Below are 144,179 nucleotides of genomic sequence, written 5' to 3' on the forward strand. Positions count from 1 at the left end.
TCCTTCCTCTCCAGCATAGACTGAGTCCTTCTCTTTCCAATTTCCAGATGGGAGATGGGAGGGTAGGCCTAGAGGATTTACCAGAGAAGGTGGAGTTAATTAGCTGATCAATTTAATTAATCAGTCAATTAATTTGATATCAGAATTGTGCTTGTATTGGCGAGGGGGAGGGGAGAGGGAGTGGGAATTTCCCAGAGGGATTGGGGGCGGGGAGGGGGGGGGGGGCAGGTTGAAGGTTTCCTCAGAAGGATGGGTTATCCCCAGGGGGCTATAAATCAATGCTCTGGTGGTCATAAACCAATTATGGCCATAAACCAATTATGGTCATAAATCAATAAAGTTTGCCCCTGAATGTGTGAAACCCACACTAACAAACTATATCAGCACCACTGTTTCCCTACTACTCATGCTCACTGGTCAATCCATTTCAAATCACACAGGCGATGTTGCTCAACATTTTTGATTTTCTTGATTTTTTTTATCGAGACTTCCCTATAGACAGACATTCACAAAACACTGTTTTAAAAATTTTTATAAGTCATAGTTTTTTTCTGGCAGCCGTTTTTACAATGGCGGTTGGGCAAATTTTAGTGGAAATCGACGTTTGCGGAAAGTTTAATTGCCATGTTATTTTAAAAGATATCAGAATAATTCAAAAACCAGTGTGCTCAGCATGAAATTAACTTCAGGCATAATTATTTTTAATTTTTCTATCATGCAAGAGAGTCAATCAAACTCTTTCTGTAACGACTCTGAAAAAATTTATCAATCTTCACTTTTTAAGGCCTTCAATTTTCATGAAGGAAGAGAGACTCACTAATAATCTGTTATCTCTGTGTTGTGTACTTACATAACTACCTGCAATAAAAGTTGCAGTCCTGAGAATGCACTCCTGTTTTTTCTAGAGCTTTTCAAAAAGGGCCAAAATGCTTCTACCGTCAATTTTCGCAGGTCAATATCTAAAAAGGGACTGAATGAAAAGAAGTGAAAATTTTACAGAATGTTCTTCATTCTCATGGGAATATCTCACAAAAAAATTGTGACTAAGACTCAACTACATTGAGAGTAATAGAGCAGCAAATTTCAGTAAAAGCGCTACCCCTCTACATGCTCGTGCAGTGCCAAGTTATCAAACAAGGGCTTGAAATTATTACAGTGGACATTGGCCAAATGATGTTTAAATCATTACATACAATAAATGATCAAATATTTCTACTTTTAAATAACAATGGGCAGAGATTTAAAACTTCAGTTGTAACTACTTGCCAGCTGCGATTTTCATTAGGGAGTTAAACAAACACGATATTTCATTGCATAGTTTATCAGTTATGTTGTGTGTTCTACCAGACACTTTGTGAATTTCATTGGAGTTATTTTTCATATTACTTTCTTTGCAGGACCCAAGACAATAAACAAGTGAATAAGAGTTTTGTAAGTGTAGATCTGAAGCCTCCCATCTTCAACTGTTTTCAAGAATAGTAGATTTTTCAAGTATTGAAATGAGTTGTTTTGTAGGTGAACTAGTAAGTGAACAGTGCCATAAACAACACTACAAGAAGAAAGTGCATCAAGAATTAATAAGAGTGAGTGACTTGCCAGCTGAAGAACAATGTTTGTTAAAATTAAGAATTTTGAAAGAAATTTCTAATATTTGTTATTACCACAAAGATAAATATTTAGACAAATACAACCACATTTTTCGTAAAAAGTGTTGTGACCCATTTGGTACTCACAAAAAGCCAGGTAAAAATGGTTTGCGTAAAATACTAATTGAACACCTAAACAAAAAAAAAAAAAAAAATGTGGATATTAACCTAATTCCTGGACAAGCTCTATGCCCAACTTGCGCATGAAGAATATTTGTAAATAAACCAGCTGAAAAAGTGGCAGTTAGTGTTGAGAATGATCCTGAATTTCTTCCTGGGCCTTTTGAATTGGTTGAGGATGATCCTTTGCATCAAATAGAATCAATCTGTGAAACTTTGGAATTATCTCCTTTACGTAAAATAACAAAGCTCAACAAAGACCAGCGACTATCAGCTTTACAAAGAAAAACTGATAAAATTATAAGTGCTGTCGAGCGAAAATTGGAAGAATCTTTCCATAATGACTTAGATGCTCGGAATGGAAATAGTACAGAAAACGTACAAAGTGAGTATGATATACTTATTACCAAAATGAAAGAAAAATTCAAAGTTTCCAATAAAGATGACAAAATTAAGATAATTAGCCTCTTGCCAAGATCATGGTCAACGAAAAAAATAACCAAGGAATTTGGTGCATCTGAATACATGGTGAAGTTAACTAGGCAGCTAGTTATGGATCAAGGTATCTTACCATATCTTTCGAAAAGACAAGGTGCCAACAAAATAAGTGAAGTTGTTATTAATAGTGTTAAAGAATTTTACGAGGATGACGACGATAGTCGCATGTGTCCTGGTAAAAAGGAATGTGTTTCAACTGTGACTGACAATGTTAAGGTGCAGAAGCAGAAAAGGTTAATTCTTCTCTCACTGAATGAGCTCTACAGCCTCTATAAACAAAAATACCCAGATAACAAAATTGGCCGCTCTATGTTTTGTGTTCTACGACCAAAGTGGTGTGTTCTTCCGGGTTCATCAGGAACTCATACTGTATGCATTTGCAAGCATCATCAAAACACAAAGCTTATGATGGAAGGAGCAAAGCTTAATGCAAATTATAAAGACCTGATAGCTTTCATGGTATGTGATATTGACAATGAAAAATGTATGCTTGACATATGTGCAGGATGTCCTGGACCAGATACCCTACTTGATATCTTAAAAAATGAACTTGACATCTTGCCTGATGAAGTAGTTTTCAAACAATAGATACAAACTGATAGAGTTGAGGTTATTACACAGGTAATGCCCAGTGAGGAATTTTTACAGTCTCTTGTCGATAAGCTGGTGCTTTTAAAACCCCATCACTTTATCTCAAAAGCTCAAGCTCAATATTTTAAGGAAAAAAAAGAAAACCTGAAAGAAACCCACTGTTTAGTGATTGGTGATTTTGCAGAAAACTATACATTTACAGTACAGGATAAAATTCAAAGTTTTCACTGGACTAATGCACAAGCGACACTGCATCCGTTAGTCATCTATTTTAAAAAAGAAGACAATGTGTGTTGCAGATCTATTTGTGTAATTAGTGACCACCTAGAACATAATAGGTTGGTTGGTTGGTTTGTGGGATTAAAGGGACCAGACTGCCACGGTCATCGGTCCCTTTTTCCAACAAACTAAAACCACCCAAAGAAAATAAAAACGAACAACAGGAAAGACGTCAGACAACACAGGACAAGAATGACTCAGACAGAGATCAGACGAATCAAATTAAAATCACACCGAGTGTGACGGTGGTTGGCCGACCATAGAGAAAAAAAAGGAAAAGCCAACCACCGAGAACACATTAAAAACTCAGTTTAAAATCGGAGGCCAAAAGCCAGAATCAACATTAACAACAAACACTCAGATTAAATGATAAAAACCCCCTGCTCGAATAAAACCTAAAACTAAGCTAGACATAGCATTGTCGTCAGTTAAAAGGGTAGGGAGCGTATCAGGCAGCCCAAATGTCTGCCTGAGCACGGTTAAAAGTGGGCAGTCCAACAAAATGTGGACTACCGACAAAGCTGTCCCGCATCGACATAGAGGCGGGTCCTCATGCCGCAGTAGAAAGCTGTGTGTCAAGCGAGTGTGGCCAATGCGGAGCCAGCAAAGGACTACTGAGTCCCTGCGAGTGGCTCGCAGGGATGACAACCACACACCCGTTGCCTCCTTGACAACATGGCGTTTGTTGGGGGTGGTCATACCACGCCATTCAGCGTTCCATAACGCAAAAACTTTTCGGCGGAGGGCTGCTCGCAAATCAGTCTCCGGGAGGCCAACGTCCAGAGATGGTTTACTGGTGGCCTCTTTCACCAGGCGGTCAACATGTTCATTGCCGGGTATCCCAACATGGCCAGGGGTCCACAAAAAGACCACAGAGTGGCCGCTATTGGCAAGAGTATGCAGGGACTCCTGGATAGCCATCACCAGACGAGAACGAGGGAAACACTGGTCGAGAGCTCAGAAACCGCTCAGGGAATCGCTACAGATTACGAAGGACTCACCTGAGCAGGAGCGGATATATTCTAGGGCTCGAAAGATGGCGACCAGCTCAGCAGTGTAACCGCTGCAGCCAGCCGGCAAGGAACGTTGTTCGGAATGGTCCCCTAGAGTTAGCGCATAACCGACACGACCAGCAACCATCTAGCCGTCAGTGTAAACAATGCCAGAGCCCTGATACATTGCAAGGATGGAAAGAAAGCGGCGGCGGAAAGCCTCCGGAGGGACTGAGTCCTTCGGGCCCTGTGCCAATTCCAGCTGAAGGCGAGGGGGAGGCACACACCACGGGGGTGTACGCAGAGGTGCCCAGAAAGGAGGCGGAAGAGGTAAAGCCCCAAGCCCAGAGAGAAGCTCTCGGACGCGGACCGCGATCGTACATCCAGCCCTGGGCCGGCGTTCTGGAAGATGGACGTGCGACTGTGGGAATAGTAGCTGATAGTTAGGATGCCCCAGCAAGCTGAAAACATGGGCAGCATAAGAAGCCAGCAAACGTTGGCGGCGTAACCGCAGTGGAGGGACACCCGCCTCCACAAGTATGCTGTCACTGGGCTGGTCCGGAAGGCACCAGTGGCAAGGCGTATCCCGCTGTGGAGGATTGGGTCCAGCACCCGCAACGCATATGGGGATGCTGAGCCATAAGCCAGGCTCCCATAATCCAGACGGGACTGGATTAACGCCTGGTAGAACCGTAACAGGGTAGATCGGTCGGCGCCCCATCAGGTGTGGCTCAAGCATTTAGATGCCACCAACATATCTGTTGAAGCTGCCGAATATGAGGCAGCCAAGTCAACCGAGCATCAAAAACCACCCCCAAAAACCTATGTGACTCCACCACTGCAAGGAGTTCGCCGTCAAGATAAAGCCGCGGCGCCGGGTGGACAGTGTGTCGCCGGCAGAAATGCATAACGCAGGTCTTGGCTGCCGAAAACTGGAACCCCTGAGCTACAGCCCAAGACTGCGCCTTACGGATAGCGTCCTGTAGCTGACGTTCAGCAGCTACGATGCCAATAGAGCTGTAGTAGAGGCAGAAGTCGTCAGCATACAAGGACGCTGAGACAGACGTGCCCATCACCGAAGCGAGTCCGTTAATGGCTATTAAAAACAGGCAGACACTGAGGACAGATCCCTATGGTACCCAGTTCTCCTGGACTCGGGAGGAACTATGGGAGGCCGCGACATGCACGCGGAAGGTACGATACGACAGAAAATTTCTGATAAAGATCGGCAGAGGGCCCCGAAGACCCCATCCATGAAGCATAGAAAGGATGTGATGACACCATGTCGTATCGTACGCCTTCCGCATGTCGAAAAAGACAGCGACCAGGTGCTGACAGTGGGCAAAGGCAGTATGGATGGCCAACTCCAGGCTCACCAGATTGTCGGCGGCAGAGCGGCCTCTACGGAACCCACCCTGAGACGGAGCCAGAAGACCCCGAGACTCCAGTACCCAATTCAAGTGCCGGCTCACCATCCGTTCAAGCAACTTGCAAAGAACGTTGGTGAGGCTAATGGGACGGTAGCTGTCCACCTCCAAATGGTTCTTGCCCAGTTTCAGAATGGGGAAAACAATACTTTCCCGCCATTGCGACGGAAACTCACCCTCGACCCAAATACAGTTGTAAAGGTCGAGGAGCCGTCGCTGGCAGTCCACTGAAAGGCGTTTCAGCAACTGACAGTGGATGCCATCTGGCCCAGGAGCGGTATCAGGGCAAGCGGCTAGGGCACTGCGAAATTCCCACTCACTGAATGGAACATTGTACGATTCTGGATGGTGGGTGCGAAACGAAAGGCTCCAACGTTCCATCTGCTCTTTAATGGAGTGGAAGGCCAGGGGGTAATTCGCAGAAGCGGAACTCATAGCAATATGCTCTGCCAAGCGGTTTGGAATGACGTCGGAGTCAGTACAAACTGCTCCATTCAGTGAGAGCGCAGGGATGCTGACAGGGGTCCGATAGCCGTAGACGCGTCGAATCTTGGCCCAGACCTGCGATGGAGTGACATGGAGGCCAATGGTGGACACATACCACTCCCAGCACTCCTGCTTGCCTTGGCGGATAAGGAGGCGGGCCCGTGCACGCAGACGTTTGAAGGCAATAAGGTGGTCTATGGAGGGATGTCGCTTGTGACACTGGAGCGCCCGCCGGCGATCTTTAATCGCTTCAGCAATCTCTGGCGACCACCAAGGCACAGTCCTCCGCCGAGGGGACCCAGAAGAACGGGGAATGGCAGATTCGGCGGCAGTAACGATGCCGGTGGTGACCGATTGAACCACCGCATCAATGTCATCATTAGAGAGAGGCTCAATAGCGGCAGTAGAGGAGAACAAGTCCCAGTCAGCCTTGTTCATAGCCCATCTGCTGGGGCGCCCAGAAGAGTGTCGCCGGGTCAGTGACAGAAAGATCGGAAAGTGGTCACTACCACACAGGTCGTCATGCACCCTCCATTAGACAGATGGTAAGAGGCTAGGGCTGCAGATCGAAAGGTCGATGGTGGAGTACGTGCCATGCGCCATGCTGAAGTGTGTGAAGGAATCATCATTTAAAAGCGAAAGATCGAGCTGTGCCAAGAAATGCTCAATGGTGGCGCCTTGACCTGTTGCCACCGACCCACCCCACAGAGGGTTATGGGTGTTGAAGTCGCCCAGTAAGAAGAAAGGTGGTGGCAATTGGGCTATCAGTGCAGCCAGGACATGCTGCGCAACATCACCATCCGGTGGAAGGTAAAGACTGCAAACGGTAACAGCCTGTGGCGTCCACACCCCAACAGCGACAGCCTCTAAAGGTGTTTGTAGAGGGACAGACTCGCTGTGCAGAGAGTGAAGGACATAGAGGCAGATGCTACCAGACACCCTTTCATAAGCTGCCCGGTTCTTATAATAACCCCGATAGCCACGGAGGGCGGGGGTTCGCATTGCTGGAAACCAAGTTTCCTGAAGAGCAATGCAGAAGAAAGGGTGAAGGCTGATAAGTTGTCGGAGCTCAGCTAGATGGTGGAAGAAACTGCTGCAGTTCCACTGGAGGATGGAATTGTCCATGGCTGAGAAAGGCGTGACGAGACTGGGAAGGCAATTTACGCCGCTTGTTCACTCGCTGCCACCGATTCAGTACCTGTGCGAGTGACATCCATGGTGTCTGAGGGACCTGTGAGATCAAGGTCCTCAGCGGACGCCAGAATCTCGACCTCTTCCTCAGATGCAGAGCTCGAAGGGTGTGGCGGGGTCGGTGCCACCGCAAGTTCTTTGGCCTTAGAGGTCTTGCGCTTGGACTTCTCTCACTGAACCTTGGGTTTCATCGGCTGGGAAGGCTTCACCGAATCAGTCTCTGGGAGGAGGATCGCGAAGCCCTACGACCAACTGGTTGTGGGCACTTACGCCACTGTCGGTCATCATCCTTCCCGCTGGTGGAAGCCTGGGAAGGGAGGGTCCCAAGGGAACCCTTACGGGCGAGAGCAGCCGAAGAAGTTAGACGCTTCTCCAGCTGAGAAGCGGGGACGGACGTCCCCGATGGGTGGGAGGATGTTGCTCCTGAGGTAGGTGGTGCAGGAGCAACCCGGATGGGTAGAGCCCCCCAAGGGCTAGGGGGCAGGAGGAGTTGTACTGCTAGGAGGAGTTGTACTGCTCATCGAGCTGGCTGGAAGTCTCAAAACTGATGGGGCTAGCACAGTTGTTGTAGCAGCTGCGTAAGACGATGTCATTCGCACAGGATGTAGTCTGTCATATTTCCTTTTGGCCTCTGTATAGGTAAGCCGGTCCAGGGTCTTATATTCCATGATTTTGCACTCTTTCTGAAAGACTTTGCAGTCTGGCAAGCAAAGTGAATGATGCTCTCCGCAGTTGACACAGATGGGAGGTGGGGCACATGGAGTATTGGGATGTGATGGGTGTCCGCAATCTCGACATGTGAGGCTGGAAGTGCAGCGGGAAGACATATGGCCGAACTTCCAGCACTTAAAGCACTGCATCGGGGGAGGGATATAGGGCTTGACGTCACAACGGTAGGCCATCACCTTGACCTTCTCCGGTAATGTATCACCCTCGAAGGCCAAGATGAAGGCACCGGTAGCAACCTGATTGTCCCTCGAACCTCGATGAACGCGCCGGACGAAATGAACACCTCTACGCTCTAAGTTGGCGTGCAGCTCATCATCAGACTGCAAAAGTAGGTCCCTGTGGAAAATAACACCCTGGACCATATTTAAACTCTTATGTGGTGTGATGGTAATGTTAACATCCCCCAACTTGTCACAAGAAAGTAACCTGCGTGACTGGGCGGAGGATGCCGTTCGTATCAGTACTGACCCAGAGCGCATTTTGGACAAGCCCTCCACCTCCCCAAACTTGTCCTCTAAATGCTCGACGAAGAACTGAGGCTTTGTGGATAGAAAAGACTCCCCATCAGCTCTCGTGCAAACTAAGAATTGGGGCGAATAACTGTTACCTCCATCCTGAGACTTACGCTCCTCCCACGGCGTGGCCAGGGAGGGGAACATTTTCGGATCGTACTTCTGAGCACTAAATTGAGCCCGAGAATGCTTAGAGACTGCTGGCGGCTGGCCGCCAGCGAGAGAGGATGTACCACGCTTCATTGCGGGTCATCCGCCCTGATGCCACCTACTCCGACCAAGGGCCCTCCCCACGGGCGCCACCCAGCCTCAGCAATAGCCACCTGGCAGGATGGCCATTGCCAGGAGTCCTGATACCCCAGGGAGATGGGCATCTACTCCTTGGCATTCGTGGGGAGTTAACAGCGCAGGCATCAGTAGAGCGATCCCTGTGTTGTCAGGGGGCTACAACCAACAGGGTACATGGCGGCCCCACCAAAACGGACTGGCTACCATGCTGGATGTTAGGTGACATGTGGTCCATAGTCGCCGTCAGTGCAGAAAGTGGCACTGCACAGCGCAAGGTGGAAAGTGCACGCAGGAACGCATCCATGCCCAAGAGATGGAGAGCGGGCAGAACTGCAATGCAACGACAAAGAAGCTGGCGAAAGGTCTGATCGCAAGATGGACACAATGCACCAAGTAAGGCGCCCTTCCCCAATTGGCTCGCTCTTCGGAAAAATTTTGAGAGATGGAGGTCAAACTCAACAGGGGACCATCAAATACGGCCGAAAATTTTGAGACTCCTTTTAGTCGCCTCTTACGACAGGCAGGAATACCGCGGGACTATTCTAACTCCCGATCCCGCAGGGGGTAGAACATAATACCATGACTGTGTATGCATTTCAACATCACCTCATTAGAGAAATTAAGAATATCAAACGTAATGTTGAAAAGATAATCTACTTTAGCGATGGCACAAGCAGCCAGTACAAAAATAAGAAAAACTTCATTAATATCTGCCAACACAAAAATGATTTTGGTTTACCAGCAGAATGGGATTTCTTTGCCTCATCATACGGAAAGGATTCTTGCGATGGGATAGGCGGAACAACAAAAAGAGAAGTTACACGAGCTTCCCTTCAAAGACCTTACACAGAACAGATCCTGACTCCACACGATTTGCTCAAATACTGTAAACAGAATATTACTGGAATTAGATATATATTTGTTTCTTCAACTGAAATTGAACAAATCAAAACAAAGCTGACTGAGAGATTTGATTGTTGTTTACCATTGAAAGGAACAAGAAGCTATCACAGATATGTTCCCATAAGTGACAATCAAATAAGATGTTTTGTTACTTCCAAAGGCTCCAACTTTGATGACCATCAAACTTCAATACTTTTTACAAATGTATCATCTTTTACAAATAACGATTTTGTTGTTTGTATGTATGATGAGAAGTGGTGGCTTGCAAAAATTGAAGAGAAAAGTGAAGATAACAATGATGTTTTAGTGCATTTCTTTCACCCTTCTGGTCCAAGAACTGCCTTTCACCTTTCCAAAAATGACACTGCTTGGGTGCCTGCAAATAACATAGTACGAAATCTGACTCCACTGGAACTCACAACAGTGTCTGGTAGAACACACAACATAACTGATAAACTATGCAATGAAATATCGTGTTTGTTTAACTCCCTAATGAAAATTGCAGCTGGCAAGTAGTTACAACTGAAGTTTTAAATCTGTATACATGGAGAAACATTATTGTGTGTATACTGTAAGCAAGTGTAGTACAACAAATGTACAGTTAATTTTAAGAACTAGAACTCGTACCAATTGTTATATCCGCCCATTGTTATTTAAAAGTAGAAATATTTGATCATTTATTGCATGTAATGATTTAAACATCATTTGACTGTGATAATTTCAAGCCCTTGTTTGATAACTTGGCACTGCACCAGCATGTAGAGGGGTAGCGCTTTTACTGAAATTCGCTGCTCTATTACTCTCAATGTAGTTGAGTCTCAGTCATAATTTTTTTGTGAGGTATTCCCATGAGAATGAAGAACATTCTGTAAAATTTTCACTTCTTTTCATTCAGTCCCTTTTTAGATATTGACCAGCAAAAATTGACGTTGGAAGGGCTTTGGCCCTTTTTAAAAAGCTCTAGAAGAAACAGGAGTGCATTCTCAGGACTGCAACTTTTACTGCAGGTAGTTATGTACGTACACAACAAAGAGATAACAGATTATTAGTGAGTCTCTCTTCCTTCATGAAAATTGAAGGCCTTAAAAAGTGAAGATTGATAAATTTTTTCAGAGTCTTTACAGAAAGAGTTTGAGTGACTCTCTAGCATGATAGAAAAATTAAAAAAAAATATGCCTGAAGTTCATTTCATGCTGAGCACACTGGTTTTTGAATTATTCTGATATCTTTTAAAATAACATGGCAATTAAACTTTCCGCAAACGTCGATTTCCACTAAAATTTGCCCAACCGCTATTGTAAAAACGGCTGCCAGAAAAAAACTATGACTTATAAAATTTTTTAAAACAGTGTTTTGTGAATGCCTGCCTATAGGGAACTCATGATAAAAAAAAAATCAAGAAAATCAAAAATGTTGAGCAACAAATTTTATTCATATTGGGCGATTTTAAATGGATTGACCCTCACAGCTTAGTTTAAATTCTGCAGGCAATTTCTTCATGAAAGAAACTGAAGCAAAATAGTGATTATACTTGCTTGTAACTTTTGGCTCAGCAAGTCCTGCAGTTAATGGTTCCTGTAGTTCTGCTAAATGTGGTAGATGGTGGTGACAGAAATTCAACATTCCTAGGATCTGGAATAACTCTTTAATGGTGTTCAGCTTCGGTACCAGGTGGATGGCTTAAAAATTTTCTGCTAATGGTAGGGAGCCTGCAGAAGATATCTGATAGCCAAGAAAAGTAATCTTGAATTGCCTGAACACCTATTAACTGTGTTCAAGACCACAGAATACTGCTCTAAGCACTTCAGTATGGTGTCACTAATATTGCTCCTCAGTGGCTAAAAAGATAACAGTTTCATTGAGGTACATAAAACAAAATGGCAGGCCTTGCAGAACTGAATCAATAAATTGTTACCATGTTTGAGCAGCATTCTGTAAGCCAGTAGTCAGATACATACTCTCAAATAACCCAAACGGAGTGATAATTGCTATTTTTAGTATGTCTTGCTGTGCTGTCAGGATTGGGTTATACGCTTCGGCTCAAATAAGTACAGATCTGCAGCAATGGTACCAGATAGTGATCTGGTACAATGCTGGCATTCAGTGTGTAATAATATGCCCATGGATGCCACACTCCATACTGCTTAAGTACTGAGTTTAGAGGGGATGACCATGGGCCCCTTGATGGTGGGACAACGCCTTCTTTGAGCATGATGTCAAACTTTGTTTTAGCTATAGTAAGACAGTCAGGTGCCAAATGTCTAGGTCTACACGATGCTGGGTGGCCATCAGTTGTTTTCAAATGGTGCATTGTTACCTCACACTTCTTTAGGAGCACCTGATGTCTAGTCAGAGATGGGAATTGCTGTAACAAAGAGCTGTACTAACAATCACTCACTTGTGTTAGCTTGGTGCTGTGCTCTGTAGTGAAATCCTGTAGAAGTCAGGATGGTGACACTGTCAATGAACTGAGCACTCACCACGAATGGCAGCAGATGGTACTAAGCCACAATATCAACACATACTATCACTTGCACAACAGCAGTGACTGCGAAATCCAAGACGAAGGGGCAACGCAGTCCTAAATCCAAATCTGTTCACTGTGCTCCATAACTCAAGAGTTGTTCACTGCTGACAGACAGAATGTCATCAGGGGCCCACAGCATTGTGGTGAAGTTCATGGCAATATACTTAAATCAGAGCCAGTGTTCACCAAATATTTTTGGCCCAGTTTCCTGTCACTGATATGCTCTGCATTATAAGGTGTAGTTTTAGTTGACGAACGGCTCCTTGGTCTTCTACAGTAACAGCATAAATTGTTGCTGGTACTGCTTTGAGAAATCAGTTTGCTGACTTGTGTACACAATAAATCAACCTTTTCTGCTAGAGTGTTGTCATCGGCACATGAAACCGCTGCTGTACTGCTGACATTAACCTGAGCAGGAGGAATGGCTTCTTGAATTCTGTCCACAATCTCTGCAATGGTATCTCTGTTTGGATGCTACTGCCACCACGACTTGTGGTGGTAGATGGCTGCTCAAAAGGGTGTGCACCAAATTATCTGGAACAGTGCCAGTATCTCCTCCATAAGTGCTGAAGGTACTGTGACGGCTTGCAGTCTCCAGCATTCTCTTGCATCAGTTCTCAACAAATTCCATCTCCCTGTGAGCCTCCAAATTAATTCTGTCTTGAGCTTGTCATAAGAATTTGCTGCTGGTGGTGCAGTTCCATGATGAGTTGGTGATCTAGCTGGTTCAATACCAGGGCAAACTTTGTTGCATCACACTTGATGCTAGCATATTAAAATTCCATTTTAACTTGCATGAACCACAATACAGGGTTGTGTGGGCTGAATGGAGGTAAGCCAGTTCATCTTGCAGCTTATTAATGTTTTTCATATTGTGGTTGGGGCTTAGTTCTCATTGGCTTAAAATAATGCCGGGGTCACCAATTGTCTGATACAGCTGGAATTAGGTCTGTTCAACCTTTGATAAATGTGTTTACTTAGTCCGATGGTAGTGCTTGAAATATCAGTTTTGTGACCCGTGAAATGTAGAAACTTTACTTATGAGAATAAACAAACTCAAATACATAACAGCTCCAAGAAATGAACAGACTAGAAGGCATTATACATGAAAGTCGAATAATCCCTGAATGTTAAGCATCAGCGTGTAACGGGGAAACTCTGTAGTAGGTACACATTACAATGCAAGAAGTATGTAACACAAAAAGCCAAACAATAAACTGTCACTGTTATTCCACTGGATGGTGCGTAATTAAATCTGACAGCCGTGACAACAACACACATAGCAGACATTGGCAATCTGATGCTATAATACTACTTACATCACAAGGTGCTCCTTCATCATTGCCTCGAGACGTCATTCCAAATGCCAGTTCAATATTAAACACACAACATTCTCGTCTCCAGACAACTTTGTTATCGTGCGATGCATACATCACCTAAGTTATATGAAACTAAACGTTGTTCTCTGAAATTTATTCATAACTCTTCACAGTAGCTTGCAAAGCAAAATATGATACATCACACTCATGGTCTGCCCATAGATACTTAATGCTACCCATGTGAAAGTGGGCCAGGCTGATGGCTCTAAGATACAAGTAGTTTTCAATGTTCCCTCAGCATCGCAATATATAAAATGGATTTGAGGAGAGTGTGATTGCATCTTACGATTAATACAGTCAACACAAACTTCAAAAAATTAAGAAAGAGCTTTGCAGAATTATCATATACTTTCTGTAGGATTGTGTCACTTATTAGCCACAGCATCCATAAAAAGGTTTTTGGGATCATGTTGCTCAATAATCTTGGATACAGCCATATTTAAATGGAGCAGCATGTCTGGATGTGATTAAGTTATTTGCACGGTTTCCCTTTACAAACTTATGAAATTCTTTCAGTTCACCAACTCACTTAACATTACACTGGACATACACAGTGTGTCCCAGGTGCATTAGGAGTGATTGTGTCAAATTCCAAACTGCAATGCTATCTCATGGCGAGCTGAAGTATTACGATCCTTGAAGTTTCAAAAACAGCTGTGTAGAAAGTCAAAACTCTAGCACTACTGCAGCAGGAGTCCTGGCCATGAACGTAACAGTGCATATCTGACACTCATTGGAAAATGGCAGTGGAACAGTGAGGCAACATAAAGTTTCTTGCGTTCTCCAGCATTTGTGGATGAGAATTCATCAAATTAGACCTGAATACCAAATTTTCCTACAGTACTAGATGCAACTCCAAAAAAGGACTACAATGACTCTTTACAAACACTTTTCAAATGATTTCAGTTGAGTTTTGATGCAGGGGGAGACTATTTTGAATAAATACAGTGATTTTGTGAACATAATCCATGATTTACACTTTATAACCACAGTCCTAACAGAATTTGGAGACACTGCATAACTATATATATTCCTCAGTAGGACTTGTGTGTCTTTAGGTAGTTTAAGCATGGGTAAGAAACACAAAGTGCAAATGAATGTCAAATGCATTTCACCACATACCCTCTGATATGTCTTACTTGAAGTAGGCAAAGTATGAAAGGTCTCTCTAACAGAGCATTCACTCTGGGCACTGTGAACCAAATCATATTCTGTGAGGTATTGACAGTTTTATGTTGACCACACACAGCTTGCCTTGCATCGCACACTAGACACATTCCAAACCTTATGCTATGAGGAAGTTGTTATGAAGGTAGACGAAATTTTTGATTCCCAGACTCATGTAGCTGCTACTCCTTTCAAATTTTTTCTCAGAGTAATCAGACTTACATGGAATGGTTCACTGAACTCACATGCATGACAAGGAAATGTGACTGTAACTGGACTTACAGAGCTTCATTTCAGACAGAAATGCTTCATGGTGCCATTGTTCAGAACCTTGTTCACAATAGAATATGGGCTGGGATTTTAAAACATTGCAGTGCTGGTCTCACTGCTGTATTCAAAGTGTATGAACCTCAGGATGTGTAAGACTTCATGGAACTAGACTTTAACATTTCTATTGTTGCAATGTTGGCTGTGGATAGTTCTAAACAAGCTCAACAACATGCAGCAAATGTCAACAACAGTTGTGAGTAGCACCATAAGCAGTATGCGAGGCATCCAGTCAGTTTGTAAGTTCTTGTGCTGGGTGTAATGTAAGTAAAATGCTAAACTGCTGTAAGTCATGACACACACACAGCAAGAGTGCCTGCAAAAGAATCACAAAGTAAACTGTATTCTATATAAATCTAAAAGTGAGAAGACAAAAATAAAGCTACATGCACAGTGCAAAATTTTGTTCATTCAAATCGGCTCTCCTCAAATAGGCAAACAACAACACACACTGTCACTCACCAACCAGACGATTGGAGATTCCTGAAAGTCAGACCTGACAGACACATTCACAGGAATAACCACAAACTGATCAAATCTTTACAGATTTGCAAACAAGCTATACCATTTCTGTGACACAGTGGTGCTTCAATCACATTATTTAATCAGAATACGTATGGTCAAGTGAAACATCCTAAGCTACATATATCACATCTACACCTCACAGCCTACAATGATGAAATGGTTTCTGTTCTTGATATGTACACTTTGCAACAAAAATATAAACTATACCTACTCAAGTTTTCTCATACCAGCATTCATCAACTGTGTGAAAAACGTGGATATTTGTTCGATGACACATTGAGACATGCAAAGAATTCTCAAGTGCAGTATACGGTCACGGACAACACTCAACCAAAGTTGTAATTTGTATGTCTGTACCTCACACTGTTTGCAATGAAATTACTTCTCAATTCAACAGTTTGGGAGAAAATGATGCTTTGAAACCCATTTCAGAAACACAATGGACATATCCTCTGATTATTACAAGAAAATCAAATGGTAAAATCAGACTTTGTGGAGACTTTAAAGTAACAGTTACTGCTCAGACAGTTGTTGATTCTTTCCTGCTTCGACATATCGAGAACTTATGGATTGCCTAGCATGTGGACAATACTTTTCCAAAATTGATTTAGCTGATACTTACTTTCAACTTCCCCTGGATAAGGAAGGGAAAAACTTTCTGGTGGTCAATACACACTTCAGGTTATATCACTAGCAGTGCATCCCCTTCAGAAGTACACCTACTCCTGCACTGTTTCAATGCTTTCTCGACCTAGTAATGTTGAAAGTTCTATCCTGTTCAAATTCTTTGAATGGCATTGTGCCCAGACAAACACTAGAACTGAGTGTCAAAAATTTATAATCCCTTTTTCAAGTTGGATATTACCTTCTCATAAAAATTTATGGGAACTACGAGCAGTTCCTCAAAAATGTATTACTACATTAAATTTATTCTGAATACAGTGCAAGTTATTGCTTCTTCACATTGCCTCTGGTGTAAGATGTTCCTTTCCTATTGACCAGAGAGTACAAAAAATCATTTCATAAGTTGAAAAATGCACTGTTTACTCACAGGTATGTTATTCACTATGATTTGCAGAAATTGGTATTGCTTGCAGTTGCTGTATCATCACACAAATAGAGGCAGTTTTATTTCACATGGTTGAAAACACTGAATGCTGCTTATTGACCATGTGACAACTAGAAAAGAAATTCTTAGCCGTCACATATGGTGTCATAAAATTCCATCAATATCTCCATAGCAAAATTTTTTTTCTCATGATTGATCAGAAGTTGCTGATTGCTTGTTTTCATCCAACAACAAATGTGTCTTATCATACAGCACATAAGCTGCAATGTTGGTCATTACTTCTGTCAAATTACCAGTATGAAATTCTTTATCACCTTATGGCACAGCACACAAACGCTGACATTCTGTCTCGCTTACCTATGGGGAAGTGATCCAAAATTCTATGCATCAGAAGCTTCTTGTCTTCAAATTGACCACTCTGATATGCAAGCACTACAAGCTTTTTCCGTTAACTGTTGGTGGCTCACACAAGCTACTAAACACGATCAATCGCTCAAGTACTACATTTACATCGGTTGGCCTTATACTCCAAAATCAACCCTAGATGCAGTAGTTTGCAAACACCACATATGCAATGGAACAGTCCCTCTCTTCAGAGTAGTGTAATTTTATTGCATGTTGAACAAAAGATAGTCATGATTCCTGCATCACGCAGCAGAATGTTTTGAAACTTTATGCAGACGACATTGGAAAATTGTTAAAACTATGTTGCTAGTGTGTCAGCATTGTACATGGTTCATTCTTGATAAACAGCATGAACAAATAGTTGCCAACTGCCACACACACTATGACATCAAGAATTTTTCAGTTGGCCTCGACCTGACGGTCCTTGGCAACGAACCCGTACTGATTTTGCTGGTCCTTTCTGGAACACAAGGTGGCAAGTTATCGTCCATGCACGAAGTACATATCTGTGTCATTTCAATGAATTAACCAATTAGAGCTAGCACTGTTGGTGTGCTCACTTCTATCTCTTGTTTCTTCATTTGAATTTCAACTATTTTGCCAACAATATGGAATACAACGTGTCTGAATGGCATCATTGTCTTCTTGATTGAATGGTGAAGCTTAAAACTTCATTTGCACTTTCAAGGGTCAGACGTTCAAATTTCATTCTTCGCACTTGAGGGAAAATTCTTTGCTGTTGATTCTCAGCACCTTTTGCTTTTCATGTTGTTTTGCGGGCAGCACTGTTACATGGCCATTGTCACCGCTATTTTTTTGCATATTCTTCACCCTCAACAGGTTGTTCCAGATGCCAACTTTTCAACGAAGTTCCTCACAAACAACAAAGTTTTCTAACACACCTATAACAAACCTCAAAACTGGGAATACAGCATTCTCATTCAGACTACTGGCCAAGCTCAGTATAGCATTCGTTGCAGAACAGTCACCCATCAACGGCACCAATTCAAACTTTGTTTTCATTATTATTGTGATCCTGCCATGGACTTTCATTTTTCACTAACACTGCCTGCAACCCAGTCTGATACCTCTGAGCAGCCTTTGCTGATGTGTAATGTTCAGGTAAATGGGTCAACAGATGACTGCCATGCACATTGACCCTCGCCCACCTATGTACCCGATGCCATGGCATGCGTCACCATTTACAGTGACATCAGTCATGGACATTGAACCTAAATCAGCTTCATAATCTTCAGTTTTGTCAGCAGCACCACTGCTGCACCCACCTGTGGTATTGGCTGGATGTCCTACATCTGGTTTTTTTGCCAGATGTTCCCAATGGTTCGCATGGTGAATGTCAGGACACAGGTTGGTTAGTGCCATTTGTTACTATGCCGCATCGAACTCCAGCTGCACCATGGCACAAATCTTCCCCACGCCATCACCTGCACCCACACTATGTGATGAGGGTGTTTAGTTTTGTGTGGAGGAGGAATGTGAAATAGATGGAGGGCTAACCGTATTCTTATATAGGGCACCACAGACACCATCAGAGTAAGCTGTCTTTGCTTCTACTCACTGAATGGAATGTATCCATCCACGGTCCTTTTAAGATGTTGCACACTGAGCTCTGTCCCAAATATCTGAAGACTTGCAGTTAGACAACTACTAAGTACCTAGCATGACACTACTAATATTGCACAGAGAATTCAGTGATTGAAACTGTTAGCAAATCAACATTGTTGTACAGACAATTCAGAGACTGAAAATGTTAGCAAGAGATCAACTTCATTATATGAAGTGATTGACTGTATGACAACCAGGATGGAACAGACACACAAAAAATATGTATAGCACACCTTACTTTGAACACTGTGTGAATAAATATGTTCATTTCTTTAAAGTCAGTACTGCCAATAGACTGTTTTTTATTTGCAGTGTTACATTACACCGCATACTGTTGTATTTAAAATACACTATTAGACACATTGTCTAAGGGTCAATGTGTCTAATAGTGTATTTTAAATATGACAGTATGCCATCTTAGGCACTGTATAACATTAAAACACTTGATAATGGCACTTTAAAGCCAAAATCATGATCGTGTAATGTAACACCGCAAATAAAAAACAGTCTAATGGCAGTACTGACTTTAAAGAAATATATTATGACTGTGGCCCAACATTATGAAAAAATTATTAAATATGTTCATGTTTTACTCACTTGTTAAATGTTTGTAGTGTTATACATTACCTCATTTCAACTACAGACACAACATTCTGGTTGCAGTGAACATAGTGGCCGCAGAATAAATTAGCTATTTCCTGATATACTGTATTCCTCCTGGCATCAACAACTGTAATCTGTCCTAAGGAGATATCACTTTGTTTCCAACACTCAGGACACATGCTGCAACACACAAGTATTTTACACATCGCTTATTTGTTGATTCATCAATGATGAGACCAAATTTGTCTTGTGTGTTTTAATTAGCTGCACATAACTTGCTTTGCAATAAAATTATTTATAATTCCTCATACTTTTATTCTGAACTGGGGTTTACAGCTTCGGAAAACTTCAGCAAATGTTCAATCACCCAAGGTGGTAACTCATGCTGGGAAACAAAACTGGCAATGTGAAGTTTACTGACTTCACATGTCTGCTGTTATTAAATTATCACTATCTGATGGCATATCGATTTTCAGTTGCCTCTGTTGGACAACTCACTACACTTCATACTTCTATCCACTTGTGTGATTTACTGTATCACCGTTACCATTGTTTTCACATCACAATTACAAGTGAAGCAGAAGGTATGATAACACATTTTTACTGCTTCTTTTTACCCATTGAGGATTAAACTTGATGACATATTCTACTGTGTCACACACTGACAGCACAGATTCAGAATCCAAATTCAAACTAACATACACACACAAATCAACAATTCATTACTTTGTACAAGGTCTTGGTGTCATCTGATAAGTCACTAAATGTCCAGTGGACCGAGCAATGTGGCACAGTTGTAAGTACACTGGACTCGCATTCGGGAGGACGATGGTTCAAATCCGCGTCCGACCACCCTGGTTTAGGTTTTCTGTGATTTCCCTAAATTGCTTCAGGTAAATGCCGAGATGGTTCCTTTGAAAGTTGGTCCCTTCCCCAACCAACAACAATGCCCAGTGCCTTATGAACAGTTCCCCATTGCCCCTCTTCAAGATCGAACTGGACTAAAACAGACCATTTTGGCTGTGTGGTACTCGTTTTCCATGGCTTTATCAGCCCTTGCATCATTGTGCTTGCAAGAATTTTGTTTGTTTGTGTGTGTGTGTGTGTGTGTGTGTGTGTTTCTATTTTGGAAGAAGGAACTTTTGTCCAAAAGCTTAAATGTTTAGCAGTCTTTTCAGTGTGCCTGTCTGCAACTCAATGCCACCTACATGGGGTGAGGAGCAATGTATGAACTTACAGTTACTCTATACATGGTTGTAGTGTTAAGAACTATAGGGACAAAAGCTTCTGATCTGTAGTTAAATTAAAAGGTCACTTACATAACCATGTACATATACATCAAGAGTATAGAAGCTTTTTCTTTCCGTCAGAATTCTGTTACGTATCTGAACTTTGTAATTTTCAGAAGCTTCGAACCATGTATCTGAAGCAGTGTATACTACTGCAATACAACTTTCATCATGTAAGATGATTTAATTTCAGTTGCATGAAACATTAAACTACTTGCTAATATTGTATGTAGTAGAGACCATCAGTCCCATGTCTGCAGCTGGGAACATAATTTGAAATACACAGATCTTGATCCATTCCAACTGTGTCACCCTTGGCAGTGTTTAAAATGTGGTGCTCTGTTTCCTTGCCAGTTATCCCCACATGAATCAGCATGATGAAGAGCATACACTGGTTGTAAGTATACTCTCATTGCTGTCTTTCAGTGGAAATTTGGATGCAGAGTATTCAGTGATGTCTTGAATCATGAAAAAGATCACCAGTAATGACAACACAATGCTCTCTCCCCCTTCATGTTGGCAACCTCCTGTTACGCAAGCACATAACACTCCCACACAACCATGTGGATGTTTCCATATGCAACACTGACAGTGCTACTCGAATGATGTCCCACGTCATTCCACGTGGAAACTATTCATAGAGAGCATGGGATAAGTCTCTGGGTAAGCATAGGATAGCAGGGTAAGACTCCAGTGGGAGAGATGTACTAGCTCATGTTAATGTGCAATTGTGAGTTGTACAATTTTTTTTTTTTTGTACAAGAATACCGGAAAATTTCACAAAGTTTATAAAAAATTTAATATTTTAAGGCTACTTAAAAAAAGGAACATCTTACAAAATTTCAAAGGATCTGGCAACAATGTCCCTTTATCCCTTTATGACAAAACAGTATTAAATTGTGCACTACCACCTGGATGTGTCTCATCTGTTATTACACTCCCACCTGTATTAACTTCTGTGACCATGTCAGTATCTGGCAGGGATGTTAAACTTTGATTTTTTTGCTGTTCTGGTTCAGAAAGGGAGAAAGCACAATGAAAATATTACCCAATCATTCACAGATCTTCCAACTACCTTTTGAAAGAAAATAAGTGCCTTCCACTACTTTCTGAGACAGCAAAGGAGCAAATGACAATATAAATATAGATATTTTGTCTCGCAAATTAGAATATCTAGGTCTGTGGAAAGGTGAAAAGTGGTGGGAGGGAGTAAGCAGGAAGGAGGTCATGTGGAGGAAGGGGGACTGGAGGGAGAAAGCTATATGCAGAACAATATGTATGATTTGAGAAAGAAAAGATCTTGGGGACAAAATGACAGGTATTAACCTTGTGCAAACCTTTTTCATAGTTAATTATCCATGTGGAATATACGCCTGCGAAAGGGAAACCGTGTGCCCATGGCAGGGGTGGACAACAGGCTGACACATGGGCAGGCAGGTAGCAGGGTCATTTCTGCATCAGTTGGGAGCATGTGAACAGTGTTGCAATGATCTGGATACTGTGGGGCAATGTTGGAGCAGCCTAGCCTCTGGCATCAGCTATTTTATACATCATTAACTGCAGGTTGTCTAATGCCATGTTGTGAGCACTATTAATATCTTTGTCTGTGGATGTGTTTTTACATAATTCCTATGGACTGTCTTTGATAAAGGGAGCTGCATTCAACTGTTTGTTTCCTTTACATTAAAAATGAAGAATCACACTCCCCACAAATGTATAACAACTTAAAATGAATTTCTGTTGCTGAAACGCCATTCAAAACTAGTAATTTTTTGATAGCACTATTTCAGTTTAGCCATTTGAACATACAGCTGTATAAACAAAACTATTTTGTAATTAAAGTCAACATTTAATTTACAGTTTTGCTCAACTTCTACTTACGTAGCAAAAACAAAATTTCTCTGGTATCAACACCAGCTGTGAGCCTGGCTAGTAATTTTCCGCTTAATCCTAATATATACTATTCAACGAAGCTTTTCCCTTTCGTTTCCAGTTACTTCTGCAGATGAATCTGTCAGCTAGTAAACATTGCTGTTCTGTACACTTTTACTATACAAATATACTGCTCAGGTCAATTTGATCTGTAATGAAAATACTGCAAAACACTTTTTCATACAGTTGTTGACACTGTCACATTTCTATGTGTTGTTAAAAATAATTGTAATAAGCTTCTACCCACTTCAAATACTACAAATTGCAATAAGTTTATCAGTACATAGTCTTTTTTTCTCTAGTGGATTTCTTATCAAACCGTAGAAACGCAGTCTTTTACAGAATGTTTCCTTGGACATGGTTGCCTGAAATATGTTCTGCTCAGAATCCTAATCCCACAAAGTTTTTGTAGATTTCCCCATGTGACTGATGTAATGTGTGTCAGCAAGGACTAAGAGTCCTACGTATGTGTGAAAAATGGAAGCATCGATGTTTGACCACTGTTGTCCACAAATTTGCTGCCCCTCAATATTTGACATCACTATTATTTTATTTTGAAGCACTGTAAAAATACTATTTGAAATTGTGGTTGCATATTATTAGTTGTATATCTGGGAACTCCAGGGTATTATTGATGCCATTCGAAGCTGATAGGCGGTCATGTTGTGCTGGTAGGTGTAAGGGTTATTCTGTACCCTCGTTTTTACACAGAAAATACTGAACACTATTTTGTAGAGGCTACGGACTGTCATTAGAACATTTGTTTTCAGATGTGTAGCTGACATGGTCTTCAAACTCTGAAGGTTTCCTCCACCTGTTGAGGAATTTACTAAGTCTTCCAATTCAATATCAGTCAATGATCCAGCTGCCATGGTGTCACAATTCGAACTGAGCAGCAGAAATATTATGATTCAAATAACTGAGAAGCACTAAGCAATATCTTGGAGAAAGCAAGAAACAAGCCCATTGTTGTAAATGCAGAGGCATTGTTGACTGTTGGGTACATGTTGTAATGATAAAGTTCATTATTATGATAAAGTGTAACAGAAAACTACGAAATATTTGATATTAGAGTAATCATACTTATGTTGGGTCATTATGATTTATGACTCACCTACTTAAAATATTTTAAAAGATTTTTACACAAACATTTCTCATGCATTTTCAGACAAAAGTAATCAAATTTCATAAAGCTGCTTTAGTATTTAAATAATGAGAACTGAAATTTACAACCAATTTGGATAACAGAGCCAAACAGTACAGCAGGGTTAAAGGTTATAGCCTATTTTCTCCCACTCTAGAAAGCACTGGGGTGTTCAAAATGAGGCAATGCTTTTTTTACCATCATCATACAAAATAGTAATTTTAAGATGCTGAAAACTGTACAGTTTAAAATTGTATGGTTGGTGGTGACTTAACTATTCTAAATGATATGTAGTTATGAGATAAATGAAAAGGTACTGTTGAGATAAACTGGTATTTATCAGAAGAAAAAGAAATTAAAGTAGAAGCCAGATGCCTTTTACAGTGCCATATTTCTGTGCCCCAGATCATAACAAAGCATTTAGAAACTTCTACTGCATGACCAAAGAACAAATTTAAACTCCGCGAGCAAATAGCCCTTTTCATTCTTTCTTTTTTGTTAGTGCCATAATAACACACTGAATAATATAATAATAATACACTGATACACAAAATTCATTTTAAGCTTTATTAAAAATAAAACAATAATACATTAAATGGAAAGCCTTCACTGTGATGGGTATTAAATACCATGATGCACACCACATGAAGCATTTTCTGGAAGTACACTCATACCATCTCCATTGTGAGAAGGAGAAATACTATTTGCTGAAATTTATGTTCATGGAGCCTCAATGTGAACTATTCAAAGCCTCTTTCACATCAATAAATTGTTCACTACATTTATGACAATTTTTTGCGTCACTTCAAGTGTGTGCTGTTTGGCATCATGGAAGGAGAAATACTGAATGTGTGTGTTATCATCCTATTTACCCTCTTGCTTTGCATGTTTTCAAGTCTTCAGCAAAGATTTTAAGCTTCATTGGTAGCCATGTGACTTGTCATGCCCAGGCAGTGAGAGATAAATTGCTATTTTTCATCATTCCCTTCGAAGTTCTTCAAATGTACACCATGATCTCCATTATTTACTTTGGGAGAATACCATAATTACCAGAAACATTTTTTTAATATGTGGCATGTTGACAAATGTTATCAGGTTAACTTCCCCATTCAAACAGATGAGTTTTCATTAATTTTATGGGAGTATAACAAATCATCTTCCATAACTTTTGACTCTCGTGTTCTGAAACAGAAGAAAAATGAGAATAGACCTACAAAAACAAACACGCATGGACGCGCGCGTGCCCACACACACACACACACACACACACACACACACACACACACACACTTTTACATTTAAAACTCTCATTTTGAGCTACAAAAAGCAGTTTACAGGAGCTATCTCAATAATTATACATAGGACATCTAAAACCTGTGCCCTTATTTATTGATGTGCAGAGCTGTATGGTCTTGTTTGTCAATAATATTTCTGTGTGAGATGAATGCAACATGATCCCATGCTTTTAATACAGTTATGCACTAAAACTGCACAGAAATTTTGTATGTATATAATTTTAGTAGTATCTCCCAAGCAAACTTTGTATGGTTTGAATAATTTGAGCTTATTTATTGTTGGGTAAAGCATGATGGATAAAGTATGAACTCCAGGCAAGCCGCTGTTTTCCAAGTTCATTTTTAAGTGTCTTAACTTTACTGCTGGTGTATGCAATCTCAATTCTACAGAACCTATGGAATACAGTGAGCCAATAGATACTTAGATTAGATATTTCTGGTGTTTGCCAGTAATATACCACTCAAGTTCTGTGGCAGAATTATTTATAATACGAGGTGCGGCTAGAAAAAAACCGGACTGATGCTGGAAAAAACATTTATTTACAATTATTTACAATTTCATGTTATCTCCTACAATGTACTCTCCTCCTAGGTCTCTACACCACTCCATACGAATTTTCCACTGTTCATAGCAATGCTGCAGATCATTTTCGGTAAGTCCATACATTACTTCCGTCGCTTTTTCTTTTACTGCTTCAACAGTCTCAAATCTAGTTCCTTTCAAAGCTGACTTGACTTTAGGGAAAAGAAAAAAGTCACAGGGGGCCAAATCAGGTGAGTAGGGTGGATGATCTAAGATGGGAATGTTGTGTTTTGCCAAAAACGTCTTCACTGACAACGCACTGTGAGCTGGGGCATTGTCTTGGTGAAGGATCCATGACTCTTTTCTCCACAAATCGTTCCGTTTTCTCCGTACTCGCTCACGTAGGGTAGCCAGGACGCTAATGTAGTAATGCTGATTCACTGTTTGTCCCTCTGGTACCCAATCAATGTGCACAATCCCTTTGATGTCAAAAAAAAAAACAATCATCATTGCCTTGAATTTCGATTTTGACATTCGTGCTTTTTTTTTTGTCGTGGAGAACCAGGAGTTTTCCAATGCATCGATTGGCGTATAGTTTCGGGATCGTAAGTAAAAAACCACAATTCATCGCAAGTAATAACATTTTGTAAGAAGGTGGGATCACTTTCAATGTTTTCCAGGATGTCAGAACAAATCATTCTTCGGCGTTCCTTCTGTTCAATTGTGAGACACTTTGGAACCATTTTTGAACACACTTTGTTCATGTTGAAACTTTCATGAAGAATCTGCCTAACACTTTCCTTGTCAACTCCTGTTAACTCAGACACTGCTCTGATTGTTAAACGGCGATCTTGTCGAACAAGTTTACCAATTTTTTCAATGTTTGCATCAGTTTTTGCTGACAATGGTCTGCCAGTGCGAGTGTCATCACTGGTGTCTTCGCGGCCATCTTTAAATCGTTTAAACCACTCAAACACTTGTGTTCGCGATAAACAATCATCGCCGTACACTTGTAACATTACAAACGTTTCACTTGCAGATTTTCCTAGTTTGAAACAAAATTTGATGTTAATACGCTGTTCTTTCTGTACACTCAACATTTTCCGATGCACAGACAAAACGTCAACTACTTAAAACAGACGCCACGGGCAGACTGAGTGCAGGAGGCAGATGAAACTCGAGCAGTAGGCGGAGCGAGAGTCACGTGACAGGCCACGCGACTTTCAGCCTTATTGCATTCGTTTTATTGTTTCACCAGTACTAGTCCGGTTTTTTTCTAGCCACACCTCGTAGTTTACAAATGAATAACCTACATTATGTGGACACAAGAAAGTCACATTTCACGATTCTCTGTCATAGGATTAGTGGGACTGGTCTATGCTTGAATGACGACATACAGGCTATGGAGCTGTCATTTCATAAGGGATTGTAACATATATATTACTGAAACAACAAAATAGTTTCTACATGCAGAGAAACCATCAACAGGGCCACTCCATGCCAACTAGTCTTATTTCAAGAAAGTTCCCTCATGATTATCACAGATTTTGATGAAATTTTGAGTGAACATTCACACATTCCAATAAGCATTGGTAAAGCATTATTTCTGACAAGGTAATACTTACAGAGATATAGCCATTTGCTTGTCCCTGTAGTGCAACTTTCAATAATACACCACTGAGTTGAGAGAGAAACTCGGCCATATTGTACAACTACTTTTGGTCTTTTAAGTGAAATAATAATAAAAAAAGATTTCCTGAGCAATTTTCATCCAGATAATTTGAAGCAAAGTTGATAGCAAATATAACTGCTTGAGAAAATGTACAGTTTGACTTTGTATATCTGTAGAAGTAATTGCAAGATAACGTGAAATTTTTCATTTAAGTTACGAATGAAAGGTCATAGTTCACAAATTGAGGACAAAGTTGATGATTTTTTTTAAAAATAGCAAAAGTGGGTAATCTCAGCTATCTTTTCCAAAAAAGTATTTTCTTCAAACTCTTTTAAACTATTTTCATCAGACAGAACATGTTCTAAAGCACTCAAAAAACTGGATTTGGCTTTGTAATGCAAACATATAAGGTCTTCTAGAACAATGACAAGATGGAGATGCAAGAAGTCCGAATGAATAGAAATAAAGCTTCAGTATTTAAAAAATTTTTAAAAGACTTTTTATTCAAAAACCACCAAAGCGTTCAGCTCTGCAATTTTTTTCTTTTTTTGGAATGAAAGGATATGAAGAATCCAATGAAAGGGGTATTGTTCTCTTTTTTGTGCCTAATCATTTGAGATAATTCCACTTGTAAACTGTAATCTTTTGGGTTCTGTCCGATCAAACGTTGTCCTCAAACAATCAGCACTGCATGTTGAACCATGCCTTGCATGATAAAAATGTTCATAGTGAATATTCAAGAGTATTTAATTTTCTAGACACAGGGTATCTTGTGATTTTTAGTTGTGTTCGCTAAGGGTTAAAAGTAAGTCTAACTATTTAACAACCAATTTCACATGGAAAATATCTGTAGGCATACATTTTGTAGAAAACATATCAACACTTACTCTGATAACTGGCTATACTTCTTTTTGTTTCAATCTTGTGGAGCCTTGTTCACACTATTTGCATTTTGCTGTTGTGCTTGCAGCATAGCGACCGAGTTCTCTTGGCTGAGTGTAGCTCTTTTGTGCTTCAGAAGATCATGCAAGATTTATAATCCATTCTATATTTGTAATAATATCAGTTTTTATTACTTTTTGCATAGCAACATACATTTTTGTTAGGTGTTTTATTCCAGTGTTATACAATGTGCATAACTTCATTTAGTTGCAGTTTAGTTGCAATTTGGGCACACAGTGTTTTGCAATTAATACTTTTGTGATTTAATAGAAAGGAGCAGCTTGCCTTCCTGCTCAAATGGCCAATGAGATGGAGCATCAAAGTGTTTTGTAATTTTCTATGCAAAAAATATGGGTTGAAACTTTTTACAGATTTTAGTGACTGCAAACAAGAACTACTAGCCTGGCAGTCACTCTGAAGCAAAGCTGGGCAATATGCCCCAAGTTTGCTTGCACTATGAAGCTCTTTTGCTGACTCAATACGACAGTTGATAAAAAAAAAAAATGCTGTAATCTGTTGGAAAATGAAATCATAACAAAGACTTGAGTTCAGTCAATGATGCTGAAACAGCTTGTGCTCTGATGATGAAGAAGAAGAAGAAGAAGAAGAAGCTCGTTCATAACAATGCCAGGACAGAAAATTCATGCAGCTTGCAAGACCACATTAATTAAATACATGGAGTCAAATTTATCACCTTCATCATCACAGTGTATCATCAATTTTTGCCCGTTATTGATATTTATCCTAGCAAATATTTGTCCTGGGAATTCCAAGACTGTATCAAAATCTCTATAGTAGTTCCTGAGACTAGCGCAGATATACAAAAAGAAGTGAAGAAGTGAACAGATGACTTCAGTTTGTATATGGAGAGAGAGAGAGAGAGAGAGAGAGAGAGAGAGAGAGAGAGAGAGAGAGAGAGAGAGAGAGAAGCTTTAGAAAAAAAAATATTTACTTACTAAAATACAACTGCGACTTACATTTTACTTTTGCGTTCAACAACGTTTGTCTATAATACTTTTGATGGAAGGTGAATGCAATGTATGTTCAAATGCCAAAAGATTTTTTTATGTGATATAATTACAATTTAATAAGTTTCAGATTTTTTACTTTGCATGTACTGTGAAACCTTGCTTCTTGCTGAATTTCATGACTCTAGGTCAACAGGAGTAGCCTATAGTTTCTAGCAACTGAGTGTGAGAGTACCAAAATATGTGATATAAATGAATGAATCTTTTGATTGCATTGACTTACAAGCTTAAATTATTTACATCACTAAGGGACAATATGTGACATAAATTTGAACTTGATACATCAACCTGTTCCAAAGAAAAATGGGTCTTGAAAGATGGATTTTTTTTCCTTTACTTGCACTGTGAAACCTTGCTTTTGCCAAATTTCATGATCCTAGGTCAACATGAAGCACCCTATAGGTTTTGATGAGTGTGTTTTTTAGTGTAAAAGTATGCGACATAAATGACCATATCATTTGATTGCATTTACTTAGCTCACAACTCTTATGCCGCCAAGAGTTGGTTGGTTGTTTGGGGGAAGAGACCAAACTGCGAGGTCATCGGTCTCATTGGATTAGGGAAGGATGGGTAAGGAAATCAGCCGTGCCCTTTCAAAGGAACCATCCTGGCATTTGCCTGGAGCGATTTAGGGAAATCGTGGAAAACCTAAATCAGGATGGCTGTGCCGCCAAGGGACAATAGGTCTTAGTGTGTGATGTAAATCTGAACTAAACACACCAAACTGTTCACAAGAAAAAGGCCTTGGCAGGCAGACAGATGGATAAAAAAAAAATGACAAAATATATTGTTGTGTGATATAATTACAAATTACCAATTTTCGGGTTTTACCCTTTACTTTTACAGTAAACCCTAGCTACTTACCAACTACTTACCAAATTTAATGATTCTAAGTCAATGGGAAGCACCCTATAGATCAATGGGAAGCAACCTATAGTTTCTGAGGAGCGGATTTTTGAGTATCAAAATATGTGACATAAACGTCTGTAAATTTTGATTGAAGTTATTTCAAAGTTTAAAATTTTTACACCTCCAAGGGGCCATAGACCTTAATATAGGACATAAATTTGAACACACGTCTACCTGAGAGGAAGGTTTCTTAACAGTGAGTGAGTGACTGAGTCAGTCAGTCAGTCAAATGAAAAACAAAGGGATCTGATATAAGAGTTCTGTTTTTACAGACTGTGGCACAGAACCCTAAAAAATGGTAAAGCATGCTCGAAAGATTAAGCAGGGAAAGGCATTCTAGCACCCACTGAAAATCAGCAAGGAAGACAATTATCAGCAGAAGACAGTGGATTGTAAACTGTTTTTGAAGATTATAAATTTAGCAGATCATTCCTTGGAAAAAGGGCGCAAGACATTTAGACTTACAAGCACAAAGACATACATGCAAGAAAGTTTGCTGCTGTGCAATCTACGGGAAATGTATGTGTGCTACTAGAAATGAAATGGGTCACAAAAAGGGTTCTAAAAATTTTGCGACCTTACCAAAATAGAGAGTAACAGTTAGATCAGCTGAAATGCATGCAGTTTGTGATAGTGTGGTTCTCCAGAATCCATTACAAAGACACAGTTTACAAACAAAGCTAATGGCAATGGATGGAGTTAATGAAGAAGTAGCAACAAAATGTTGGTGTCTGTCATGCTATCAGTACATCGCCAAACGTCAAAGTTTGCATCTTGAAGTCCTTAAATGTGATCTACAGGATAAAAAGCTTATTATCCTTTTTTCTTCTGACAATGCAGTATAGTTTTCCTTGTGATATTGAAATATGCTCACTATTTTTATTTACTTGAATTTAGCATATTTCGTGACAGCATCTTTTCCGTGAAATGTTTGTAAGAAGATATTTGTCTTTTTGTGTTGGCTTCAGTCGTCTAGTGAAAGTATGATTCCACAATGCTGTTTCGTCGGCTGCAGAAATGACCTGGTTCAATGCGTTTGCCTCATTTTTGGTGCTTCAAATACCATTTCTTCGAATGTGGTTCCTTCTTGATGTTTATATAAAAAAGTAGTAACATAATTCATTTTTCCTGTTCACTTGTAAATTATTATAACGGTGACCTGCACATTGTTCCACTGTCACACACACCGAGAGTTCACTGCCGACTGACTACGGTCAAAGACGACTCCAGGGTCAAAGACATTTTACACAACACACAAGCTTCCACTTGTAACCAGTCTCTTTGATATTCTTCATCACATCTACTAATATTACTCAATATGCTGTCACTCTCAAACATATAAGCAAATTAGCATAAAATAGGGCAAATTACAATTTACAAAAAAATATTCTGACAAAAATATAAGAAAACATTTACAACTTCCCTCATTAGATTTAGTATTGACAAATCCGGTAGAAAATAACACGTCTCCCAGATCCATTACAATATGCATCATCAAATTTATGAAACCTCTAAAAAATTAAAGTCACTTGGAGGCTTTGAGTAAAAATAAGCTTAGGAGCCTACAAGATCTCTTCTAGCTCTGGGCTGGGACACTTAAGGAAATGTATCATCAGTCATGGGACCCCGTGGAAACAAACCCTTATCAGGCTAGGATCCTGTGGCAAAGAAACTCACCCATGGCTGCTGTTGCACAGCTACCGAACCTGGTCTTCTTGTGATGGGGATGCTGATTTTCCCACTTTAAAACAAACCAACAGCGGTTAAGCAACCCTGGTCCATAGCAAAACATTTATACAATTTTTCATCAGTACACTTACGTTCCACATAAACTGCAAACACAAAATATGCTGTACTTTAAACCAGAATTAAAATAGTGTATCAATAAAGTCTGTGACGAAAGCTCGTGACCAAGCTATAGGCCTGAATGCACATGGACTGCAGCCTTTCTTCGTCACGCCACTGGGAGCGAGAGGGTGGTGGGCCTGTTGGCCCTGCCATCTTTCACCTCCAGAAAAGATGCCTGGTGCTTGTCTGACAGCAGGAAGAGTGAAGTTGGCCCCATTCCAGAAGGACTGGAATGAGGACAAATCCACTTGCCTATTCATGCCTGAACCAAGGACCTCCAAGTTTGGAGTCTAGTGCTCTACCAACTTAAGCACCATGGCTCCAAGTACATTAGTAGCACTACATGCACGATGTGCATTCAAAATCCTCATTAACGACATTTAAAGAAAGAAAAGGGGGGACACAGGCATACTGCTATGAACTTCACCAAAATTTACACATTGTGGTAATGGTGTAAATGATGTGTTGGCAAATGTGCCAACACCTTGTAGATAGAGGAGGCCGAAATCTAACGCAGACGGGCGTGAATTCTGGAACAGGATAAAGAGTGAATTCTCATAAGAAAAGTATGCAGCTCCTTGAATACTTAACTTTTATTTATCCTTGTTGTGAATACAGCATTCTGGATGAGACATTTCATACGATAACTATCAAACTATGTAAGGCTAATGGCGCCTTGCTAGGTCGTAGCCATGGACTTAGCTGAAGGCTATTCTAACTGTCTCTCGGCAAATGAGAGAAAGGCTTCGTCAGTGTAGTCGCTAGCAAAGTCGTCGTACAACTGGGGCGAGTCCTAGCCCGTATCTCGAGACCTGCCTTGTGGTGGCGCTCGGTCTGCAATCACACAGTGGCGACACGCGGGTCCGACATGTACTAAATGGACCGCGGCCGATTTAAGCTACCACCTAGCAAGTGTGGTGTCTGGCGGTGACACCACAGTAAAACTGAAGGCAGTTTACAGGATTTGTGTTGTAGCTGTTCTGCAACAGTTTTACAACAATGATCTCCAGTGCCTTGTTAATGCAAATTTAAATTTTGAACCTTAAAACTAGTTTAATTCTGTAGATGTTACAGCAGAAAAACTGGATGAAATATCTCATGATGAGTGATAACATAATACAGCTCTTTTCTTTGTAGTTTTTCAAGTTGTTCTGACTTTAGATCATATTGTCTTCATTAGGAATTTTGATATTACCTTCTCTAGGGTATACTAAACAATTGTAAAACATAATAAAATGGAGGTCAGATTCAATTTGAGTGCCAGCACAATATGGACACAATTTCGCTTTGCCCCCAGTTTGTCACTCATATGCTTACATTGCAAAATGAAACCTGCTGTTTTAGGTTGTTTGGTACATGGTTTTGCTAATAAAAATAATGTAAAAGAGTTTGTAGAAAATACTTTCAGTAGAAGTGGGCTACAAATACCTGTTTTTGCCATGTTTGCAAAAATCATTAACTTTGCCCTCAATATGTCAACAACTGGGAAACAGTAGCATAACACAATTTACTTTGTAGACCTTCTGTTGGTAAACAAGAAATTTCAGTTTTCTTCTGCAGTTACTACAGGAGATTTAATTTTGTATTTTTTCCAAGCAGCTATTTTGATGGCCAACTACTGTTTATTATACATACGAAAATTGATCACCAAATATTTTCTTATTATTTAAGAGAGCACAAAGATTTGTACAAAATGGCCCAGTTTTGTTTCTTTACAGAAAATATTGGCCAAGACAATGTCTCAAAGTTGTCAAAAAGCTGAAGCTGTGCTGTATGGTCAAACAAATGACTCTAAACAAAGTATCTCAAATACATTTTTACTTTATGCAAGAATCAATTTTCCTGCTATTTTACCACTAGAGCAGTTTTTTTGTACACACTTAATTATTTTTCCACATACAGAAAAAAGGTTATAACAGACAACTGATGTTTTACTAAGAATGGGAGGGTGCATATCATACATAAGTATCATTAACTTGATTTGTGACAATATTCTGGCAAAATTATACAATTCAGGCAATGAAAATAATAAACATAACAATTCAGGATCAGTTTTCCTTACCATAATTTTGCAATAGTTCTCAGTTTCCTTACAAATTGCCATATATCATCGGCTAATAATTGTGGCTCCTCAAAAGCGAGAAAATGTCCTCCAGCTTTCATGTGAGAAAAATGGATCAAGTTGACGTACTTGTCATGAAGTAGTGATTCAGACAAATACATAAGTTCATTGGGAGCATTTGTGCATCCACTGGGGACAGCTGTTGGTATGCTGAAAACAGAAGTCAAATGGTCATGAATGTTATTTTTTTTTTCAAGTGTAATAAACACAAAATAAATTCTGAGGCATAAAGTTTTCAGGCTATGTATATATTTTATTACTAGCTTTCAGACCATTGATAGATACAGGCAGGTAACTCAAGAGTCTTGGTTCAGAGGGACCATATCACAGCAGGTGGGTCACAGTCAAACTGTGGTACGAGTTATCTACCCCTGCTTTTCAACATTCTTGAATCAACCACTATTCTGTTCCCAAAGAAGGAACACAGAATTTCCTAAAGCTAGGAGTAATATTTACTACTTTTGGATGTGAAACTTCCTGGCAGATTAAAACTGTGTGCCCGACCGAGACTCGAACTCGGGACCTTTGCCTTTCGCAGGCAAGTGCTCTACCAACTGAGCTACCGAAGCACGACTCACGCCCGGTACTCACAGCTTTACTTCTGCCAGTACCTCGTCTCCTACCTTCCAAACTTTACAGAAGCTCTCCTGCGAACCTTGCAGAACTAGCACTCCTGAAAGAAAGGATATTGCGGAGACATGGCTTAGCCACAGCCTTGGGGATGTTTCCAGAATGAGATTTTCACTCTGCAGCGGAGTGTGCGGTGATATGAAACTTCCTGGCAGATTAAAACTGTGTGCCCGACCGAGACTCGAACTCGGGACCTTTGCCTTTCGCGGGAGAGCTTCCGTAAAGTTTGGAAGGTAGGAGACGAGGTACTGGCAGAAGTAAAGCTGTGAGTACCGGGCGTGAGTCGTGCTTCGGTAGCTCAGTTGGTAGAGCACTTGCCCGCGAAAGGCAAAGGTCCCGAGTTCGAGTCTCGGTCGGGCACACAGTTTTAATCTGCCAGGAAGTTTCATATCAGCGCACACTCCGCTGCAGAGTGAAAATCTCATTCTGGAAACTTTTGGATGTGTCTCTTGACAATATCTGAAACTTCATTTCCTGAGGTAAATTTCATTTGCTGAAGATGCATTTCGTTTCCTGAAAGTAAAAACTAGTCAGCCATTAAGCTCCTTGTAATAAAAAATTAACACAAAAAGGTACTGTGAACCAAACTAACAAACTTTTCAGTTAATATTAATGTCTTGCAAAGATGTAATTTCAAGTAGTGTCCTACTAGATCTCTGCTTCGACAAATATTGAAGAGTTCTTGAATGAATAGCTCTAGCATTAGGTCAGAATAAATTACAAAAATGTGGAAAAGAAAAATCAGTATTGTCTCAATAAACTGAGGCAATCTTCAACTGAATAGTAGCACTCTTATTGCACTGCATCATTTACTGTGACAAAATGTGTACAGTCACACAACAACTAGATCAAAGAATGCACTTTAGTCCAGTGTGCCCACTGGAGTGTTTAACAAACAATATGCATTGATATCAAGTGGGATAAGATTACACTTAAGACATACAGATGAAAAGGACTTACAGCACACTACTGGTGAATTTAGTACTACAAGAGTAAGGAAACAGGCAAGAGTAAAATGAAACATTATGGCTGCTAGTGATTCAATTAACACACCACTTGGAATTATGTATAATTCTGCAAGCACTTCAAATAACACAATTAATACAGTTGTACATTTGCTGTTGCAACTATTTCACAGTGTAACAACAATCTCTCAAATTATGGCAGACATCTTCCTACCCATGATTCACTTGTTTGCCTTGTTAACTCTCACCCATGAGAGAAGGTGCTATATTCAAAATGGTGCACTGTTATTTGCAAGGAACAAAGTTCACATTTTGTCAATAAATCCGCAATTTTCACACCAAAATAAGATACACCACATGTTGAAAAACACAATGAAAGTACAATATTTACAAGCAACAAAGTTATCACTTGTGTGTCTGATATGTTACTGAATACTTTGAATTCCCTGAAAGGCACATACAAATTACATTTGGTGCACTGTGTTCTTGTACTTTGTGTACAACCGGTTTTTAGAATGAGATTTTCACTCTGCAGCAGAGAGTGCACTGATATCAAGCATCCTGGCAGATTAAAACTGTGTGTCAGACCAAGACTCGAACTTGGGAGCTTTGCCTTTGGCAGGCAAGTGCTCTACCCACGCATGACTCACGACCTGTCCTCACAGCTTTACTTCTGCCAGTACCTTGTGTCCTACCTTCCAAACTTCACAGAATCTCTACTGCACAACTTGCAGAACTAGCACTCCGGCACACAGTTTTAATCTCCCAGGAAGTTTCATATCAGCACACACACTGCTGCGGAGTGAAAATCTCATTCTGAAAACATCACCCAGGCAGTGGCAAAGCCATGTCTCTGGATATCCTTTCTTCCAGGAGTGTTAGTTCTGCAAGTTTCGCAGGAGAGCTTCTATGAAGTTTGGAAGGTAGGAGATGAGATACTGGCGGAAGTAAAGCTGTGAGGGTGGGTCATGAGTCGTGCTTGGGCAGCTCAGATGGTACAGCACGAAAGGCAAAGCTCCCAAGTTCGAGTTTCGGTCTGGCACATACTTTTAGTCTGCCTGGAACTTTCAATTTGTTTTTCTAAAGCGTCTTGCAAACACCAAATGATCAGCTTTGGGCCAGTGTGAATGTTGATCGAGATTTCTGTCTAAACGAGGTGGAGCGGCAGGTCCGTACTTTATGTCACAAAGTCTGCCAAAGCACAAAGTTACAGCAATGTCAGGGGACTGCTGTATTTATTTTGAGTTTGCTTATTTTTGAAAAATATTTTAAATCACCTGTCTAATTCTAATGCCATTTGAGCTTTGGTGAAAGTTTCACTGTATAATCTTGCTGAGGTTGTGATTGATCCTGTTACCCAATAAATCATTATGTTATCCAGTAATTTTGTAAGAGAGAACTTCTTGGTGAGACCACCATCTGACGACGTTTTCCATGCTGGGTTAGTCCATGTTGAAAACTTTTCCAATATATATGCTGCTAAACCAGCTGGAGAATCCCTCAGAGCAACTCCTGAAATTGCAGAAATATTTTTCAGGAAAAATTCAACAACAACTGTATTTTCTATCATCACGCATAACACAGCAGTATTTTTCCTAATCAAACAATATAACTATCGCAAAATATCAACAGCTTTCTAAAAATGTTTCACATGTTTATTATTATTATAATTGATTTTGACCCCACTGGAAGTTAGGAAAACTCAGTAGCCCTCTATACAGAAGAGATGAAGAGTAGTGAGGAAATAAAAATACTCACAGTGAAAAAATAACTGTGCAAGCCCTGCTAGTTGGCCATTGGGCACTGAGCTAATAAGCCAACCCATAAAAAGGACTGGTAATGGAACATCAAGAACATGCTTTCGATAAAAACGGAAATATGGAATATCAAAAACAATTTATGAGAAAGGCTTATTACTTGGTATATTAAAACTTTGGCAACACCTGCAAATCTCAGTATTCTGTGAGAAGAATTCAACGGATATGAAACACATTTTGGTAGTTCTGCAAGGTACAAGATACCTACAAATGGGAAACTTAGATACAGACAAACACACTGCGTACTACCGTGGACTGGAAGATGGAAATTTCTGAAAGGGAGTAGGTTATATGGTCAGTAAAAGAACAGCTGGGACACGAACTAATTTTCAACCAATTAATGACAGAATAGCTGTTAATCTCATAACAGATAGGTTCACAAATATAACAACAGTTACACCATGTACCCAACGGAGGTAGCCGAAGATTAGAAGAAAGACAGTTTCTATGCAGTACTTGAAGAGGTATTTAGTAAGAAACCAGGAGTCTCAGTCCAGGACACAGTTTTAATCTACCAGGAGGTCTGAGGTTTCATATCAGCACACACTCCGATGCACACGGAAAATTTCATTCTTGAAAGATTACAAATCTTGTAAAAGTTACATTGGAAGGCTCGAAAGGTATCTTGAAAATGGAAGGAGAATATTCCATGGCTTTTGACATAAAATAGGAGTTAGACAAGAAGATGGACTATCACCACTTTTGTTTTACAGGAAGCAATGGTCGCTCTGAGAACAGCATAAGAGGGAATTAGCATTAATCACTGAAAATCTAGATGACCTAAAAATACTGGTAAGAAAGCTATTTAAAAAAGCAAGGAAAACTGGATTAGAGGTAAGTGACAAGAAAACAAAATTTATGAAAGTAGAAAGAAATTACAAGACAAAAAGGCTGGAGACCCTGTAGATTGATAACTATGAATTTGAAGAAACAGATGAGTTTGAGTGTGTGTGTGTGTGTGTGTGTGTGTGTGTGTGTGTGTGCGCGTGCGCAGGGGGGGGGGGGGGGGGGTTCGATGGGTTGATGCACGTAACTTTCAATTTTGGAAATAGCAAATGGAAATTCTCTTTCATGCTGAGAAGACTTAGACAGAAGTAAAGTAAGGTTGATTGAAGGCACAGATGCACAGAGTTAGTGGGATGAGCTTAGTGCAAAAGCTATGCTTTTTATTTACTCTTATAAGGAATTTGGCCAGCTGTAAACTATCGTGTGTGACAGAAAATAGTATACGGAATAAGCTTAAGTAATACAGGAACAGCTATCTGCGATACATAAAGTTGCAGCAGTTATTATAAGATGTCACACTATGGTACTATTGCACAACACATTAGTAAAGTTGAAGCATTAGCACAGTCTATTGTAGATGATTGTTGTAATGTAAAAGAACAAGATTTGCCAAATAAAAAGTACGATATGCATGATTACTGTATGTCACAATACACATGTAATTTCATTTTTCATAAATAATCTTTCAATTCTTATATTGCTTCATAGTATTACATTGGTGCTGTTCAATTATGTTGTTTTGTGTTATTTTTCTTTTATTTATATTCAATACCCTATAAATGAAATACCTGGCCACATGAATTAATAATAGGGATATGAAAGAACTGTTAATTTTGCGTGATTCATGTAATTTTTACAAAAAGACATTACTTTTGAAAAGTTACAATTATTGGAAAAATGTTAATACTGATTATTAGCTGTAAATTATGTGGGGCAATGTTAAAGACTAAAGTAAGTGAGAAAGAAAGATACTTTCAGAGAAACTAAATAATTGATTGACAAAAGATTATATAAATGATCATGCCGATGACTGCAAAAATGGAAGTCCTTATATAAAATCATCACTGCAATTATGACAACTTACAATAGCAAGTAAATTTTAATGTCACTCTTGCATCAAAATAATTTTGAAATTTTAATTATATCATAAGATCAGCAAAGCAATAAACATGACTAATTGTTACAAGATCATATGAGTGATCATGTCTGTGACTGCACAGGCAGCAGTCAGTTTTTATTATGCGTTTGTTGCAAGGAGAAGTGGGAAGTGAAGAATAAATACAAGAGGAATATTGTAAAATTTGGTTGCGACACATTTATTTCTAATCATGTAATGACGCCACGCCATGGCCTCTGGATAGCGTCTTTGACTAGTAATCAAAATGCGATGGGCCCTGGGTTTGAATCCAGCCACTGATTAAATTTTGAGTAAAAATCATCAGCAAAGGCAGTCAAAGACTACCGGCATAAGAAGTCACACTACCTCAGAGAGGGGTGGGTGAAAAGATAGATTCAGGGCAATCCCTTGCCCTTGGGGTGAGAAACTGCCCCAAAAACAGAAACCATGGCATAAACACACACAATGTGTATCCACAGGGCATGTGGTCTGTAACTGAAAAGTGTCATGACAATCAGTCCATTGGCAAGAGATTCTGGATTATTCCCTAATTCAGATGTCTAGGAGGAGTCTACCAAGGGGGAGATGACCATGAGAAAAAGATGGTATAATCAATGAAAGGATACCATTCTATGAGATGGAGCATGTCAAAAGTTTGAATGTAGTAGAAGAGAGAAAAAGTATAAAAAGGAAATGCAAAGGCTCAACTAGATATAGTGGGGGCCAATGAAGTGAAACAGAAAGAAAATAATTCCTGGTCAGATGAATACAGGGTAATGCCAACAACCGTAGAAACTAGTATAATAGGAGTAACAGTCGTTATGAATAGGAAAGTAAGATAGGGAATGAGCTACTGTGAACAGTTCAGTGACAGGGTTCTTCTTGTCAGATTTGACAAAAGCCAACACTGCCAATGATACATCAGGTACATATGCCAATGTTGAAAGCACAAGATGAAGAAGCAAAGAAAGTATATGAGTATACTGAACGTGTACTTTAGTACGTAAGGGGAGATGAAACTATCAACCATGGGGGACTGGAATGTGATTTTAGGGGAAGGAATAGAAGGAAGGGTCAAGCAAGAATATGGGTTGGGCAATAGGAATAAAAGAGGAGAAAGACCGAGTTCTGCAATAAATTTTAGATGATAATAGCCGATACTCTGGTCAAGACTCACAAGAGGAGGAGGTATGCTTGGAAAAGAACTGGAGACATGGGAACGTTTCAAATGGATTACATTACAGTGAGCCGGAGATTCCAAAACAAGATACTGGATTGTAAGGCACACACAGGAACCAATATACCCTCAGATCACTATTTAGTAATGATGAAGAGCAGACTGGAGTTTAAGATAATTGTGTGGAAGAATTACTGTGGAAAGTAGTGAGATACCAAAGTACTGAGGAATGATGAGGTGCATTTGAAGTTCACTATGGATGTGGATACTGTGGGAAGGAATACCACAGTAGGCAGTTGGATTGAAGAAGAGTGAATATCTCTATAGTTAGTCACACATAGGTAAAAGGAAGGTAATCCCTGGGTAACAGAAGGAATACTTCAACTGACTGACGAAAGGAGCAAGTACAAAAAATGTTTGGGGAAAGACAGGAATATAGCAATAGAAATCACTTAGGAATGAAACAAATAGGAACTATGAGTAGCCAAGGTGACATGGCTGCAGGAGAAATGAGAAGAAACTGAAAAAGAAATGATCATCAGATGGACTGACTCTGCACGACAAAAAGTGAAAACAATCTTAGGTGGATTAAAAGCAAAGATGTTAACATTAAGAATGCATCTAGTGTTGTCGACAGTGATGGACCCCCAAGCCGGACTTGGTAGTGAAGGTGCGGGCGCATTCAGGGCATTCGTGTGCTGTGTCTTGTACAGGACACTCAGCAGGTTCGGTTGGCTAGGAAGGCACTGGAGTAGCTGGGTTGGCACCTCCAATGAGAGGGCCAATTCCCCTGTTTTCTGTATTGCTGCCCCCAACTAGAAAGGGTATAATGTGAGGGGCGTGCTGATAATACCCCCCCCCCCCCCCCCCCCAACCCCACCCCAAGCCCCCGGTGCGGTCTTCCACTCAGCGAGATCAGTGGGGCCACGTGTAGTGGGGAAGACCGCAGGTGAGGAGAGGCTAAGAGGGCTAGGCCCATGTATTGTGTATCATTCACCCTGTAACTACAACCCAAAGAAGGAGCCTCACAGCAGCAGCCTGGCCGCAGCAAGACTAGGCTTCGGAAAGCAAACTCCAGCTGTAGGTGAATCACCGCTGTTTGCCTACCATAAGAGTGTCATAGTTACTCCCACCAAAGACATCAACTTCCACCCCCATATCCCTTCCTTGGGAACTTCAATGCACACCACCCTCAATGGGGGAGTGCCACTTTGGACAGGTAGAGATCTACTAATTGACAAATTTATGATGGACTTTGATTTGTCTCCCCTTAATGACGGTTCCCCTACCCACTTCAGCGCCACTCATGGCACCTTTCCTGCTATTGATCTTACGATCTCCTCCCCTTGACATGGGAAGGCCATCTCCTCACGACGACAGAGCAGGTCAGGGACATGTGGGCGGCCTGCCTGCACATCCCCTTCGACGGTGTAGCGCTCTCCGAGTCTGCCACCATCCAGGGGCAGCACCAGTGGGTTGCCGACACCAGTCACCTCCTCTTTGGGTACGACTTCATCAATGCCATCCACGCCTGCCTTGCCTTCCAAGGCGCGGCGCAGTCACAGGTGTGAGGCTGACAACTGATGCCACGTGGGCTACAGGGCCTTCAAGACTGCCAATTACATCATCCAGGCTTGCGGACAAACACATGGGTCCTGTGTGAAACGTCATGATCCTGTTGTGAAGTACCTCGCATGTGGACACATGCAAAGGGGCTTTGATGTCTCGGTGGAGCCCCAGTTTCGAATACTAGAAGGAAACTGCAAGCCTGACATCATCGTGGTCAAAGACGGCCAGGCCTGCAAAGTCGATGCCCAGGGATGGCGACCACCTCTGGCTTGACTAGTGCCACCAGCAGAAGGCGGTGAAGTACAATATGCTGTCTATCAGGTGTGCTGTGCTTCATCTGTGTCCTGGCATTGAGAGCGTCACTTATTCGTCGGCCACCTTGAATTGGAGGGGAACGCAGTCCCACAGTCTGTGAGCAACCTCCTGAAGCCTGGCTTCTACGTACAGGAGTTCTCCATCATCTCATCTAGGGTGATGATGCTGTGCTGTGCATCGTTCACGATCTTTGAGCAAATGACGGCACATCGCCCGATGCCCAGGGCTGGCGTTGGGTAGAGTGCTTGCTTCTCTCTCCCTTACTCCTGGGGTATGCCACAGGAGCAATAACATCTTTATTCCTATTTTCATGTTCTTCTCTTATTTTGTAAATTTGTTATGTTTATGTTTATCTTTCTATGTAATATATACATTTGAGGTGTGTCACCCCATGTAAGCTCCCACTATGGTGGGGGTACTGGTGAGGTACTATACACTTGTGTACCATTTTCATTTCATATATGTATGTATTATTCCTTTTGGAATAAAGACGGCTTTAATAGCTTTAATAGACAGTTCAACATAAGGAAGTGGCCTACCTGGTGGGAGGTAGACATTGCAAACAGTGATTTCTGGAGTCGTTTGCACACTAACCACTATTGCATCCAGGTTGGTATGAAGGCGGATCCAGTCACTAATGATGTCGGTGTGAACCAAAGTGCAGACCCTTCCAGATGCTACCCCAGGGTGGTTCTGACAGAATGTCTGCTAACCATGAGATGTTGGAGAGTGGACATCACGGAAGCGCGTTTCTTGAAAAGCAAGACATATGCAGAATAGGTCACAAGGCAATGTACTTCCGGCAGGCAACGATAATATCCATTGCAATTCCACTGGATTATCGTGTGGTGAGAGTCCAGGTGAGACATAAAGGAAGTGAGGGGAGGTCATGTCACTTGGTCGGTGGTCACCTTTGGTGACAATCATAAAAACAGTGTCTGATTCAGGAGGGGGCAACGAAGCTAGCCCCCGCTATCCGTGTAGCCACTTCCTGTGTGTAGTGGACTCCCGACATGTTAAGCGGAACCCGGAAACCCATCACTCGATGGCACAAGTCAAAGAATCTGCAGCCTACATGGTCACGGAATCGCCTGAGCCTCTGATTAAGGCTCTCCATTGGGCTTTGCACTAGAAGACCACAGTTGGTTCTATCGACAATGCTGCAGATGGTGAGCTCCACTTTAATCTCGCAAGCAAGAGTGGCAGTCTTTACCATTTCCACTAGCCGCCTGAAACCAGACACAATCTCCTCCAATCCAAAGCAACACACGTCATTGGTACCAACAGGAACCATAACCTGCAGCTGTGCTCTTCATGGCATCCAGAATGACTCCCCTCGGTATGCACACGGAGTGCACACTGGCTTCCTTCCCCTCCTCGGCAACCCTGTTCCTAAGGGGCCCCATTATGTGCCTAATGCTGGAGCTCCCAACTACCAGCAAACCCACCCTCTGTGTATGCCCAGACCTTGCGGATCGAGAAGCTTCGTCTGGAACAGGGTATACAACTGCATCTGGCTTCGAGGCTTCGTTAGTCACAGATAAAGCCAGAAACCTGTTTCTCAAATGAACTGGGGCGGCCCTACGATTGGTCCCTCAAAGTTTTGGTGTGGGTAACAAGGAGGGTGAGGAGGGGAAGTAACTGGGGCAAAGATAGAGGACAGATTTACAGGGTGAAGTCCATCAAAATTCTTCTGGGTCTCAGAGTAGCTGAGATGGTCAAAGATCTTTATTTCCTGAATTCTTTTTTCCTTCATGTAAACTGAAGACTCCGGTGAGTGGGAAGAATGGAGACCAGAGCAGTTTGCACAGTCAACATGGTGGGATGCAAGGGCTTCCCATGTGAAAGGGGTGGCCGCAGTCGCTACAGATGGGAGTGGCATCACATTGCGAGGACATGTGACCAAACTTGAGGCAACAAAAGTGAAACATGGTAGGTGGAATGGACAGTTTCACGTCACATCTGTGCACCATTACCCTGACCTTCTCGGGCAGGGTATGGCCCTCAAATACCGTGGTGAAAATGCCAGTGTCTACACGATGATCCTTATGGCCTCTCTGGACAAGATGAATGAAATGAATGCCACATCATTCCAGATTAGCCCTAAGTTCATCATCGGACTGGAGGAGAAGGTCCCTATGGAAAATTACACCTTGTGTCTTATCGAATGAATTGTGAGGAGCAATAGTCACAGGCATGTCTCCTAAGACATGAGGGAGGGCGGGCTGACTGGCTGAAGTTGTCTTTATAAGGAGAGAACCAGATCTCATCTTGCTTAATGACTCAGCTTCACTGAACTTATCCTCAATATGTTCCACAAGAAAAAGAGGCCTGGTAGCAGCGAAAGTCTCCTCATTGTGATGAAGCAAGCTGGGAAAATGTTTACTTCCCCTCTTGTTTTGTCATCTGCCTCCTTAAAATTCATTTTTTCAATTTTAACTCATTACCATTAACATATGTGGATAGACTCTTCATTTTCATAAAAGAAAAGTTTGGCCCTCAGTTTTAAGGAATATAAACACTGGATTTAATTTTGTGCTCTGTTTTATGAATGTAATTTATTTTGATTATTACTAGTTAGTATCTTTCATTATAGGGCGAAATCAGTAGTTGTCGTAACTTAAATTCTATTGTTGACATATAAACAAATATAAATTCTGTACCAATTATAAACATTTGATAGATGAAATACTAGTAATCTTAAAGTATCTATTTAGCTCTATTCATAAACATGTTAGCAAAGCCAGCCCGTAATTAATTCAAAAGTAAGTAATAGTTTTGTCCAAAGTATTGTTTGCATAACAATACCTGTTAAATTCATCATTAAACAAATAATTAGACTTTGTCCTCATAGAAGTAGAAACTGTTAAAAAAGAATGATTTTTTTGATGTATTCAGTAAATTTAATGGGTTATGTTTTAATTGTAATTCCTGTAAATTTAACTTCGAACAAAGTGTAGTTTTGGGCCCTATTATTGTGAGGACATATAAGGGCCCGATTTTTGGTCATGAGACAGTCAGTCCACGGCCAAGTTTCAGACAAGGAACCTGTGTTGGTTAGAACAACAACAATGCATCAACTTAACAGTGTAATAAGTGTTACACAATTAGACCGTGTGGAAAAATGACAGTGTTTTCTCCGTATGTACTTTTCCATTTTTCAAGAACTGTGAACTTTGTAGTTAGGCTTTTAGTGCTCGTAGATCTTCAACAGTAAACTATTGTAGCAGTATGTGGCTGGGTCACCTACAAATTCTTAATGAGGGTTATCGAATGTTAAACAATAGTGCACTGGCCATATAACTGTGTAATATTGGGGGTTGTGAAAAGTGAAAGTAAAAGACAGTGAAACGCAACTGTGCCTCTGTCAGCGACATCATTTCAAGTAGTGTGTTGTACTTCCACAACCCATTTTTCAGCCAGTGTAGCAACGCAGTACGTCGACACCGAGGACAACAAATGAAGAAATAAATAAAGCAGGCAGAAACGCTACACCGTCAGTGCGTGCTAGTATAGACCAGGAACCATGGAAAGGGTTTTGCTCCAAGCCAGCAGGCCTGGCTCTCCTCCCAGGAGGGGTAGCCAAGAAGAGTAAGACCAGGAATGCAGAAACAGGAACAGGAACTGAGACAGAACTATGTTCAGGAAGAGATGTGGCCGCAGAATAGTGACCAGAGAGTTTAACATGTTTCATGTGCCAAATGTCTACCCTGGTACCACTCACACTAAATGCCCTGGTACCACTCTCACTAAACAGGAGCTCTCCTTGTGAGCACTGCCCAGCAATAGCAATGACCACCTGGCAGGACAGTGGTTGCCGGGAGTTCTGATGCCCTGAAAAGATGGGCAACCACTCCTAGGCTTGCACAAGGCTTTAACAGTGCAGGTACCAGCAGTGTGATCCCTGTGGTGTCAGGGGGCTCAGCCAGACGAGCACATAACAGCCACACCACATGGATTGGCTATAGAGTTGGTGGCCTAGCAAGGAGACTAAAGGGCTGAGGAGGAGGACAAGGGGGGAGGGGGATGGACAAGGGGGAGAGGAACCCACGCCAAAGACACTAGGGAGGGAGTCCTTCCCCATCTGGTTCACACTACTTTAGAGATGGAGGTCAACCTTCTAAGGGGACCAAAAAAAGAAAAGCCAAAAAGGAGGAGAAAAGCAACCAACCAAAACTGCAAGGTGAAGCAAAGTCAGAAGGATAGCTGGGCTGACATGAAGAAGAACACCAAAAGAGGGAAAAGAAGGAGCAAAGGGAAAGGGAAAGGGACACGGACAGGGACAGGGAACGAGAAGGGATGATAAAGCAGTCCGGAAAAGAATAAAGGCTGCAATAGCTCAGGGACCTGTGTGCACCACACATATACGCATGAAAGAGCTTTGGCTCCCTGTGGGGGCCGGGGATAAAGATAGGAAATTAAAGAGATGGGACCTTTTATAGCTTGACAGAACCAGAGGTTTCTGACAGTTGCAGATGGAGCATTAGGCAATGGTTGACTAGAACAGGGGGAAGGAATACAGTAGAAGACAAATGGGTAGCTTTAAGAGATGAAATAGTGAAGGCAGCTGAGGATCAAATAGGTAAAAATCACTGGATAACACAAGAGATATTGAATTTAATTAATGAAAGGAGAAAACATAATAATGGAACAAATGAAGCAGGTGGAAGGGATTACAAACATTTAAAAAATGAGATTGACAGTTAGTGCAAAACGTCTAAGCAGGAATGGCTAGATGACAAATGCAAGGATTTAGAAACATGTTTTACAATGGGAAAGATAAATATTGCCTATGGGAAAATGAAAGAAACCTTTGGGGAAAGAGAAGTGGCATATGAACATCAAGAGTTCAGATGAAAAACCAGTCCTAAATAAAGAAAGGAAAGCTGAAAGGTGGAAATAGTATATAAAGTGTCTATACAAGGGAGATGAGCTTGAAAGCAACATTATAGAAAGGGAAGTGGACATAGATGAGATGGGAGATATAATAATGCAAGAAGAATTTGACAGATCTCTGAAGGATCTAAGTCAAAACAAGGTCCTGGAGGTAGATGATATTCCTTCTTACTACTGATAGCCTTGGCAGAGCCAGTCATGACAAAACTCTTTCATCCAGTGTGCAAGATGTATCAGACAGGCGAAATACACTCAAAGCTTAAGAAGAATTTAATAATTCCAATTATAAAGAAAGAAATTGCTGACAGGTGTGAATATTACTGAACTATCAGTTTATTAAGCCATGGTTGCAAAATACTAACACAGATTTTTTACAGAAGAATGGAAAAACTGGTAGATGCCAACCTAGGGGAATATCAATTTGGTTTCTGAAAAATGTAGAAACACATGAGGCAATACTGACCTCATAATTTATATTAGAAGATAGGTAAAGGCAAACCTATGTTTACAGCATTTGTAGACTTGGAGAAAGCTTTTGACAATGATGATTGGAATAGTCTCTTTGAAATTCTGCAGGCAGCAGGGGTAAAATACACAGGGTGAAAGGCTATTCACAACTTGGATGGAAACCAGAGGGCAGTTATAACAGTCAAGGGGCATGAAAGGGAAGCAGTGGTTCAGAAGGGAGTGAGATATGGTTGTAACCTATTCCCAATGTTATTCAATTTGTCCATTGAACAAACAGTAAAGGAAACAAAATAAAAAAATTGGAGAAGGAATTAAAGTTCAGAGAAAAGAAATAAAAACTTTGAGGTTTGCCAATGATATTGTTATTCTGTCAGACAACAAAGGACTTGGAAGAGAAGTCAAATGCAATGGACATTGCCTTGAAAAGAGAATATAAGATGAACATCAACAAAAGCAGAACAAAGGTACTGGAATGTAGTTGAATGAAATAAGGTGAAGCTATGATAATTAATTTAAGAAATGAGACACTCAAAGTAGTAGATGAGTTTTCTTATTTGGGCAGCAAAATAACTGAAGATGGGCGAAGTAGAGATGATGTAAAACTTAGACCAGCAACACCACAAATAGCATTTCTGGAGAAGAGAAACTTGTTAGCGTCAAATATAGATTTAAGTGTTAGGAACTCTTTTCTGAAAATATTTGTCTGGAGTGTAGCCACATATGGAAGTGAAACATGGATGATAAACAATTTAGACAAAAGGGGGATAGAAGTTATCAAAATGTGGTGCTGCAGAAGAATGTTGAAAATTAGATGAGTAGATCATGTAACTAATGAGGTACTGAACAGAAATGGAGAGACAGGAAATTTGTGGCACAAATTGACCAGAAGAAGGGATTGGTTGATAGAAGACATTCTGAGACATCAAGGGATCACCAATTTAGTATTGGAGGGAAGTGTGGTGGTTAAAAATCATAGAGGAAGATCAAAAGATGAACACAGTCAGCTGATTCAGAATGATGTCAGTTGCAGCAGTTATATGGAGATAAAGAGGCTCGCAAAGGATCGAGTAGCATAGAAAGCTGCATCAAACCACTCTTTGGACTGAAGACGACAACAACAACAACAACAGCAACAGCAAGAATCAAAAGGGAACAATAAGATTGGAGAATATGTTTGAAGTGCTTGGATTAAAAAGGATGTAAGACAAGGATGCATCCTTTTTTCCCTGCTATTCACTCTACATACTGAAGAAACAATACTAGATATAATAGGAAAGTTCAAGAATGGGATTAAAATACAGGGTGAAGGGATATCAATAAGATTTGCTGCTACCTTCAGTGGAAGAGAAGAAAAATTATGGGAATGGAATGAAGAGTCTAGTGAGTACAAAATAGGGATTGAAAGTAAACCGGAGAAAGACAAAGGTAATGAGAAGTAGCAGAAATAAGAATAGTGAGAAACTTAACATCGAAATTGTTAATCACAAAGTGGATGAAGTTAAGGAATTCTGCTACATTGGAAGCAAAATAACCAGTTAATGGATGAAGCAAGGAGGACGCATACTGATATCAAACATAGGTCTTAATTTGAGAAAGAGATTTCTGAGAATGTATGTCTGGAACACAGTAGTCAGTCAAGGACAGTTGAAAAACCGGAACAGCAGAGAAGCAAAGTGTTAGAAATGTGGTGTTGCAGAAGAATGTTGAAAGTCAGGTGACTGATAAGGTAAGGAATGAAGTGGTTCTCCAGAGAATTGGCGAAGAAAGGAGCATACGGAAGACATTCACAAGAACAAGGGACTCGCAACCAACAGTTGCTTCATCAGGAAAGAGGGAAGGAGAGGGACAGACGGAAGGATGTGGGTTTTAAGGGAGAAGTGCTCTTTTATCCAACAAATCTCATTCATCATAAGGCATTATAACTTGATTGCATTTAGTCCAACAGTGTGAAATCAGAATATATCTGAGATATCTGTCCCATAGAACGGAAATTTTGTGGTAAATCATAGTTTAGAGTGAGCCTAATTCACTTGTTCAATGGGTACAGAACCTAATAGGCACTCTTGTCAGGCTATTGGGCCTGCTTGACATTCAGAAATTTCATTTCATTTTCACCACTCGTGGTACTGATTATTATATCATTTACCTTAATTTCAATAATGTAATCAAGAATGTAAAATAAGTCAACTGGAAACAAAGGAAATTGTGTAATTCCAGTACGAGAAAACATTGGGTGATTTAATGGAATGGTTATCAAGATAGCTACATAAAACAGATTGTCTCCTATAAGAACTGTCACTATAGCTCAAACAATGTTTGTCAAGGCAGCAACACTATGTTTCACGTGCAGGCAGCCTTGTTTCTTGGCCTCTGCAAAGAATTACAATGACTTATCATATGCTACAATATTGTTTTAGGTTTGATACAAGACCATCTGGCTTTGAACTAGGAAATTTAACTACTACTTCACAGTACATATTAACTACTGCATCACTGTGATTTATTCCTTAATGAATTTTTTTGAGAATTAGCACATTTTTTTCAAACTAACAGATCATTTTGAGGAATCCATACTAGAACTAAGAATAATCTACATAAAGATTGAAACTCACTGATTCAGAAAGCTGTCCATTATTAAAGAACATACAACTTGCCAGCAGTCATAAGAGGTTTAGGTCCTAAAAAAATACATTTTAAGATAAATCTAGAAGGTCTATTGGTGGCCATCTCCTCGTATGACAATTTGTTTCAGTCCTGACAGGTATTGCTGTTGTCAGTGAATAGAGATCCACTTCAACCAGTTTTTGAATGAACATTGTCAAGGGAACTGCATGCATTGGCCATTTGGAGTCTGGTACCTACCAAATGCCACTGGTCACAGCAGCACATGAAATGGCACATCTTCAAAGGGTACAACAATACAGAAACTAGCCTCAGACTTTTGCAGATAATGCAGTTATCTATAATGAAGTACCACCTGAATATGCTACCCAAATATTCAGTTATATATTGATAAGATTTCACAGTGTTGCAAATATTAGCAACTGGTTTTAAATGTTCAGATACGTAAAATTGTGCACTTCAAAAAATGCAAAAACATAGCATCTGTAGCTACAATATCATTGACTCGCAACTGGATCAGTTAACTCTCACAAATAACTAGATGTAACAATTTGTGGGGGTATGAAATGAAACCATCACATTTGCTAGTCATATGAAACTGTGAAACAGCAGATCATCTTATGTAATTTGCATGCTGTTATACAGGGTTATTACAAATGATTGAAGCGATTTCACAGCTCTACAATAACTTTATTATTTGAGACATTTTCACAATGCTTTGCACACACATACAAAAACTCCAAAAGTTTTTTTAGGCATTCATAAATGTTCAATATGTGCCCCTTTAGTGATTCGGCAGACATCAAGCTGATAATCAAGTTCCTCCCACACTCGGCGGAGCATGTCCCCATTAATGAGTTTGAAAGCATCGTTGATGCGAGCTCGCAGTTCTGGCTCGTTTCTTGGTAGAGGAGGTTCAAACACTGAATCTTTCACATAACCCCACAGAAAGAAATCGCATGGGGTTAAGTCGTTAGAGCGTAGAGGCCATGACATGAATTGCTGATCATTATCTCCACCACGACCGATCCATCGGTTTTCCAATCTCCTGTTTAAGAAATGGCGAAAATCATGATGGAAGTGCGGTGGAGCACCATCCTGTTGAAACATGAAGTCGGTGCGGTCAGTCTCCAGTTGTGGCATGAGCCAATTTTCCAGCATGTCCAGATACACGTGTCCTGTAACGTTTTTTTCGCAGAAGAAAAAGGGGCCGTAAACTTTAAACCGTGAGATTGCACAAAACACGTTACCTTTTGGTGAATTGCGAATTTGCTGCACGAATGCGTGAGGATTCTCTACCGCCCAGATTCGCACATTGCGTCTGTTCACTTCACCATTAAGAAAAAATGTTGGTTCATCACTGAAAACAAGTTTCGCACTGAACGCATCCTCTTCCATGAGCTGTTGCAACCGCGCCGAAAATTCAAAGCGTTTGACTTTGTCATCGGGTGTCAGGGCTTGTAGCAATTGTAAACGGTAAGGCTTCTGCTTTAGCCTTTTCCGTAAGATTTTCCAAACCATCGGCTGTGGTACGTTTAGCTCCCTGCTTGCTTTATTCGTCGACTTCCACACGCGTTCAACCGTTTCTTCGCTCACTGCAGGCCGACCCATTGATTTCTCCTTACAGAGGCATCCATTCAGAAGCTTTAAACTGCGCATACCATCGCCGAATGGAGTTAGCAGTTGGTTGATCTTTGTTGAACTTCGTCCTGAAGTGTCGTTGCACTGTTATGACTGACTGATGTGAGTGCATTTTAAGCACGACATACGCTTTCTCGGCTCCTGTCGCCATTTTGTCTCACTTCGGTCTTGAGCGCTCTGGCGGCAGAAACCTGAAGTGCGGCTTCAGGCGAACAAAACTTTACGAGTTTTTCTACATATCTGTAGTGTGTCGTGACCATATGTCAATGAATGGAGCTACAGTAAATTTATGAAATCGCTTCAATCATTTGTAATAGCCCTATATATCAACTACACTTTTAGGCTGCCGCTAAAGGTAGAGCTTAATATGGTGTCCATTCATAGTAAAGCATCCTTCTGTCATGGATCTCAGGGATCAGGCTCACACTGAAAAACTCTAGGTTGGTCACAGATGTGCTGGCAACCATTGTTTATGTGCTGCTGTAGTGTATGTACATCATTAATGGGGCTTGCATACACCAATGATTTTTAATGACCCCCAAAACTAAAAATCCAAGGGATTGTCATTGGGGGAGCAAGCTGGCCAATGTACTTGACCTTCTCGACCTATCCTTTGCCCATTAAATGTCTGTGTGAGGCCTTCACAGATGTTTTGGAGAAAATGAATCACACTACTTGTCTTTCATCTGGTACTGGATTTGCATCAGGACTGCATGTTTGTTATGAAAATTAAGAATCCCATCTTATGTGAAACCAACTTTGTCCATGAATTGTATCTTTATTGTGAAAAGTGGATCTTCACCACATCTTTGCTACAGCCATTGGCAGAACTGCATTCTGGCAGGATGATGTTTTGGCCTTAGGGCTGTAAATGATGTTGGTATAGCAACTATTCATGCAAGGTTGCTCAGAAAAAGACAATGACTAACTCTGATAGACGCTGAAATTCTATGCACACTGATTCCAGGATCTTCTTCGACTTGCTGCAGTTCTCATTCCTCCACAACAAAAATATGAATGGTGCGAAGTCTGTGGTGATTTGCTCTTACTGGAGTTATGCAACTAAAGTCTGCTAGTTGCTGGAAATGATGGCTCTTAAGTTATGCATTTTAAAACCCACATTGGTCTTGTTTTGGTAAACACTACTATCTTTGAAAGCATGGAAACCTATTTTTTTTAAAGACCCCATATACAATACCCTCTGTCATGCATTTCACATTGGTCTGCAGGTATGCATGCAGACGTAAATAAATTTCCTGATGTGTATGCCGAGAACACTCCCATCTTCCATGATGACAACAAAGATATCTACACCCTATCACACATTGATTGGCCCACTAAATAAACTGATCTTAATCCTACAAGAAATAGCACAACTATTTAAAACAGTAGATGAAACACAGCAATCAACATCCCCACAATTATGGAGCTCTGTATTATGCGGGGTGTTCAGAAATTCCCTTTAATTCTCCTAGGACTTTTAGAGAGAAGTGAGTGTATAATATTTTGAATAGGAACCCATGTCCAGAAACATGCTTTTCCATTCTAAATGGTTTCATTTCAGATGTGTAATTCATCCATGTCTCCTGAGGGAAAGAGAAAAATCTCACAGTTGCTTGTCCTGGTGTACAATAGGGTAGACAGGATGATGTGTACTGCATCAGACTGTCACCTGATGTCACTTAACATATGCCTTGCTGTGAGACCCATACAATGCCTGTGCATCTCTGATACAGTAAACATGTTTCAGTACACTTTTTCGGAATACACAGACATGCTCCTCGTGTATGGCGAAGCTCGAGGTAATGGAAGAGCTGCTAGTTGGCTGCATCAAAAACATTTTCTGCAATATAGGATACCATCGTACAAACTTTTAGCCCAAGTTCTGCAGTGGCTCTGCAAATAGATACTTTCACAATGAGGAGGCAGGACTGTGGTGCTCCATGGTAAAGCTGTATGCCTGAATCTGAACAAGATGTACTGCATTGCATTGAAGAGAACCCGTCAATGAGTACTCTTAACAGTTGCACACACACTGGATATTAGTCACAGTATAATGTGGGAAGTTGTGTGTGAGCAATAATTACATCCATACCACTTACAAAGGGTACGGCTATGGGTCCAGCCAATTTTCCACAGTACATTGCCTACTGAACATGGCTATTGTTTCCATGTCAAGTCCCGTTATGTAAGTTCACTAGGGACTGTGCTCCGAATTCACAGAACTGCCATGTCTGGGCAAACAGAAAGCCTATTGCCATGCAAGTTCAGGGATTTCAGCACAGGTTTGGTATTAACATGTGGGCAAGTATTTTGGATAAACATGTGGGCAAGTATTCTGGATGTCAGTCACGTGATTGGGCCATACCTTCTTCCACTCAAGCTATCTAGTCCCGCACACCTGATCTTCCTACAAACTGTATTGGACCCATTCTTGGAAGCTGTGCTGCTCAAGATCAGTCAAGAAATTGTGGTTTCAGAATGATGGTGCACCACCTCACTTCTCCCAAGTGGTTAGGAGACATCTCTAACAGATGATATGGTGAAAGATGGTTAGGCCAAGGTGGTCCAACAGCATGGCCACTGATCGACAGATTTAACTCTTAGGGATTACTGCTAGTGGGGTTGTATGCAAAGTTTAATTTATGAGACTCCTACATAGACAGACAAAGATCTGCTTGCATGAATTGTGGCTCCTTCTCTAGAAACTGAAGAGAGACAGGTGGCATGGAAAATGCGTATCAGAACCTGCTTCATAGGTACAATGTCTGTAACAATGTTGGTGATCATCACATTGAGCCACTGTTGTAATGCATCAGTACCCTCCTGTACACACAGTATGCTGGCTTCTTTTGGAATAATGTAAACACATAATGTTTAAGGGTTAATGTAAACAAATGTGCATAAGTGATAAATTGATGTTTACTTATGTTTTCTTTCAAATTGTTATCTAAATAACTGTACTGTCTCACGGCTAATTAAACCACTCAAGTAGAAGTAGATGAGTTAAACATCTGAACTGAAACAGTTGTAGAATGGAAATGGTATGTTTCTGGACATGGGTTCCTATTCAAAATATTATGTATGCACTCCCCTTTACAAGTCCTAAAAGTTTGTAATGGGAATTTCTGAGCACTCTAATGGGTGGCTTCAGCTGGATACAGCATACCTGTTTTTGTATCGCTATAGTTGTAAAATGTTATGTATCAGTGAAAAGTAATCTTTGCACCACTATGAACTCTTGCTGAAGTTGTGTGGACTATCTGTTTAGTATTAAGTTACCTGCCAATGGCCTAGAAAGCCAAAAGCCAGTTCATAACTAATATTAAACAAGAATTATTGTGAAACATTAATACTATGTATTCGAGTTTTTGGTATGTACGTGTTCCCTCCAAGAACTGACTGAGTATTCCATAAATAACTGAAGAAGCTTGTGAATCATCTCCGTTACTGAACTTCGGCCATTATCAAGGCCACAGGCAGTTTTATATGGTATTAAAGTGATGTCTCATTGGGGTGAGTTTTTGTCTGGTGCGCTTAAGTACAAATAAATAATTCATATCAAACAGAAAATATTAATCAGTGATAGAAGGCAACATGTTCACATTAAGTAATTGACTATTAATGAGGTTGTACTCTGTGAGGGGCAGGGAGGGGAGTTGTCCTCCCCCCCCCCCCCCCTAGTGGCTGGGTGGGGGAAGAGTGGGGGGAGGGACAAACCTTAGCAAACTGAAGTCAGATCCTGCCCCATCAGACAGACAGATGCAGCAATTCAGTAGTAGTCTGAAGCAACCATAACACTTATTGGCCAGTGACTTGTAATAAGTGCACTTGGATCCACTTGTCTTAAAATTTCAAAACTACTTTGTCATTCACTGTGAAACAACAACAAACTGCTACCCCCCCCCCCCCCCCCCCCCCCCCCAGTTCATCATGTTATTCTCTTTACTACCTGTTTTGACTATAAAATATGGATTATATTTCCCTCTAGTATATGACCAAAGCATACTTTTTCACTGTTTAAGTAATCTTGACTAGTGTGTAGCGTAACAGCGTTTGAAACAAACTGATCATTATTTCTCCTTGGTACAGAGTAAGTGTGGGCTATAGGTATCGGCTGACTGTGAATATCTCTTAATGCACTCCTGACTTTGCCTTTTGTGTTTATATTTAAGTATAAGTCTTACAGCTAATTTCAAACAAAGGAACTATGTTTACAACAATACAGATAAAAAATGATAGCATACCAATTGTGTCTGGTTTTGTGGCTTGGAGATGCAGGTAACCAGATTCCTCAAGCAAAAACTGAAAATGTTCCCACAGAGGATAAACTTTGTCAACGTAATCCTTTTCAACCACAAATGTTGGCCAAAGACTCCCCAAAAACAGCTTTATTGTGCTTTTTAAGCTCTGTACAAAACAGGCATTTGAATGAAGCCCCTTTACACTGAAATTGACCCAAGACTGTTAATATTAATCAGACATCTTACAAAAATTTAGAAATAACAGACGTCGCAGTTGCTCTGCTCCAATGAATTGATAAAATGTCTCACATATATGCCAAAAATTTGTACTATTAAACACAAACTGTGTTGTGACAAAAATAAGTTATGCGGAAACACTATATTTCATGTAAATACATTCTAAGTAACTTCAAGCTTATAACAAGTCTTGTATTGTTAAAATGGAGATTAAAGTTATTTGATTGCATCCGAATAAAATAAAAGCATACTTCTCTGGAAAAAGGGTGGCCATATTAGATGCTATCACAGCTCCCCAGTCTCCACCTTGTACAATAAATTTTTGCTGCCCAATTCTTTCCATAAAGTTCTTCATAATTACTGCAATTTGAGCAGCTCCAAGGCCAGGCTTTGCAGCACCATCAGAGAAACCATACCCAGGCAATGAGGGCACTATAACTTCGAAAACAAAGTTGTAACCTGCTTGTGGCTTCACTAGGTGAGGTATAATCTCATAAAATTCTCTCACAGATCCTGGCCAACCATGCAGTAGCAGCAATGGCAACACTTCAGTTCCTTCAGGAACACTGGTTGGCTTAACATGAATGAAATGAATATCTAAGCCATCCACACAAGTCTTGAATTGCGGAAATTTGTTCAAAAACTTTTCTTGTTCTCTCCAATTATATTTTGTCTTCCAGTATTCTATTACTTCTTCCTGTAAATATTTTGTGTTGAACCCATACTGGAATCCTATGCCCTCAAGTGGTGGAGTAAGAGTTGGTAATAATTCAAGTCTGTCTTGTAAATCATCCAAGACCTGTGACAAATAGTTAAAAAGAGTTAATACTGAATCACTATGATATAAATTTGATGTTTTATGAGCTATCTTATACCACATGTACACACAACAGAAAGACCAATAATTTTAACACACACCACAATGGCATTCAGTTTCCAATGTAATGGCAGAAGCAGAAATTCAGTCACCAATAAATGAAAATTTTGAAATTTGTGGTAAGGTTATATGGAACCAAACTGCTGAGGTCTCGGCCCGAAGGTTTACACAGTAATTAATGTAACTTGAACTAACTTACACTAAGAACAACACATACACCCATGCCCGAGGGAGGACTCGAACCTCCAATGGGGCGAGGAGGGGGAGGGGGGGGGGTGGCAAAACCGTGACAAGGCACCCTAGACTGTGCAGCTACCCCACATGGACCAATAAATGAAACAATATTCTAAATTACTACATGCTTTGATAGAAAAAAACTGACCATCATAAACATTCAAATTCATGAACTTTTTCCTCTGCATAGGACTGCTCATTTTGGCAAAATGAGAGTCCAAAAGCTATCTTGTGTCTTTTCACTCATTTACTCATTTAACTATTAGGCCAAATTCTACAAATTATTAACAAAGTGTGCAGAAAACATTCAATGAGAATAACGTATGGTATACACCTAGATTTCATGTAGAAAACTGTTTAAGGGACTAAGCACACTAACACCAAAACACAACATTTTACTACATTCTACAACTTGCAATTAACAGTCAGTCTCAGTTAGCAAACAAATATTCGTGAAAACTTAACAATTACAAGAGATAATGTTTGACCTTATTTACCTCCAGGAAACAATTTTTTTTAGAACTGGCAGCAGACATACATAAAAATACCAGAAACTATCCTAGCTTTCAGAACTATTATTTCCTTCCTAGGAGAGGAATGAAGGATAGGTAGGAGAAGGTTAGAAAGGAAGCGCACGTCACTTAAATGCCATGGCGGGCACCTCGAGAGCAATGGAGACCAGTGGTGAGAGTCCAAATTCTGGTCTAAAATACAATTTCAATTTTTCACAAATGTTTCTGCTCTATAAATTTATCTTTCTCTCAGCCTATCAAACTATGAACAATGTCTGCATTCTTATTAACAGCAACAGAAGCCCATAGGAGCAGCTACAGAAGCCCACAGGAGGAATGATATTTTAAGGCCAATTTTCTGTGCTATTTCTAATAGCGATTTCAACTTCTTGTCTGGTTTCTCGAACATTGTTGGCTAGGAGAGAAAGACCAGCAGTAAATCTCAAGCAGTTTAACCTTCGAGTGGGTGCACTGGGGTACTGAGTACCCCATTGAGGAATTCTGTAGTGCTGTAGCGTAATGCAAAGCCCTGCACTGTGGTAGGTCTAGGTATTTGTTACTTGACCCCCCCCCCCCCCCCCACCCCCCCTCCCCATCCTCAACTCAGGGCCCTCAGCATCGTGTTGTTTCACAAGGATAAGGGTAATGGAGCACTCCGTATCCCATGCATCCGCTTGTGTTATACTTTCTTGTCAGTTTTAACATGTGTGCCACTTTACTTTATCTAAGAAAGTGACTGAACTCTAAAAGTACTCATTACAGTATTTATTACAAGCATTGAAAAATATAAAAGTAATGTTTTGCATGTTTTCGTGATGTAAGAGTTGTTAGCCAACAATTAGAGTTTTTTGTCTATTTGTTCCCAGGTACAAAGATTTTATAAAGCTTGACAAGATACTCGCATACCTTCAAGAACTCATTGAAGTTGAGAGACGTGGAATAAATCTTGTTGAGATAGCTGAAAGGGAAGGTGAGCTGAGTGGCAAAGAAGTTCATTTTAGCTATCAAGACCATGAAACTAACACTGAACAGGAAGACAAAGTGGGGATGAGAAAGAAAGAAGTTCACGAATTGGGTTTTTCTCAGAAAAAGGCAAACTATGAAAATGAGTAAAAAACCAGCCTCTAAGACAAAAAACTAAGCAAAAAATATTATTAAGTTTCACAAGCTCACAAGCTATTCAAACAACATTTCTAATGAAATTGATGCATTTTTCAAGCTTTATGAAACTGATATAAGTATGCTAGTATTCCATACTAATATATTGTCACATAGAAGAAGGTGTAATTAGATGAATGACGAACACTAACTTCACTTATTGAAGGTTTATTTAGCACTTGCACATACAAGAGCGGAGAGCGAACTGCCTCCGGCCAGAACACATATGTATATATACAGTTACAGAACATTCCAGTACAATGATTCTTGATATTTGTGGATACTTCTAGAATTTCCTTGAGCCAAATATAGAAATTAAAATTTTACAGTTCAGGTGAGTTTTGAACTCAAGACCCCCCCTATGTAACAGTCTAGTATCATAACTGCTACACCACAGTGACAGTGCTACTCAGCTTCTTCTGCAACATTGCTCCCTCCTTAAGAGAACAGTGTCTCGGTGTTACGTCGTCCTAGTCCGGGAACGAGTCATCGGTCTTGCATACTCCGACTCCCGATGACTGATGTTCGCCCTGGCGGTGATCTTCTCAGAACTTCCTTTGCCGCTATGCTCTTCATCACCTTGCTGCTTGTTGCCTGTCACTGGAACTTCAAATTTACTTCATTCGCAGGATGTGGACCGTATCTCTGATCTTCTGTCATCTTGTGTCGGGGTCGAAAACTTCAGCTTCATGAGTAACATCAGACAACTGTCTTACAACTTTATAAGGTCCAAAGTAGCACCTGAGGAGCTTCTCAGAGAGACCAACCTTCCGAACAGGAGTGAAGATCCAGAAGAGGTCACCAGGCTGGTAAACAACAGGGTAGTGGCTCCCGCCATACCTTTGGCGATCGTTTTCTTGAGCCTGCAGCGTGCAGATTCGTGCTAACTGCCGAGCTTCCTCAGCTCTGGTTAACATCTGGCCGATGTAGTCGTCGTCCACGTCATCAGGATGTAATGGAAACAGTGTCCATTATCATAGCCACCTCATGCCCATGCACCAGGAAAAATGGCGCAAATCCTGTGGTGTCTTGTTTGGCGGTGTTTTAGGCAAACATCACGAAAGGTAGCACCTTATCCCAGTTGCTCTGCTCAACATTGACGAACATTGATAGCAAGTCGGCCAAGGTCTTATTAAGGCGTTCAGTAAGCCTGTTAGTTTGCGGATGGTAGGGAGTCGTCATGTGATGAGTAATGTTGCACCGACGGTTTATCTCTGTCACAAGATTTGATTGATAAACGTTCCCTCAATCTGTAATTAATGACCTTGGGGCACCGTGTTTTAATATGATGTCTTCCACGAAGAATTTGGTTACCTCGAATGCTTCGGCTGTATTCATGGCTTTTGTAATGGCATGGCGTGTCAGATAATCAGTGCAAACAATAATCCATCTATTTCCACCAGCAGACATTGGAAATCATCCGAGGAGGTCAATCCCAACACGCTAGAAAAGTGTTTCAGCTGGTGGAATTGGTATTAGTTGGACAAGTGGTTTCTGAGGAACTGCCTTTCTCCTTTGGCACTCTCGACAGTGCGACACATAGTGACGGACACTCCTAAATAAACCAGAAAAATCTCTTGTGGATCATATCGTATATCTTAATAAATCCTGGTGTGTCATGGAATTTCTGTAGAACATCTAAGTGCATGTGTTTAGGAATCACTGGTAGCCACCTCTTTCCAAACGGATCAAAGTCTTTCTTGCAAAGTAATCCATTGACTACCTTAAAGTGCCCTTTCACATCCTCTGATTGATTTAAGGCAAGCATAATTTGAGATATCTTGGTGTCCTCCTCCTGCTCAGCAGAGAGATCTTTGAGTGCAGCAAGACAGTCACTATCTTCATCAAAGTCTTGATGGTCTTGCACAGGGTTTCTTGAGAGAGAGAGTCGGCATCTTTGTGTTTTCTTCCACTTTTGTACACTATGGTAATGTCATACTCTTGAAGACGTAGTGCTCACCTGGCGAGACGTCCTGTTGGATCCTTAAGACCTGTCAATCAACAAAGTGAATGATGGTCTGTAACAACTGTGAATGGCCTTCCATAGATACTATCGAAATTAGCACATGGCCCAGACCACAGCAAGACATTCTCTTTCTGTAGTTGAGTAGTTTCTCTCGGATTTTGTAAGTGCCCTAGAAGATAAGGCTATAACCTTCTCTTTTCCATCCGAAATTTGCACCAGAACAGCACCGATCCCATACCCGCTGGCATCTGTGTGTAGTTCTGTAGGTGCTCTCTCTTCATACAGACCAAGTACAAGGTCAGTTGTCAGAGCTTTTCACAGCACATTGAAAGAATCTTGTTGAGCACCACCCCAGATAAATTTAGCATCGGCTTTTAACAACTCTTGGAGTGCCTGGCTTTGATACAAAAGTCTTTGATAAAACGACGGTAATAATAATATAATCCGAGGAAGCTTCTCACATCTCTAATATCACCTTTTCTCGGTCTGGACGCACACCTTCATTTGACACAAGGTGTCCAAGTATTTTGATTTCATTTGCTCCAAAGAGACACTTTCTTGGATTAAGTTTCAGTCTGCCTTCTTGGAGACACTTAAGAACGGCCCTCAGCCTTTTTTACATGTTCATCAAATGTCTCTGAGAACACTATATCATCATCTAAATAAGAAAGACACATCGTCCACTTCAGGTGCCTTATAAGATTATCCATCATCTGTTCAAATGTTGCTGATGGATTACACAAACCAAATGGCATTACCTTAAACTCATACAGGCCCTCATGGGTGATGAATGTAGTTTCCTCACGATCAGCCTCATCTACTTAGGTTTGCCAGTATCGTGAGTACATGTCCATGGTTGAGATAAACTTAGCCCCCTTCAGACAATCTAGTGTTATCATCAATTTGTTGAAGGGGGTAAACGTCCTTTTTAGTTACCTTATTAAGCTTTGTGTAATCAACGCAAAAGCACCAACTGGCATCCTTCTTCCTGACGAGGACCATTGGTGACAACCATGGGCTCTGTGAAGGCTGAATGATGTAATTCTTCATCATTTTCTCTACCTCATTGCGAATTATTCAACGTTCTGTTGCTGACACACGGTATACTCTCTGGCTTATTGGTTGATGGTCTCCAGTGTTTCACTGTCTATTTGTCTAATTTGCTCTTCACCTGCTGATTGAAGCATTCAGAGAACTCTTGTAGAATGCCAAGTAGCTTCTTCTGTTGTTCCTTAGTGAGATCTGGTGATAGTCAAGCTAAAAGATCTTGTCTCGTAGTGGTAGCTCCAATTTCACCCACAGACTCAGCATGGGAGGTTTCTATGATGCTCAGCTGTTCGGCAATTAATGGCTCAGCATTTGCTACGCACATGCATCTTGGAAGGATCTGCAGTTCTCGGTGACAGGTAACTATCCACAGATCGCTGAATCCATTCTTAAACGAGACGACAGAGGCTGGGATGACCAAGTTATTCTTCAGTGGTATGCTTCTCTTACATTCCACTACACGATCCATGGGTTTATGTATGGCATGACACATGGCAGTTACCTTTCTAGTGCTGATTGCAGGAATGGTAACTTCATCCAGCACACACACTCGGATGCGCATCTTCCTGTCCACAGTATCTCATCTTGTCTAGCACAATCTTCGAGCGACGACAATCTATAATTGCCTGAGAAGCTTTCAAAAAGTCCCATCCGAGAATGACGTAATGAGTACACTCTTTTAAGACGATGAATTCTAAGGGATGTGTATGGCCACTTATACCCACACAAATGACATATCTTCCTGTAGGTTTTACATATTTCCCATTAGCCACCTTCAGCAGAGATGTTTTGTTGTCGATGAATAAGGTTTTCTGCAACTGGCGATGGTACTTCTCCAAAATGACTGAATATGATGCTCCAGAGTCCACAACAGCTTGGGCTGGTTGGCCATCCATGAGGATATTGACGTAGTTTCCTATCATTTTTGTAGTGATTGACAGCGGAGGACTTTTCTCTTTGGCAGCCTCACCTCCAAGGTCACACCCTTTAGTTTTCCAAGTTGTGGCGGCTAGGTGATTGGATGGAGCTTCAAAATGGTGATGGAGAGATAGATTGGCATGTTGGAGAATATCCTCTCCAGCGGCTAGCTTGTGGCGATGGTGACCTACGTCATCCTGCACCATCATCATCTTCTTCATCTTCGGTGTCCCGGAGTTGGCGTTTGCTAAGATCCGTCTGCTGTCTTCTGGTGCAGGCGTCATAAAATATCCACCGTCTTTCTTGACAATAGTGCACCACATGTCCCAGTCGTCCGCAGTGGAAACATACTGGTTGGTTATCCTGGTTCCTCTTGGTGTCCAAACAGGTTCCTCATGCGGCATTGTAGGAACGTCACTTCGCCTGGGTCTTGACTTTTTCACCGTTTTAAAGGGAAATGAAGGACGAGAGATTGGGTTCAATGTCTGTTCCACTTCCTCCCTTATGACCTCTTGAAGCATCTCTGTTTTTTGCTCGCTGTGCAATCCAAGTGCCTTCTAAACTTCCTCTCTCACTATCTGACGGAGAACACTTGTGAAATCCGTTCCTTCCTCCATCACGGACATCTATACGACATTTGGAAGCCATTCAAACTTCTTGCGTGTAATTCTTTTTTGATGCATTGTCTCGATATACTGGCATCTTTTTATGAAGTCGTCTGCTGTTGAAACCTGCTTCAGGACATGTATCACGTTTGATACATGTCCTCAGCAACACCCTTCATGACATGTGCAACCTTACCTACCTCCTTCATTCTAGGAGCCACTATTTTACACAGCTACAAGATGTCTTGAATGTAGGATGCTGTAGTTTCTCCTAGACACTGTGCCCTGCACTTTAATTTATCTTCAACCTTGTACTTCTGTCGTCGTGTGTCACTGAAATACTTGTGCAGTTCCACCTGGAATACTTCCCAGCTTGTGAACTTCTCCTCGTTGTTCTCATACCATTGCTTGGCAGTGCCCTCCCAGTAGAAAAATACATTAGCCAAACACACGGTGTCATCTCATTTGTTAAATTTGGCTATAGCCTCATACACCTTCAGCTACTTGTTTGAGTCTTGGCCATCGTCACCAGAGAACCCGGAAGGATGTCTCATGTGGTGGCACACAGTTGCTGTCATTGTAACGTCATCGTCTTCTTCTGTCTCCGATAGATTGCAATCTGCTGAATGTGGCTCGAACTCCAGTTTCTGCCCACGTAAACAGCGGCTGTTGTGGCCTGATGGGAGCCACTGTGTCGTCAATAATGTGATCTATGTGATCTATCACAAGTTTCAATACCCAGTGCCTCCACCAGAATAATGTCACGTAGAAGAAGGTGTAATTAGAGATGAATGGCAAACCATAACAACACTTAACGAAGGTTTATTCAGCGCTTGAACATACAAGAGCGTGGAGCAAACTGCCTCTGGCCAGAACACATACGGTAGATATACTTGTATAGTTATGGAACATTCCAGTACAATTATTCTTGATATTTGTGGATACTTCTAGAATGTCCTCGAACTGAATATAGAAATTAAAATACACCAAAGTGACGGTGCTACTCAGCTTCTTCTGCATACAGACACACATGCACGCATCCACGTACACGCACACACACGAGATTGTAACGTTATGGACAGATGCGAAGTTATGGCACTATTGGACATTTTATTTTTGGAAGATACAAAGAAAAGTCAACAAGTAAATGTACAATGAGTTGTAAAAGATTTCTATTTGTCTTGTCTTGCTTGGAGAGGTTTGATGACATTTCCACTGAAAACAAAAGGAAAAAACTTGACAAGTTAGCTGTTGTCAGAAAGCTTTCACATTCTTTTACAATCAGCCTAAAATGATCCTATAATCCTATTGAATATGTGGCGATCAATGAAATGTCAATTGGATGTAGGGGCCACTGCTCCTGGATCCAGTACATACTATGGTATTTTGGTCCGACAATTTTGAAAGCTGCTAGGCAGCACCCCTATGATCTGGAAGTGCTGCTGTCACCACCACAACACTAAGCATAGGCCACACCTGCCATGCCAGCCTACCTGCGCTCATGGTGGTCCTACAAAGCCAGCATCACCAGGGCTCACACTGCAGTCATGTTCTGATAGCGCTTGTGATCATTTAGTTATTCATCATTGCTTTGGTCCCTGATAATTGCTACATCTTAATACCTGATTTGGTTTTGCTCTCTGATTTTGTTATTTTGCCTTGTAGTTTGTGTTGTCAGTCGTCCCTGTTGTGTGTGTTTGCATTGTACCATGATTCCCCGTTGACACCGCCGGCTGGTGTACTCCAGTCTCGTTCGATTGCAGTTACTAGGACTGGCGATCAGGTAAAAGGTTAACGGTGCATTATGGATGCAAAACTTGTACAGGTCGTGGAACAACAACAGCAAAAGCTGCTCCTGCAGCAGCAATTGCAACAGCAGTTCCAGCAGCCAATGGACCTTTTGCATCAGGAAACTCAGCTTCTGTCAGAACGATTACAGGTACAAGGTTCACAACCCATCCCGACTGAGGTCACCTCTCAGATGGAGTCCTGCCCATCCGCATTTCCGTCGTTTAGCAATACCAAGGAGGATTGGGACATGTATTTGCAGTGGCTGAAACAGCACTTCACCACATTTCAGGTTTCTGATGATGCCCTCTAACATTCACTCTTCCTTTCTTGGGTTTCCCTGTAGGCATTTTTCTTACTTAAAAAGTTGGCTCCCCTCTCAAACCCGGCTGCATCACTTTCGAGGAAATGTGTTTGTTGCTGTCAAACTATCATTCACAATGATTAAACATGGTCACATTGTGCTCAGAGTTCCATCAGCACCACATGCCAGTCCTATCACTAATGGGTGACAGATTTGCAGTGTCTCAGTTGTCGTCGTGATTTCACATGAGCCAACACATCTTGCAAAACCTCATATACTGATTCTCTGATTCATGCTGCAGTGGTCCAATTGGTTCCCAATCCAGAAGTTTGCACATGGCTCTCACGCTAGACAACCCTTCCTTTTACAACATAATGAAAATTATGCATTCTTAAGATCGCACAGGCATCAAACAAACATTCTATGGCCCGCTCCCAGATTGTAATGGTTTGACCACCACCATGGCGATGGGAATTCTCTCAAGCCTTCTTCCTGATGCAGCATCGAGATTCATCACTTTTGTACATATCAATGACCTCTGAGCAGCCTATCCAGCTGCGTTGGCACAAACAGCGGGGTCTGCCTTCTTGTCCTAACTGTTTTGTGATGCACCAGTGTGCAGACTGCGCTGATTGCTGGGCGCACTGCACTCATTGTGAAAAGGATGGGCAACTCTGAACTGCCTGCCATCAGGCATGTGGTCAATCCAACCCCACTCCTAACTTGTGTCATGGGACGGTGCACGAACTTCAGGCCACTGTTCTCTAGGGGAATTCTTGCACCCCCAAGCTGTTTATTAATTTCATGACTGCTCGTTAGGCTGCTTGTTAGGATGTCTGTTTCCAAGTTGACATGGGAGCAACGGTCTCCCTGGTCCATCTCCCGACATACGCTTGTCTGAGTAACCCGACATTGCCCCGCCTCTCATAAGGTGGTTGCATGTGGTGACAGAGAGAGGTCACTTCTCCGCTACGGTAACATGTAAGATGGATACATGGCCATTAACACTGTATGTTGGCAACAGTCATTCCACTGGCAACATTTTTGTCATGGATGCTTTCTTGCTGTTTGGGTTCTCCATCAAGGACAAAGTTTTGGTTGTCTCGGACACAGTCCCCTTCCAGGAACATGATGACCTAGTGCCTCTTTCGTGTCTCAGGGTGTTTGAGCCTTGCTTCAGGTTCACCACCAATTTTGAGGCATATATCTCTTTGCATACAGATGCAGTGCCCCGTTTCTGTTGAACATGTCCTCTTCCGGTCTCCTTACAGATGATCATTAAGCTCTAACTCTATCACCTTCATGATGCTGGGGGTCATAGAACTGGTCAAAACTAGCGCTTGGACCACACCCATGGTCATCGTCCAGAAGGCAAAAGGCTCTGGCTGTGTGGAGATTTTAAGTCTATGATTAATGCCCAAGCTCTGATGGAAACCTACCCATACTAATCTCTGTTGGTCCATTATGGCCAGCGGACATTGGATGATACAAATTTTTCAATTCAATAAACTTTACCAACAGCCGTACACTTTAAAGATATTTTATTTTATTCTGAAAGCAACCAATTTCGGCAATTCATTTTGCCATCTTCAGGCCTCTGCATAGTAAAAGAATATACATGTAGTAATACAAGGGTGTACCAAATCAAGCTTACAGGATGTGACAGGTAATCATAATATCACTTAAGCTTAAACATGATGAAAGTATTGGAATTAAATCAAATGTAAGTGTACATCCAGCACAATAGACTAAAACTTGTATACATATTTATTAGTAGCATTAAACCAAATCTCTGTGTATATCCAGCACAATAGACTAAAACGCTGGTACTGAAAACAAAACAGAAGATCAGTAAAACCTAACAATAACTCTTCAGCTGTCATCCTATACCATTTGACAGGAGTTAAAATAGCAGTGTTAACAGGTATTACATCTAGACAGAGTGATCTCTATGAAAAGAAAGTGAACAAATGTTATTTAAAACTACATCACACATCTACACAATAAAATCGGTAGGTAACTAGACGGTAAAAGCACAATGACCATTCTACAAAAAGCTGTATCAAGTGACACTAATAACAAAAGCATGATACCTCAACCTAATCATAACATGAAACTTCCTGGCAGATTAAAACTGTGTGCCCGACCGAGACTCGAACTCGGGACCTTTGCCTTTCGCGGGCAAGTGCTCTACCAACTGAGCTACCGAAGCACGACTCACGCCCGGTACTCACAGCTTTACTTCTGCCAGTACCTCGTCTCCTACCTTCCAAACTTTACAGAAGCTCTCCTGCGGACCTTGCAGAACTAGCACTCCTGAAAGAAAGGATATTGCGGAGACATGGCTAAGCCACAGCCTGGGGGATGTTTCCAGAATGAGATTTTCACTCTGCAGCGGAGTGTGCGGTGATATGAAACTTCCTGGCAGATTAAAACTGTGTGCCCGACCGAGACTCGAACTCGGGACCTTTGCCTTTCGCGGGCAAGTGCTCTACCAACTGAGCTACCGAAGCACGACTCATGCCCGGTACTCACAGCTTTACTTCTGCCAGTACCTTGTCTCCTACCTTCCAAACTTTACAGAAGCTCTCCTGTGGACCTTGCAGAACTAGCACTCCTGAAAGAAAGGATATTGCGGGGACATGGCTTAGCCACAGCCTGGGGGATGTTTCCAGAATGAGATTTTCACTCTGCAGCGGAGTGTGCGCTGATATGAAACTTCCTGGCAGATTAAAACTGTGTGCCCGACCGAGCTTTGGTAGCTCAGTTGGTAGAGCACTTGCCCGCGTAAGGCAAAGGTCCCGAGTTCGAGTCTCGGTCGGGCACACAGTTTTAATTTGTGACTCCTAAAATTAACCACATTATTGGTGTATAATTTCTGGTGTAATTTTAGAATACAAATTTTCTTATTGTGATTGTTAAAAATATTTCCTCTTTTGTTTTCCACTACCCACTCAGAAAACTGCAACAAACTGTCTAATTTGTTACAACTTAACAATTTGCTGAATCTCGGGTAATTCAAGTGCAGACTTTTACTAAGGTCATCATATTTAGAGTACAAATTTCTTATTTATAGTTTCATCCCCAGTTCTTCAGTCTTCGTCTTAATGGTACAGCTGACCCAGTCAGATTTCTTAATCTTGACTTGTGCAAACCTACGAGTGACACCCTTGGATACACATCTCTCTATAAAGTCAACGACAGTAGTTGTTACCATTAATTTAATTTTGTTGCTGATGAATTCACGAGCTTGTCCCAACACCTGGTAGGGCACATTCAATCTCTGTTGGTCCATTATGGCCAGGGAACATCGGCTAGTATGTATTTTTCAGTTCAACTTTGCCAACAGCCATACACTTTAAGATATTTTATTTTATTCTGAAAGCAACCAGTTTCTGCAATTGTTGGTAAAGTTTATTGAATTGATAAGTACTCCAAATCATGTCAAGAGGACCTCCTCTCAAAGCTTGTTTGAAGTGAATGTTTTTCTAAAATAGACATTGCTGATGCTTATTTATAGATTCCACTCAATAAGGAATCACAACACAGTGTTGTCATCAATATACCATTAGGCTTACACAAATTCAAATGTGTGCCTTTCGGGATCTCTTTTGCTTCAGTGATCTTCCAGAAATACCTGGTACAGCTAACCATGTACATCCCAGCTCGTACCAATTGCCCTGATGATTTAATTGTTACGGGTCCTATGCGCCAAGACTACCTGTTTAACCTACATACTGTCTTTACTACATTGCATGATGTGGGACCCAGGTGCCATCTGCACAAATGCCTTTTTTCCCTTCAGGATCAAGTGGACTACCTTGGCCACTTGCTCACCAAAGATGGGATTCAGCCCACTGACTGTAATGTTTCCACTGTTGACTCTCTCCCGTGTCCCCAAAACCTTCAAGATTTGCAGGCTTTTTTTGGGGATGGTGAATTATTGTTTCAAGTTCCTTCTGCAGATAGCACACATTATGTAGCCCCCAACCAGTTGTGGAAGCAATGCGTTCTGTTTCAGTGGTCAGCAGCCTGTGTGCAGGCCTTCACGCAGCTGAAGCGCATGTTACATTCTGCACACTGCCGTAGCCCCCTTCCCCATCATGCTCCATTGTTTTGGCTGTTGACACTTTTCCCTATGGCATTGGTGCAGTACTGGCACACCAAAATGATGATTGTATGGAGGAACCTATTGCCTATGCATCAAAAATGCTGACGCCTGCCCAATGCAATTACTCCTGGATCGAGAAAGAGGTGTTGGCAATTGTCTCTGCCATGAAGAAATTCCATGTGTATCTATTTGGGACCCAATTTACCCATGTTACAGACCACAGTAGCATTAGTACCACTCTTTGGGCCACACTCTTGGCATCCAGAGCAGATGGCCCAAAGTCTCCAGCATTGGGCTCTTTTCCTTAGCTCCTACAATTGTACCATGAAGTACAAACCTACTACTTAACATGCAAATGTGGATGCCCTCTTGTGTTTACCATCAGTCCCAGACCTGGCACTTGACCAACTGGAGATATCCTGTTTTCACATCAACTTGGAACGACAACACACCGCAGATGGGTTTCCCACTGCCGCTACTCACTTTGCGGTGGACATGTGCCACGACCCTATCTTGCGATGTGTCATGCACTGTGTCCTCCATGGGTGGCCTACTTATTTTTTGAAGTCCGCTGATCACAAGCTCCGGGCCTAGGCTCAGATCACAGTTGTGTTCTGACAGCACTTGTGATTGTTTATCTATTCATCATTGCTCTGGTCACCAATAAATGCTACATTTTGGTATCTGAATTGGTTTTGCTCTCTGGTTTCTGTATTTTGCCTTGTGGTCTGTGTTGTCAGTCGTCCCTGTTGTGTGTGTCTGTGTTGTACTGCCGATTCCCCATTGAAACTGTCGGCCTTTTGACCAGTGCGCTCTGGTCTCACACAGTTCTGGTTGCTACACATAACATCCAAACCCACCAAACATGGGATAAAAATATTTGCCACGTGTGGCGCAAAGAGTTTTTACATCAGTAATATACTTTGTGGGAAAGCTAATGGATGGATCATTTCAAGTACCAAACAGCTCAGCGGAACTCATATGAAAAAGTGTGTCAGTCATATCAAAGGTATACACATAAAGGTGACCACTGATAATTGGTACATGAGCTGCCAATTAGTGGAACATGTTACAGACAAAAGCTGACGACCTAGACACTCTTTGCATGAACAAAAGGACAATCCTGCCTCAATTTTTGCCTCTAAAAAACCAACCTGTCAGAGTGTTTAAATTTGGCTTTCAAGGTAACAGTTCTCTTTTGTCATACTAAACAAAAAGAAATCACTCACTGATACTCCCATTCACAGTGAACAACATGGATGATATCGACCAGAAAACAGGGAAGCCAATCATTACTGATTACAATCGCTCGAGAGGAGAACTGGATTCAATACACAAAAGTGTATCAGGATATTCTGTTTCCAGAATTACAAGGAGATGCCTTATGGTGTTGTTTTATACTATTCTAAATATAGTTGGGATAAATTGCCAAATTTTACATTCACTTTCCAAACCAGAAACATTTGAGCTGATGAATGAACACTTGAAAAATAGATCATATTACTGCTGACCAATATTTCGGAATTTCTAAGAAGAAAATTCCCTTCAGAAGAAGACATTGACATAGCAGGGCCATCAGAGAAGAGGTAGAAAGTGCACTGCCATGTGCGCGGAAGGGAAAAAGACAACTCCACAACAAAAGCTTGTGTGAAGCAACAAGTTTACCTGTCAACCATATCTGATTAGAGAGCATACGTGGATTACATACCAACAGGAGGAGATTGACTGCACAATATATTTCTAAAGAGTTAACATCAAATAATTAAAATTAATTTATAGTCATTTTTATACTAGTTATAAGTTAAATATCAGTCATATATGAATTAAATAATGTATTTCTTACTGTTGTATCACGAGTTCGTTCATTCAGGTGCTATTTAAAGCTTTTGAAACAAATATATAATAATATTACTCCAAAATATAACTATTTAACTGATTCCTACAGAAATTACAATGTAATTATAGGTGGAGTACTGAATATTCCATGCACCTAAACATGCTTTTTTTAAAACTCGGCACACCTGCTTGAATATTAAACTTATATAATTTTTCACACTTCTAATTGTTATGTTCTTTGGTTTGGTTCTCAGACATCATATTCCACTGAACAGTTTAACCAATAATGGAGATAGGCAGTCTCCTTGTCTAACACCTATTTTATGCAGAATAGTTCAGAAATTTCTCTTCTAAACTCCACCTTTGATGTGGTGTTGGTTGGAATAAGTTCCATTCGTTTAATTAGTTTTGGATGGTGTCCAAAATCCTTAAATTTTTTAATACAGGAGGTCTACGGAGACAGTCGTATGCCTTCTTAAAGTCTACAAATGTTTACTTGCTACAGTAATCACTAGTGTGACTATATACTGACAACAATGTACATGTCGAATGGAGAAAGTCTAACTCATCTAGTAAAATGGAAGCAGTATCTGGCATTTCCTGAACAAGTGTTATAGGGCCTCTGCAGTTACTAATCTGTATAGATGATTTATGAAACAATGTGAGCAGCCTTGCTAGACTGTTTGCAGATGAGGTTGAATATTTAAACAAGGTATCTGTATGGTGTGAAAAGTATCAACTGACTCTAAATAATGCAAAGTAGAGGTCATGCACATGAGTACTAAAAGGAATCCATTAAATTTCAGTTACATGATAAATCACACAAATCTAAAGGTGTCAATTCAACTAAATACCTATGGATTACAATTATAAACAACTTAAATTGGGATGGTCACACAGATAGTATTGTGGGGGAGGTAAACCAAAAATTGCATTTTATTGGCAGAACACTTAACAGATGCAATAGATCCATTAAAGAGACTCATAAACTATGCTTGTCCATTCTCTTCTGCAGTACTGCTGCATGCTACGGGATCTGTTCCTGGCAGGATTGATGGAGACAAAAAATGTTCAAAGAAGGGAAGCTCATTTTCTGTTACTGCAAATAATGGAGTAAGGAGGAGGAGATTAGTGTTTAACGTACCGTCAACAACGAGGTCATTAGAGACGGAGCGCAAGCTCGGGTGAGGGAAGGATGTGGAAGGAAATCGGCCATGCCCTTTCAAAGGAACCATCCCGGCATTTGCCTGAAGCAATTTAGGGAAATCACGGAAAACCTAAATCAGGATGGCCGGAGGCGGGATTGAACCAATAATAATGGAGTAAGTATCAAGGTTATTACAGGTGAGTTGGGATGGTAATTATTAAAACCAAGGCATTTTTCAGTGCAGTAAGGTCTTTTCACCAAATTTCAACCACAACTTTCTTCTGTAAATATTTTATTTCTACATAGGGTGAAACATTGTAATAAGAGATATCAGAGCTCACATGTAAAGATTTAATTGTTTGTTTGTCCCTATCGCTTGTGTTTGTGTGTGTGTAATTTTGCTCTCATTCGATAAAGGATTACTCCAAACGCTAGCAAGTTTTCCTCCTCTTTCTTGTGTGCCTGTTGACAACTCAATAATTCTGCTTTCCAGTAAGTGATTCCCTTTAATCCAAATGTGTTCTACCACAAATTCCCTGCAACATTTAGAGGAGTCAAGTAGGTGTAACTGATTTAAGTGCCCGAGCGCGAAATACAGTAGAGCGAAGTAAGAGGTTTTTGAACAGCTGTTTGACAGTGATGGCATGATTTGTTCATTGTGTCAAATCTAACATTTAACTGGTGCCAGAGATTTCTTTGCTTTGAACATTTTTATGCTGCAGTCCACAAACAGTGTTGGTTGGTTGGTTGGGTGGCTGGTACAAGAGGACAAAATAGTGAGGTCATTGGTCCCACTGGATTAGGGAAGGATTGGTAAGAAAATTGGCCATGCCCTTTGAAAGGAAACATCCCTGCATTTTCCTGAAGATATTTGGGGAAATCACAGAAAACCTAAATTAGGGTGGCTGAACGTGGATTTTAACCATCTCACAAACAGTGTAAATGAATAAAAACAAACCAGTATGTCATTACAGTAGTAGTGTACCACTTTCTAATTATTAACATTGCTGTTGTGTGTTACTTTCTTTGGATTTTACAGATAGCACTGTTAAAATAAAGAACACTTGCAGGAGATGCCCTATTCTTCAACATTAAATTGTAAGTATGAAACAATTAACTTCATTTCATAATAATTCTACAACTGCTTAGGTTTATTCATTTTTATTTTGAGGCGTGTATACAGTAATATGACAGAAGTCACAGGACAGCGACACACACATATACAAATGGTGGTAGTATCACATGCACAAGGTATAAAAGGGTAACACATTGGTGTAGCTCTCCTTGTACTCAGCTGACTCAAGTGAAAAGCTTTCCGATGTGACTACGGAAGCACAACAAGAATTAAATGTGGAATGAGACATTTGTTTTTGAGAATCGTTAGGGAATTCAATATTGCGAGAGAAGGCTGATAGCCTTAACTTAGCAACTGGGAGCAGCAGCACTTGTGAAGAGTTGATGATGATAACAATAAGCAACACTGTATTAAATAATCAAAGAAATCAATTTGGGATGGCCAACAAATGTATCCATTAGAAGAGTGTAATGAAATTTGGCATTAATCAGTTATGGCAGCAGACAACTAACGTGAGTGCCTACGCTAACCGCATGACATCACCTTCAGCACCTCTACCAGGCTTGTGACCAGAAGTGTTGCAGGTGCAGTATTTTGTGCACGAACTGATCTCCTGATTAAGTCCCATAAATGTTTGTTGAGATTCATGTTGGGTGATCTGGGTGGCTAAATCATTTGAGCAAATGATTTGGCCAGCCAGATCACCCGACATGAATCTCAACGAACATTTATGGGACATAATCAAGAAGTCAGTTCGTGCAAAAAATCCTGCACCTGCAACACTTCTGCAGTTACAGACGGATATACAGGGAGTATGGCTAAATATTTCTGCTGGAAACTTCCAACTTGGTGAGTTCATGCCACATTGAGTTGCTGCACTACACTGGACAAAAGGAGGTCCGATGCGATATTAGGAGGTATCCCATGACTTTTGTCACCTCAGTATATAGAGGCAGAATATCAAAATGAAAATACTGTTAAAATAATATTGAACATATATGTGGGTGAGCTTGACATATTACATACTCATATTAGTTACTGTTTGTCACATAGAAGTGTTCTGGAACAAGATTTCAAGATACGTTGAGCAGATGTGGTCCACACCCTCTTCCCTCACCATCAACATGCTATGAAACGGCATTAGGCAGCTGCAGTGGACTGGAAGAGTTGCAATTGTCTCTGACAAGTAGAAAGGCCACCAGAGTACATTAGTGTTGTTTGGGCTTAGAGTTATTAACAGGTCTGGTAGGCTACATGTGAGGCATAACACTGTCAGATATTGAGTGGTCACAGAAGGACAAAGAAATAATGTGTATTTGTGCAAGAGTTTTATCTGCACCTAACAGTGTTTGAAATGGGCCTCATCATGAATCTCCACTCAGTCACCTAGTTGAATCATGCAATATATAGATTTTTGCGGCATTCAGATGTGGTGCAGTGGATGTTTAACTGCTTGGGAGCATGAGGGCAGGTATACTCTTTGCCACAGTTCTAGTCAACCATGTCTGACCACCACAAGCGAGGATCTCCATATTCTGCACCAGACACATTTCAACCCTTCACATCTGCCCCCAAGAACAAATAACTGACTCATTGCAGCACTCTGTACTATCCCACACCATTAGGCAGCAACTAGCAGCAGCTGGACTAGGTAATTACTGTCCCATGTTTAGGTTGCCGTTAACATAAAGAACTGTGTTTGGAGTGGTGCTGTGACCAAGAAACATGGACTGCTGATGAATGTGGCTGCACTGTGTTGAGTGGTGCACTACCCCAAATGACCATAGTTGGCGAGTGTGGCAGGGACCTGGGCAGTGTTCCCATTCTTCCAACTATTTGGATAGGCACACTGATGTTAAGCCTGGCATCATGGTGTGGAGAGCCATAGGTATGGCTTCAGGTCACAGCTGAGGGATGACTTGAGTGTAACCTGATGGGACACTGGTACATCACGGACATCCTGCCTCCTTATGTTGCTTGTCCACACAGAGCATGTGTCTCTAGCAGCTGTCTATGTGTTGTTGGGGTACTCCCATTGCCATTAAGATCCCCAGATCTGTCTGTGATAGAAAGTGTGGGACCAGCTTTGACACCAACATTCTGGATATCAATGACACATTTGAAAAGTTGTGGTCAGCTCTCATACTGCTAAGTTCTTTGTAAATTTGACTATATTGTTCTTCACTTTTTTTGTCAAGCAGTGTAGCTGACTAAGTCAAATAAGAGGAATACATAAAACATTGTATTGTTAACATCAAGTAATACATGCAATTTTCAAATAGGAGGAGGACGAGATTAGTGTTTAATGTCCCGTCGACAACAGATCATAAGAGAAAGAGCACAAGCTTGGACTAGGGAAGGATGGGGAAGTAAATCAGCCATGCTCTTTCAAAGGAACCACCATGGTATTTGCCTGAAGCAATTTAGGGAATTCAAAGAAAATCTAAATCATGATGGCTGGACATGGGTTTGAATTGCCATCCTCCTGAACGACAGTCCAGTGTGCTAACCACTGCGCTACCTCGTTCGGTGTAAATGTCAGATTTTGAAGATAGATTTTTCCCTGGAAAGATGATTCCACTAATTACTATTCTAGTTCTTCTGTATGATAATGTTATTAGTTTGCTAATTTCATAAAAAAGAATAATGTTGATAAAAATTGCCACTGTAATTGTGTTAAATGCCAAGCAAATGTTAATACAAGTCTTGTAGGGAGATAATTTCGGTTATAAAATTGTAATTATATTGTAAGTTTTAACAAAGTAATAAAGAATAACCTCACTGTTAAATGGTTGTATAAATGACCACATGCTCGGTTAGGAGACTTAGAAGTAGTTGGTATGGAATTAAGTATAGTTGTTAATGAAAGGTTAGGTAATGGAGAAGACGAGAATCTACAAATAAATCACAAAAGATGAAAAAGAATATTGGTTGCGGGAAAGTTTTCTGAAATGTCATAAGAATCACTGCCGAACCCTTACCAAGTTTTACTCTTGTAATGTAAAATTGGCCAGAAGTTGGAAACAGTGTTTAACAAGACTCATCCGACTAAATGATTTTCTTCCATTGCTTAATAGACCAAGTTTTAATGACTTTGGCACCAAGCTTTCTGGGTACGGGCATTTGCAACACCAATGAGTAGTTTTGGAATTCTAGCTTGCCCTGCAGAGACATTCCTGTAGCTACCTTCATGTTGCTTTGGTGCTGACAGGATTCACAAGTGCAACATTCAGTTCTGCAGTGACTTCTGCAGCTGTCATCCTTTTATTCTTCCATCATAATCCTCTTAAATGACCATTTGCCATGATCACTCAACGCACTTTTGTCTGCATTGTGATTTGTGGAAGATGTTTCTCCACTTTTCCTGTATAAAAGATCGATCTAAGGTGCCTCTTGAAACACCAAGCCCTTCAGCTATCTTGGTCACAGAAGCACTCACCATACAAGTAGCAACAAAATGCGCATGTTTGACTTAGCTCTGATATAATGCATTCACTGTCCTGACTACAACTGGGTGCTTGCAATGTATTCCGGATATTGCACAAGCACTGTTAATGGTCAAATACAACAGCACAACCTGCAGGATTGGCTAGCATCTACATTTAATTTCAAGATTGCATTTTTCAAGGTGTTTCCAAATATTTGTCAACCATTGCAGTTGTTGTCCTAATGCTATCACAATATTACTCATAATGCAGACATACTTGGTAGCACCATGTTGTCTCTCTATCCGGTGAAGCACTCAAAGTCCACAGGAACACTTCATTTACAAACCAGCCAATTTGTGGTGTCCTGCAGATATATTTGGTGTCAAAATAGACACTGTGCAGCCTATACACTCATACTGGAAAATCATTTTTCTATAAAAATACTGACTTATCAAAACATATTAGATCCTGCCACTCAAGACCAATACTGTCCTTGACAGATAAAAGGGGACAGTAGACGTTCATTGTGAAGCTTCTCCTAGGAAGCTGCATGATTGCTTTCTAGTTTGGCCTCGTGAAGCAGTTGCCAAATCATACCCACTGACCCAAAAAACACAGTAGTATGTACAACTGCACCATTCTATTTCTGGTAATGCAAATTTACAAGCAGCTTTATTACTCTGTGTCGATATAGATCTACAAATGGAATGAGAATGTAAGAATACAATGCACAAGTTACCATACTGTGAGGGTAGGGTATGTAGCAGTTGTTTCAAATGTAATGTTTCCTGTAGTATTTTATTACAAATAAATTATATTGTTTATCATAATTATTACTATTAAACAGCATTAAAGACAACCATGAAGACTTCTCAGGTCATCAATTCTTCCAAAGTCATGAGTACCACAGTTCTCTTACATTGGTGGGCTAGTAGTAGAAAGTGTCACAATCGAATTTCTAGGCTACTGCCAGTTTTATCATCCTTAGCCAGAATGACCCTCAGTTTACGACATTTGTATTTGCCAACAATTTGGCTGCCATGGAGATTAATCTGAGCCAACTGCTATTGTGACAATAAACATGTCTGCACCCAAAATTATAAGTCCACAACGTACCAACAATGAAGGCTGTGGCAGTTTGAACAGGAAATTCTCTTCTGTTTAAACAGTTGATTGCTTTATGTGCATGTCAAGTTTTTATTCTTGTTTCTAACCTCTCTCAGCTGCTGGGATGGAATAAGGGTGGGTGAGAAGTGGTGGCAGCAATAGCAGTGGTAGCAACAGTGACGAGGGAGGGGTGCAGGGTTTGTTGGTTTCTTCATACAAGGATAATAACCATGACTGCAGGTGTTGGCAGTGATCAAATAAAATAGATTAAAACTGTGTATTGTACCAGAGTTTGAACCTGAACCACTATAGCTTTTATCAAAATTTTGACACTAACTCAGAATGACACATTCCTTATTTTTACCTAAAAAAATTCATGTAGGAAGATAATGGCTCCAGTGGTGAACATAAAACTTAACAACACTCCAAGCGTAACATTTTTTTGGTGGTTACACCTAGCTTAATAATAAATTAAGAAAAAAAAACAAATAGGATTCTACATGGAGTGTTTACTGGAAAAAAATCTGACGAATGAGATTTATTGAACACGAGATTTATATAACAAATTAACAAAAGGCACAGAAAATTAAAAATAATTTATTACCTCATCTGATATGTTTATCTTGAATGGTCTTATTGATCTGTCGACTGCCTGAGGCTGGCCTGGACCCCACCATTGAGGTTTAATTTCCGGAAGTGGTGGTACTTGTGATATGTATGTCCAAAATATAGCACTAAACAGCCCCAGTGTGCTTACAATGAAGAATCCGTATCTTCCTACGGCGCCCATTCTGAGGGAAAGTTAATTGTAGAGTTTATATTTTCTAAAAGACCAAAAAAGACCATTTATTATGTACACAATTGGTGCTGTCAAATGAAACAATGTAGGTAACATTACTACCCTATTCGCCAGTTTGAGTTTTTGTACAGTAATATGTATGCTTGAGACATTGGATTACGTTGACTTGTCCTGTTTACAAGCACATACATTGCACAAAATGTAATCAAATAGGACCAAGTAAAAGTCAATCAATCTGCACGGAGGAAAAATCTAAATGCGAAACTTCATGAGGTCACTAATAGTGACTTAGTTTCTTCGTTCTCTGGAGGTTAAATACGGTTTTTGAAACCTCCATGTTCAGGTGTCAAACCTTTCTGAATTACTGCCTAGGCACTACACTTAAGAAATTAATCTCTTAGGTCACAAAATACATATACCAACTGAACGGACACCACCATAAAATCATAGCGAAAACATCCGTAATAAAGTATTCCTTACAAAGGCAGATCTTGGAAATTTAGATGTGGGCTGCACTGATACCGGCATATCAGCAGAAATATTGCTTATCACAAAACAATAATTTTTCTTGCATTTTAACGCTTTGTGAGACAGATACAAACGCAGGCGCTCTTAACGGCAAGTGTTATTTCGATAGAAATTATGTTTTTACGTGCATCTTTTTGGAACCTCGTACCTTTAAAAGAACAAACTCTTTTTCACTGACAGTGACAGCTATGGTTTACTCTTGTTTCAGTGTCTAACTATGCTTCTTAACCAAGACATTACAACAGGTGACTCAGCATACGTCAAGTACTGGCAAAGGCAGAACCTAACTATACCTCCTTATCTCGAATGTTATTAAACACTTTTTGAAACTCAGTGACGTATCCGTGTCGCGCTGTTCTGTCGATATGTTACGTTTCATTCGAAACATCGATACAAGCACATTCAGTGTAGCTCTTTGCGCATCATCGATATAAATAATATTCATACATACACATATTTTTTCTATGTTACTATGTCCATTTCATTTTTATTAAAAAACTGGGCATTTGAAAAAGTTTAGGAAAACTGGGACAATTAAGGAAAAAAAAAACAGTGCAAAAAGTGTACTGAACTAATTTAATAGGCCTAGAAGCTTACCGCTGTGTCAATGCCCTCAGATGTTCCCAAATGACTTTTCACAATTGTTCTGCTGCACTATTACTGTACATTTCACTCTTATGTATTTTATCACGAAGTGTATTTTCGAACTAGTAGCATGCTGCAGGTGAAAAATAGGTCAGCAACTTGTCTTATAATTAAAGTAAGTGGTTGTAACTCCGTCATAAGTTGCATTGAGAAGTATCTATTTTTTATTTCTTGATGGTGATTGGCACTGGACACCTGAGTCCATTTTCAAACCATCTGTGCTGTAAGTGTGACAAATACAGGCGATAGCCCGTGTACAGAAACTGACCCTGCAGTAATGAAAGCAGCTGCAGGTGTAGACAGGGCACAACAAACTTCCAGCAGCAAATTGAAAAGTAAGAATGTAGGGAAATCAGTAAAGAGAAAGGAAATGTTGTTAGGTAGTTCCCCTGGAAGAGGTACTAGCCAACTTTTGCAGGATGAACTAGGATCAGAACACCAGGTCACCAATTTTTTTAAACCTAGTGCTGGTCTAGGGCAGGTGACAGAGAATTTAGGATCACTTTGAAAATATTTCACTAAGGAAGTCACCGTGGTCATAGTGAGGGGCCAGGAAATAGTATTGACAGAGATCCTGGGTACAGCATAGAGTGTGACCTGGCAAAGATTGCATCAGCATCGAAGTGTACCAGTGTTGAGATTGTATCTGTTCTTGGGCGCCAAGACCGACCTCATTTAAACTCTTCTGTCAGGAGAGTTAATTTGGAGTTGGAACGGCTGCTTATGTTGGGTGCAGGGTCACACATTGGTGTGGTTCCTGTTGATTCTCTCAATAGGTGGGATTATAGTAGCGATAGCCTTCACCTCAACAGGAAAGGGAAGGGTAAACTGGCGTGAGAAAATAGCAGAAAAGTTAAAGGGGGGAGTCACTGTCATGAGTGATAAAATACCAGTGGTTACAGGGTTCAGAAAAGTCCCTTTTTTAGGGTAGGGAGGACAGAAAGAAACTAACTTTTAAAAGAGGTTAGGATTGAGACGAAACTTCAGTGTGAGAAAGAAACCAAAAAACATAATTCTAGCTTATTTCATCAGCATAAACAGCTGTTGGTTAAGAATTTTCAACAATCAGCAGAAATTTCAACTCTACCCAATTTTAACTCAGTCAGTGTGAAATGTCAACTATCTTTATTGCATCAAAATATTTGATGACCGAGAATAAAATTAATGAATAAATTATCTGCGTAGATGAATTAGAGTCCTCAAATCCAGCTTACGTAACCTGCCTCTCTGAACATCATGAGACAACTGGTATAGAACTTTTTAAGTGTTACAGGGTTTAGATTAACATCTCACTTTTGTAGAGTATCAATGGGGAAAGGAGGAGTTGTCACATTCAATAGGAACTGTCATAAATTTAAGAACATAGACATTCATAAATTTTGCCTAGAACAGCATATGGAAGTGTGTGCAACAGAAGTAGAATTTCACAAAAAATCCTTCATAATATTAAGTGTATATTAAGCACCTGCAGGTAACTTTAAGCTGTTCATAAACCACCTTGAAGCTGTACTGGCCCATTTAACAACCAAAAACAAAGAAATAGTGGTTGCTGGTGACTTCAATGTAGATTTCCTTAAAGACTCTGCCAATAAGAACTCCAACTTAATTACCATTGTAAAGTTCCCAGCTAGGGTACCCAATTGCTCACAAACAGCCATTGATAATATCTTTATAGAAAAGTCCAAGAAACAAAATTATAGTACAAAATCAATAGTCAAAGACCTTGTAGACCATGACACACAGTTCCAACTGTTAAATGTTAATACTGAACAGGATACAAAATCTGTTAAATTTGAACTCAAGAGGGCAATCAATAAGCCAAAAATTGATTATTTTAGGACACTCCTCAGAGACATTCACTGGAGTGATGTTTACAATGCTCATGGCATGAATGAAAAATATAACACTTTTGCTAATAAAGTGCTTACCTTACTTGAACACATTTTCCCCCCAAAACAAACCAAGGTTAGAGCAAAGTCTACAAAGAAGCCATGGATTATTCAAGGAATAGAGGTATCTGGTAAAACAAGAAGAAAACTGTATCTGTCAATCCAAAACAGTTCTGATGTTGATGCTATAGCACATTACAAGAAATACTGCAAATATTAAAGACTGTAATACAGATATCAAAGCAAATATATTACAAGGGAAATATAGTCATATCAGATAACAAAATAAAGACAATATGGGATGTAGTGAAGGAGGAGACTGGTAGAACCAGACATGAAGAGGGACAAATAGCATTAAGAGTAAATGATACATTGGTGACAGGTGTGTATAGTGTTGCAGAACTTTTTAACAAACATGTTATAACTCTTACTGAAAAGATGCTGCCATGGGATACTTCAGACCAGACATTTCAAGTAACTTCCATAATATGAATTTGACCCTCACTACCCAAGCAGAAGTAATGTCCATCATAAAATCTTTAAAATCAAAAAACATCTATTGGTTATGATGAAATATCAGCAAAGTTAATTGATAATGTGATTCTAAGCTAAGTAACATATTAAGCAATCTGTGTAACCAGTTGCTTATCAGTGGAATATTCCCTGAATGCTTGAAATACACTGTAGTTAAGCCACTATACAAGAAGGAAGGTAAAGAAATAGCATCATATTTCCATCTAATTTCACTTCTGACAGGGTTCTCAAAAATTTTATAAGAGGTAATTTACAATCAGATTTATAATCTTCTTATCACAAATAACATATTGTCAAAGTTGCAGTTCGGATTTCTAAAGGATTCTGATATTGAGAAAGCTATCTACGCTTACAGTGAAAATGTACTTAATTCATTAGACAAAGAATTGCAGACAACTGGTATATTATGTGATCTGTCAAAGGCATTTGACTATGTAAATCACAATATCCTTTTAAGTAAATTAGAATATTATGGTGTAACAGGAGATGCTGCAAAATGGTTCAAATTTTATATCTCTGGCAGGAAATAAAGGGTGTTATTAGGAAAGAAATATGTGTTAAGCCTTGAGACATCATCCAACTGGGAACTAATTGCACTTGGGGTCCCACAATGTTCCATCTTAGGGCCCTTAACTTTTTCTTGTGTATGTCAATGACCTTTCAACAGTAACATTACCAGATAACACGTTTGTTTTGTTTGCTGATGATACAAATATTGCAATAAATAGCAAATCAAGTGTAGTCTTAGAAAGATCAGCTAATAAAATATTTGTGGACATTAATCACTGGTTCCTAGCGAATTTGAACCCACTGTTAACCAAATAAAGCTTGCATGTCTGATCGAGACTTGACTAGGCATAAAGAGATGTAAGATATTGAAGCGATGACCAGTATCAGTTTACAAGGTCAAATGTCCGAACCTGGAAATAAATGACGATGTGTTTAGCACTGCATTGGGAACCCAGTGAAGCTTGTATTGCCCCTGAGAAGCAAACAAGAAAGTTATGTAATGAGGCGCAAAGCACAAGTGTGGAACACCAAGAAGTAAAGTTGTGGTGATGGATGGGGAGTAGAAACTGGTACCTATATAAATTGTTAACTAAGCACAATCAGATGTCAGATATTAAATATGTTCACCATTAGCGTAATATTGAAACCTGAAACGATGATACAAAACATTTTTGAAATTTTTGCTGGCAGGGATTCGAACCCAGCACTTTTCATTATTGTCGTATAGCTGCAAATAGACATGAAATATTTATTCTTTCTTCAGCAGTAGAGAGATGTGCACATTCTCAGCTAGAGGTAAACACAATGAATAGCTCTGTGATGCCTGGGACTCCAAAACCACGCATATCGTCGTAGTTGACCACACACGAAGAGGTGTCAACTATCAAATTCTCTTTCACTATTAGTTAGGATTGCGCTGTACATAGAGGCATCATGAGGAAACAACGAGAATCCTCTCGAAGATTTCAAATCCAGAGAAAAATTGGAATTGGAGCTCAAATCCTGGTCCAGCGCAAAAATTTCCAAAATCTCAAGGTCACGTAAAACAAGAAATGAAGGTTCTATGACAATACATGACGACTGGTTCATGAGCTAAAATAACATTACTAGTTTAAGAAAGATTAGTAGAGAAAGAGTTTCTGTAAGCAGTAACTTCCACATCTGTCAGCCAGAACTAACCTACCTCTACTCCAGGCAGTAGCGAATGGACATGTTTAATGTTGATTTGGAACCATGGCACAGTCCTGTGCCCTTTACTCGGCATTACTGGCTGTGAAGATGGTATGTTTCTGGCTGTTAAAAACTGTTTCCCCCAAACGGAATCGAACCCACACCGAAGACATTACAAGCTAGCCTCAGTCCAACCAGCCACCCAATTTCACAAGTATTAGCACCATGTTTTTGTCATAATGGGGTACCCAGCATACACTACGAGAAGTGTTGACTTTCACCTGATCTGTTGTTGTGAATAACCTATTCGGGGTATAGTAGTCAATGTCATGCAATGCTAACAAAAAGCCATGATATCATATCCATCCTTTTCCTTTCTTTTTTAAGCTGTGCTCTGTCTGTCTGCTAAGAGCATCAGTTTGACAGAAAGTCAGAGACAGTTTGGTTCATCTTCTAACCAACCAGTAACAGCAATATCTTTAGGAAACGTGTTTGTGAAAGAGTTCATGGGTGTCTGGCATAATAAGATCGATTTTAGCAACATTAGCCGGCGGCCGCTTGATTCAGACCAGCATCCACCCAAGTGATTGTGATGCATCAGCTATAGAGCCTGTGATCTCCAGCCACCTATTCTGCGCTCGAAATAGCAAGTATACATTTTCTGATGCTGCATATGATATAATACTAAGTTTCAGTATGCTATGTGGCGATTATTTATGGCATAATGCTATAAGCATATTTAGCTATGGTCTTATTTTGTTGGAGTATGTAGTACAGTTCGTGCCATAAAAACTTGATTATTTCCGAGTACTGACATTACGAGGAGTGTCATCGATGCATGAATGTAGTGTAAGACGGAATAAAGAGTAATATTTGTGACACTGTGTATTGTTGGTGTTTAATAAAAGCGTGAAAGCAGTGGAGGCAGTTCGAAACGCCTGTATCCTGTGTGGATTGGGTGCTATCGAGACAGTCAAGCAGTTTCGTTTCAGGTACGATGATTTTGAGATAAATTAATCAAAACATTCAGGAAGACGAACAGATATTGATGAAGGACATTCCTAAGATTTACAGTGACAGTGTATCGAATAATTGGCAGATGTGACAACCAATTAACCTTCTTGCGACACTTACCTTCAGTAGCCATATTGACATTAAAAGATTAGATTAGACGATTAGACGCAAAGCAGAATCTTGAAATGGGAAGGATGGGGAAGGAAGTCATCTGTGCCCCATCAAAGAATTGATTCTGGCATTTGCCGTAATAGAATTAAGGAGGTCACTGTAAACCTAAATCAGTGTAGCCTGATGCTGATTTGAATTACTATATAGTAGCTTCATCACAGGAAAGTAGTGGGTAAGCCATAACAAACATTATCTCAAACGATGGCCTATATATGTCCACAAAATATATTGTTATTGATTATTTCCTGTTGGTACAAAGATGTTTTGTGTTACGAACTGCTTCACAGGGATTTTTCCTTCGCAGTTGACACTTGTTGTCAACAAATGAGATGCCTTGTAGTCGGAGAGTAACAAATGCGATCTGGAAGTTAGCACCAAGGAACTTGGTTGGCAAACACGCCTACCATACGTCTTCTAATCTCCACCCTTTCTCGGCCTTATTGATCAACCGCCAAGAAAGCTAGTTTTTTCCGTTGCAATTTGACGTCATTCTGACCAGTGGTGTTATTTCCACAGCCGTTTGAAAAAAGGGAAAAGCTTGCAACGTATTATTTACTTACAAGCGTGTCACAGTTCGTTTTATATTAGGACAGAGAGAAAAGGAAGGAACGTCTTCAGAACAAAAAATAGATTACAGGTAAGGTGATATAAAAGAATATGGTCTCACAGGTTTTGAGAGAAATGATAGAGGACACTAAAAAAAGCAGAAATTAAACGAGAATTTATTGTTTCAATGTAACGCTCATGACATTAATAACACAAAGAAATGGTACACTTTAACACACAAATACAAATCAATACATAGGATTGCAAATATAGTAAAGAAACAGGGATTACACAATGCTTACAGAACAAGAAAGCACTCCAGTCACATTTACTAATAGCAGCAGATAAACCAGCTAAAAACCAAAGTGGAGTTATATACCAGTTAGAATGCCAAGAATGTGTGTCAGTATATCTGGGGATGACAGACAGGAATTTCGAAATTAGGTATAAAGAACATATGAGGGTCACTCCAAAAGAAATGCACACTATTTTTGTAAAAATACAATTTTCATTCTGCATGTGTGAGAGTTTTACAGTGTGTAGATATGTCCTTCCTGCTTGTTTTTAAACATAGTTCAACCTGTTCCCATGAGTGGCGCCGTCACATCATGTCTTCAAGATGGCTGCTACACTTGACGTTCGTCAGAAGCAACGTGCTGTCCTAGAATTCCTGTGCTGTGAAAACGAGACAGTGAGAAACATCCACAAGAGGTTGAAAAAGGTGTATGGAGATGCTGCTGACGATCGCAGTACAGTTAGTCTGTGGGCAAGCAGGTTACGGGATGAAAGTGGGCACGGCAATATTGAGGATTATCCTCGCAGCGGCAGACCTCGTAGTGCACATACTCCAGACAACGTGTGGAGAGTTAACGAATTAGTGACTGCTGACAGACTCATCATAGTGAACGAATTGTCACGCTACGTTGGGATAGGTGAAGGTAGTGTTTGCAGAATACTGAAAGTGTTGACGTTAAAAAAGGTTTGTGCCAGGTGGGTTCCCAGGATGTTGACAGTGGCTCACAAAGAAACAAGAAAAACGGTATGCAGCGAACTTTGGAACAGTACAAGAATGGTGGAGATGAATTTCTTGGAAGAATTGTGACAGGTGAAGAAACATGGCTCCATCATTTTTCACTAGACACAAAGAGGCAATCAATGGAGTGGCATCATGCAAATTCAACCAAAAAAAAAAAAAATTCAATACCACACCTTCTGCTGGAAAACTTATGGCTATGGTGTTTTTCGATTGTGAAGGACTCTTGCTTGTGGACATCGTGCCAAGTGGAACCACCATAAATTCTGATGCATATGTGACGACACTGAAGAAACTTCAAGCTCGACTGAGTCTTGTTCGACCACATAGGCAAAGCAGGATATTTTGCTGTTGCACGACAATGCACGGCCACATGTCAGTCAAAAAACCATGGAAGCGATCATAAAACTCGGATGGACAACACCGAAACACCCGCTTTACATTCCTGACCTGGCTCCATGTGACTATCATCACTTTGGGAAACTGAAAGACTCTCTTCGTGGAACAGGGTTTGAAGATGATGACTCCCTTGTGCACACTGTCAAACAGTGGCTCCAACAGGTTGGTTCAGAATTTTACCGTGCGGGTATACAGGCGCTGGTCCCAAGATGACGTAAGGCTGTTGAGAGGGATGGAAACTATGTGGAGAAATTAAATATTGTTCCTAAAGGATGTATCTACACGCTGTAAAACTTTCAAATGTGTAGAATAAAAGATGATTAAAAAAAAAGTGTGCATTTCTTTTGGAGTGACCCTCATATTTGTGAAATTGGGTGGCTGGTTGGACTGAGGCTAGCTTGTAATGGCTTTGGTGTGGGTTCGATTCCGTCTGGGGGAAACAGTTGTTAACAGCCAGAAACATACCATCTTCACAGCCAGTACTGCCGACGAAAGAGCGCAGGACTGTGCCGTGGATCCAAATCAACTTTAAACATGTCCATTCGCTGCTGATTGGAGCAGAGGTAGGTTAGGTTTGGCTGTCAGATGTGGAAGTTACTGCTTGCACAAACTCTCTACTAAGCTTTCTTAAACTAGTAACGTTATCTTAGCTCATGAACCAGTCGTCATGTACTGTCATAGAACCTTCATTTCTTATTTTAAGTGACCCTGGGAATATGAAAATAGTTTCCCTGGACTGGGATTCATGCTCCGATACCATTTTTTATCTGTATTTGAACCATTCAAGATGATTCTGTCACATTATTTCGCAGTTTTCTGATGATTCCATGACGCCTCTACGAATGGCGCAATCCTAACTACAAGTGAAAGAGAATTTGATAGTTGACACCTCTTTTTCTGTGGTCAACAATGACGATGTGCGCGGGGTTGTTGTTCGAGAATATTCATTGCGTTACCTCTAGCTCAGCATGTGCACATCTCGCTACTGGCGAAGAAACAATAAATATTATATGTCTATTTGTAGCTATACGACAATAACGAAAGATGTCGGGTTCGAATCCCTGACAGGTAAAAATGATTTGTATCGTCGTTTCAGGTTCCAATATCACACTCTTGGTGAACATATTAATATCTGACATCTGATTGTGCTTAGTAAACAATTCATGTAGGTATTGGGTTCTACTTCCTGTCTATCACCTCAACTTTACTTCATGGCGTTTCACACTTGTGCATTTCAGTTTATTATATACCTTTTGTGGTTGCTTCTCAGGGGCAAAATAAGCTTCATGCGGTTCCCGGTGCAGTGCTAAACGTATCTTCATTTGTTCCATAAAATTTCGGGTGTACAGCCGCATAAATTTCACTTCTTTTCTAATATTTTGGTCGTATACCGCCCTGCTCCCCATAAAAATCATGGACCTTGCCGCTGCTGGGGAGGGTTGCGTGCCTCAGCGATACAGAGCGACCACAATGAGGGGGTATCTGCTGAGAGGCCAGAGAAACGTCTGGCTCCTGAAGAGGGGCAGCAGCCTCTCCAGTAGTTGCAGGGGCAACGGTCTGGATGACTGACTGATACGGCCTTGTAACACCAACCAAAAAGGCCTTGCTGTGCTGGTACTGCGAACGGTTGAAAGTAAGGGGAAACTACAGGCGTAATTTTCCCTAGTGCAGGCAGCCTTACTGTATGGCTAAATGATGACGGCATCATCTTGAGCAAAATATTACGGAGGTAAAATAGTCCCCTATTCGGATCTCCGGATGGAGACTTCTCAGGAGGACGTCGTTATCAGGAGAAAGAAAACTGGCGTTCTACGGATCGCAGGGTGTAATGTCAGATCCCTTAATCGGGTAAGTAAGTTAGAAAATGTAAAAAGGGAAAATTTATAGGTTGACGTTAGATATGTGTGAATTAGTGAAGTTCGGTGGCAGGAGGAACGAGACTTCTGGTCAGGTAAATATAGAGTCATAAATACAAAATCAAATAACGGTAATGTAGGAGTGGGTTTAATAATGAATAACAAAATAGGAACGCGATAGGCTACTACGAACAGCATAGTGAACGGATTATTGTAGCCAAGATAGACACGAATCCCACGCCTACCACAGTAGTACAAGTTTATATGGCAACTAGCTCTGCGGATGATGAAGAAATTGAGGAAATGTATGATGCGATAAAAGAAATTATTCAGTTAGTTAAGGGAGACGAAAATTTAGTAGTCGTGGAGGATTAAAGCGAGATTGTAGGAAAATGAAGAGAAGGAAACATAGTAGGTGAATATGGCTTGCGGTAAGGAATGAAAGGGGAAGCCACCTTGTAGAATTTTGCACAGAGCATAACGTAATCACAGTTAACACTTGGTTTAAGAATCATGAAAGAAGGTTGTGCACGTGGAAGAGACCTGGAGACACCGGAAGGTTCCAGATAGATTAAATTTTGGTAAGACAGACATTTAGGAACCAGGTTTTAAATTGTAAGACATTTCCAGGGGCAGATGTGGATTCTGACCACAATCTATTGGTTATGAACCATAGATAAAAACGGAAGTTAGGAATTTAGGGAGAAAGGACCTGGATAAACTGAAAGAAACAGTGGTTGTAGGGGGTTTGAGGGAGAGTATTAGGGAACGATTGACAAGATCAGGGGAAAGAAATACAGTAGAAGAAGAATGGGTAGCTTTGAGAGATGGAATAGTGAAGGCAGCAGAGGATCGAATAGGTAAAAAGACGAGGGCCACTAGAAATCCTTGTGTAACAGAAGAGATATTGAATTTAATTGATGAAAGGAGTAAGTATAAAAATGCAGTAAATGAAGCAAGCGTAAAGGAATACAAACGTCTCAAAAATGAGTGACAGGAAGTGCAAAATGCCTAAGCGGGGATGGTTAGAGAACAAATGTAAGGATGTACAAGCATGTATCACTAGGGGAATATACAGGGCTATTACAAATGATTGAAGCGATTTCATAAATTCACTGTAGCTCCATTTTTTTCATATGATCACGACACACTACAGATACGTAGTAAAACTCATGAAGTTTTGTTCGCCTGAAGCCGCACTTCAGGTTTCTGCCGCCAGAGCGCTCGAGAGCGCAGTGAGACAAAATGGTGACAGGAGCCGAGAAAGCGTATGTCGTGCTTAAAATGCACTCACATCAGTCAGTCATAACAGTGCAACGACACTTCAGGACGAAGTTCAACAAAGATCCACCATCTGCTAACTCCATTCGGCGATGGTATGCGCAGTTTAAAGCTTCTGGATGCTTCTGTAAGGGGAAATCAACGGGTCGGCCTGCAGTGAGCGAAGAAACGGTTGAACGCGTGCGGGCAAGTTTCACGCGTAGCCCGCGGAAGTCGACGAATAAAGTAAGCAGGGAGCTAAACGTACCACAACCGACGGTTTGGAAAAACTTACGGAAAAGGCTAAAGCAGAAGCCTTACCGTTTACAATTGCTACAAGCCCTGACACCCGATGACAAAGTCAAACGCTTCGAATTTTCGGCGCGGTTGCAACAGCTCATGGAAGAGGATGCGTTCAGTGCGAAACTTGTTTTCAGTGATGAAGCAACATTTTTTCTTAATGGTGAAGTGAACAGACACAATGTGCGAATCTGGGCGGTAGAGAATCCTCACGCATTCGTGCAGCAAATTCGCAATTCACCAAAAGTTAACATGTTTTGTGCAGTCTCACGGTTTAAAGTTTACGGCCCTTTTTTCTTCTGCGAAAAAAACGTTACAGGACACGTGTATCTGGACATGCTGGAAAATTGGCTCATGCCACAACTGGAGACCGACGGCGCCGACTTCATCTTTCAACAGGATGGTGCTCCACCGCACTTCCATCATAATGTTCGGCATTTCTTGAACAGGAGATTGGAAAACCGATGGATCGGTCGTGGTGAAGATCATGATCAGCAATCCATGTCATGGCCTCCACGCTCTCCCAACTTAACCCCATGCGATTTCTTTCTGTGGGGTTATGTGAAAGATCCAGTGTTTAAACCTCCTCTACCAAGAAACGAGCCAGAACTGCGAGCTCGCATCAACGATGCTTTCGAACTCATTGATGGGGACATGCTACGCCGAGTGTGGGAGGAACTTGATTATCAGCTTGATGTCTGCCGAATCACTAAAGGGGCACATATCGAACATTTGTGAATGCCTAAAAAACTTTTTCAGTTTTTGTATGTGTGTGCAAAGCATTGCGAAAATATCTCAAATAACAAAGTTATTGTAGAGCTGTGAAATCGCTTCAATCATTTGTAATATCCCTGTACATACTGCCTACAAGAAAATTAAAGAGACCTTTGGAGAATAGAGAACCGCCTGTACGAATAGCAAGAGCTCAGATGGAAAATCTGTCCTATGCAAAGAAAGGAATGCAGAAAGGTGGAAGGAGTATATAGAGGGTCTATACAAGGGCGATGACTTGAGGGCAATTTTGTGGAAATGGAAGAGGACGTAGATGAAAATGAAATGGGAGATGAATTTGACAGAGCACTGAAAGGCCTAAGTGGAAACAAGGCCCCAGGAGTAAACAACGTCGCATTAGAACTACTGATAGCCTTGGGAGAGCCAACCTTGACAAAACTCTTCTATCTGTTGAGTAAGATGTATGAGACAGGCAATATACCTTCAGACTTCAAGAAGAATATAATAATTCCAATCCCAAAGAAAGCAGGTGTTGAAAGGTGTGGAAATTACCGAACTATGAGTTTCATAAGTCATGGTTGCGAAATACTAACACGAATTCTTTACAGACGAATGGAAAAACTGATAGAAGCCAACCTCGGGGAAGATCAGTTTGGATTCCTCAGAAATGCTGGAAAACGCGAGGCAATATTGACCCTAATACTTATCTTAGTAGATAGGTCAAGGAAAGGCAAACCTACCTTTCTAGCATTTGTAGACTTAGAGAAAGCATTGGACAATGTTGACTGGAGTAGTGTCTTTAAAATTTTGAAGGTACCTGGGGTAAAATACAGGGAGCGAAAGGCTATTCACAACTTGGACAGAAACAAGAGGCCAGTTATAAGAGTCAAGGGGCATGAAAGAGAAGCAGTGGTTAGGAAGGGAGTGAGACAGTGCTGTAGCCCGATGTTATTCAGTTTGTCCATTGCACAAGCAGTAAAGGAAACAAAAGAAAAATTTGGAGTAGGAATTAAAATCCATGGAGAAGAAATAGAACGTTTGAGATTTGCAGATGACAGCAGAGGACCTGGAAGAATGGGCAGTGTCTTGAAAGGAGGATACAAGGTAAAGATAAACAAAAAACAAAACGTGGATAACGGAATGCAGTCGAATTAAATCAGGTGATAATAGGGTATTACTTCAGAAAATGAGACACCTAAGGTAGTAAATGAGTTTTGCTATTTGGGGAGTAAAATAACTGATGATGGTCGAAGTAGAGAGGTTATAAAATGTGTAAAATGTGGGTTGGCTATGACAAGGAAAGCGCTTTTGAAGAAGAGAAATTTGTTAACATCGAATATAGATTTAAGTGCCAGGAAGTCTTTTCTGAAAGTGTTTGTATGGAGTGTAGCCATATATGGAAGTGAAACATGGGCAATAAACAGTTTAGACGAGGAGAGAATAGAAGCTTTCGAAATATGGTGCTACAGAAGAATGCTGAATATCAGATGGGTAGATCGCGTAACTAATGAGGAGGTACTGAATAGAATTGGGGAGAAGAGGAATTTGTGGGAAAAACTTTACTAGAGAAGGGGATCAAATGGTAGGACACCTTCTGAGACATCAAGGGGTCACCAATTTAGTACTGGAGGGAAGTGTGGAGGGTAAAAATCGTAGAGGGAGACCAAGAGATGACTACATTAAGCAGATTCAGAAGGAATGTGGGTTGCAGTAGGTACTGGGAGATGAAGGGGCTTGCACAGGATAGAGTAGCATGGGGAGCTGCATCAAACCAGTCTCTGGACTGAAGACCACAATAACAACAACCGCCCAGCCATCTTCAGAGTGAGCCAATGTGACTGACGCTCCAGCACTTGCTCCATCCTTTTAAACCTGCGGACCGCACCACTGCGCATGGGGCCACAGATACACAAAGCGCCAGAGACGTTGATTGGTGGCAAAGAAATGAACGTATGCATGGAATTAGATCTATAGCTGCGCGGTCGATGCACACTGTGATATCGATGTATCACTGCAAGCTGCACCGTCGCGACGTCTTTGTGAGTTCACTACAGAAAATGCCCTGATTCCATGATCTGTCCAAGCTCAAGCCGCTATATATGTAAATTAAATTCGTCGCCAACCGAATTTCGGTTGCTTCTTTCACTACAGAGTCCCAGAAAGATAAAGTTGAGGCTAAAATTTCGACGTTATCGTACACTATAGAGTGCTCAGTGTCAATACAGTGCTCTGCCACAGCAGATTTATTAGGCTGTAAGAGCCGGGTGTACCTGCGGTGCTCTGTTCATCTGTCATGAACGGCCACACTCAGAGGGGATACTGTAAATCCCAGGCTTCCGAAGCACCAAATCATCTTTAACGGAACCCAGGAGTGCTGCTATCTTTGGTGGAGGGCGAAAAATCTTTTTCACTTGTTTGCTGATGATCCGTCCTATTTTTCTCGATAGGCTTCTCACTTATGGCAGTAAAGCCATGGACTTAAAACTTATATTCACTGTTGGTTTCATTTGTAGTGTCCTATAAATCTCCTGTTGGTAGTACCCATTGGCTTCACTCTTCTCAAGTGTAGAAGCTCGTCCTCCAGACTGCTCTGTGTACCAGAATTCAGAGTACATGCATCGTCTGCGAAGGACAGTGGCAGTAATTTGCACGTAAATGTAAATCCGTATGGGTCGGTGTTCGATATACTGCGTGTTCCAAAGTTTAAAAGGACGGAGCAAGTGCTGGAACGTCAATCACCTTGGCTAACTCTGAAGAATGCTGGACGGTATACAGCCGAAATATTAGAGGAAGAAGTGAAATTTGTGCGACTGCATGTCCGAAATTTTATCGAACATTCATTGCGCCGCGAAAATATGAAAATGCCTATCGTTATTTATTTCCAGGTTCGGACATTCGGCATTGTAAACTGATACTGCTGAACACTTCGACATTTTATGTCTCTTTACGCCTAGTTGAGCGTCGATCAGACACGCCAGCTTTGTTTTGTTAACAATTGGTTCAAATTCGTGTTACTAACAACAACTCATCATGTCATTTGATGAGTGACTTCTGAAGCATCACTTATTTTAATGAAGTTTAATTTACAACTGTTAGGGAGTCTCTCATCTCTACTAATGTGTTTTCTAATGTTCGTGCATGGCAATATTAGCTTACATCTGGACTGACTGCCGTAACGAGCAGCTTTCTCTAGTAGTCTCTTACGGTACCCAGATGACTATGCCCCATGGGGTCTTGGCGTACAGAGGACCTGTAACACAGCTATGTTATGTTAGTTGCATTTAGCAGTGGCCCACTTTTTTTGCTGTCAAGTGTACATATCTATCCAGTACAATGGCCTACTTGAAAGATGTCTGCTATCACATGAGCATCTTTCAAATCATGCACAATATGTAAGTTACTTGTGAACTCCATGGTCAAATCGAACACAGTCTGGCAGTAGCTGATTCTGTATAGAGCTGTGAGCTGTACATCTTTGCAAAGAAATCGACAGGTAGTATCTGCTCAATTTTGAAACAGATGTCATTCATGTTCTGAAGTATTTTGTACTGGTAGTTATGGGTACCAATGCAGATCAAGCATTTCTTGCATTTACCTTTGCACTATATATAAAAAAGAAAAAGATAACAAGACGGTGATCCAGGGAATGGTTGAAATTGAAAAAAAAAAGTACCGATGGAAATCTGCTAAAGGAATTATTTCACTCAGAATCTGATTATTACATCTACTTTCTCTAAATGGACAGCCACTCTTTTAATAAGTGGGTTGCTTCCCTGCACATTGAAAACGAAAACAAATACGCGAAAATGTTTGCTCTTCTACTTGGTTCTCCAGTGACAAGTCATTAAAATACCACAACGTGGGAACATATACATCATCTGTGAAAGAACAAGAGAGACTAGATTTTTTTTATTGCACTTCCACTAGTGGGAGTGTGTAGAATATTGATTTTCTTCTTAACTATTTACTGCTTAATATAAGGGGGAAAGTTGCAACCTGTACCATTTTGATAACTGCCAGTACTATTTTCTTTTTATCCTATTTTGTTTTTATTACAGCTTCCGTAGTTGTGAAAACTCATACTACAATGAGGTAAATTACAATGAACCTCTTTTTTTTAGCTAAACGTAGTTGGCGAAACTTCAACATTGACAACTTCTTCCTTCTTGTCAAGTCTGGCACAATCAAAATTTCTCTGAAACATGTGGAACACGCTCTTTCGTGTGACGGTTTGTCAAATTTTTGACCGTATACAGCACCGTTTGACTTGTTTGACACTCATAGAGAGTGTTTAACGTGTTTCAGGGAAGTTTGACTGACGGCAGTATTGACAAGATGGTGGACGTTGTTTGTGTCGATGTTTCACTATGAATGTTTAGCTAAAAAGAGTTCTTTCATAATTTACCTCTCTGTATAGTGAGTTTTCACAACCACAGGAACTGTGGTGAAGCATCAAAACAAAATAGCACTGGCAGTTACAAAAATGGTAGACATGTTGCTACTATCCCAGCCATATATTACACAGAAAGATGTTTAGAAGAAAATCAGTATTCTTCACACAACATACAAATGGGGGTGCTATAAAATAAAAGAAAAATCGACGTTGCTCGATGCTTCCATGGACAAAGCATATGTTCCCACGTTATGGCATTTTAATGAACTGTCATTAGAGGACCAAGTATAAGACAATAACATTTCTCATACTTGTGAGTGTGAGGATGAAGTAACACAGTTACTAGAAGTCTGGCAGTCCATTTGGAGAAAGATGATGTAATATTCAGGTTCCAAGTGTGGTATTTTCTTTAGTGGATTTTTGTGGGCGTATTTTTCTCTCAATTTCAACCATTTCCTGGACCAGCATCTTTCTTCCCTTTTCATTATACACAGTGCTAAAGTCAAAGCAAGAAATGATTTGTCTGCAGTGGTAGCCATTCCCAGAAGCCTTAAACAGCTTCACAACGAGAACATCATCTGCTTCAGAAGTGAGATTATATTGAAAAACTCTGTTACTAAGGTTACAGGCTTGTTTCACAAACCCATGGATAGATAAGAGCCAATTTGACAAACAAATCTTATCACTTATGGGCTGTTTTAGGGACACAGAGAAGCTTTGATGGATGCTGACCAATCAGAGAGCTTGGCGCGTGTACTTTGGTTTGGATGACTCATGTACAAAGCACTCTCATTCCTGGAAGCACATCATAGACATGATTTAGACGTGTCTTGTGCTTTTGTAATGGGCACATTCAGCTGATATCTGTGTGCAATACAGTTAGATCACAGCAAATGACATGTATGTAGGATGCGTTTAAGTAGCTTGAATTTCTGTGTGCTATGAGATAAAACATTGACTGTTAGATTAGATCTTGGTGTAGAGAACATTATGCTTTATTCTCGGTTTTGAACGCATAAAAACTTGTGGTGATCATTATCCATTTCTAATTTAACCACCTGCGATTTGAAATGATGTACAATTAGATTCTCTCACTTATAAGATCGTGCTCCTGAAGCTAGTAACCTTATTTTGAATCTTCTGTGTGCTTTTAGTATGGTGGGGAAGTTAAACAGTTGGGTCGGGTGCGGGGGCTCATATTGCTGTGGTTCCTGTTGATTATCTCAGTAGGTGGGACTATACCAGGCACGGCCTACATCTCAACAGGAAAGGGAAGGGGAAACTGGCTGGGGTAATAGCAGGAAATTTAAGGGGGGGGAGGCACTGCCATGAATGGTAAAATACCAGTGGTTACAGGTGTTGGAGCAGCACCTTTTTTAGGATAGGTAAGACAGAAAGATGTCAAGTTCTACGAGAGGTCAGGATTGAAACAAATCTTCAGTTTAGGAAAGAAATTAAACAGCACAATTCTAGCACATTGGATCACCAATCACAGCAATCAATTATAAATTTTCACCAATCACCAGAAATTTTATCCCCACCAAGTTGTATCTCAGTCCTAGGTAATTGCATTGATGAATTAAAGTCACCCAACCCAATTGACATAATCTGCCTCTCTGAACACCATGTGACCACTGGTATAGGAACTAGGCCTAAGCACAATGAGAAACTCAGACAGGAGAGTACTGCAAATGTTAGAATAAGGAAAGGTTCTCATAAAAGTATAATTAAAAATAATGTAAGTATATTTCATCAAAATATTGGGAGTTTAAAGAATAAAGTAGATGAGCTTCTGGTTTGTTTAGAAGATTTAGAAGCTGAGAATGAAATAGATATACTATGCCTGTCTGAGCATCACATTGTTACTGATATGGATAAGGTAAATGTAAGTGGTTATAAGCTCTCTGCACATGTAATGAGAGAAAATATGGAGAAAGGAGGAGTTGCCATATACGTCAAAAGTTATCATTGTGCAAAAAGTATAGAAACAAAAAAGTTTTGTGTAGAGAAACATATAGAAGCATGTGCCTGTGAGCTTAAATTAAATAAAGGCACATTTATAATTGTAACTGTATATAGGTCCCCATCAGGAAATTTTCATCTATTTCTGAAAAAATTGGACTCCTTGTTGTGCTATCTGTCAGACAGGGGGAAGCAAATTATTATTTGTGGGGACTTCAATGTAGATTCTCTGAAAGAGGGTAATAGGAAAAATGACCTTGAAGTATTACTCGGTTCTTTCAATTTGACACCCGTTATTGATTTTCTTACTCGGGTGGTAAAGGATAGCAGCTCACTGATAGATAACTTCTTTATAGACCAAGATAAGTTTAACCAGATAAATGCTCAGCCTGTTGAGAATGGTCTTTCTGATCATGGTGCACAGCTAGTTACAATATATGACATAGCTCCATTCAGCAATACTAAACAGTCCTCCAAAGTAGTACGTTCAGTCAACGGTTTAGCAATTGCAAATTTCAGGGAAAGCCTACAGCAGTTAGACTGGGATGAGGTGTACCGTGAACCTGATGCCAATTTAAAATATAATTTATTTCATGACATTTTTGTAAATGCATTTGAAAACTGCTTCCCCAAGAAAATAGTTAAATTTACTCGTAATAAACCTTGTAACAAACCATGGCTTACTAAGGGTATAAAAATATCTTGTAACCGGAAAAGGGAAATGTATCTGACAGCAAGAAAGAGTAGTGACCCAGAAACTATCAAAAATTATGAAAACTACTGTGTTATATTAAGAAAAGTTATTAAAAAATCCAGGAGTATGTGTATCATGTCTGAAATCAGCAACTCTGATAATAAAATTAAAACAATTTGGAATATTATTAAAAGAGAAACAGGTCAACCAAGAGCAGAGGAAGACAGTATTACCATCAAATTGAATGAAAACCTTACGAACAAAAAGTCAGAAGTTGAAAATATTTTTAATAATCATTTTCTAAATGTTGTGGATATAGTAGGATCCAGGTGTTCATTAGAAGATGCTAGGCTGTTAATGGAAGAGGCCATACCTATGCAATTTGATACAATTGAAATCTCACCCACTTCTCCCTCTGAAATTAGGAAAATAATAAACTTGCTTAAAAGCAAAAACTCACATGGAATTGATGGCATTTCCAGCAAAATACTAAAAGCTTGTTCTCAACAGATAAGTAAGATTCTCAGCCACCTGTGTAATAGCTCTCTGGAACACGGCATTTTGCCTGATAGACTGAAATATGCTATTGTTATACCTTTGCATAAAAAGGGGGATAGATCTGATGTCAACAATTACCGTCCAATCTCCCTTCTAACAGCTTTATCCAAAATTTTTGAGAAAGCAATGTATTCAAGAGTAGCTTCACATATTTGTAAAAATGAAGTACTAACAAAATGTCAGTTTGGTTTCCAGAAAGGTTTTTCAACAGAAAATGCCATATATGCTTTCACCAGTCAAATTTTGAATGATCTGAATAACCGAACACCACCCATTGGGATTTTTTGTGATCTCTCAAAGGCTTTTGATTGTGTAAATCATGAAATTCTGCTAGACAAGCTCAAGTATTGTGGCATGAGTGGGACAGTGCACAAATGGTTTAATTCGTACCTAACTGGAAGAGTGCAGAAAGTTGAAATAAGTAGTTCTCGTAACATGCAAAGATCAGCACATTCCTCAAACTGGGGAACTATCAAGAATGGGGTTCCACAAGGGTCAGCCTTGGGTCCTTTGTTGTTCTTATTATATATTAATGACTTGCCATTCTATATTCATGAAGAGGCAAAGTTAGTTCTCTTTGCTGATGATACAAGTATAGTAATCCCACCTGAGAAACAAGAATGAACTGATGAAATTGTGAATACTGTCTTTCAGAAAATTACTAAGTGGTTCCTTGTAAACGGACTCTCACTGAATTTTGATAAGACACAGTACATACAGTTCTGTACAGTGAATGGTATGACGCCATTAATAAATATAGACCTTAATCAGAAGCATATAGCTAAGGTAGAATATTCCAAATTTTTAGGTATGTCCATTGATGAGAGATTAAATTGGAAGAAACACATTGATGATCTGCTGAAACGTGTGAGTTCAGCTACTTATGCAATAAGGGTCATTGCAAATTTTGGTGATAAACATCTTAGTAAATTAGCTTACTACGCCTATTTTCACTCATTGCTTTCATATGGCATCATATTTTGGGGGAATTCATCACTGAGGAATAAAGTATTTATTGCACAAAAGCGTGTAATCAGAATAATAGCTGGAGTCCACCCAAGATCATCCTGCAGACATATATTTAAGGATCTAGGGATATTCACAGTAGCTTCTCAGTATATATACTCTCTTATGAAATTTGTTATTAACAACCAAACCCAATTCAAAAGTAATAGCAGTGTGCATAACTACAATACTAGGAGAAAGGACGATCTTCACTATTCAAGATTAAATCTAACTTTGGCACAGAAAGGGGTGAATTATACTGGCACTAAAGTCTTTGGTCACTTACCAAATAGTATCAAAAGTCTGACAGATAACCAACAAGTATTTAAGAAGAAATTAAAAGAATTTCTGAATGACAACTCCTTCTACTCCATAGAGGAATTTTTAGGTATAAATTAAGAAAAAAAAAAAATAAAAAAAAAATAAAAATAAATAAAGAAAAACAAAAAACACAAAAAATAAAGTTGTTATATTAACTTAAGTATGTTGTTAAATTAACCTAATTATGTCATGTATTGGAAAATTTGACTCGTTCCACATCATTACGAAATATCGTATTCATGATCCATGGAACTAGTATTAATCTAATCTAATCTAATCTAATCTAATCTAATCTGACCTTATACTTTTTATTTATTCACAGTGAATAGCCTTATGTGTGTTGCCTATTCCAAACATTATATTAATTTTTCCATACATTTATTCTTCACGAATTTATTATCTTGCGCTTCTTCCTTTGTCATAAATTCTACCATGAGTTGCAAATCTCTATATGTGGATACTTAAGATTTGCTTTATAAAGAGTGCTCCGCTCACTTTCTTTGCTATTAATTCAGGGGTAACAGAGCACAAGAGAGCATAAATATGCAGTGCTTGCAGTTATCTTCTGTAAGAATTTTACAGCACCACAGGCAAGACTATATAATACGGTACTTTGAGACACACAACGTAGAGACAGTGTCATTGTTATCTACCACACCAGTACGCAGATTTACAGGTCATCAAGCAACATAATAGATAATGTATTTGTACAGCAAGAGGATTTAGAACAAACACCTGCTTTCCCTGTGATAAATGGATGATCTGACCATGATGCACAACTGATTAACTTACAAAACCTAACAGGGCGTACACTTCAGAAACCATTAAGTAAAAGTGTGAGGGTGCTCAACCCAGTATCTATAGATCACTTCAGAGAAATTTTAGGAAATGTAAACTGGGAAGATGTATATAATGAGCCAAATGCTAATGATAAATGCAGCATATTTCTTGATAAATTTATATCCCTTTTTCAACATTGTTTTCCAAGGAAAATTACTAAATGTAGCACCACAAACTTTTCAAAGAAACCTTGGATTACTTCAGGTATTAAAGTGTCTTCAGAAAGAAAATTAAAACTGTATGAGACAGCAAGAACTAGTAAAAATCCAGAAGTAGTTTTATGCTATAAAAATTATTGTAGCATACTGAGCAAAGTTGTAAGGAAATCAAGAAATATGTATGTTAGAGAAGAAACTAACAACTCCAGCAATAAAATCAAATCAATATGGAAAGTTGTTTGAAGGGAGACAGGAAAAGTAACCACTGGGGTAGGTAGTACTACTATTAAAGAGAATGAGACCATCTTAACCAACAGTACACAGGTAGCCAATGTATTTAACAATCATTACTTAAGTGTAGCAGAAAAAAATTGATGAGAACAGTTCAAAAGAGTCAGTTTTGAAAAATTTTAGTCAGATTAAGTATCATCTAACAAACTCTTGTGAAATAAGGAAAATTATTAAATCTTTGAAAAATAAATGTTCTGTTGGAGTAGATGACATCTCTAACAAGTTATTAAAACAATGTGGAACAATTACAGCTGATGTTTTGAGTCACATATGTAATGCATCACTGACTCAGGGTATTTTTCCAGACTGTTTAAAATACGCCATTGTCAGGCCTCTCTACAAAAAGGGGGAAACCACAGATGTCACTAATTACTGGCCAGTATCCTTGCTTAAAGCAGTTTCAAAATTCTTTGAGAAAGTAATGTACTCAGGAGTGGTTAGCCATCTCAACACTAATGGGAGTTTGGAAGGTAGGAGACGAGGTACTGGCAGAAGTAAAGCTGTGAGGATGTGGCGTGAGTTGTGCTTGGGTAGCTCAGTCGGTAAAGCACTTGCCCGTGTATGGCAAAGGTCCCGAGTTCGAGTCTCAGTCTGGCACACAGTTTTAATCTCCCAGGAAGTTTCACTAATGGGATACTTAGTAAATCACAGTTCGGATTTCAGAAATGCTGTTCCACTGAGACAGCAATATACAAGTTTACTGTCCACATAATAGAGTCTTTAAATAGTAAAATGTCACCAGTAGGAATATTCTGTGGCTTATTGAAATCATTTGATTGTGTGAACCATGACATTATGTTAGAGAAATTACAATTCTATGGTATAAATGGAACAGCTTATGAGTGGTTTAAGTCATATCTATAGAACGGGAAGCAAAAAGTCTCTTTATATGCCTCAAGTGATTCAAAGGAGTTTGTCACTTCATCTAACTGGGGTGAAATTACATGAGGTGTTCCACAAGGTTCGATCATGGGTCCCCTCCTGTTCTTGATATATGTGACTGACCTCCCTCCTTATGAAACAAGATGCTGAACTGACACTGTTTGCTGATGATACAAGCATAATTATTAATACAGTAAAAGAAGTCCAATAGAAAATGATACAAATAAGGTCTCTGGAAAAGTTATTAATTGGTTTTCTGTGAATGGTCTTGCTCTGAACTTTGAAAAAACATAGTACATCTAATTTTCTGCTGCAAAAAGTACCATTCCTTCAATAAACATAACACATCAAAAGAAGTCAGTAGCCAGGGCAGAGCATACTAAGTTTTTGGGTGTACATTTAGATGAGAATCTTAATTGCAAAAGTCATATTTTGGATCTCCTAAAGCGACTAGGTTCAGCAACTTTTGCAATCAGAATAATTGCCAATTTTGAGGATGTAGAAATTAGTAAGCTAACATACTTTGCATACTTCCACTCTCTGATGTCATACGGAATAATATTCTGAGGCAACTCAACACTTAGGCAAAAGGTATTCACTGATCAACAGAAAGTAGTTAGAATAATGTGTGGGGTTCATAGGCGCACATCTTGTAGTCATCTGTTTAAAGGGTTAGGAACTCTTACAACTACTTCACAGTACATTTACTCAGTAATGAAATTTTTTCTCAACAACATGGACCAGTTTAAAATCAACTGTTACATTCATGATTACAATACCAGAAAAAAGAAAGAACTACACTATCCTTTACTTAACCTATCTTTGGTACAGAAAGGGGTAAAATATGCTGCTTTAAAACTTTTTGACAAATTACGTGATGAAATAAAATGTCTGACAGACAGCAGTTGTAATTTCAAAAACAAATAGAAATCATACCTCCTTGACAATTCCTTCTATACCATGGATGAATTCTTGAATATGAGTAAATAAATCAGGATTTATAATACATGCATTTTGTGCCATTTAAGGGAATGGGATAGATAATAGAAAGATTTAGGTATAACACTATAATGTAAAAAAAAAACCTTGTTTCCTGTGCACATTTCTTGTGCATTTGACACGTTCCACATCATAACGGGTTTTCCGTGCTATCGATCAATGGAACACGTAACTAACTAACTAACATAGGTCACAGATGGCAAATTAGTTTTCTTACGTAAACTGATCCTGTAAGGCACAGCTTATTACGCATGAAGCAATACGGCAGGCTGTTTGAACAAGTGCCCCATAGACAGGATTGTCCACGTGCACTCATGGCCTCGGCTCAGAGCTGTGGTGGTGATGGCGTGGTCCATTGGAAAGACAGGACATGGTACATACGTCTCAACACGTGACACTGCAGGTCTTACGAGTGCTAGCAGACATCTCTGGAGGGGAGCGAGTAATTATACAGTTTAATAATTTTTGACTGCATCTTTAAATGCATGCAAGCTCTCGGTAGCATACAACAAAGTTAAGAATTGGGTAGCTTTTCAGTTACATATTGGTTTTCTGTGGACCCTGTGTGGAGCTGAGTGTTTGCGAAGCGTGACAGATAAGTTGACTAATGTGGCGTCACAAGTTCGTTGCAGGGCCTGTATTTCTCATGGTTCCAGGGTGATGGGAGCTGATGTCATGCACGCTAGTACTTTGCAGGCACAAGTAAACAGATGCCCTCCAGCTGTTTAGTTCTAGTGAATGTGTAATTGTGACACCAACGAAAATATCTGGTTGTGGAAGCCCTCTAACTGATCTGTCAGAAGAAACATACCTTTTTACTAACATCCGCAGTGCCTGACGTGTCAGAGAACACTTGTTTCTGTAAAAAATTACAGAATGTCCGGGCTATAGGTATACAAAAACATTTGTTTGTATTAAGGTTTATAACTTGATTTGTCCAACGTTTTACACAGGAGCTCAAACATTTTTGTGCTTATTGGGGCACTGTGGGCACTGTTTGTAGCTTGACAGATATCAAAACGGTACTCCACTTCTCGACACATGTTCATAAGCATGATAGGTGTTATGGCCTCTATGGCGGCGTACATCGTTTGTCCAAAATCCACCAGATGCCAAACCTTTGTTCTGTAAAAATTGTCCTTTATAAACCCCCATGAACTGAAATCCAGCGGAGTCAGATCGGGAGGCCGATAAGGCCAAGCAATGGGACTCTCCCCACCCCCCTACCCCCAACCCACTTTCCGATCCGATGCTGAGAAGACACCTCATGGATAAATTTGGTAACATCCCTATCACTGTGAAGTGAAGCACCATTCTGATGGAAAATGACGCCGGTAGGCATCTGTGGGACTGCATATTTCGCCATCATGTCGAGATAGGTGTGCCCTATCACTGCAGACTCATAAAAACGGACAAGTCATGCCACGTTACGTAATGCCAACCACACATTAACTTTTGGTGAGTCCTTTTTGTACTTAATCACGTATCCCAGAGTCTCACTTCGCCATAATCGACAGGTTCGTCGGTTAACTTTGCCATAGACATGGAAGGTCTATTCATCACTGAACAGCACTGCACTGAAATAGTCGTCGTTTTCGTCTATGCGATGCAACATTTCAACAGCAAAATCAGGCTTAATGTGGTGCAAAAATTGGAGCACGCCAACTGGAGACGTTTGTGCACAATGACGTGCACTGTCGAACGCGGAGCGGCTAGTTCACTATTTGCTTGTCTGATGGATTTATGTGGGCTTCTAGTGAATATTTCGCGCACACGTTTCACGGTTTCTTCATTCACATTTTGGGATGTTTTTCAGCACTTGAAATAAAACTTACAGTTTCCCGAAGAGTTCTGCTCCATTGATAAATGGTTTTACGTGTGAGGGGATCAATGTTCCATTCCCTTTTTGCACGCCGCTGAACATGTGTTAAAGAATTTAACTCTGCTAACCACAGCACACGCTGCGCCTTTTGTTGTGGCGTCCACATGTTGACTGTCAGGAGTACGTTCGCTTACTGCCCATGCGCGCACATGCGATATACGACTCAGCGCCGTACATAAAAGTGAGGAAGTGAGGATGACATCTTGGAGAGTGCCTCTATTGATTGCGTGATTACCCAACAACATAAAATGTCGGGTTCTTTTGTTATAAGCATTTGTTTGTGTATGCTTCTAGCCCAGACACCCTGTTCAGTTTACAGCGGCGTTACAATCGCCTTCACGCAGCAGATTCAGATCGAAAGAAGGGGATGCTTGTTAGGAACTGGTTTCCAGTTGGAAGGGCAACATACAGGAGATGTAAGATTGAAATAAGCGTGATTGAAGATTTTTTAGAACTGTAAAAAACGTCTTGTACTACTGTCATGTATTTATTCTTTTCAGCTAAATGTTGCTGCATAAAATCTAAAGGAGGCTGTAATTCGTGTAAGTTACTAGGTAACTCATATTATAGCACTGACTAGCAAACCATTCTGTTTGGGGCCTTTGTCTCTCAAAGCAAACAGTGTCCCATCGAACTCTCGACAAGGAAGCTGTTTCTTAGGCGAAACTCAGAAAGAAAGCCCACAGTTTATTTTTTTCTCTCGCATTCGATGACAGCACGGATGTAGCTGACTGTAATAAACTTGCTGTTTTTGTATGCGCTGTGAACAAGCAACTGCAAGTTACGGACGAGCATCACTGGATTGCACGACAGCTGGGCTCGATTTTTTTGCAGTCGTATGTGGCTCCGTAGACTGCATGAACACACCGTGGGAAAACCTCCATTCCTTGACCAAAGACGGTGCGTCACAAATGGTTGGGGGTCAGTAAAGTTTAGGCCCTCGCGTAAAAAATAAGCTGAAGAATGACTTTGGAAAGGAAATGGTTGGGGGTCAGTAAAGTTTAGGCCCTCGCGTAAAAAATAAGCTGAAGAATGACTTTGGAAAGGAAATCTGCGATATACACTGTTTCATTCATTAGGGGGCATTGTTTGCTGAAACTGTGGATCTTCTTCATGTAATGGACATTGTGGCGAAGTGCATGAATTTTGTGCGAAAGCCGGGTGTTAATCATCGTCATTTCGAAGGTTTATTCGAGATTTTGAAGCAAAGTATGCAGATATAGCTCAGTATGGAAATTTACCTCACCATTGCACTGTTCGGTGGATCAGCAGAATTTTACGGCACTTGATTTTAAAAAAAAATATTTTTTTTTCAATTTGTGAGGGAATTGCGTTGCTACTAGACTTGAAAGGGAAAGACATACCTTGCCTCACAGAACCAAAATGTACATCAGACCTTGCCTTTCTGGCTGATATAACGATGCACCTAAATAAACTGAATGTGTCGCTGCAGAGGAAAGATTTATTGATGGTACACATGCAGGACAAACTCAGGGCGTTCAGTGATAAACTCTTTTATTTGGCGTTCAGTGATAAACTCCGTTTATTTGAGAGGAAAGTAGAGAATGGTAATCTGACGTTCTTCATTCTCCTTGGTTCTCTAAATTTATCTGCTAACATCTGTTTTGTAAAACAGCAGCATATAATTAATCAGCTAATAAATAATTTAGAATTGGATTTCCAAGAACTATAGTATTTAGAGAAATAATTGCAATTTCTCAGTACTCCTTTCTCAGTTTACCTAATGTTGTGCCGCCTACGATGCAATTAGAACTAACTGACTTACAGAATTGAACGTCGTTAAAGGATGGGTGCTACAATAGTTTGAATTTCTCTCGGTGGAAGGACAGAAATATTCCTTAGCTAAATATGAATAAGGCTCGGATTATGAGACTGTTCGGGTCAACCTACTGTTGTGAGCAGCCATTCTCTGTAACGAAGAGGATAAAAAAAAAATGGTTCAGATGGCTCTGAGCACTATGGGACTTAACTTCTGAGGCCATCAGTCTCCTAGAACTTAGAACTACTTAAACCTAACTAACCTAAGGACATCACACACATCCATGCCCAAGGCAGGATTCGAACCTGCGACCGTAGCGGTCGCGCGGTTCCAGACTGTAGCGCCTAGAACCACTCGGCCACCTTGGCCGGCGCAGAGTATAAAAATCAAAGTAATGTAATTGATTTTGGACCCTACAATGAAGAGTGTACTGCGCATCACTGCAGCAAACAAGGTATCACCTGCTACAAGTGCACTTGACTCGCGAAAAATCTGTAGAAAACCGAAGAAAAAACAAAAAAATCAATAAATCTTTCGTTAGGTGTGCAAAAGTTTGCGTATTAATTCATTCTGCTCGCCATTTCCACACAGCCGGCTTATCGCTTACCAGCTGTTCCGTTTTTATGGCTTTCAGTTTGTAGCTATGACTAACTTCATATAGATTAAATTAAAATTACAGAAATATCACAAACAGACGAGTCCAAGACATGATTTGGGGCGCAGCTGCAGTTCCGAGACCCGCGAGAAAGACAACCCGCGGTGCGTACATCACAGCACGTGACACTGCTGGTGTTAAAAGAGCCAGCAGCTGCCTCCCGCGGGAAGCAAGTAGTTATTTCATGGAAGCTCAGTAATTCCTAACTACGCTTTTAAACGCACACTAGCTGTCGGTATCAATCGACAGAATTAAGACTTTTTGTGGGAACCCTTCTACAGACACACTGATTCTCCGTGGGCCCTGCACAGAGCCCGAGTGTTGATGATGTACGGCGCACAAGGCGAATAGTATGACGTCGCAAGTTCGTTGCGGAGCACAAATTTCTCGTGGGCCCCACTATAGTTCCTTGTGACGTCACGTCCCGGCCGGCCCCTTCACTCACACACAATCTCGCTGCAGCCAAGTGCCGAGAGGCAGTGTCCCATGGCCAAGTGAGTCCTCTCCACCTCACGGGCGATCGCACGAGCTATAACATCCTGCAATATGGTATGATGTTTGTAGTCAATATTCTAATTTAAATTTCGTTTGTGTTACTTCTGCACTATTCCCGTTTTATTCGTTGCATTTCTCGAAAGTTTTGGTATCTCCGATTGTTAATGACATTATTCAGTGTATGGGGGAGGGTATGTATTTCAGAGAAGAAACTGGTGTAATAGCCTGGGTTGAGACCCGTGCTGTGTTGGGATAATGGAACATGGAGTGCGATGGAGCAGGCCAGTCTGTGTACTGGACGCTAATGATATAGCATTAGCAGAACAGGAATTTATTACATTAAACTTTACAATCGTGTATTATTCCCTGCGTAGACGCGCAGACCTGCAGATGTTCAATGCACACCCTCGGGACTCGATGACGCTGTCTCAGCAATCTACGTTGATGTTCGCCTGCAGTGTTGGCTCACGTAACCACGGTGCTGGTGGGCGGCAGGCTGTGTAGGCGATCGGCGTAGCCTGTACAACAATCCATGTGGTACATGATGGAAAAGACTCTCATAGAAATCGAAGGGGCATGCTAGGATAACCTTTAAGCAGCTTTGGGTGCTTTGGAGATGAGAAACAGTATGGTTCTCTCACGAAGGTACTTTTCCGCAATATCAGAGGGCTGATTAGTGTTCTTGTGAAACTTTTACTCTTTCTTACGAAATCAAGCAGTGTTGTTAGAATGACGTGATGTTGTCTCCCCGCTGATGTCATGTTGCTGAGTTTTCACTCATGTGAAAAAAATGAGGCAATATCTTCTGATTTTGTTCTGCGTTTCGCAAAGTCAGCATTCTGCCTGTTTGTCATTTTGAATGCGATACGGGGCATTGTCATGGCTTGCCTTGGTTTGGTACTGGCTGGAGAAGACTTTGAGAAAGTTTTACATTTGTCCATAATACATTTCTGCTGTGTAATACCAGGTTCATAATTTCACATGAACACTCAATTTCAGTTTCAAAAGGAGTGGTAGGCTTTCAAACTATTCTTCTGAGCCATAATTCTTCTGCATGGTGCTGTCATGATCTAAATGTTTCAAGTTCCTCATTGTGATATAACACTACTGCCTCTTTATCTAGTTCGCTGAATATGTCAATCTTTCTGCTTCCTTTCATTGGTTTTTGCATTTTGGTTATCATTGTTGCTACAACTGCCTCATGGTCACTGATACAAGTTTCAATGTGGACATCCTCGAAGAGGTCAAGTCTATTTGTTGCCGTTGGATCCAGTATGTTTTCAGCATGAGTGGGGATCCAAACTATATGTTCTACGTAGTTTTCAGAGTAGGTATTTAGCAATGTTCCCCAGAATGACTTGTTGCACCTAACTGAAATATCCCAGTCAATAGTGGGATGATTAAAGATCTCTTCCAATGATTACAGTGTGGTTGGGGTGTGTATATGCTAGCGGAACTTCTGGCCACTCCTCTATTTTTCTTATTGTCACTTAGAAATGAAAAGCTTTCAAGATTTACGAGATCTGCTGAATTCGAATTTGCCGTGTACTCCAGTCTTTCCTGCACAGCTGGTGAGGTCTCGTTCGGATGTTGTGTTGGTGCGTAAAAACAAAAACTTGCAAGAAACAGATTACTTACCTTTTGATGGCGACTTTTTGTCAGGCACTCCTGTATATGAAAACTGATTTAGTTGGGAGGGTGTCACTTGCATCACAGTTTCCCTTGAGACTGAGGTGTGGCCTGAGGTGTCCATGTGTTGAGGTAATAATGTCTTGCAAAGTCAAGTAACCAGTGAGAACTATGGAAAAGATGAATACAAAAGAGGACCACCGCGTTCATCAACATGGTTACTGTAGTATACATAAACTTTTTTCGATGTTCGAATAGTTTGAAGGTAAGACTGAGTAGTTTACCCTGAGGAAAGTGTACAACAAATGAAATGGCAATGAGCACAGCTAAAATGACATATTAAGCCACAAGTAATCGTAATATTAATACAAAATCTAGGGAAATTGCCCAGCGTGTAAATGAAAGTTGTAACGAACACATGTACTTGCAGATGTTATTGTAAATGGGTTTTTAAATCAATTGTTACAGGCAATTTTGAGGCATGTGTTACGAATACGTTGTCAAAGCTGAATTATACAGCCTTACTCTGGAACATTAATAGACTGAATGCAGTATTTTCAAACTGTCTTATTAAGTCCACAATTTACGATCTTCAGGATCGTTATCCATTGTGTTATATTTTCTTGCCTTCTCATTTACTTATTTATTAATCGAAAAAGTCTTTCCAGATTGTGGGCTACAGTGCAAAAACACACGCACGCGAAAACAAAAATGGTTCAAATGGCTCTAAGCACTATGGGACTTAACATCTGAGGTCATCAGTCCCCTAAAACTTAGAACTACTTACACCTAACTAGCCTAAGGAGATCACACATATCCATGCCCGAGGCAGGATTCAAACCTGCGACCGTAGCAGCCGCGTGGTTCCGGACTGAAGTGCCTAGAACCGCACGGCCACAGCGGCCGGCCACACGCGAAAACAACACAGACATAATCACGCTTACAGAAAGTACAAAACCACTATTATTTCAGCAAATACATGAGTTTTTTTTTCCTTTGTACATAAGCGAGCTTGCTCTGCTAGCAGTAGCAGCACTGTCTTGTTTCGAGTCTCCTGTATTTCTCTAAAAATTCTGCTACAGAATAGAAGCAATGAACCATTCATATTTGATGTCGAGAAGTTGTAGTGACAGATTTTGTAAGGTCTCACAATAAATTAATGTTGATTACATTTATTAATCATAATATCATTGCACGTAAATATGGCATTTACAGTTAATAGTAAATGAAGAATTAATACACCAGCTGGAAGAATGCAAGCAGAGTAGATTGTAAACATTTTATTTCACAAACAATTGTGTTTTGGACTACTGAGACATAATTTCAATTACGTTTGAGAAACATCAATACATAACAACTAAGATTTTTTAAATCACTAGCATTAATATAAGAAGACAGTGATGTGCCCATTACAGTAATGAATAACGCAGGGTAATTTTTCTTGGGTTTTAGTTATTGCGTTGACACAAACTGAACGTTGGGAAGTGGACTTTTGCTGTAGTACTTCATTTCATATGCTAGGCAGTGTGTGGTAGCGGGCTGACAGTGGCACTCTCAGGCAGGAGCTCTTGTGCGTTTGTGGCCCAAGTGGTACGAGACCTCCAGAACCAGCGATAGGGCAGTCAGCCAGCAGCACGTTTTCTCTCGTAAAACCTTGAAGCCAAGTGTCCACACTAGTAAGATTTTCCCTATGGCGTTCTGCAGTGTTTCTTTGGGGTGTGTCCATACATTTCATTGGTCAGCTCAGGTTCTTCGTCTCACCAATAGAATCACTTGGAAAAAGCTTTTGCGGTTATACTGTTCTGCTCTATTTTCCCACGCTAAAAGACACAATCACTTGCCAGTGAAATTTGTTCCTGAAAGCAGTCCATTCTCTTCTTTAACTGCATTTAGTTTCTACAGTATCTACAAGCCCCGTGTTAAGCTTGTAATGCCCAAGGATAATTAGCTCTGTACGTCAATTACAACAATACTGTCGCAGGAGTAAGCTTCTTTAAGAGGCAGTATTGTGGACAACAGACTTCTCTCACAGTCAACTGCATGCAGCACGGTGAGGCATATGATATCATCAAGTAAGTAACCATACAATTTCTTCCCTCCCATTGTTAGATTTGAAGCCACAATGACAATGCGTTCAATTGCGCTGTATCGAAACGCAGCTTTTCCTTTTTCTGTTTGGATGGGGGCCCTGCTGTGCCGCAGAAAGACAAAAAGTCTGACCAGGTCCGGTGGTGATTGAGCGTGGTCAAATCAGGAACGGTCGCCCTTTTGCAAAGAGGACAGATTAATGTAAAGAGAGTATATTTCGTGTTACAGGCTTCTAGGGTATGTGGAGGATCTTACTAGGCAAAGTTTTGGTAAGAAAGTTATGTGCCTTTTTTGGAGGTAAAAATCACTTCCAAATCTTACTTTTCACGGCACGCCCACAGAAGAGAGAATGCTCCGTGTCTCTACAGGAGGCCATGTCTTGGGCTATGTTTCGGGTACTCATCGTCGGGTTCTCCTCTACGTGACGAACGACTTCCTCTCCAAAGTTGAGAGTGTGGTACGTTCATGGACCACCACAGCCAACCCTCGTAGTTGCGAATGAACCTGTTTCTCACAGCCCTTATTGTAGTCCGACGATAATAGTATGTGATGTCATAATTGCAACAGGGACTCAAGACGGCACCCTCTTCGAAGTTTGTGCGCATACCATGATGCGGGAGTTCTGACGATCGGTACTAGTTAACAGTTGGGAACTTAAACGGAAAGTGAACAATAATTAACATGAAAGATTTCTATGTGTGGCACCGCAATTGCAAAAACTGTTACTGGTGAAACCACCGCTTCGACCACGGCTACAATGGCCTTCTTCTGGGTGAACTACTGTATCTTTTTGTTGTCCAGATCACTTACATTTTGTCATGAACGTTATACTGAGCATGACATTAAGTCAAAATTTTAAAAATGTTGAGGGCGTAGGTATTTGCCTTTTGCTATGCGATCATCGGTGAATGGGGTGTGGACTTTAGTTTTCCTCACGCTGAATGTAGACCGCGCGGTGGCAGTTACCGCTCGTAGTTATTGGAGTGTTTTAATATTTTGATAGTCTCTCTCTGTTCTTGCATTTCACCATCCCTGGCTGCCTGGCAAGTATGTACGTTTTGCAGAATTTTATTTCCTTACGGTAGTCTTTCTGCTGTCGGGCCACTGGTGCCCAAGTCGAATGTAGCGCTCGTCCTCCATATGTGCTTGCTACTGCCCTGCAGGTTTCGCCGATGTATGCTTCTGCACACTGACGTTCCACCTTGTAAAGCCTCTAGTGTGCACAGAATCTGCCCTATACTTGGTGAAGCCTAGCATGTCTGGATCTTGCGGCTGTTGTAGAAGATGGGGTGGACACCAGTCCAACGAAGGTATTTACCAACCTGGTCTGTGACGTTCTTCACGTAAAGCAGGTGCGCTGCTAGTTGCCAAAACCGAGATTTGCTCTTAATTTCTTCTGATCTGACTCAATTACTGCTGACGAGATGACATGTCCAAGGACGCTATCCTCTTCCTCGCAAATTCTGATTTTTGCAAACTGTTCATGTCTCCAGACCATTTAAATGAATCCAAAACTTTATCTAAGGTATCTATGTGCTCTTCCAATGATGTAGACGCAATAAAAATGTCATATAACTGCTTTATTGCGTTCTGGAAAAATTTCTCCCCAAAATCTTGTCCAAAGCTCGAAGAAATACTGCTGATGAAATACTGAAATCGAACAGTGTCCGTTTGAGATGGTAGCAACGTTGATATGTATAAGAATACGGTGAACTTTCGGCTTTTCTCCTCGAGCCCCAACTGCCAATACTATTCATCGCATCCAAATAACTAAGGTAACAAGTGCCTTTCAATTTCTGCATGATCTCTTCCATATTTTCGAACTGATCCAGCTGAGGCAGAATGACGCGACTGATAGCTCGGGCATCCAATAAGTGTGACGAACCGTCTCTTTTAATTACTGGATGTGTTGGATTGAAATGTTCTTTGTCTGAACACTTAATTATACCATTTTCTATCATGTATTTGATCTACTTCTCTGTAACTTCTCTTCTAGCTAGTGCTATCGAATACCATTTCATTTTGAATTGTTTGTGTGGCCGTACTTAATTTGATATTGACGTTACATCATCAGTTCAGGTTTATTTGAAAATGCTTCTACATGTATACAAGTTCTGGCAGTTCTTCCCTGTAGAGTGTGGGCAAATTACTCGACTCACTGTTTTCTCCTGAATTTTGGACTTGATTTTCTTACTTTCTTCTTCTTTTACTGTAAACTGGTCTTCGATTGCATTACATATCTTCCCCTTCATAACCATAATTCATACAACTGTAGAAACCTCGTCTTGCTCTCCGGCGAATCCGACAAAATTAAGATCCAGTTCTTCATTCTTATCACAAATGCTTAAATATCCTCTTCCAAAATCAATCCTACATCTTCTTTCGGTAAAAAATCATTACCAAAAATCTAATCCACAGTCAAAGAAACAACAACCAACACAGTCGCGTCAAAGTATCTTCAGGGCCAGTTTAACGCCCAAGCCACAAGTCGCCGTTTGGGGCGCCAAACTGAGAAGGACGTCAAAGGTGCCATAGCTGTAAAATTTCTATACAGAACTGTAAGATTTCTATTCAGGAGGTACCACAAGTGGCAGCAGACGCTTAGGACACCAAGATGAGAGAAGCGCCACTGGAACACGACTGCAAGATTTGTATATAGTCCGTATCACAGTTGGTAACGAGAACTGACAAGGGTGCAAGTGTACGAGCAAAAAGAGGGGGGGGGGGGTGCGGGAGTGAGGGGGGGGGCGGGGGGAGGCCGCCAAATGATTAGTCGCTTGTGTAGAAAAATGTTCTCGAACCGGCCCTGTGGATCTTTGCAAACTCTTGCACCTAATGACCTAATGAGCACTAGCCCAGTAACAGCAAGATTTTTGTGACCAGCTACAGTAACTAACTGTATGCACACTATTTACAAAAAATGGTTCAAATGGCTCTGAGCGCTATGGGACTTAACATCTGAGGTCATCAGTCCCCTAGGACTTAGAACTACTTAAACCTAACTAACCTAAGGACAGCACACACATCCACGCCCGAGGCAGGATTCGAACCTGCGACAGTAGCGATCGCGCGGTTCCAGACTGAAGCGCCTAGAACCGCTCGGCCACACCGGCCCGCTATTTACAGGAAATATAAGTAGCATATTTGCTTCACGAAGCTGTTCACAAAATTTCTTGCAGATAGCAGTAGCATCACTTACACAATCTAGGATGGCTGCAACTTTATGATCATTTACATGAAGTTAAATTTCTGGAATTAAATCATCATCCGTAGTTTGCACATCTTCTCTCCGTAGTTCAGCTTTAATAGCTTCAGTGTCTCATCTAATCATTTGAATTTGACGAGTTGATCCAATAAATTGTTCGCATATTCCGATACGGCTCGCGCCAAAACTACCTTCAGCTTACCAAAGTTCGCTCGTTTGGTGGTGTCTGTCATCTGTATCTCAGAGTGGTGAACGATCCCGAAATCTTCTGTCTTGCAACACTTGTTAGTTCTATCAAAATCATTTTCCCTCCTCTTGGCATTTCGAAAACGATCATCACTGCGCGTGTAATTCCGCGAGTGGTCATCTCTTTGCGCACTATTGTATCTAGGTCGATTATCGTTTTGCTGACTCCACGGCGGGCGTCCAAAATTATCTTGCCACAGCGCTTCGCATCACAGGAAATGTTGTTTGAGACATGCTGTGCCTTCTTCCAATTCACTTGATATTCCTTCATTGTCAATCTCTTCTAAACGATCAACAAGCCACAATAGTTCGTCGAAATCATTGAACGTTCCTGAAGCTAAGTTCTTACTTTTCACGGTATATGCTTTATCAAAATTATAATCAGATCATCGTCACTGATGGGATCGTCTAGATAACTATTCCATTCCAAGTGATTCTGAAGAAAGTCACGCATTGACCAGTCGATGTGATTATAATTACCGGTATGCATGGAAAATAATTTCTCTTTAATACTTCGTTATTTCCCTCGCGACCAATATTTGCGGAGAAAAGCATTTTCGAAGTCTACAAATGCAGTGTGTTGATCAGATACTCAATTTTCTCATGCTCTGGACCCTGCATTCCTTAGTATCTTGTATCGTACACAAATATCAATCGTTTCAGGCTCAGTCTGAATTCGTGCGAAAGCAACTCTAAATTTTTTTACATGAAATCAACTGTATGTAACGGTGGGGAAAAAGACTCCTTAAAATGTTCGTGCCCGTGCATGTTATTAACAATAATATTTGAACATCAACCTGCGCTAAGATTTCTACTTCCTGTCGGATTAAGTTCACATCATCCTGCTTGTTGCGTATTTTTAGGTGATTCGCCGATTCTTTCAGTTCCCGTACTTTGGTTTGAAGTCTGGGTGTTGTTGTAGTACATCCGATACTACTTTAATGAGCGATTTCTTATTCTGTTCACACACATCTTTGGCACAAACCGCGTCGTTAATGTACGTCTGCATCGAACCACCACTTTCAAGCTATTTCTCTATCGTTCCACTCTCGAGCAGAGCGCGGGAGAAACGAACACTCAAATCTTTTCGTGTGAGCTCTTATTTCTCTTATTTCATCACGATGTTCATTAGGTGGTCGCTAAAAAGTCAGTTTAGAAGGACTAGACACTGTCTCTTAGGAAGATGTCATCCGAAATTTTGTCTCCTTTCTTAAATAGATATATTTGGTGTTCATTTTTGGTAGATTTGGATGTTACGATGTTCAGTCTTGCTACAACGACATTGTAGGCACTAATCCCTGTGGTAGAGTGGGAGGTCGTCTCAAGGTGTGGCAGGGGGCGAAAGACATTCCGGAGGGCTGAACGGAAAGCCTCTCCAGTTTGTCTGACGAACCGGTTTCAGGCTCTGTCTCAGGCTGATACTGATCTTAGGCCTGACATGGCTGCTTGTCCTGTTCCAGAGGTTGCCCCTCAGTCTGCAAGATCCGGGCAGTCGCAGAGGGTGGGCTTACTGGTAGTTGGGAGCTCCAACGTCAGGCGCGTAATGGGGCCCCTTAGGGAAATGGCAGCAAGAGAGGGGAAGAAAACCAATGTGCACTCCGTGTGCATACCGGGGGGATTCATTCCAGATGTGGAAAGGGTCCTTCCGGATGCCATGAAGGATACAGGGTGCACCCATCTGCAGGTGGTCGCTCATGTCGGCACCAATGATGTGTGTCGCTATGGATCAGAGGAAATCCTCTCTGGCTTCCGGCGGCTATCTGATTTGGTGAAGACTGCCAGTCTCGCTAGCGGGATGAAAGCAGAGCTCACCATCTGCAGCATCGTCGACAGGACTGACTGCGGACCTTTGGTACAGAGCCGAGTGGAGGGTCTGAATCAGAGGCTGAGACGGTTCTGCGACCGTGTGGGCTGCAGATTCCTCGACTTGCGCCATAGGGTGGTGGGGTTTCGGGTTCCGCTGGGTAGGTCAGGAGTCCACTACACGCAGCAAGCGGCTACACGGGTAGCAGGGGTTGTGTGGCATGGGCTGGGCGGTTTTTTAGGTTAGATGGCCTTGGGCAAGTACAGAAAGGGCAACAGCCTCAACGGGTGCGGGGCAAAGTCAGGACATGCGGGGACCAAGCAGCAATCGGTATTGTAATTGTCAACTGTCTAAGCTGCGTTGGTAAAGTACCAGAACTTCAAGCGCTGATAGAAAGCACCGAAGCTGAAATCGTTATAGGTACAGAAAGCTGGCTTAAGCCAGAGATAAATTCTGCCGAAATTTTTACAAAGGTACAGACGGTGTTTAGAAAGGATAGATTGCATGCAACCGGTGGTGGAGTGTTCGTCGCTGTTAGTAGTAGTTTATCCTGTAGTGAAGTAGAAGTGGATAGTTCCTGTGAATTATTATGGGTGGAGGTTACACTCAACAACCGAACTAGGTTAATAATTGGCTCCTTTTACCGACCTCCCGACTCAGCAGCATTAGTGGCAGAACAACTGAGAGAAAATTTGGAATACATTTCACATAAATTTTCTCAGCATGTTATAGTCTTAGGTGGAGATTTCAATTTACCAGATATAGACTGGGACACTCAGATGTTTAGGACGGGTGGTAGGGACAGAGCATCGAGTGCACTATCCGAAAATTACCTCGAGCAATTAAACAGAGAACCGACCCGTGGAGATAACATCTTGGACCTACTGATAACAAACAGACCCGAACTTTTCGACTCTGTATGTACAGAACAGGGAATCAGTGATCATAAGGCCGTTGCAGCATCCCTGAATATGGAAGTTAATAGGAATATAAAAAAAAGGGAGGAAGGTTTATCTCTTTAGCAAGAGTAATAGAAGGCAGATTTCAGACTACCTAACAGATGAAATCGAAAATTTCTGTTCCGACACTGACAATGTTGAGTGTTTATGGAAAAAGTTCAAGGCAATCGTAAAATGCGTTCTAGACAGGTACGTGCCGAGTAAAACTGTGAGGGACGGGAAAAACCCACCGTGGTACAAGAACAAAGTTAGGAAACTACTGCGAAAGCAAAGAGAGCTCCACTCCAAGTTTAAACGCAGCCAAAACCTCTGAGACAAACAGAAGCTAAACGATGTCAAAGTTAGCGTATGGAGGGCTATGCGTGAAGCGTTCAGTGAATTCGAAAGTAAAATTCTATGTACCGACTTGACAGAAAAGCCTAGGAAGTTCTGGTCTTACGTTAAATCAGTAAGTGGCTCGAAACAGCATATCCAGACACTACGGGATGATGATGGCATTGAAACAGAGGATGACACGCGTAAAGCTGAAATACTAAACACCTTTTTCCAAAGCTGTTTCACAGAGGAAGACTGCACTGCAGTTCCTTCTCTAAATCCTCGCACAAACGAAAAAATGGCTGACATCGAAATAAGTGTCCAAGGAATAAAAAAGCAACTGGAATCACTCAATAGAGGAAAGTCCACTGGACCTGACGGGATACCAATTCGATTCTACACAGAGTACGCGAAAGAACTTGCCCCCCTTCTAACAACTGTGTACCGCAAGTCTCTAGAGGAACGGAGGGTTCCAAATGATTGGAAAATAGCACAGATAGTCCCAGTCTTCAAGAAGGGTCGTCGAGCAGATGCGCAAAACTATAGACCTATATCTCTGACGTCGATCTGTTGTAGAATTTTAGAACATGTTTTTTGCTCGAGTATCATGTCGTTTTTGGAAACCCAGAATCTACTCTGTAGGAATCAACATGGATTCCGGAAACAGCGATCGTGTGAGACCCAACTCGCTTTATTTGTTCATGAGACCCAGAAAATATTAGATACAGGCACCCAGGTAGATGCTATTTTTCTTGACTTCCGGAAGGCGTTCGATACAGTTCCGCACTGTCGCCTGATAAACAAAGTAAGAGCCTACGGAATATCAGACCAGCTGTGTGGCTGAAGAGTTTTTAGCAAACAGAACACAGCATGTTGTTATCAATGGAGAGACGTCTACAGACGTTAAAGTAACCTCTGGCGTGCCACAGGGGAGTGTTATGGGACCATTGCTTTTCACAATATATATAAATGACCTAGTAGATAGTGTCGGAAGTTCCATGCGGCTTTTCGCGGATGATGCTGTAGTATACAGAGAAGTTGCAGCATTAGAAAATTGTAGCGAAATGCAGGAAGATCTGCAGCGGATAGGCACTTGGTGCAGGGAGTGGCAACTGACCCTTAACATAGACAAATGTAATGTATTGCGAATACATAGAAAGAAGGATCCTTTATTGTATGATTATATGATAGCGGAACAAACACTGGTAACAGTTACTTCTGTAAAATATCTGGGAGTATGCGTGCGGAACGATTTGAAGTGGAATGATCATATAAAATTAATTGTTGGTAAGGCGGGTACCAGGTTGAGATTCATTGGGAGAGTGCTTAGAAAATGTAGTCCATCAACAAAGGAGGTGGCTTACAAAACACTCGTTCGACCTATACTTGAGTATTGCTCATCAGTGTGGCATCCGTACCAGATCGGTCTGACGGAGGAGATAGAGAAGATCCAAAGAAGAGCTGCGCGTTTCGTCACAGGGTTATTTGGTAACCGTGATAGCGTTACGGAGATGTTTAATAATCTCAAGTGGCAGACTCTGCAAGAGAGGCGCTCTGCATCGCGGTGTAGCTTGCTCGCCAGGTTTCGAGAGGGTGCGTTTCTGGATGAGGTATCGAATATATTGCTTCCCCCTACTTATACCTCCCGAGGAGATCACGAATGTAAAATTAGAGAGATTAGAGCGCGCACGGAGGCTTTCAGACAGTCGTTCTTCCCGCGAACCATACGCGACTGGAACAGGAAAGGGAGGTAATGACAGTGGCACGTAAAGTGCCCTCCGCCACACACCGTTGGGTGGCTTGCGGAGTATAAATGTAGATGTAGATGTAGATACGTCACAACGCTCCCAATTTGCTCAGGATTATTTTCTCCTAAGAGATCAAGTACGTTTTCGCAACGATTTACATTTCGAGTGGGCTCCTGAAGTAAAGGCACAGCTTAATTTTCGGAGAAATCATTTAATACAGTTGCCGACGATATTTTATGCCTACCGTCGACGTTCAAGATGTATTTTCACCAACATATCGAAGTAGATTGAAATCACCACCAACTATAATGGTATGAATGGGGTATCCATTTGAAATGAGACTCAAGTTTGCTCTGAACTGTTTAGCAACTATATCATCTGAATTGGGGCTTGGATATGGGAACCAATTATTAATTTATTCTGGTGAGTCAAGTAAAACCTCAACCAATAATAACTTACAGAAACTACCTACATAAATTTCATTACCAGTGAAACTACTCCTAACAGCAATAAACACTGTACCTTTCAAGAGATTTCTGCTGAACTTTTCTTCGGCTTTAGGCAACTTTCAATTCCTACAACTATTTGAGTTTCAGTTATTAGGGCTTGGAGCTCTGGTTGTTTCCTAACACATGCACAACAGTTTATAACTAAACTACCGATTATTGCTAGGTCTGCCATCGTGCTGTATTTGTCCTGCACACTTGTAGACATATCTTTTATGTAATTTCTCGAGATCCTCTAACCTAAAAAACTGCCCATGTAGCCACCTCCTGTGTGTAGTGGACCCCTGACCTACTAAGTGGAACCCTATACCCCATACCGCAAGTCGAGGAATATGCAGCCTACATGACTGCAGAACCATCTGAGTCAGACCCTTCACTTGGCTCTGTGCCAAAGTTCCGCAACCCGTCCTGTCGCCATTGCTACAGATAGTGAGGTCTGCCTTCATCTTACAAGCAAGACTGGCAGTTTTACAACTTCAGACAGCTGCCCGAAACCAGGTAGAATCTCCTCTGATCCAAAACAACCCACATGATTAGTACCAACATGAGCAACTGTCTTCTGCATTAATTACATCACAGTTCTCGGTTTGACTCGTTATCGTTTTCAAATATCTATGTAGCACCTGCAATTTGCAACTAACTGATTGTACACTGTCTATATCTTTTTCCCTATCCAACGACTCTTGAAAAAACTAAATGCAGCTGAAAATTCCAGATTCACTTACCATATGCTGAGACTGGCAATTGGGCTCTGGATTCTAAGACTGCTGCAGGTTGCAACGTCCTAGTCACTGATCGCCATACATAAGACGATCGGCTAATGTACTCTTTATTAAACGATGATTCTGTCTCACTTAACGCCAAGAAGCTTTTTCTTTTTTTTAGTCACCAGTCTTCTGAGTGCGTTGATGCGGCCCACCACGAACTCCTCTCCTGTGCCAACCATTTCAGAGTAGCACTTGCAACTTAAGTCCTCAATTATTTGCTCGATGTGTTCCAATCTCTACAGTTGTTGTCCTCTACATCTCGCTCTAGTATCATGGAAGTTATTCCCTCATGTCATAACACGTCTTATCATCCTGTCTCTTCTCCTCATCAGTGTTTTCCACAAGTTCCTTTCCTCTCTTATTTTGCCCAGAACCTCCTCATTCATTACCTTATCAGTCCCCCTAATTTTCAATATTCGTCTGTAGCAACACATCTCAAATGCTTCGATTCTCTTCCGTTTCATTTTTCCTACAGTCCATGTTTCACTACCATACAATGCTGTACTCCAGATGTACATTCTCAGAAATTTCTTCCTCAAATTAAGGCGAGAATTGATATTAGTAGACTTCTCTTGGCCAGGAATGCCCTTTTTGCCATTGCTAGTCTGCTTTTGATGTCCTCCATGCTCCGTCCGTCATTGGCTATTTTACTACCTAGGTAGCAGAATTCCTTAACTTCATCTACTTCGCGACCTTCAATCCTGACGTTAAGTTTCTTGCTGTTCTCATTTCTACTACTACTCATTACCTTCGTCTTTCTTCGATTTACTATTTCACTTACTAGTAATCTGAGCACGCGGACAATGACGGGTTCAAGTAAGAATAGTCACTAGAGAACCCCGAGTTGTGCGGCTTATCACCGAAAACGTTACTCATTTCCATTTTAAACACACCCAGCATTATCACCGTACCGCATGCCACAATACGACGTTAATCATTTCGCACTGAGACCTTACGACGCTCAGAACGCGGCGGGAATAATTACACTGATCAGCCAGGACATTATGACCACCTACCTAACAGCCTTTGGCACGGATAACAGCGGCGAAGCGGCGTGGAATGGAACCAATGACGCCTTGGTAGGTCGCTGGAGGGTGCTGGCACCACATCTGCACTCACAAGTCACTTAATTCCCGTAAATTATAAGTCACTTAATATCCGGAAATTACGGGGAAGGGAGGGGGGGGGGGGGCATGAGCTCTGTTGTCACATTCAATCACATCTCAGATGTTTTCCTTCGGGTTCAGATCTGGCGAATTGGGGGTTAGCACATTACTTGGAGCTCGCAACTGTGTTCCTCGAACCAATTCATGATAAGCCTGGCCTTGTGACGTGGCGCATTATTTTGCCGAAAAATGCTACTGTCGTCGGGGAACACGATGTCATGATGAGATGTACGAGGCCTGCAGCTAGTCTAAAATAACCCTTGGCCGCCGTAATGCCTCGCACGATCTCACAGAGCATAATGGAGCAGCCGCCAGCTTGTCTCTGTCGCACCGTACAGGCGTCAAGGAGCTGTTCCGCTGGAAGACGACGGATTCTCGCCTTCCATCGGCTTGATGAAGAAGGTATCGGGATTCATCAGACAAGGTAACGCTCGGCCACTACACCAACGTCGAGTGCAGATGGTCACGTGCCCAATTCATGATAGTTGTCGACGCCATGGTGTTAACATTGGCACATGCGTGGGTCATCAGCCTCGGAGACCCATCCCTAGGAGTGTTTTGTGCCCTGTGTGTTCATATTTGCATTCTGCTCAGCATTAAAGTTCGCCGCCTGTCCTGTTTTACCAGTCTGCCCCGGCCCACGGCGGGGAGAAACACTAACTGAGTTCTGTAAAAAGTTTCAGCTAGTAATAGCGAATACTCTGTTCAAGAATCATAAGAGATGGAGGTATACCTGGTAAAGGCCGTGTGATACGGGAAGATTCAGTTAGATTAGATCATGGTCAGGCAGATTCCGAAATCAGTTAGTGAATTCTAAGGCGCACACAGGAGCAGAGAGACTCAGATCACAATATAGTAGTGATGAAGAGTAGGCTGAGGCTTAAGACATTAGTCAGGAAGAATCAATACGCAAAGAAATGGGATACGGAAGTACTAAGGAATGACGAGATCCGTTTGAAGTTCTCTAACGCTATAGATACAGCAATAAGGAATAGCGCAGTAGGCAGTACAGTTGAAGAGGAATGGGCATCTCTAAAAAGGGCCATCACAGAAGTTGGGAAGGAAAACATAGGCGTAAAGAAGGTAAATGGGAAGAAACCATGGGTGACAAGAAATACTTCCATTCATCGATGAAAGGAGGAAGTACAAAAGTGATCCTGGAAACTCAGGAATAAAGAAATGCAAGTCGCTGACGAATGAAATAAATAAGAAGTGCAAGGAAGCTAAGACGAAATGGCTGCAGGAAAAATGTGAAGACATTGAAAAAGATATGAATGTCGGAAGGACAGACTCAGCCCACAAGAAAGTCAAAACAACCTTCGGTGACATTAAAAGCAAGGGTGATAACATTAAGAGTGCAACGGGAATTTCATTGTTAACTGCAGAGGAGAGGACGTAAAGGTGGAAAGAATACATTGAATCTCTCTATGAGGGGGAAGATTTCTCTGATGTGATAGAAGAAGAAACAGGAGTCGATTTAGAAGAGATAGGGGATCCAGTATTAGAATCAGAATTTAAAAGAGCTTTGGAGGACTTAAGATCAAATAAGGCAGAAGGGATAGATAACATTCCATCAGAATTCCTAAAATCATTGAGGGAATTGGCAACGAAACGATTATTCACGTTGGTGTGTGGGCTGTGTGAGTCTGGCGACATACCATCTGACTTTCGGAAAAGCATCATCCACAGAATTCCGCAGACGGCAAGTGCTGACAAGTGAAAGAATTATCGCACAATCAGCTTAACAGCTCATGTATCCAAGTTGTTTACAAGAATAATATACAGAAGAATGGAAAGGAAAATTGAGGATGCAATAGATACCGATCAGCTTAGCTTTAGGAAAGGTAAAGGCAAGAGAGAGGCAATTCTGACGTTGCGGTTAATAATGGAAGCAAGACTAAAGAAAAATCAAGGATTTGTTTACCTAGGAAAGCGTTCGACAGTGTAAAATGGTGCAAGATGTTCGAAATTCTGAGAAAAGTACGACCAAGAACGAAGCGCTCGTATTAAAAAGGGCGTAAGAAAAGGATGTTGCCTTTCACCCCTACTCTTCAATCTGTACATCGAGGAAGCAATGATGGAAATAAAAGAAAGATTCAGGAGTGGAATTAAAATTCAAGGTGAAAGGATATCAATGATACGATTCCCTGATGACATTGCAATCCTGAGTGAAACTGAAGAGCCGGCCGCGGTGGCCGTGCGGTTCTAGGCACTCCAGTCCGGAGCCGCGCTGCTGCTACGGTCGCAGGTTCGAATCCTGCCTCGGGCATGGGTGTGTGTGATGTCCTTAGGTTAGTTAGGTTTAAGTAGTTCTAAGTTCTGGGGGACTGATGACCACAGCAGTTGAGTCCCATAGTGCTCAGAGCCATTTTTTTTTGAAACTGAAGAAGAATTACTTGATCTGCTGAACGGAATGAACATTCTAATGAGTACAGAGTAGGACTGAGAGCAAATCGAAGAAAGACGAAGGTGATGAGAAGTAGTAGAAATGAGAGAAACTTAACATCAGTACTGATGGTCACGAAGTAGATGAAGTTAACGAATTCTGCTATCTAGGCTGTAAAATAACCAATCAAATGGCTCTAAGCATTATAGAACTTAACATCTGAGGTCATCAGTCACCTAGATTTAGAACTACTTAAACCTAAGTAACCTAAGGACATCACACACATCCATGCCCGCTGCAGGATTCGAACCTGCGACCGTAGCGGCAGCGCGGTTCCGGGCTGAAGCGTCCTGAACCGCTCGGCCACAACGGCCGGCAAAATAACCAATGATGGACGGAGTAAGGAGAACATAAAAAGCAGACTAGCAATGGCAAAAAGGGCATTCTGACCAAGAGAATTTGAGGAAGAAATTTCTGAGAATGTGCGTCTGGAGTACAGCATTGTATGGTAGTGAAACATGGACTATGGGGAAACCGGAGCAGAAGAGAATCGAAGCATTTGAGATGTCTTGCTACAGACGAATGTTGAAAATCAGGTGGACTGATAAGGTAAGGAATGAGGAGGTTCTGAGCAGAATCGGAGAGGAAAGAATTATTTGGAAAACACTGACAAGAAGAAAGGACAGGATGATAGGACATGTGTTAAACATGAGGAAATGACTTCCACGGTACTAGAGGGAGCTATAGAGGGCAAAAACTGTTGAGGAAGACAGAGATTGGAATACATCGAGCAAATAATAGAGGACGTAGGTGGCAAGTGCTACTCTGAGACGAAGAGGTTGTCACAGGAGAAGAATTTGTGGCGGGCCACATCAAACCAATCAGAAGACTGATAATAATAATAATAATAATAATAATAATAATAATAAACAAATCGGAAATAGCGGACTTAAGGATGTTTGGGAGCGTGGAAATTTCGAGTACAGACGTATGACACAAGTGGCATCCAGTCTTCTTTCTCGCGATTTCTAATGACTACTCAGATCGCTGATACCAAGTACCTGGCAGTAGGTGGCAGCACATTGCATCTAATATGAAAAATGTATGTTTTTGTTGGTGTCTGGATACGTTTGATTACATAGTATTTGTTTCGAGTGGGTGCGAGGTCTGGAGATGTATAAGCGAGAGCAAGAGTCTCGTAACCTCGGTATCAAGATAGTTCAGAACAGTACGAACAAGATGTGATTTTGCGTTTTCTTGTTAGGTAGCGAGTTTATTTCGTGTCCCATGGATAATTTGCACGATGAATCCTAATAATGTGAAATGAGTCACTTTATATTCACAGAGGAAATTATTTTTTAAATATGGGTAGGTGTTGAACATTTATAAGTTTATTATTATCATTTTTATTATTAGTAGTAGTACTAGTAAACATACAGACTTGAGTTGGATATTCCTATCTTCCATCTTTTACACATTACAATAATAGAAATTCTTGCACATGTTAGTAATTACTACCAATCATCTTTTATGCATTACAATAATAGAAATTCTTCTACAGAATAGAGGAAGTTGTGAAGGAGAAACTTTAGCAGTTTGTTTTCATATTTTGCTTTGCTGTCTGTCAGACATCTTATATCACCGGGTAAGTTATCAAAAATTTTAGTTGTTTTACTGTGCACCCCCTTTTGTGGTAAGGACAACGTTAATGTGGAGTAATGAATGACATTTTTACTTCTAGTATTGTAGTTACGTAGATATTGTTCCTTTTGAACTTCAGCGGATTATTTACAACAATCTTCATGAGGAAATAAGCATACTGTGAAACAGTAGTCAGAATGCCCTTCTCAAACAGGTGTGTACAGAATGATCGGGGTCAGCACCACATTAGTCTTTGAGCAATGAAGAATTTACTTCTTAAAGATGAGTTAACCCAGAACATTATCCCACATGGCATTCCTTAATGAAAATATGCAAAAGTGTTAACTCACTGAGTTGTCTCTCCCCAAGATTTGCAATGATTCTAACTGCAGATGTTGCTGAACTAAGATATTGTCCAATTTAAGTTCTCATCAATACGGATATCTAAGAATTTTGAAGTTTCTGATGAAAAAATTTTCTGCTCCCATTCGTTGTTTAACAGGATGCAGACTTGGCGCTTCTTGTGGGTGAGACACACATACGAGAAAAGTTTTCCACTACTTCTTTTACTGAAGCTGCTGCTAATGAACTATATGAAAATATCAACAGATGAAATGAAATGATCGTATGGCATCGTTGGCCGGGAGGCCCCATCCGGGGAAGCTCGGTCACCGAGTGCGAGTCTTATTGCAGTCGACGCCACATTGGGCGACTCGCGTACTGGTGATTAGGATAAAAGGATGACGAGGTCAACACAACACCCAGTCCACGAGCGGAGAAAATCTCCAACCAGGCGGGGAATCGAACCCGGGCCCGCTGCCTGGGAGGCAAACATGTTACCTTTTTTTTGTTGTTTTGAAGGAACCGCTGCAGGAGCAGGACGAAGGGTAGGGCAGGGGTCGATACCCGAAGCTTGGTCATCCCGCCGCCATGTCCAAGCAACGTGTTCGAGGATCGAAGGACCGAAGAATCAGGAAGAGGATGTAGCGGGTTTGTCTATGTTGTTTTATTTATTTATTTCTTTAATTTTTATAACATTTTTTATTTTGTATTGTATATATGGATTTATTTTTGTTTTATTACGAAAAAGATCCTACAACTGCCGTAGCCGAGCGTCCGAGTCGTCGTCTCGTCTGTTGAGAGGGGTTCCCCCCTATTCCGTGCGTAGAGGATCAATATGCTCGAGGATTCTTCTTCATTTTCAGCGTCTCATACCCGGAACGCCGCAGTGAGCAGGAGGATCCGCAAATAATGAACCTAAATAATTCGCGAAAAGGGTTCTGTACTTCGGGTGGCGGCTGAAAGCTGCATGTGTCGTCATCAGTATGGACCAAAAGTCGAGGGTGCCTTTTTGAGCATCGCAAAATACGTAGTAAAGGGCCATGCCTTTTAGCCAGTTAACGGCCTTTGTCCTGGTTGATGGAAAGTATACGCCGTCGGGGCGCAATATATCATCACGGGAGATAGACTCCGGCAATCGCCGCAAGAGTAATGCCAGCGTGCGCTGCGTCAGTAGCCAGCACTCGCTGGTCGCTGCACAAGTCAGGCGGTGTGCATCCGAGTCAACGACTGAGCATGTCGGATACAAGGAGTCGTCCGTCAGATGAACGGAATGTAGCCTCTGACGAGTATCGAACTTCCCATTCACAACCACGTACCACAATGAACGCACCGTCTTAGGTAGAAAAGGCGTGTGTACCGTTCGCCACACCGTGCTCCAGGCAACTTCAGGATGTCTATGGGCGACCGTATTTACAGGTTGCTGCTGTTGATAGAGGCGATAATAGTCTTTCGTGCTGGGCATCCGTGTCGTCGGAAGTTCTGACCGTAAGTAGCTGAAGTCAATCAAGAACTCTCTGATGTGGACGAGTGTCGGTGAAATGCGTTCAACAGAAACCGGGGGATGCAGAGAGTGTGGTGCCACTTCCGCTGTCAGGGTGCCCGTCAGAGTGGCGTGGGCAGAGGTCCACGTGCGACGCATAGTGTTGAGATAAAGCCACCGCGCACGGTTATATACATGAATTAAATTGATATCGCCAGCCCGTTGCGGCAGTGTAAGGGTGGCGTATCGGGTTTTAAAAACAAGGCCGGCGCTTACGAAATGTCCATATGCTGCTTGAAATATGTCGGCCATCGTATTCAGCTACGTAGGTGGACTATATCAACAGATGGTGCAAGGCAAATCGATTGTCTAAATTTTGACGAGACTCGAAATCCATATTCTAGCCTTGGTCTAGTCGCGTGGTTTAACTACAGATGTTGCAAGTATCTTCACAAATTTGACTGAAATAAAATTAAACTAATATGTTTATTCTGCATATTACCGTAAAGTAACGACATACCATTTGTTTTTTTTTTTGGGGGGGGGGGGGGCGGCGACACAATTTACAGAAATAACATTTTCTGAGTACAAATAAAAAAGTTATATGCGGTATCTGTTGTAGAGAACCCTGCTGATACCACTTTCTTGAAGATTGCTTCATAGTAGATATACTCATTAATACTCTTAGTCATTACGAGTAATCTGGTGGCGGTGGATTAACAAGTAGTCATGGAACACCCTATGCTGTTCGTGACCATATACTGGAGGAACGGATTCTCTTATGTGACGGTAAATGTCGCTCGTCTCGAGGAAGACCGAAGTGGCTGTGTATATATCCTGTAATGAAGCAGCGCACGGTTGCTGGATCACAGCCAATCAAAATGTTTAAAATTTCACGACGGAAGACAGTTCACACACAGCATGAGCCGCGCGGCTTCTCAGCTGGAGCGGTTCGATTCCCGAGGGAGGGCGCCGGGCCCGGCCAGCCGGCAGGCGGAAGCTGAAGATGAGGCTTAATCGACAGCCACGCCATTACCGTTATTAATTGCCCTCGACGGACAGCGTGACACCGATTGCCATTGACCCGGACGCACAACGGCGCTATTCACATGTAAATGGCTGCGGTGTGGTTGCGGCAGCCGCGGTCGCTCTGCATAGCCGTTCGGCGTTCCGTAATATTTCGCGAACACGCAGGTTCAGGACCTAACAGTCCGAGAAGCAATACTGAGCAAAACAAGAATCGGAACCTGCAGTTTGAGTAGTGTTTTGTCTGCCTCTCTCTTTGTCACAGAGAATTTCGAAACCGTCCTGTGAAGAAAAATGTGTAAGTGACGGATTAGAAATTGAATTAATTTTGCTTCAGTGTATCTCAGGTTTCAGCGCTTTTTTTGCATGAAACTGAAGTAGTGTAAAATGAGACTTGTTTAATAATTTTGAGTCGCTGTCATAAATTTCCAATACATGCATCAAAAGAAGTTTTGCATCAACTCGATTCCGACAGTTCCGGAACCTGTACAGAAAATCGGAATAGAGATCAACATAAACATCATTTCCGCCCTTTTTATTGCTCATGGTTCAAATGGTTCAAATGGCTCTAAGCACTACGGCACTTAACAGCTGAGGCCATCAGTCTCCTAAACTTAGAACTACTTAAACCTAACTAACCTAAGGACATCACACGCATCCATGCCGGGGGCAGGATTTGAATCTGCGATCGTAGCAGCCGCGTGGTTCCGGACTGAAGCGCCAGAACCACTCGGCCACCGCGGTCGGCTATTGCTTATGAAAACCACACATTGCATGTTGTACACCATACGGCGAGACCTTCAGAGGTGGTGATCTAGGTTGCGGTACACACCCGTACCTCTAATACCCAGTAGCACGTCCTCTTGCATTGATGCGTGCCTGTATTCGTCGTGGCATACTATCCACAAGTTCCTCAAGGCACTGTTGGTCCAGATTGTCCCACTCCTTAACGCCGATTCGGCGTAGATCCCTCAGAGTGTCTAACATTCTGCCTCGTGTCTGTTTGTTCTACATCGTGTCTCCCTACCACTTTCGCGCAACGACGGTCTGAGCGTGTTTTTTAGGGAATTGACTAGTTTGAACCTGGGACCTGTTGCTGGTAAGGAGAAGCCAGACCACACATGACATGTAGAGTTCAGAAGAGTTCAGTGAGACTAGCGATGATATAATCAAATACTTAATGATTTCAGCGTCAGCTCCACTGCACTCCCTGTAAAAGAATCTTAATACTAACTAAATTTAGTGGAAGGGGTTCAAGGCTTTCCTATTTTTAGTTAGCTGGTAAAATAACGTCGAAAAAGCAGTTAAGTTTACCATTGGAAATTTTATTCTACTCACAAAACATTGTTTATAAATTGCACTATTGATAAAAGGAAATATTTTAATACGGGATGATAAAAACCAACTACGTTCAACAAAAATGTGAACGAATATTCCATGAATGGGTTTCCAAGTTCTACAATGGATCGAAGGATGACCTATGCCATATCACATCTATAATCTGGATTTAAGTTAAGTTTCATAAAAGAGAAAACTATCAAAATGGTCTACAGTGACCTTAATTATCTTTAATTACTTATCTATTACAGTGGCTGATGTGGCTTCTCAATAATTATATAACAGAAAAATCATCGTGTTTCAGATTTTAACTTACTTAGCAAATGTGAATACCATGAGCTTTAATTGACGATCGACACTAGTATTACGCAAAAAGGGGTGTAACAGATGAGACTTCTGCAGTTCTGAGTGAAGCTTTATGCGCTGTTATGCGGCATCGCGTCGTTCATTACCTTGTCGTTGGTTAGGCAGCGTCAGGGGGCGGCGGGCGGCGCAGCTCCACACCTCGCCGTCTCGGAAGCAACTCCCTCCTAACTTCTCCTTACTACAATTTACCGATGTTGGTTTAAAAAAAGCTATCTGGCTGTGTTTTCAACTGACCAATCAGGGTCTCAATGTTAACCTTAAGCTCCACCTACAAAAATTCTGTCTATCCAATGAGAAACGTTGTACTTTTCATGGTGGGGCAATGTTTTTAACGTTTGCAACGTAAAAGAGACGCGAAAAAGTCTCACGCTAAAACTTTCAGCTGTGTGGTCCTTTTAGTGTTATTGTAAGATCTATACTGTTCTTCTGGAGGGCTCTATCTTTTAACATGGGCTGGGGGGTGGTCCTGTCAGTCAGCCGGCAACGTGGGTGTCTGTCCCTTATCGTAGGGCGTTCTGGCTTATCACGGTTCTGCTCTCGCCTTCTGTTCTCGTTTCTTCCCTCGGAACTGCGTCTGTTTCACGGTGGTAAGGTATGACATGCATTTAGGCGTTCTTGTGTTAGTCTGTGGTATTCCATTTGCTCACTCGTTGATCGTATTACTTTGGTTAATCTAATGTCAGAATTTATTCGGAGCTATGTGACACACTGCCGGATTTGCTTATCATGTCAGGGTTTTCGTGGAAGGTGTTGGATTTGCCTGACACCTTACAAGAGGTTAGTGGGTCACGTCATCCATAAACAGCCCTTTTCAATCCATCCCAGGCACGCTCGATAGGGTTCATGTCTGGAGAACATCCTGGCCCCTCTAGTCGAGCGATGTCGTTATCCTGAAAGAAGTCATTCACAAGATGTGCACGCTGGGGGCGCGAATTGTCTACATTTACATATATACTCCGCTAGCCACCAAGCGGAGTGTGGCGGAGGGCACAATTCGCGCCAAAGTCATATCCCCCCCTCCCCCCCGCTGTTCCACTCGCGGATCGCGCCACGGAAGAACGACAGTCTGAACGCCTCAGTACGAGCTCTTATTTCCCTTATCTTTGAATGATGATCATTACGCGATTTGAAAGTTGCTGGTAAAAATATATGCTCTACATCCTCGGTGAATATTGGATTTCGGAATTTAGTGAGCAGCCCCTTCTGTTTAGCACGTCGTCTATCTGCAAGTGCGTCCCACTTCAACTTTCTATAAGATTTGTAACGCTTTCGCGATGGCTAAATGTACCAGTCACGAATCTTGCCGCTCTTCCTTGGACCTTCACAATCTCTTGAATCAGACCCAGCTGGTAAGGGTCCCATACAGATGAACAATACAAAAGACTGGACGAACTAACGTATTGTAAGCTATTTCCTTTGTTAAAGTACTGCATCACTTCAGGATTCTACCAATAAACCGCAATCTAGAGTTCGCCTTACCCGTTACTTGTGTAATCTGATCATTCCATTTGAGATCATTTCGAATGGCCACACCCAGATACTTGACTGATGTTACCGCTTCCAAAGACTGATCATTTATTTTGTACTCTTACATTAATGGGGATTTTCGCCTTGTTATACGCAGTAGGTTAAACTTACTAATATTGAGATATAACTGCCAGTCATTACACCACTCATTTATTTTCTGCAAATCCTCATTGATTTGTTCACAACTTTCGTGTGATACTACTTTCCTGTAGACTACAGCATCATGAAGACGAATGCCTCGCCAATATGCTGCCGATATGGTTGCACTATCGGACGGAAGATGACATTCACGCATCGTACAGTCGTTACGGCGCCTTCCATGACCACCAGCAGCGTACGTCGGCCACTCATAATGCCACCCCAAACAGCAGGGAATCTCCACCATGCTGTACTCGCTGGACAGTGTGTCTAAGGTGTACTGCCTGACCGGGTTGCCTCCAAACACGTCTCCGACGATTGCCTGGTTGAAGGCAAATGCGACACTCATCGGCGAAGAGAACGTGATATCAATCGTGAGCGGTCCATTCGCCATGTTGTTGGGCCCATCTGTATCGCGCTGCATGGTGTCGTGGTTGCAAAGATGGACCTCGCCATAGACGTCGGGAGTGAAGTTGCGCATCATGCAGCCTATTGCGCACAGTTTGAGTCGTAACACGACGTCATGTGGCTGCACAAAAAACATTATTCAACATGGTAGCGTTGCTGTCAGGGTTTCTCCGAGCGATAATCCGCAGGTAGCGGTCATCCACTGCAGTACTAGCCCTTGGGCGGCATGAGCGAGGCCTGTCATGGACAGTTCCTGCCTCTCTGTATCTCCTTCAAGCCCGAACAACATCCATTTGGTTTACTCCGAGACGCCTGGACACTTCCCTTGTTGAGAGCGCTTCCTGGCACAAAGTAACAATGCGGACGCGATCGAACCGCGGTACTGACCGTCTAATCATGGTTGAACTATAGACAACACGAGCCGTGTACCTCCTTCCTGGTGGAATGACTCTAACTGATCGGCTGTCGGACCCCCTCCGTCTAATAGGTGCTGCTCATGCGTGGTTGTTTACATATTTGGGAGGGTTTAGTGACATCTCTGAACAGCCAACGGGACTGTGTAAGTGATACAATATCCACAGTCAGTGTCTATCTTCAGGAGCTCTGCGAACCGGAGTGATGCAAAACTTTTTTTGATGTGTGTATGTATCCAAGGAAACTGCTATGGACCTGGTGTAAGAATTGAACACCACCAACAAGATGGACTTACGGGGAGATGGTGGAAATGGAGCTTCTGACTGGCTGCAACGAAAGTCTCTCATGGAACTTCTTGTCGAGCAGTTCCACGGACCCTGAGCAGCTTCGACAGCACTGTCGTGTGCCACTCGGAGCTATGTGCAAAACCTTATGAAAGAGAAAACCGCACCAGCCGCATACTGATTAAAAGGAAATATATAAGTCCATCTGTTCAAATTTCCGTGTGCCGGAAAAGGAAATCGGCCTGTGGGCCAGGGCGCTAGTGCGAGAAAAAGAATGGAATAGACTTTAGTTTTCCTTTTATAGTGGCACATGCGAAGGGTGGTGGTTGTTTAAAAGTGCTACTAGTACCACTAGTTTTTCTGATCTTTCACATTCTTCGATTCAGTTATTATTTTCAATTTATTTTTTAATGTAGCTTTTTTAATATCATTTGTCTTAGATTTATCAAATTACATTTATTGCATGTTAAGAATCAGAAATACGAGACATGGTGACTGTGCACCAGTTCGAAATTCTCTCGAACCAGAAGAGCTGCTTGCTGAGAAACGGAAGGTAAGAGTTTTCATCAATGTATATAAACAATATTTTAATAAATAAATTGTAAATTACGAACATTATAAAAAATTACATTAATGTGCGTGAAAGAAACAAGAAAGCAGGAGATAGTAGTCACCAGCAGTCACGGCTCGGCTCACTCTGAATCAAGGTGAGAATCAAACACCATTATTATAAAATATCAGAATTCGTTAAAATTACCTTCGAGTCTAAACCAAAGAGGCATTGGAAACAACAGGGAAATCCAGAAGCAAGAAATAAAGTGAGCTATTTGTAACACATACCGAAATCAAGCAGATGCACATAAATATAAAAACGGCGAATTGTTTTGATGGGCATTAGCTTTTTGTTTGAATAATTTGGATGTTTTTTGGAGAATAAATTACGAGTTACGGCGTGCTGAGCTGCTAGCCAAGGAACATTGCAGACTGTGGTGTAATTAGTGAGTTCTTTTGGACTAACATCCCATCCATTGATGCAACATAGTTCTCGCGAATCTTGGATTCGTACAATACTTTCTGAAAGTCTTATCAAGCTGCAAATATTATACTGAATATATTTATTGTTAATTTATGCCGGCCGTGGTGGCCGAGCGGTTATAGGCGCTACAGTCTGGAACCGCGCGACCGCTGCGGTCGCAGGTTCGAATCGTGCCTCGGGCATGGATGTGTGTGATGTCCTTAGGTTAGTTAGGTTTAAGTAGTTCTAAGTTCTAGGAGACTGATGACCTCAGATGTTAAGTCCCATAGTGCTCAGAACCATTTGAACCGTTTGTTAGTTTATCCATAAAAATGGACTAGCTCGAAGCTTTTTTTAACAGTCTGCTATCATTATCAGCTAGGATTAACATAGGCGAAAGAGAAGTTTTGAAAGATCTGCGTACTTCGTTAAATATATCCTACTTTGCACGAGAGCCTCACAGAGATCCTAACTGCAGTGTCAAAATGGCCCTGAGCACTATGGGACTCAACATCTGGGGTCATCAGTCCCCTAGAACTTAGAACTACTTAAAACTAACTAACTTGAGGACACCACACACATCCATGCCCGAGGCAGGATTCGAACCTGCGACCGTAGCGGTTGCGCGGTTACAGACTGAAGCGCCTAGAACCGCTAACCGATAACTGCAGTGTCAGACGTACAAGAAAGTGGTAATGCATCAGGGGGTGGTTTCTACTTACATCTCGCGATATGAACGTTACAGTTAGCTCACAGAGGGACTCACTGAAAAATGATTCATTCGAAAATGTAATTTCTGTTGAGTCGTGGTGCTCCTTCCCATTCCTCATTATCCTCTAGATGGTTACTTATTCCACAATAAAATCTTTTTTTCTCTCTGCAGAACTTTTTTCCCTCCCCAGAACTGAATTTTTGATTACGTTATGTTAGGTAATTAACATTCAATGTCTTATCCACTTCCTAAACAAAAATTCTGGTATACTTCTTTTACATTTCTGTCAATAGGAGTAATTGTTGACATTCTGACAACTTTGTGTTCACTGATAGTTTTGTCAAGGATTTCTTTCCGTTTTATTCTTCGCTGAGTGCTATATCCTCACAGATAAGCTCCTCCTTAGTCGTGTTTGCTAACGCACATTCATGCAGTGGTTCTCGACTCAGAGGAAGCCGTTTCGAATCCTGCTTGTGGAAGAAATTTTTCCCCTCTTGTGTTTTGTCGCGAGTCGACTAAGTTGATCCCTCACAGTTGCAGTGAGGTTGGAACGACAGCTTCGCAGGCCTGTCTCAGCCAATAACGTTACGCGAATTTGTAAACGCCTCTGTGTTTCGCCTGCGGCCGTTAGCGCTGCGCAGTTTGAAAGATGGCAATGGTGCTGCGAGCTTTCGGTGTCTTGTTGTGCCATCTCGACTATTCGCAGCTGAGTGTACCGCTCAGGATCTCCCAGCCAATAATGCGGTACAAATCGTTCTTTCCTTTTTCATATACGGTTCGTGACCGCTATGGATTATTTTTCTGTGTTTTTAACTGTTCTAATCAAACCAAAGTGCTTATGTATTCGACTTCCGCTTTCTGTGATTCAGCGCCGCTAAAACTCTCTTCCATCCTGGCACAAATTTCACTTCCATCTTTTTGTCAGTGATGAGTTGTATGAAGTTCTATTCCCATTTCGAAAGAAGCGGGTAAAATGCGGGTTCTTTTCGCGTGTTCTACAAGATTTTCATCAACACAGGGAAATATTTAGTCAACGATCATGTAGTATATCTATGAAATATTTAATATCTAGCGATATATCAAACGCTTCGAGATAAGAGGTTCTGAGCTCTCAGGTTTTTACTGCATAAAGCAATATGAGTCACACAAAGCAATTCACGTATACCCAAAATGTGTTAGACTGAAGACCAAAAAGACTCAAAAATTAAATGTTTTATTTCGTTCATTCAGTGATGATTATTATTTTTTTACCGGTACGTCCTTATCATGGCTCTACTATTAGCATGCAGTCCAGGTATTTGATTTTAGATTGGCCTGGTGTGTATGCTCTCATTCAAGTTCATTTCTCTTCTTGTTAATGAAAACCTTTTTTTTTTTAAAAAAAAAATAAATGATATTCAGTCTTACTCTATACTGTTTGTGGTAACGCTGTATAGAAGAAATTGATGATTTCTTCCTCTTCAAAAGCGTCACAGCGTTAGTGCATGGCGGTTATTGTTTAAATATTACCACTGATCTCGATTTCTTCATCCTTCATTATACATCGTCTGAAAAATCACTTAAAATACGAACTGAAAAATTTGAACTTCTCAGTGAACGTCTGAAACTTTGCCTCTTCTCAAAAACTTCGTAGTCAGTGATATGTGACGTAAAACAAAGCGGAAATGTGATACAAAAACCAGGACTGATGCCCGACTGCTGCTATAGCAAGTAGACGTACGTAGAGTAAGTTGCCAGCATAGTACTACCAAAAAACATTTATACGGTAGCATCCTTTTTGGTACAAAATACGCTGTAAATTTATTTAACTTACTCTGCGGAGATGCAAATGTTCTGATCCTCATGAAGACTCTGGCAAACCAAGAAATTAGTGATTTTAATAAATTAAATATTTAAGTATAAACAATATATATATGCCCTGACTTCTAATAATGAACACAAGTACTTAATAAATTGCTATCACTGATCTCATTTTCGTCGCACCCGTCGGAAGACGTGCTTCGTGCGTGTTCCACAGCTTTTGCGATTTTGACAGAGGTAAGGTGAAGCTAATTTTTGGCACGCTAGTGTAAAAGGTGTCAAATTCATCTAAGGAAAAAATCCATACATTTCTTGCTTTAATTTAAAATGAAAGCCAGCTTGCAAATTAGCCTTTCTGTGAACACTATTTGTGCAAGATAGGTTCGACTCGAAATTATAGATTCAAATATTTAACTGTCCGTGTCGTTTTCGCATAATCTTCCATTGATTGTGCCAAGACTTGTTTCTATCGTGATATTTTGTATTTTCGAACATTTGCGAGTGCCGCGAGAAATTCGTACTATACCGTGAAATGCCCACTTAATTTGTAATTTTTAGAAACTTTTGCCAACTGTAGCTTCATTCTAAAACAATGGGTCCCTAATGCCACTGTCCATGCGTTTATCCTTCATACAGTTTTAGCGGTAGTTGACTCTTTAAAAAGAGATACGTTCATCTAAAATTTAAGTGCACATCTGCACGAATAAAAATATATTTTTTTTGAGAATTGTCGAAAGTTACGTGAATTGCGCATGGAATATTTCGTGGAAAATCGATATTTGTGGTTTACAGTTATTTTAGCGTGTGCTATAATTAAATATATCGTGTTGCATTTAGTTTACCCTTCTAATAGGCGTGTAAAATAACGCGTTTTTTGAGTTTGTTGGTGACCACAACATCAAATCGAGTCAGGGAACCAGTAAATTTTGCCACTAGTTTTTCTGTAGCAGATATCTCTTTTTGATTGTTAATCGCTTCAGTTACTAAAGTCAGTACGCAACACTTGTACTATATCTGACCCATAAGTTAAAAGAGAATCAGCAATTTTAGCTTAAAGTTGTTTGATTACTGTTCTGTAAAATATTGTGTAACGAAACACTCTGTTGTCAGGAGAATAAGTACGTAGTTGGGAACATTTTTTACATTTTCCTTTACCATTTCATTTATATTTATGTTTATTCAATGACAATGATTCATTACAGTCATTTCAATATTGTTTCAAGTTCTGGTGAATACATTTAAACGAGTGCCTAAGAGCGATTTTATTCCTTTATTGTGACTACAATATAACGTTGTGATGCGTATTTTAGCTGATAAGAAGAACTATCAATACTTTGTTATGTTAGACTTCAGGGCTTCCCAGACAAAGTAGTCGCACACTGGCTGATCAGGTGACCTGGGTGGCCAGCGCGGACCGTGACCAGACCTCTGCTAACAACTCTGTCGGCCGTGAATGTTGTGTAAATCTGCTCCAAGGTTTGTCCGGCTCAATGGGCAGTTGCCCCATACTGTTGGAAGTGACTGGGTGTAGTTATATGCATACATTCATGTCCAATCGCATCCACTCGTCCGGACCACTTTTATTTGCCCCACCCTGTGTTTGACCACGAACGGTAACCGTGCAGTGCCCTCAATACGTTGCCGCATGCCAGTCGTGGTTAAAACAGTGCTCTGCATAGTCGTAAGTGCATTATGTCGGAGCTAAGTGACTTCGAAAGTGGGTAAACTGTTTGTGCTCGTATGATAGGTTCTTCCGTAACCAAGAAAGCCGAAGTGATTGGTGTTACAAGCGAGACCGTATCGAAGAATTATATCGCATGCAGGGAAAGCGGAAAAGCATCATCCGCTAAATCACAACGCGGGCGGAAGTGTGTGTTGTGTGAAAGTGACAGACGGTCAATGGAAAGGACTCTGGCGAAAGATAAGAGGACGACAGCTACAAAAGTCACTGTAAAACTGAATATCGCCAGGCGATCGCTGTCAGCACCAAAACAACGCGAAGAGAGCTCCGTAGCTGGTAACTGTTAGGCCGAGCTGAAATTACGTGACCACACACCAGCGATGGAAATGTCCTTAACAAAAAAACGTTACGCCGAGGCCATGAAACCTGAACTATGCAGCAATGAAGAAAGTCATGTGGCCGGATAAGTATTGTTTCACACAGTTTACAATTTCTGGCTGAGTTTACGTCTGGCATACGCCGTTCCAAGCCTACGAAGCGGACTTATTTCTGCCAAGAGTGAAACACAGCTCGGGTTCTGTGACGATTTGGGCAGCCATATCATGGTATTCCATGGGCCCCATAGTTACTCACCAAGGTCACATTATTGCCAAGGATTATATGCACATTTTGGCTGATCAGGTCCATCTCGAGGAACAATATTTATTCCACAGTGGTGATGCTGTGTTCGTAATTACCGTTTGTCTCCATAATAATAGCCTGGAGGCGTTGGCAGGGGGATCGCTGCGTCATCTGCATAAATGTTTATAGTTTAAATTCAAGAAGTCGCTGTTTTGATGCTCAAAGTTGATAATCGATGTGCGCTGTCTTTGAAAATGTCTAAATATTAGGTATACACATTGCAATAATCGTAATGCACTCTCAAATTTACACTCATGCTCATAAATTAAGGATAATGCTGATACATGGCGGAACAACGCTCTGGTGGGCGGTTTGCCGGTTTAAATCACCTCGAGATATGACCATGCGGTGCATTTGACCTTCGGTCGTCGCACGGTGGCATGTCAGGGTACGGTGCAGCGAGTAAGTGTGCAGACGTTTACAGACGTGCTAATGGTGACTGTGTTTTGAAAATGGCTCAGAGAACACATATTGATGACGTTATGAGGGGTAGAATACTAGGGCGACTCGAGGCTGGTTAAACACTGCAGGTCGTAACAAGGGGCCGTGTGCCACAAAGTGTGATCTTAAGATTATGGCAACGATTACAGCAGACAGGAAATGTGTTAGGCGCTACAGTACGGGACGTCCACAGTGTACAACACCACAAGAAGACCGATATCTCACCATCAGTGCCCGCAGACGGCCACGGAGTACTGCAGGCAGCCTTGTTTGGGACCTTACCGGAGCCACTGTAACAGTTGTCTCCAGACATACGACTGAAAAGACATGGTTTATTCTCCCGGAGAGCTGCAAGGTGCATTCCACTGACCCCTGGTCACAGAAGAGCTTGTAAAGCCTGGTGTCAAGAACACAGTACATGGTCATTGGAATAGTCGTCCCAGGTTATGTTCACGGACGAGTACAGGTAGAATCCGAACAGTGATTCTCGCCGGATTTTCATCTGGCGTCAACAAGGAACCAGATACCAACCCCTTAATGTCCTTGAAAGGGACCTGTATGGAGGTCGTGGTTTGAAGGTGTGGGGTGGGATTATCATTGGTGCACGTACACCCCTGCATGTCTTTGACAGAGGAACTGTAACAGGTCAGGTGTATCGTGACGTCATTTTGCACCAGTATGTCCGCCTATTCAGAGGTGCAATGAGCATGAGTGTAGATTCTCTCTCCACTTGTTTAGGCCGCGTGGTTTAAGGCACCTTGCCACGGTTCGTGCGGCTCCGCCAGTCGGAGCATGGGTGTGTGTGTTGGGTCTAGCGTAAGTTAGTTTGAGTTAGATTAAGTTTTGTGTAAGCCTAGAGACCGATGACGTCAGCAATTTGGTCCCATAGGAACTTACCACCAAAAAATTGTCCAGTTATTTAAATGACAGTAGTGGAGGTCGCTACCACCTAATTGTGTCGAGTTTGGCATAACTTCCATCTTGGAATAAGTTTTGAGTAGCTAGTCTTTTCGGTGTGTGTTGGTGGTCTACACAGTCATGAAGCCGAAAAATATTTTATCGAAAGGAATGGAACTGTGAGTGACATGGTTCCTTTGTGTGTGATTGAACTATAGATACGCAACTTCGTCTCCGCTTATATTGGGACCGGTGACCTCACTGTTTGGTCCGCTCCCCCAAGTCAACCAGCCAACCACTTATATTACAGCTTGTGCCTACATCATATACAGTGGTGATTGCGAAGTAAATGAAATGGTTGTAGATAATTATTTACCACATCGCAATATGTGCTATTTATTGACAGTTATACTCGTCGTCAGCTTCACTGTCACTTTCAAAAGTTAATTTCATCATAGCACCAAACGACGATGTCGGCCTCGTCTTCGGTAATATGTCGATGGAAAGCATTAGCTTGTTTCAACATACTGATAGTTAACGTTTGTGTGTGATGTGATCAATACCGAAACTAATCACGCTGTAACGGGATAGTAACTTGAACTGATATCATCGGGAATGTCTAATTGTTGATGTATATCATTGGTGGTGGAAGCAATGTTTAATTAAGGCGGTATAAAATTAATTTGTGGTTTGTCACAGAAACTGCTATCTTGGTGTGCATAAGAAACGTTAAACCTTTACTATGCAATTAGTTTCGTATAATAAGGAAGTTCAGTTTACAGAAAACTATCAGGCCATTCACAAAATAATAAAATGGAATTCTCATTACTTCGTATATATTCCTCGATGGGAAAAGGTAGCTTGTAATCATAGTACATTCCATAGACGTATTTGAAGAACTGGCGAAAATTTTCCCTTGTGTAGTGAATGAGTGCCACAGACGTCATATGTGAATGAAATTTCTCGACACTAACAAGGGTTTTTAAATGACAACACGGTGGTCTTACATTAAGGATGATGTCACATACCGTGTTTCACGGACTATAAGCCGCTACGGACTACATGACGCACGTTAATTTTTAAGCATTTTTTAAAAAAAAACTTTTTATTAGATTGCAAAGCAAGACTAAAAAATGCTTACTTTATAAAAGCGACCTTACCTTTAAAATGCCTGAAAATCGTCAACTTTCTTCTTCGTCTTCTTCTTCTTCTTCTTCTTCTTCCTCTTCTTCTTCATCCTCTTCATATACTATAAGATAGTCTTCACTGCCATCGAGAGCGTTACTTATGCCCACTTCTTGAAAGATTTCGCAATAGTGTCTTCTCTCACCCTAGACCACGACTGTTTTATCCACTGACACTTTTATTTTTTCTGTTACGAAATTAGCTATTGTACTGTTAGTGATATCACAAATCACTTTCAACTCAAGTTCACTAACACCGTATACTGCAATGACGCATCATAGGCTAGACAGATTTCTGGGTTTGCGACGGCGGTGCGGTAGGGAGACAATGTTAGCAAGCTTGTGAATCGCTCACGTTCGTCACATCGGTGCACCGCTGCTGCCAGTTTAATCCATTGTTATCATAAACAGATAGGTTTCCCGCCCAATAGAACATATGGTCATTTTTAAGACTGGCGAGAATTTTAAATCAAACACTGGACTTTTTATATTAATTTCGAGTACAAGATGCACCTAAATTTTCAAGGCTATTTTCCCAAGAAAAAAGTGCGTCTTATAGTCCATAAAATACAGCAATCTTGGGTTGTTTACGACCTTACAGATGCGTGGATGTTAGGGCAGTTGGCTGGAGTTGACAATGTGAGTGGTGGTGTAGTAACCAAAACCAACTGCGGGAACGCTTTGGGCTGTGTATCGGAGCCGCCAGGCGGGGAAGCCGCCGGCGGTGGAGCACGCACCACCGAGTAAACACAGGACGAGTCGGACGACAGACCAACGACAACTGACAACAGCCGACCACGACCGACTATGACCGACACAACAAGGAAGAGATATACAACGGGGGCTTGTGGAAACCACAACACCAAACACCAACAGTAAATCCACTCGGAACCAGAGCCAGGCAAATGTCAACAACGGGCAACGACCAGAACGCAGTACCGCCGAGATAGAAACGAAATCCAGAGCGAGTACCAGACTGACTGGACTAGGTTTTTTTTTTTTTTACTTTATTGTTATTTTAACACCTGAACAACCAGGTAGGCTGGCAGCGGCATGCTACACCGCTCTTCAGCCAGAGTGGTGACAATAACAG

At 41.1% G+C, this 144,179-nt stretch overlaps 1 protein-coding gene across 4 annotated transcripts; it reads right to left on the reverse strand.

The window, feature by feature from the left end:
- Window positions 1-24,208: 24,208 nt before the first annotated feature.
- On the reverse strand, window positions 24,209-80,309 carry LOC124622314 (juvenile hormone epoxide hydrolase 1-like). Of its 4 annotated transcripts, none has more exons than XM_047147995.1 (7): window positions 80,212-80,309; window positions 79,196-79,382; window positions 56,730-57,277; window positions 56,245-56,444; window positions 36,867-37,101; window positions 33,935-34,144; window positions 24,209-24,837 (listed from the first exon to the last, which is right to left on the reverse strand). In XM_047147995.1, coding segments are annotated over exons 1-7 (1,476 nt in total). In that variant the 5' UTR covers window positions 80,307-80,309; the 3' UTR covers window positions 24,209-24,836. The 4 variants fall into 4 exon arrangements, with proteins under 4 accessions (XP_047003951.1, XP_047003971.1, XP_047003957.1 ...); XM_047148015.1 differs by having other exon boundaries at window positions 79,196-79,415; window positions 80,212-80,280; XM_047148001.1 differs by having other exon boundaries at window positions 80,067-80,278.
- Window positions 80,310-144,179: the final 63,870 nt, after the last annotated feature.

Source organism: Schistocerca americana, chromosome 1 (genome assembly GCF_021461395.2).
Source record: "Schistocerca americana isolate TAMUIC-IGC-003095 chromosome 1, iqSchAmer2.1, whole genome shotgun sequence".
Taxonomy (NCBI): Eukaryota; Metazoa; Arthropoda; class Insecta; order Orthoptera; family Acrididae; genus Schistocerca; species Schistocerca americana.

Excerpts from the sequence above, each read along its gene's own strand:
- LOC124622314 (XM_047147995.1), bottom strand. The coding sequence starts at position 80,306 with ATGTTTCGAATGAAACGTAACATATCGACAGAACAGCGCGACACGGAT. Across the intron at positions 56,445-56,729 it reads GCCACCCTTTTTCCAGAGAA|TGTAAAGGGGCTTCATTCAA; the intron begins GTATGCTTTTAT and ends GGTCAATTTCAG. Across the intron at positions 37,102-56,244 it reads CACAAAACCAGACACAATTG|GAGTTGCTCTGAGGGATTCT; the intron begins GTATGCTATCAT and ends CTGCAATTTCAG.